The sequence below is a fragment of the Schistocerca americana genome, chromosome 7 (genome assembly GCF_021461395.2).
Source record: "Schistocerca americana isolate TAMUIC-IGC-003095 chromosome 7, iqSchAmer2.1, whole genome shotgun sequence".
In the NCBI taxonomy this organism is placed as follows: Eukaryota; Metazoa; Arthropoda; class Insecta; order Orthoptera; family Acrididae; genus Schistocerca; species Schistocerca americana.
Genome location: NC_060125.1, coordinates 530235613 through 530379791, shown reverse-complemented (window position 1 = coordinate 530379791; position 144179 = coordinate 530235613).

Here is a 144179-nt window from a genome sequence, read left to right as displayed (position 1 = left end):
ATTTTCAAAAATGCTATCTGTATGTACAATCCATTTCTGAAAGTCGTCTGTTGTAACTGTCACCTTCCGAGTTACACGGGTGGACATAAATATCGAAAAAATACAAGTAAATGCAGTGCTGACGAACCTTGCAGCTTGCGCTGTTGTATGTGACCACGAAAGGGAACGTTTCACCACCAATCGAGGTCGTCGATCTTCAAAAATGCTATATGTATGTACAATCCATGTCTGAAAGTTGTATGTTGTAACTGTCACCTTCCGAGTTACAGGGGTGGACATAAATATCGAAAAAATACAAGTAAATGCAGGTGCTGACGAACCTTGCAGCTCGCGCTGTTGTATGTGACCACGAAAGGGGACGTTTCACCACCAATCGAGGTCGTCGATCTTCAAAATACTATATGTATGTACAATCCACGTCTGAAAGTTGTCTGTTGTAACTGTCACCTTCCGAGTTACAGGGGTGGACATAAATATCGAAAAAATACAAGTAAATGCAGGTGCTGACGAACCTTGCAGCTTGCGCTGTTGTATGTGACCACGAAAGGGGACGTTTCACCACCAATCGAGGTCGTCGATCTTCAAAATACTATATGTATGTACAATCCACGTCTGAAAGTTGTCTGTTGTAACTGTCACCTTCCGAGTTACAGGGGTGGACATAAATATCGAAAAAATACAAGTAAATGCAGGTGCTGACGAACCTTGCAGCTTGCGCTGTTGTATGTGACCACGAAAGGGGACGTTTCACCACCAATCGAGGTCGTCGATCTTCAAAAATGCTATATGTATGTACAATCCACGTCTGAAAGTTGTCTGTTGTAACTGTCACCTTCCGAGTTACAGGGGTGGACATAAATATCGAAAAAATACAAGTAAATGCAGGTGCTGACGAACCTTGCAGCTTGCGCTGTTGTATGTGACCACGAAAGGGGACGTTTCACCACCAATCGAGGTCGTCGATCTTCAAAATACTATATGTATGTACAATCCACGTCTGAAAGTTGTCTGTTGTAACTGTCACCTTCCGAGTTACAGGGGTGGACATAAATATCGAAAAAATACAAGTAAATGCAGGTGCTGACGAACCTTGCAGCTTGCGCTGTTGTATGTGACCACGAAAGGGGACGTTTCACCACCAATCGAGGTCGTCGATCTTCAAAATACTATATGTATGTACAATCCACGTCTGAAAGTTGTCTGTTGTAACTGTCACCTTCCGAGTTACAGGGGTGGACATAAATATCGAAAAAATACAAGTAAATGCAGGTGCTGACGAACCTTGCAGCTTGCGCTGTTGTATGTGACCACGAAAGGGGACGTTTCACCACCAATCGAGGTCGTCGATCTTCAAAAATGCTATATGTATGTACAATCCACGTCTGAAAGTTGTCTGTTGTAACTGTCACCTTCCGAGTTACAGGGGTGGACATAAATATCGAAAAAATACAAGTAAATGCAGGTGCTGACGAACCTTGCAGCTTGCGCTGTTGTATGTGACCACGAAAGGGACGTTTCACCACCAATCGAGGTCGTCGATTTTCAAAAATGCTATATGTATGTACAATCCATGTCTGAAAGTTGTCTGTTGTAACTGTCACCTTACGAGTTACAGGGGTGGACATAAATAACGAAAAGATACAAGTAAATGCAGGTGCTGACGAACCTTGCAGCTTGCGCTGTTGTATGTGACCACGAAAGGGGACGTTTCACCACCAATCGAGGTCGTCGATTTTCAAAAATGCTATATGTATGTACAATCCATGTCTGAAAGTTGTATGTTGTAACTGTCACCTTCCGAGTTACAGGGGTGGACATAAATATCGAAAAAATACAAGTAAATGCAGGTGCTGACGAACCTTGCAGCTTGCGCTGTTGTATGTGACCACGAAAGGGGACGTTTCACCACCAATCGAGGTCGTCGATCTTCAAAATACTATATGTATGTACAATCCATGTCTGAAAGTTGTCTGTTGTAACTGTCACCTTCCGAGTTACAGGGGTGGACATAAATATCGAAAAAATACAAGTAAATGCAGGTGCTGACGAACCTTGCAGCTTGCGCTGTTGTATGTGACCACGAAAGGGGACGTTTCACCACCAATCGAGGTCGTCGATCTTCAAAAATGCTATATGTATGTACAATCCATGTCTGAAAGTTGTCTGTTGTAACTGTCACCTTACGAGTTACAGGGGTGGACATAAATAACGAAAAGATACAAGTAAATGCAGGTGCTGACGAACCTTGCAGCTTGCGCTGTTGTATGTGACCACGAAAGGGACGTTTCACCACCAATCGAGGTCGTCGATTTTCAAAAATGCTATATGTATGTACAATCCATGTCTGAAAGTTGTCTGTTGTAACTGTCACCTTACGAGTTACAGGGGTGGACATAAATAACGAAAAGATACAAGTAAATGCAGGTGCTGACGAACCTTGCAGCTTGCGCTGTTGTATGTGACCACGAAAGGGGACGTTTCACCACCAATCGAGGTCGTCGATCTTCAAAATACTATATGTATGTACAATCCACGTCTGAAAGTTGTCTGTTGTAACTGTCACCTTCCGAGTTACAGGGGTGGACATAAATATCGAAAAAATACAAGTAAATGCAGGTGCTGACGAACCTTGCAGCTTGCGCTGTTGTATGTGACCACGAAAGGGGACGTTTCACCACCAATCGAGGTCGTCGATCTTCAAAAATGCTATATGTATGTACAATCCATGTCTGAAAGTTGTCTGTTGTAACTGTCACCTTACGAGTTACAGGGGTGGACATAAATAACGAAAAGATACAAGTAAATGCAGGTGCTGACGAACCTTGCAGCTTGCGCTGTTGTATGTGACCACGAAAGGGACGTTTCACCACCAATCGAGGTCGTCGATTTTCAAAAATGCTATATGTATGTACAATCCATGTCTGAAAGTTGTCTGTTGTAACTGTCACCTTACGAGTTACAGGGGTGGACATAAATAACGAAAAGATACAAGTAAATGCAGGTGCTGACGAACCTTGCAGCTTGCGCTGTTGTATGTGACCACGAAAGGGGACGTTTCACCACCAATCGAGGTCGTCGATTTTCAAAAATGCTATATGTATGTACAATCCATGTCTGAAAGTTGTATGTTGTAACTGTCACCTTCCGAGTTACAGGGGTGGACATAAATATCGAAAAAATACAAGTAAATGCAGGTGCTGACGAACCTTGCAGCTCGCGCTGTTGTATGTGACCACGAAAGGGGACGTTTCACCACCAATCGAGGTCGTTGATCTTCAAAATGCTATATGTATGTACAATCCATGTCTGAAAGTCGTCTGTTGTAACTGTCACCTTCCGAGGTACAGGGGTGGACATAAATATCGAAAAAATACAAGTAAATGCCGGTGCTGAATAACCTTGCAGCTTGCGCTGTTGTATGTGACCACGAAAGGCGCCTGTGCAATGTTCTCTATACCTTGCCAGTGTCAAGAGGTGTTTGTTTTGTGGTCGCATTGTGTTGAACATGGACAAATTGTTGGTCGTAGTATGGTGAGTACTTCCGTAACCAAGGAAGCCGAAGTGTTTGGTTTCAAGAGGAACCGTATCGAAGATATATACCGTTACATAAAAAGCGAAAAAATATCATCAGCTGAGACGCGACGTGGACCAAAGAGCGTACTGAGTGATAGTGGCAGATGATCATTCAAGAGAACTGCGACAAAAAATAAGAGGTCGACGGCTGCCTATGTCATTGCAGAACTGAATGACGCACTCACGAAGACAGTCAGCAACAAAACGACGCGACGGCAGTTCCACAAGCAGGGAACTGCAGGGCGAGATGGAATTAAAAGAGCACTCATCAGAAATGCAAATGCTTTTAACAGGAAAACGTGGTGCCGAAGCCACATAATCTGGCCTAGGGAACAGTGAAACAATCTCATTTCGTCGGACGACTCTTGTTTCATTCCAGATTCTGGCCGAGCTTATGTCTCAAGAGTGAAACATGCTGAGAGTTCGGTGGCGATTTGAGCACCCATTGCCGTTGTTTCTATGGGGCCTATAGTTACTCTGCAAGTCGCATTATTGTCAATGTTTGTGTGACCACATTGGCTGAAAAGGCCCATGCCGTGGCAGAGTGTTTGTTCCCCACTAACGATGCTGTGCTCGAAGACGACAGTGTCGCTCTTCACACAGCTCGCATAGTCCAGGACAGGTTTTGTGAACACGAGGATGAAGTACCAACTTCCCGTGGCCATGGTAGTGACCAGATCTCAATACTATTTAGCGTTTGTCGCCTACTTTGGAGAGCAGTGTGTGTGACCGTTATCTACTTCCTTCATCATCACCTGATCCTCCTACTATTTTGTAGGAAGAACTGTGTAAGATTGCCTAAACAACCGTATAGAACCTGTATTTATATATTCCGAGACGACTCCAAGCTGTTTTGGATGCCAAAGGTTTTGCTACACCGAATCAGTCATAGTAACGTATTTCTAACATTCTGCGTGGTGTCTGTTTGTACTAAGTCGTGTCTCCCTACCACTTTCGCGCAACGACGCTCTGAGCGTGGTTTTTTAGGGAATTGACTAGTTTGAACCTGGTACCTGTTGCTGGTAAGGAGACGCCAGACCACACATGACATGTAGAGTTCAGAAGAGTTCAGTGAGACTAGCGATGATATAACCAAATACTTAATGATTTCAGCGTCAGCTCCACTGCACTCCCTGTAAAAGAATCTTAATACTAACTTAATTTAGTGGAAAGGGTTCAACGCTTTCCTATTTTTAGTTAGCTAGAATCTTAATACTAACTAAATTTAGTGGAAGAGGTTCAAGGCTTTTCTATTTTTAGTTAGCTGGTAAAATAACGTCGAAAAAGCAGTTAAGTTTACCATTGGAAATTTTATTCTACTCACAAAACATTGTTTATAAATTGCACTATTGATAAAAGGAAATATTTTAATACAGGATGATAAAACCAACTGCGTTCAACAAAAATGTGAACGAATATTCCCTGAGTGGGTTTCCAAGTTCTACAATGGATCGAAGGATGACCTATGCCATATCACATCTATAATCTACGTTTAAATTAAGTTTCACAAAAGAGAAAACTATCAAAATGGTCTACAATGACCCTCAATTATCTTTAATTTCTTATCTAACTTGTCGTAAATTACAGTGGCTGATGTGGCTCCTCAATAATTGTATAACAGAAAAATCATCGCATTTCAGATTTTAACTGTGAATGTGAATACCATGAGATTTAATTAACGATCGACGCAAAAAGGGGATGTAACAGATGAGACTTCTGCAGTTATGAGTGAAGCTTTATGCGCTGTTACGCGGCATCGCGTGCGTTCATTACCTTGTCGTTGGTTAGGCAGTGTCAGGGGGCGGCGGGCGGGGCAGCTCCATACAGCTCGCCGTCTCGGAAGCAACTCTCTCCTAACTTCTCCTTACTACAATTTACCGAAGTTGGTTTAAAAAAAAACTATCTGCCTGTGTTTTCATATGACCAATCAGGGTCTCAATGTTAACCTTAAGTTCCGCCTACAAAAATTCTGTCTATCCAATACTTTTCGTGGTGGGGCAATGTTTTTAACGTTTGCAACGTAACAGAGACGCGAAAAAGTCTCACGCTAAAACTTGCAGCTGGTGTGGCCCTTTTAGTGTTATCGTAAGATCTATACTGCTCTTCTGGAGGGCTCTATCTTTTAACATGGGCTGGGGGGTGGTCCCGGCGGTTAGCTGGCGACGGGGGTGTCTGTCCCTTATCGTAGGGCCTTCTAGCTTAACACGGTTCTGCTCTCGGCTTCTGTTCTCGTTTCTCCCCTCGGAACTGCGTCTGTCTCACGGTGGGAAGGTATGACATGCATTTAGGCATTCTTGTGTTAGTCTGTGGTATTCCATTTGCTCACTCGTTACTCGTATTACTTTGGTTAATTTAATGTCATGATTTATTCGGAGCTATGTGACATACTGCTGGTTATGCTTATCATGTCAAGGTTTTCATGGAAGGTGTTGGATTTGCCTGACACCTTACATATTTTCAGTGGTTCCATGTCTCTGTGCACTCCCTTCACCACGTTTCTCGTTTCCCAACTCAAGAACAGTGTTTGCTGTAATGTCTGCGCCCGCTAGTGGGTATTTCTGTAGTCACTTCTGACGCAGCTACGTTGGCTACTCTTAACTACTATCTTCGAGGAGAGCAGTGGCCCAGCTAACGAGATGTGGAGTTTGCCAAGTAGGCAGTACGGTCTGTGCTGTTTAACACGATCAATGATTCCTCTTCGGTTCTGGCTTCCGCTACGACGACTGCCCTCAATTATACAAAGAGCGAAGGAAAGTGATGCAGAAGTAAGGGCTGGTGAGACTTGTGAGGTAACGGACGAGTCGTCGCGCCCTGAAAATACTGCAGTGGCCGCACGGGCCGCATGGCGGGCGCAGGCCGCCAACACCGACTCAAAGGAAGGCCTCGGGGCTTGTTGGTGACGTCACGTCAGCTAAGCACGCCGAATGCCAGGTCTGTTGCAGGCAGAAACGCCTGGGCGTGAATATCACTATAAATCTCTTATTTTTGGACGAAATATTTGGTATTGATTTGGATTCTGCAGTTTTATTAAGATGAAAAATTTTCTTACTATCGTAAAGCTATAAATGAAGATCATAATTCTGAATTACTGAATCCTGTCGAAACAAACGTAGATCAATATGAGAAGATGATTTGCCCCATTGCAAGCTTTGGAAATTTTACATTCAAGTAACTATATTTACTTGATCCATTTTGTTATCGAGTGACAGAAACCTTAGACCATTCGATTCATGTGTGTATTCTTATCGTATACTGTAGACTCAGCAGTATTTGGCCTGTAATGCGGCCACTACATTCCTGGCCATTAAAATTGCTACACCAAGAAGAAATGCAGATGATAAACGGGTATTCATTGGGCAAATATATTATACTAGAACTGATATGTGATTAAATTTTCACGCAATTTGGGTGCATAGATCCTGAGAAATCAGTACCCAGAACAACCGCCTCTGGCAGTAATAACGGCCTTGATAGGCCACGGAATTGAGTCAAACAGACCTTGGATGGCGTGTACAGGTACAGCTGCCCATGCAGCTTCAACACAATACCACAGTTCATCCAGGAGTAGTGACTGGAGTATTGTGGAGAGCCAGTTTCTCGGCCACCATTGACCAGACGTTTTCAGTTGGTGAGAGATGTGGAGAATGTGCTGGACAGGGCAGAAGTCGAGCATTTTCTGTATCCAGGAAGGCCCGTTCAGGACCTGCAACATGCGGTCGTGCATTATCCTGCTGAAATGTAGGGTTTCGCAGCGATGGAATGAAGGGTAGAGCCACGGGTCGTAACACATCTAAAATGTAACAACCACTGTTCAAAGCGCCGTCAATGCGAACAAGAGGTGACCGAGACGTGTAACCAATGGCACCCCACACCACCACGCCGGGTGATACGCCAGTATGGCGACGACAAATACACGCTTCCAATGTGCTTTCACCGCGATGTCGCCAAACACGGATGCGACCATCATGATGCTGTAAACAGAAGCTGGATTCAACCGAAAAAATGACGTTTTGTCATTCGTGCACCCAGGTTCGTCGTTGAGAACACGATCGCAGGCGCTCCTGTCTGTGATGCAGCGTCAAGGGTAACCGCAGCCATGGTCTCCGAACTGATAGTCCATGCTGCTGCAAACGTCGTCGAACTGTTCGTTCAGATGGTTTTTGTCTTGCCAACGTCCACAACTGTTGGCTGAGGGATCGAAACGTGGCGGCACGATCCGTTACAGCCATGCGGATAAGATGCCTGTCATCTCGACTGCTAGTGATACGAGGCTGTTGGGATCCAACACGGCGTTGCGTATTATCCTCCTGAACCAACCGGTTCAAAAATGGCTCTGAGCACTATGAGACTTAACTACTGAGGTCATCAGTCCCCTAGAACTTAGAACTACTTAAACCTAACTAACCTAAGGACATCACACACATCCATGCCCGAGGCAGGATTCGAACCTGCGACCGTAGCAGTCTCGCGGTTCCGGACTGAGCGCCTAGAACCGCTAAACCACCGCGGCCGGCCAACCGGTTCCATTTTCTGCTAGCAGTCATTTGATCTCGACCAACGCAAGCAGCAATGTCGCGATATGATAAACCGCAATCGCGATAAGCTACAATCCGACCTTTATCAAAGTCGGAAACGTGATGGTACGCATTTCTCCTCCTTACACGCGGCATCACAACAACGTTTCACTAGGCAACGCCGGTCAACTGCTCTTTGTGTATGAGAAATCGGTCAGAAACTTTCCTCATGTCAGCACGTTCTAGGTGTCGCCACCGGCGCCAACCTTGTGTGAATGCTCTGAAAAGCTTATTATTTGCATATCACAGCATCTTCTTCCTGTCGCTTAAATTTCGCGTCTGTAGCACGTCATCTTCGTGGTGTAGCAATCTTAATGGCCAGTAGTGTACGTATCCGTAGCCCCTAGACAACGAAACCAGACAAAACTTTTTGCATTTCAACTCGGAGTCGGAGGGTACGTAGTTGAGGGCCACCTCACTCATTCATTATATTATTTGAAAGCCCGCAAAATAACATGGGAATTGCAAGGAACATGTCTCTGGACTAGCACTGGAAAACAAAATATGTGCCGCAAATACGTGGTTAAAGAGACGATATTGAGGCTGGGGCTTCTTGTCTGTATTGAGCCGTTATGTATCACAAAGTGGGACATACAATTTCGATTAGTGGGGGGCAGTTCTCGTATTCTCCATACGGTTTCTTTGATTCCTAACTGAGATCAGTAACTGTGTTCCACATTCACCCAACCTCCTTTGCGTTTCCGTTAGTATCACAAATTGTTTGTATACTAAGTCTTTGTCTTATCGTGCCATAGATAACACGTTTCTCTTGTAACATTAAATATAGTGTTTGATGTAAATTAATTTGTCTTTTGGGTTTAATAATTATCCGGTGACAAGAAATTTCTTGGATTTATTCACACATTGTCTCCTCATTAAATTGAAAAAATATATGTTGGCCCCATGCGGAATTTTGTTCCAGGTACTGCCAACGATTTTTACTTGGTGGGAGGACTGGTTTGGGGCTCTTTGTGATGCCATTTGAAGAGCTACTGGGATTAGAAGTAGCGCCTCAAAAAAGATCTCGCAAGTCGGCAAAACGGCCTGGAGAGCGGTGTGTTGACCAGATGCCCCTCCAGGCTGCAGCCGCACGGCGCCGAATGACAGAGGACGACACGGCGGCACGTCTACATCGCTGGGCCTTCACAGCCTGGACTAAGGCTGTTGATAAAATATCGATATATCGATATCTCTCCATTCCTATCGATATAGATGTACACGGGCGATGTTCCCTCGTAAATATATGAAATTGTTGTTTTGAAATTGTGGTTGAACATAATTTTACTTTCACTGTGTGAAGGAGTCTTACTACTTTTTGAGCTCTCACCACGTCCAGTCTTTCTCTTTGTCTGTGTGAAGCAAATATACGTGGCACAAAGACAAAGCCCGATTGCACTGGGGTGGTGGGGTTAGAAGAGAGGGGAGATGGAATTACAAGATTTCCGAAGTGAAGAAACAGCACACCACCTGCGTTAAAAAAAAAAAACTATTTTTAACGCAACTAGGGTGCTATTTCTTCGCATCGGCATTATTCAAAAACAGTTGCTGAAAGAGATAACCATAAGCTAAATGACAAGACTGGTTTTTGTGGTGGGCCCAGACGTGCGAGGAAATATACTGACGTACTCGGCACTCGGTGTTGCCGACAGAAACTGCAGCGTTTAGCTTCACTATGCAATTTTGACACTACAACTGCTAGGTCGCTGGAGTTTGCAGAATTGAAAAAAGCAGGGAATCCGGCATGAAGTTGTAACGGAACTGAAATGATGGTGGGCTGACAGTAATTTGGAGCCCGCGGGTCGGAAACGGGCGCGCTGGTGTGAGACTGCCAGGGAGTGCACCCTGATGCCATCTATTGGCGAAACTGGGAATTAGCGCTGTCTCAGACAATGCGCTAAGCTCTCGGAGTCAAATGTATTCTTTTTCTTGGTAATTATAAGCTATTACTGTATGATTTAATGTTATAAAGCGCTAGTAGTAAATTATTATGACTGGTATGAACTCCAGGGTAATAAATATAAATATTCTTAAATACTAAATGATTTCGGTGAAAAGGTGGTAGGGGAACGCCCCCACTCTTGGTGGTACGAGCGTAGCTAGAGGTAGCTGGAGACACAGGGACTGAACAATGGAATGGCCTGGGGAGTGTTGACGTGAGCGGACGTGCATAACTGTGCTCACGCAAAAGTGACTGTGCAACAGCGAAAAGGAGAATATCGTCGCCGTTTGTGGAGTAGAACGCGACGAATGGTTGTCGAAGCCGTCTCTATGCCACTGGGGCTGATTGTAAGAGTTCCTGCGCCCAGATTTCATGGCGGACGTGCAGTAGCTTATACGAGTGCTACAGCTCGTAGTTCCAGCCGCCATTAAGGGCATGAGGCGTGAAGAGCTGCGTTAGCCACCTGCATCTCACCACCAGCACCGACACGTCTACCCAAGGCAAGACTGCTTGCAATTGTTAAGTCGAACTTTGTATACATGTAAAAGGAGAATACCAGTTTTCTTTTGTGCAAGTGCAGAAGACAGAATATAGTAATGAGTAAAATTACGAGGCATGTTGTTCATTGTAAAGTGTAGTAACCTGAAACATAGTGTAGTGAAATCAGACTGAGGCCACCATCGCCTCTTTCATTTACAATTCTTTTGGTTGTAGATTACTTTAGCGTTTAAGAATGTAGAAAAGAGCAATGGTCACACCAGAATGAGTCGTCTATTTATAGTTACTTAAATTTTTCTGAGTAACCTTTCAAGTAAAGTCACTTAACTAATTCTATAGCAATTGTCCAAAGAGTAATATCCCAAAATCATTAAATAAGTTGAAGGGTAGAAGTTTGTTAACCTAAGTTGCTTAAATTGTCTTGGTGGTAATTACCAAGCCAACTCACAGAAATTGAGAGAGTATTTGCTTTGTAGAATCACCTAGAATGATCAGAAATAGTAATATTCAGAATTAAGTTTAAATTCAACTTAAGCCGTTTCACTTTGAAACGAGCCAAAAAACTGATTTATTCTTTTGCTCCTTCAGAGCTGGCGACCGTAGTTATAAGTATTTTCAGGAGGATTCGACGGTAAGTCTGCTGCTCTCGTCGTGCTGATAGGATTATCCACTGCTGCTAGCAGTGGTGATTGGATACATAAGCTCACTACCAAGTTAAGTGGGTCAGGTAGGCAGTGTTACCGTGTGAACTGTAGGGCACTGTAGGCCGTGGATCGAACCCGTTCAATCATCACAGCTCTTTGAGAAATAGTCCGGTTAGGAGTGTACTAATCCAATAGGTAAATACTGGCGAGTAACGGTCAAAAATGTATACGCAAGTGAATTTAGCAAGGTCCATGTAGCACCTAGTTAATGTGGTGTAATGGCGAGGGTAGGAGTGGAGTAAAAGTGAGCTGAGCTTGTGGCAGCTGTGCTGTCTTCAAAGATTAATAACGCCAGAATTCACTACTACCTCTTACCATTAGGGCTGAGCTATTTACGGTTAAAATACGTAGCAGTAAGCGCAAAGGCGTGACAGCTACAAGTCCGTATTGGCTTTATACATACGGAAGTAGGAAGCGGGTCATTCTGTCAGTGGAGGGGTTAAAACAACGGAGTCACTTGAGAACACACCCCATTTACTGATGGAAAGATTCGGCGGTTCGGTCGCAAAGTGTTCCAGACAAATCCGCTATATGGCGAAACCGAACAGCGGACTCATCGGACACCTTTTATTGTGTCACTTACATGCAGCTACCGTTGTCAGCAAAGTCGTTATCTCCAAGCATGAACGCGCATCGTTTTCCTTTCAATTCTTGCTCTAAGGGGGATAAGCAGGCTGTTAGCTTGTTGATGTACAGAATATCTAACAATAAACAAATATTTAAACATACAGATCTAAAACAGGTGCCGGCCAGTGTGGCCGAACGGTTCTAGGCGCTTCAGTCTGGAACCTCCCGACCGCTACGGTCACAGGTTCGAATCATGCCTCGGGCATGGATGTGTGTGATGTCCTTAGGTTAGTTAGGTTTAAGTAGTTCTAAGTTCTAGGGGACTGATGACCTCAGATGTTAAGTCGCGTAGTGCTCATAACCACTTGAGCCATTAAAACAGGTAGGCCGGTACCTCGATATCTTTTTTCGTAAATATATCGATATTTTGGTCGGTATGTAAGGGGGCGATAAAGATATTTTAAATATCGATGTATGAGATATCCGATATTTTCAAAAATACTGACCATCTTAGCCCTGGATGATGAGCGGGTTTTTCTTTTTATTGTTATGGTTCCGAATGGCCATGGACTTATACATTACTCAATACTGGAATCTTACTGTAGCCTTTTGACTTCATCACCCCTATCTCTCCAATGAGTACTAATTTTCAGGTGGCACGGACACTCAAAGTGATTTTGCTTGCGACATTTTTAGTAGATTTCTTCCCTGCTGCAGAAGGTAAGTTTCCGTCGAGAGCTTCGGACAAGTAATTGCTATACCAGGTTCCATGTAATGCTGTACAGAAATTCTGTATTATCTCGCTTTTGACAGAAAAGTGTTCTCCATTACAGTCCTGGGCCAAGTATGCTCAAATTACACGTTTTTGTACAAGGCGGAACTTAGGAAACTTTTGTATCTTATGTGTTACTTCTTTTGATAGGAAACTTACTCGTTACACAAAAGTATATAACCTAGACGCTATTTTAACGTTATGTGAAGCAAGTTTGTGTTAAATTCTTCATGAAATGATGTCACATGGCTTATAGTAGTATTTTAGTCGGTCAAAGTTCATAGAGAAAAGAGGGAATTCTCGTGAGAGAAATTTTCTGTGGGATTTGAATTTCCACTAAATTCATTTCTAAAACACAGGCAGCTTACAAAGCTAGCGTGCTTTAACGTAAAATTTTCTAGTGAAATAACGTCCTGTGGATTTCTCTTGTGCCTGCTGCCAGTCACGCACATTGTCATGACAGTGCATTAGCCTTAACTCCGTTCTTGTTTTGAATCATTATTTTACAATTTTGCACAAGCACTGCAGAAATTTTGTCCTTTCTTATAAAATTAAGATCCCAATTACTTTCTCTGTATTTCTCGTATATTTATGCTGTCTGTTACATGCTGGGAGCATAAAGCTCCGCTGTGTATACATGCTTTAGAATCCTGAAATAAATGGTAATGTTTATTACGTATTTAGTGGTACACTTAATTAGTCGGCGAAATTCCAACACACATTACCTGAACAAAAATATCGGAACACCACTTTGTAATGTGGAATTGACTACTAGATGTCACAAGAGGTTGACGTGCCGTATAAAAGGAGAGGGGAATGTTGAGCTGTCAACAGCAGAAGCAGTAACAGCAGAACCGGTCAATAATGAGAGCTCAGTGGCTTCCAACGTGGACAAGTCATCGGATGTCACCCAAGTAAGAAATCCGTCATGGACATTTCAAGCCTTCTGAAACTGGCCAACTCGACTGTTAGTGATGTGATTGTGAATTGGAAACGTGAAGGAACAGCCAGAGATAAACCAAGACCAGGCCTCATGTATGAAATTAGAGGAAAGAATCGCTCGTGAGAACCAAAGTGTTACCAGGAGTGTAGCTGGCGCAATAATTGTGCGTAGGACGTTTAAAAGAATGGCTTACGATAATGGGACAGTGTAGTGTAACGACGTATAGATTTGTTTAAATGATTTTCATTTCGACATATGACCATGTGCAGACTTCGTCACCTACGTCAGTTACAACCCACTTCAAAATTATTCATATTCTTTTTAAATTGTCTCAGAATGGTTCTCGAACGAAACTGTAAAACATCATTTGAGTCGTATGCACAGAATTACATCACTCAGTCCAATTGGTTTGCGTAAAACTTTTCAATTTTAGATGTCGTTTGTTTCTCCTCAGAAATTATATTGATACACGTTATCTGATTTAATCTATATTAGAACCACATTGAAAAAACTTTTTGAGATTCAAAGTAGCGATGAACGCTATCAAAACTCAATAATCTTGTCAAATATATTATTAATTCATTCACATAATTCTTCATAAATAAACCCTCAGAACACGTATTTCAACTTTAGTAGCATCCACTAGTTTATTATCTTCCTACATACAGACGTGAACCTGAGCCTTGACGAGACAAAACTAGCTTTTCAATAAGATTAAACTTCCTATGATATCATTGTTGTACAAAACATTATAAACTCTCATTTATTTGATTTTCAGAAGGACGACGCAACAACTCGGTTTCAGGATCTTCTGTTGCTCTTTGGCTGTCGACCCGCGACGTATAGTGGCCAGCAATTTTCTCTCCGGTCCCGGCATCGAAGATGCTGTCCCCGTTCGTTGCGCCGCCCTCTCCGTACATGAAACATAAAAAAAAAAATACAAAAACTTTAGACAATTCACAACCATTACAAAAATACATAAACAAAACTAAATTAAACTTATATTCACCTGCAAACTGGGCTGACACTGGTGGATGTGTGACGCTTCGATTTCGCGTCCCACTACAGCAGCTCCTCATAAGCTACACATTTCCGTACTCAGTGCCGAACGACACGCGAGGTTGTGGAAAGAGCGAAGCCGCTGGACAGTGGTTGGCTGGAAACGAATGATTTGGAGTGATCGGTCACAGTGTGTCGCATGGCAAATGAATTACAGATGAGGTCATGTTAGAGTTCGATGGTGTTTTCCGTAGTCAGGGTGGGCCCCCTTATAGCTCTTAGGAAAATACTAAATGATGAAGGATACAAAAACTCTTTACAACATTGTGTACTGAAAACAGAAGAATAGTTCACAGAGAGTAATTATAACACAGAGACTATGAGGAAAAAGTTTGCGGACAACGTCCATGAAAAAGACTGTCCTGGCCAGAGTTCCGAGCTGAACCCAGTCGAACACCTTTCGGATGAGTTAGAACGTCGACTTCACTCCAGGTCCTAACATGACTATCATCTATCGTTTCGGTTCTTGAGGAAGAATGCGATGCCATTTCGCCACAAGCGAGGCTGTGCTGAAACATCATGCCTCCGAACTTTTTATTCAGTTCTCAATATCGTTGATGTATTACAGAATATGCATATGACTCAGTCGACTTCCTCGCTTCACTGAAGGAAGTTGCAGTCATCTGCCGCTAAAGAGCTCGAATTGTAGGTAGCGTGTAACATGGCGGTGTATAATGTAACTATAGTATGTCGATGAGAACCAGCAAGCTGTAATCGAGTTTCTAACCGCAGAAAACTTGTCTCCAATTGAAATCCATAGAAGAATGAAAGCTGTGTACGGTGATGATGTCTGCAATGTGCAACGTTGGGTTGTCAGCGCTCGTAATGGAAAACGGAAATGAGCGTTTGCATTCGACACCACATTGGGCGACCTGCGTGCCGGATGGCGATGAAATGATGATGAAGACAACACAACACCCAGTCCCTGAGTGGAGAAAACCCCCGATGCAGGCGGGAATCGAACCTGGGCCCGCACGACCGCAATTCGTCACGCTGACCACTCAACTGTCGGGGCGGACCGCGCTCGTAATGACGGAAGCTGTGGAATTAAGTTCAACTTGGTTGACAGAGCTTGGAGGTTTACCAAAACTTAAAGAACGCCTTCCAGGATATCAGTTTCATAGTGATTGTGCTAGCGTAAGCTGTCGCTAGACAACTGGTCGGGAAAGATGTTGCGAGAAGATCGATAATAGACGATGGATCAAGCACGACTATCAGTAGGGAGGCCAAAGACAGACTATCAAACAACACGCCGCCAATGCCCTATCGAGCCCAAGTATGTAGATCGCCGCCACTGACTGGAGGGCTCAGTCTCAGTCACTAGCTCACTCCCTCTGTCACTAGCTCAGCTGCTCAGTCACTGGCACACTAACTCGCAGACCAAGTTGGCGTCTGTCAGTACACTGTGACCAGATTAGAGTTTATAGCGGGACTTGTTCTTCACCAGCAGTGAGGCTAATGTGGACTAATATACACACATCCAAACAAGTTTTTCATCCCCTCGGTCCTGAGAGCTTCGAAACCTGTACAGAAAATCGGAATAGAGATCAACATAAACATCATTTCCGCCCTTTTTACTGTTCATGGAAACCATACATTGCCTGTTGTACCATCACACAGGTAGACCTTCAGAGGTGGTGGTCCAGATTGTCGTACACACCGGTACCTCTAATACCCAATAGCACGTCCACTTGCATTGACGGATGCCTGTATTCGTTGAGGCACACTATCGACAAGTTCGTCAAGACACTATTGATCCAGATTGTCCTACTCCTCAATGGCGATTCGGCGTAGATCCCTCAGAGTAGTTGGTGGGTCACGTCGTCCATAAACAGCCCTTTTCAGTCCATCACAGACATGTTCGATAGTGTTAATATTTGGAGAACGTGCTGGCTACTCTAGTCGATCGATGTCGTTATCCTGAAGGAAGTCATTCACAAGATGTACACGATGGGGGCGCGAATTGTCGTCCATGAAGACGAATGCCTCGCCAGTATGCTGCCGATATGGTTGCACTATCGGTCGGAGGATGGCATCTACACATCGTACAATCGTTACGGCGCCTTCCATGACCGCCAGCGGCCTACGTCGGCTGCACGTAACGCTACCCCCAAAACAGCAAGGAACCTCCACCTTGCTGCACTCGCTGGACAGTGTGTCTAAGGCATTCAGCCTGACCGGGTTGCCTCCAAACACGTCTCCGACGATTGTCTGGTTGAAGGCATATGTGACAGTCATCGATGAAGAGAACGTGATGCCGATTCTGAGCGCTCCATTCGGCTTGTTGTCGGGCCCACCTGTAACGCGCTGCATGGTGTCGTCATTGGATGGACCTCGCCATCAAAGTCGGGAGTGAAGTTGCGCATCATGCAGCCCATTGCGCACAGATTGAGTCCTATACACTCCAGAACTGTCTACAAACGACATGAGGTGCCGGTCTTCACCTGACGAACTTCGTACTGTTCGCCACCTACCATTGCTGACGGAGAAGCTTCCGACAATACCAGACCACAGAGTGGTCTGATGGACAAGATGGCTGGCTTCTGGCGACACCACACTACAGAGTGCTGACAGCACCGTACTTCAGTGTGGAAACTGTTCAACACTTAGGCACCTCCGCGTTCTGAAACCTACCTGGCTAGTAGGAAAGAAAATGACCGACCACACGACTCCCGACAACACTTCGTCGCGGATGGGTCATAAAGGGGCAACATAGAATCCGGAGTGGGCTGGAGCACCCTCCAGCAGCTAGTACGAGACCATTCGTGCTGGACCTTAGCCACGCCGGCAGCACACCATTACAACAGGTCCACTCACTCTTTGCCTAGGCATGCAGACGAGGAGCTGACTCGGTAGCTGTCAGCGGAATAAGGCACTGGCTACAATGGGGTGTGAAGCAAGACGGCTGTAAACATGGTTACTAAAGACTTTAACTCTAAAGCGTTTTAGTAGCGTCAGAGACGCTTCACAGGTAGCCAGCTGCTGGATTCATGCAGAGGTGTCTCTGCTCGGCCGCTCTGTAATTCAGACAGGTCATTGAAGGTGTGTCCGGCAGAGTTCAAGCCATCATAATAGCACATGGTTGACAATCCACATATTAACATCCAGCGATAGATGTATTAATACTTTTGATCAGATAGTGTATTTTCCTTCTGTTAATGAGATTACCATTAAAATAAAGCACAGCAGAGGGTGTTTAATTAAAATAACAGATGTGACTACATTTTCACGCAATTTGGGTGCATAGATCCTGAGAAATCAGTACCGAGAACAACCACCTCTGGCCGTAATAACGGCCTTGATACGCCTGGGCACTGAATCAAACAGAGCTTGGATGGCGTTTACTGGTACAGTTGCCCATGCAGCTTCAACTCGATATCACAGTTCATCAAGAGTAGTGACTGGCGTATTGTGACGAGCCAGTTGCTCGGCCACCACTAACATGACGTTTTCAATTGGAGAGAGACCCGGAGAATGTTCTGGCCATGGCAGCAGTCGAACATTTCCTGTATCCAGAAAGGCCCGTTCAGGACCTGCTACATGCGGTCGTGCATTATCCTGCTGAAATGTAGCGTTTCGCAGCGATAGAATGAAGGGTAGAGCCACGGGTCGTAAAACATTTGAAATGTAACGTCCATTTTTCAAAGCGCCGTCAATGCGAACAAGAGGTGACCGTGACGTGTTACCAATGGCACCCCATACCATCACGCCGGGTGATACGCCAGTATGGCGATGACGAATACAAGCTTCCAATGTGCATTCTCCGCGATGTCGCCAAACACGGTTGCAACCACCATCATGCTGTAAACAGAACCTGGATTCATCCGAAAAAATGGCGTTTTGCCATTCGTGCACCCAGGTTTGTCGTTGAGTACACCATCGCAGGTGCTGTCTGTGAAGCAGCGTCAAGGGTAACCGCAGCGTTGTCTCCGAGCAGATGGTCCATGCTGCTGCAAACGTCGTGGAACTGTTCGTGCGGATTATTGTTGTCTTGCAAACGTCCCCATCTGTTGACTCAGGGATCGAGACGTGGTTGCACGATCCGTTAAAAAAAGGAAAAAAAAAAAAGGAAGAAGGTTCAAATGGCTCTGAGCACTGTGGCACGTCTTAGGAAATCAGTCCCCTAGAACTTAGAACTACATAAACCTAACTAACATAAGGACATCACACACATCCACGCCCGAGGAAGAGGATTCGAACCTGCGACAGTAGCAGTCCCGCGGTTCCGGACTGCAGCGCCTAGAACCGCACGGCCACCACGGACGGCGATCCGTTACAGCCATGCTGATAAGATGCCTGTCATCTCGATTGCTAGTGATACGAGGCCTTTAAGATCCAGCACGGCGTTCCGTATTATCCTCCTGAGCCCACCGATTCCATATTCTGCTAACAGTCATTGGATCTCGACCAACGCGAGGTGCAATGTCGAGGTACAGTAAACCGCAATCGCGATAGGCTACAATCCGACCTTTATCAAAGTCGGAAACGTGGTGGTACGCATTTTTCCTCCTTACAAGAGGCATCGCAACAACGTTTCACCAGGCAACGCCGGTCAACTGCTGTTTGTGCATGAGAAATCGGTTGGAAACTATCCTCATGTCAGCACGTTGTAGGTGTCACCACCGGCGCCAACATTGTGTGAATGGTCTGAACAGTTAATCATTTGCATATCACAGCATCTTCTTCCTGTTGGTTAAATCTCGCGTCTGTAGCACGCCATCTTCGTGGTGTAGCAATTTTAATGCCCAGTAGTGTAGCATTTTATGAAAGTGTACGTGAACAATTAACAGCATTTATGAGAAGGGAATTGAAGTGCAGTGCTACAGAAGAATTCTAAAAATTAGATGGTTGATTATATTAGGTATCACATGAAGTGTTGCTGAATAGAAATGGGGAAACAAGAAGTTTATGTCACAACTTTATTGAAAAAAGTAACCGAGGAAAGCCGCAAGTGTGAAATTATAAAAGGCGATCAAGGCTGGCACAAAATGAAAGTAGGTTTTAGAAGTTATGTAGAGATTATGAAACTTGAACAGGGTAAGCTAGCTTTAAACCAGTCTTCGCACTGATGAGTGTAACAGCAATAAAATTAAAAATCGCTGTATAAAACGATTTAGTAATTTAAGCGCCGGAAAAAGTAATGGAGGTTCTGGAGAGACCCACCATGGTTCAACGGACCAGTTAGGAAATTACAACGAAAGCAAAGACAGCTTCGCCACAGATTTAAACGAACTCAAAGCAGTTAGAGTATCACTATGTGATTAATTCAGTAGAACAAACATTCAAATTTAATTAATTCCACCTAATGTAGACCTAATGCAAGGTTATCGGAGATTACAGCGGACGTGGCTAATAATGAAGTCTTGGCGGAACCAACTGCTTTCTTTCTCTCGACGTTTGCAAAAGGGGCCCTCCTATGTGCATAAAGCGCTCTTAAATTGCACGCTTAACCACGCTTAATGAACAACACAGTATTCTGCCAGCGATGGTTTGTGAAGTGTCTCCACATTTCATCTATACAGACACTCGTTCACAAAAGTTACCTTAATTGTTATGACATGGCAATGTTTAAGCTGTACCCAGCTGTACCCAGAGACGCATTTCTGCGGCTCAGTCTGGTTAAATGGAAAAGAAAGAAAAGAGGAAGCAGACGTTTCTAATATGTATGCGAATTGGATATCTCTTTCTCCCCCTGTCTCTGTCTGTCTGCTCCTCCCTCGCTCTTCGCTTTTCCTCTCTCTTTTCCCGTCTCCTCCACCTTCCGCCTCTCTGTCCATCTTCTCTGTCCCCTCTCTCCACATTTTCTACTGTCCCCTCTTCCTACCTATTTCCTCGTTTCCACTCTCTACGTCAATTTCCTCCCACTCCTCTGTCCATCTTCTCTTCTCTCGCCCTCTCTGCTATTCATTCTTATTTCTATTTACTGCAAATTTCGATTTTCTAGTAGAAGTCTAATCATAACCCGGTAAAGCCAGATACACGACTTTCCTTTTCTCTGTGAAAATCGTATGCGAGGAAGGAAAAAACAGCACATTATTGTGTATTCAATTTATGTTTAAAAATACACATAACGAGAAAGTATATATACAGGAGAAACAATTTGTCTCATGCTTTGACTGCCCCGCTGTCGTAGTTAAAGCTGGCTGTAAAAAGGAAACAAAACCACACATTTTTACAAGAAAGTATTTTTTTCTAATAGACACATTTAACAGAAGACTTGTATGTTATTTTTCAATAAGCATATAACTATATGTTACGTATTTTGGAAAATATTTATGTTGTATTAATCCAGAGTTTATTAGAGTAACGTGTAAAAATCTCAAATAAATTGGTGAAGTACTCTCGAGTCTTTTCTGTATCTGTTTTCCCTTTTATGTGACATATGTATTTAATTATTAAAATTATTACAAATATAAGTCCTATGTTCGCTCTTCTCTTCATTAGAGTGCCGCGTGAAAATTTGAAGTAAATTGGTCGAGAATATTTCGATATTTTTTGTAACAACGTTTCCCCTTTGTATATTCTATATTAATTTATCTATTGTATATATTAAACAACAGGTATATAAGAACGCGCAGCGGTGCGTCAAAATTTCAAAGCAGATTTCAAACAAATGAACATGCGATTTTTAATAACAAAATTTTTCCTTTATATGTTACATATACATTTATACACATATGGCGTTTCAGTAGCTGTATAAACACACGCGCGGATTAGAATGCATCGTCCCGTCAAAATCTGAAAGCAATCGTTGATCAACTTTCGGAGATATAAGATTTTGGGGAAACGAACATCAAATTTTTATTTACGTAGTTGAAAATGTTAGTTTATTCAAAATGTCATATCTCCGAAAGTACTTGACCGATTCCTTTGAAATTTTGATGCAATGTTGCATTCAAATATACGCATATTTTCGTATACCTACAGGAGTAAACTGCCGTACGTCATATATATATTTTTTTGAACAGACCTGTGTAATATATATTACACAAGGTCTGTTCAAAAAAATCCGGAACATTCGTAATTTCGCACCAACGGTGTGCTGGAGAGAAGTATGGTTGTCTTCCCTGCACACGCCAGTGTTTAATGTGTCCTGGAACTTTCATTGCTTTATGTCTGCTAGTTATTGTTATTGTTATTGTTATGTCGGTTAGTTATTTTTGAATAGAACGTTGTGTCGGACAGTTTGTGAATTTCGAGATACCAGAGTTAGAGAAGCAACTTGTCTGCATTAAATTTTGTGTAAAACTCAAGAAAACCATTATAGAGACACAGCAAATGATGCACGAAGCGTATGGTGATGAATGCTTAAGCCGTACTCGGTATTACCAATGGCCGGACGGAAGTTAAGGGTAAACCTCGTTCAGGACGCCCTTTGACGTCTACCGACGACGTTCACGTCAGGAAGGTCAACAAAATTGTGCGTGCCAATCGAAGACAGACTGTCCGAGAGATTGCAGAAGAATGTAACATTTCAGTTGGATCATATCATGAAATTCTGATGGAATGCGTCGTGTTGCCGCAAAGTTCATCTCACGGCTCATGAGTGAAGACCAGAAAGACCTTCGCCTCACAACCTGTGAAGAGCTTTTGGATCGTGCAAATGAGACATTCCTTAAGAGAATCATATCGCCGCTGAAGACTTATTTTATTTCCAAGGTTGAGAACCCCGTTGAAAGAAATAAGATTTCCAACGATAGGAGAGATAAAAGAAAATTCGTAGATGGCGCTTCGCGCGATCCTGCAAGAGGCGTACCACGAATTCTTCCGGGAATGGAAACGGCGTTGGGAGCAGTATATCAACTGTGGAGGAGAATATTTCGAAGGAGACAATACACAATAAGTGAAAAGGAAGCGTAGAAAAATTTTGTGTACAAAGTTCCGAAATTTTTTGAACAGACCTCGTATCAAGTGGAGAGTTAAAGTTTGACGTCCCAAAGAAACCAGGGACAAAGTGGACTGAGTATAGAAAGAGACTTCATGGGGAAGAAATGAGAAAATCGTGGGAGATGAGAAAAAATACTCAAATGAGTCAGAATGCCGCCTATGACCCTACAGGGTCTCGAGGCAAATGTTATTTTTTCCACCGTGTACAAACCCTAGAGATTGATCGATGAGACGATACGGAACAAAAAAGATATAATGAACTTATGTCCGGAAAGGCATGGTTTCCAAGCTAGTAACCATTTATTCAGTCATACATTGTTGCAGAGACTGCGGTCTAATGTGCGCTGTACCATCCAACCACAGCTACAGTATGCATGGTTTCCTCCCAGAGGGTGGTACTGTTCCTCATACGTCATGCGCTAGCGCCCTTTCCTGCCGTATTACAAATGCAACGTCGTCAAAATGTGAAAACAATTAACGAAGAACTTCCGGAGATTTACTATTTTGTACAGACGAACATTTACACTTTTGTTTATATAAGAACAAGCCAGTTGCTATACGTGCTGTTAAAAATTAACTTTTAATAGAGTTACGGAGTTAAAGCACATGTAATTCAGTATCTTAGTAAAAATAATTGTGTTGTTCAATTGATGAACCTTGAACTACTACTAAGACTGTTTCAGAGAGCAGCGACACACGAAAATCTGAACATGACAAGGGTGCAAAATCACAAACTATACTTTTTAAGTCACTTTAAGTAGGTGGTTCAACTTTCCATCAGTCAGTAACACTTTAAACTCACTTGGTGGGGCCGGCCGGAGTGGCCGAGCGGTTCTAGGCCATTCAATCTGGAACCGTGTGACCACTACGGTCGCAGGTTAGAATCCTGCCTCGGGCTTGGATGTGTGTGATGTCCTTAGGTTAGTTAGGTTTAATAGTTCGAAGTTCTATGGGAATGATGACCTCAGATGTTGAGTCCCATAGTGCTCAGAGCCATTTGAACCATTTTTTGACTTAGTGGGAGTGGTCGCAACATTAATAGATTCGAATCTTGCATGCAGCAGTGGTCAAAGACTTCAAGCCAATAACAGTAAATTCATTATGGTCGGCCATTTCAACATCTTAACGTGTAGGCAACGTTTCATACCAGAGCAGAAAACTTCTTCCGTCCATTAGTATCGCTTACGTGTTGCCTAAGGAAGAAAGATAACAGTTTAACGTCCAATCAGTGACGAGATTATTGAAAAATTGAGTAAAAGGAGAGACTGGGGAAGGATACGAAAGCAGATCGGCTGTGTACTATCAAAGAAACCAACAAAGCATTAGCGATTTATGTAAATCACGGAAAATCCAAATCGGGATAGCGGGATAGGGATTTTAGCTGCCATCCTCACCAAGTGTGTTGTCGATCGGCCGCTCTTTATATGAAGCAAAGCCAGATGGACTTCACGCTCAGTGATGATTCGACATTTCATTCCGACAATTATTCTTTTCCCCAATACATTGGCTTTCGGGACATAACCATTCAGCTAGTTCAGTAGTGAAATGCCAATAATGACGATAGAAACGTAAGGACAACACAACACCCAGTCCCTGTGCGAAGAGGATCTCCAACCAAGTCGGGAACCGAGCCCTGGCTCCTCCGCCTAGTAATCCACTGCGCTGACTGTGTGCCCAGCGAGGCGGACTTTCCGACCGTACTTGATGATGTTAGAAATCACGAGGGTCAGTAATAAAGTTTTATTATCAGCTCGAGAAAATAAGGTTATGTAAGTAATTTTTTATTTGTTTGCAGCTACGTATCTGCTGGCCTGGTACACGTTTACATCTCTGCGCCACAGCAGTGTAACATGTCACTAGAAGAGGCAGAACAGAAAACAGCTCGTTAATAAAATGGACTATCATGTCGTAATTCACTGTGTCCATTTGAAGGGGAACAACTTCGGATAATCCACGCTGTGTTGCTGGAAGTGTGCGGCAACAGTACACCAACATATGACACAGTCGTTAAGTCATGCAGATTCTTCCCCTTGTACCAGACCAAACTACTTTCGTCTGGCCATAACTGTGGGTGCTTTGATTGCTCTGGGAGAAGGCACTCAAAACTAGAATACATGAAACATTTCTTCATGAAGACATCCCTTTGCTACAGGAGTAATGGGTAACTTAAAAATGTCATTGGTTAGCAAAGCATCTCTTGATGCATTAATTAACACACTGTCCTCTTGAATTACAATGTTCATCATTTACTAAAGCACATATCATCACAAAATTTAACTGTCACTGTCCAAAACGATGCTGTTGACTGCTGTAGCTGAGAACTCGAACTGGGCAGACCTGTTCCATGGTCGACTCTATAACGATCTCAGCGAAGGGCATTGAAGTGATGAGACGGGAGGCGTGTGGTCTTCAGGAGTGCCTCCGGTTAGTGGTTGCTGTTGGCAGCGGAACCACGGTAACGTCTGTGGTATCAATATGCCGACTTCCGCGCGGCACCGCGATCTCTGGACGATACCACACTTCTTGTGCGGTCAAACGAGTGTGACTGACGAACATCGAAGAAGCATTGCAAGAGGAGTGGAAGCCCTGTTACTCAAATACCAGCCTATCACACTCTTCACGACAGTGACAAAAGTGAAAAGCTGTCATGGACCACTTTCCAGAACATTTGAAGCACTATAACGCTGTCCGCGGTTTCCTTGTAACTGAACGTTGAGTTCTGATACGTCAAAACCACGTATAACACTAATATAGCAAGCTAGCGTTACCTTCTGGGAAATGTTTTGACCGTGTATTTACCTAATGGGTAGAAGGTATCGAACAGTAATTTCACATCTATGGCAATTAATAGAAAACTAAAAGGCTTTATTTTGGAAGTAATGAAAGTAATGAAGTTCACGTGAATGAAACAACAAACGGCCGCCAGCCTAATTAGGCATAATAATTAGAAACGTTAATTTTAAAGGAAAATGAAACTGAGTTGCTAAAGTGACTTTCATTAAAACTCCTTTTAAATAGTGCAATGAATACACAAGACTACCGGACGAACTGAGTAGTGGGTAGCAGTAGTTACTATTTCCACAAATCAGCAGTCATAGGAAGTTAAACGATATTTCACTCATAGCAATAATAGTTAGTATCGTAATCATTAACCAATTCAGCATTAAGATGTTTAGCAAGACATCGCGAGACCAGAATTGGGCATGACAAAAGCCCTGGTTTAACTAACATACAAACACCACAAATGAAGTTAAAGAACACTACATAAGAACTTTTTATACTCTCACTATTATGGAAATGTGTCAGATCTTTTTAGCAAGTGCAATATTCCGTTTATCTTTCTTATAACACAAAAGAATATAGTGGGGACCCATAAACTGAAACTGTCATTACAGGCAAATTCTGTGACTATTTGAGAAACAAATTGCAATCTGCCAATATTGATTTCTAGCCCCACTTGAAACAATTTATATGTTCTTACTGTATGGCAAGTAATTCAAATATTAAGTTCAATTAACTTCAGAAAATAGTTCGTAGCAATAATCAAAGGAAAACTACATTCGTATAAGTTCAATTTGTGTGCCTTTCTCACTACCTGTGAAGCAGATAATTTAACTAGCTACATTCATACACTGTGGCACTGAACTTTGGCACATTTAATGCAGACACAAATCAATAGTTATTCAGAAACAGGATACTCGGTCTTCTGCACGTTTAGGATGGGACCCTACATTGGTTTCATTATCAGGACAAAATGGTTCAAATGGCTCTGAGCACCATGGGACTTAACTTCTGAGGTCATCAGTCCCCTAGAACTTAGAACTACTTGAACCTAACTAACCTAAGGACATCACACACATCCATGCCCGAGGCAGCTGAAACCACATTCGAGGCAATTTCAATACAAATTGGCTTTCAAATGCCTCACTTGGCACCCTCGATGTTAACCGTACAACGGCTAGTCACTGACTGCGTATCGCGCTCACCCCGTAGCCGCCCTGATCGACCGCCAAATCCCCCTTACAGCGCGCGCCAGGCCAGGCCACTTCCGTAGCGGAGGGGGTTCCCTACACCTTTTTTATTATACAATACAAGATCCATAAGCATGAACCTGTTTCTTACATTATTAAGTTGTTTACAACAAGTACATTACAAACTTCAACTTCCCTCTGACAATTCAAAGATCTTAACTAGTAAAGAACAACCACTTCATAGTCACATACACATAATTACACTGTATAAACTACTTACAATCGATATTGATGTTACAGCACGACAAAAGTCGGCGCTCTTTGGATTCCATGACTGCTCACAGTCATTCAGAAATTCCACGGAACAGAGGCAATAAGGGGAATGTTGCATATGTGTCACGGAGAACGAGATAGACCCGAGATAACATCTTCAGCCACTTAATCACTACAGACAAGTGCTGGGTGTATCACTAAGACCTGTAGGCAAAGCAGCAAAGCAAGCAATGAGAGTATGTCAATTCTCCATAATCGAAAAAGGCAGAGATACAGTCAATATCGGGAAAGGATATGTTGGGTGTTTTTTGGGACTTCCACGGGGTGGCACTGTAAGATTATGCTTGCAAGAGGCAAAACTTCACAGCAGCATACTACCGAAATCCTCTGACGAATTTACGCAGTCAGTCACGGATAAGCGTCGCGGGAGACTGTCCAAGGGGGCGTTTTTACCCCACAAGAACTCCCCACCTCTTCAGCGGACACAGTAACAACGTAGCGCCTTTCATGCAGCAGAGGAGGCTTTCATGCTCTAGATCCACACGGCTACGACGGTGGAAGCTTGGCTGCCAGAAGGGTCGCCCAAGCGAGGCAGACCAAAATTGAGGAGCCAGATGAAGTGCGTCCCACAACGACCTTGTCGTCCCTTTCTCCTATCCTAAGACTGTCGTTACTTTGTCCCTTCTTCCTGTCAGCTGAGGTTATAGGTAAAGGCCAGGATGGGGATCTCTTAGGCGTAGGGAAGCTAAGCGCCTAGGGGAGTCTTTAAAAATCGAGCCAGTTGGAAGGCTGCAAAGTAGCTGCCCCATTAACCAACTACACATGAACATCCCTCGTAAGGCGGCCAGGTAAATCTTCCCAATTACTAGTAGTACCCAAAACCGGCTCTGACGAATTTCAGATATGTTGATGACGATTCCAGCGATAAGGAAGATTAAGAACAAGAGGATTGGTAATATAATTAGGTTAGCAATATGGAATGTTAGAGGATTAACTAATGGAGAAGAAGAGCTGGCAGAAATTTTAAAGAAGCCAGAAGTAGATAATATCTTGCACGACAAAAACATAGAAAAGGCTACAAGATAACAAATATGTAAGAGAATACTTGATGACATACAGCAGAACGAGAAAATAGAAGAGTGCAAGCAAAGGGATTGCCTTTCACACATAAGAAAAGGGAAGAGGGAATTAGACATTATTGTTATGTAAATGAAATAATTGTGGTTTTAACTGCCAAAGAGGCCAAAACTTGATTATTATTGCAATTTACACATTTGAGAAGGGAAGAAAGAGGAGTCTATAGATTTCTGTTATAAACTGTAATTAGCTTTCGATAATTATAACAAGAAGTAACAAATAATACTGACAGGAGATTTGGACGACAGGGTAGGGAATAAACGTATCCCAAAGATTGCAGAAACATTGGTCGAAAACACCGTAAATAACAGTGAGAGACTGGTTAGAGATTTTATTTATTTCAACAAACTACAGATAACCAACATTTTCTTCCGCAAAAAAGATACATATAGTACACATAAACAGCTAAAGGATTTAAGTGTCTTATTGATTACACTATCAACAACGAAAAAAATAGAAGGTAAAGTAAGACACACAAAGAGTCTGTATGATATATGACATGGGTTCTGACCATTTCTTGTTAGGAATGTCTATACACCAAATGGAGGAGAAAACAAACTTGACACGACAAAAAATAAAAGAAAAAATCTATGCACAGCATGTGAGATCTGTCCTAGAGCTAGAGCAGAATGATGACGCTGAAGAAATGAAAAAACGTAGAAACTCCAGTTAAGGAACAAGATGAACAAGTAATAAGAAGAAAAAAAATATAAGAAGGAAGAATGAGTTAAAAATCTGGTCACTAGAAGCATGAACAACGCATCATCCACATTTGGTATGTCTTGTGGCCTTCTCCTCTCAAATACGCGCGCCAGCAATAACGACTCCGCGTTTCCTACAGCTGCCAACGCTGTGCGAGGGCGCTGCCATGAACGATTACACTGCTGCAATTGAGACGCAAGCAGTCCCTCTCCGGAGCTCCAGCGGCGGGTGAATTTAAGTTCGAACATTCATGCACAGACCTTTTTGTGTATTTTATAGTTGAGTAACATTTACAGACTTTCATTGTGGCCAGCACGTGACATCTTATGAATAGAAACTGGATTGAAAAGTGACATTTATGAATCCTTTGTATTTTTCTACTCACATCAAAAATAGTTTTGCGTCACCCTGGTTCCCAGAACTCCCGAAAATAGACGTTGACTGTGGATATTGTATCACGGATACAGTCCCTTTGACTGTTTAGAGATGTCACTAAACGTTTTGAATCACGTCGGGGCGCGGATTCAAGGTCAACACCACATACAGGTTAAATGTGCTTACATGTCTCGTTGTCGCCATAAACCGAAGGTAATGGATCAGCGTGACTTGAGAAAACCTGCGGCATGCCTCGCAGACGTATGCGAGAACCGTACCGTCAAATCAGTGAATTTGAAAGTGGGCGCATTATTGGCATGGGTGAATGTGATGCAACCATCCCGAAAATTGGTGCTAGTGTGCGACGCAGTGTTTCGACAGAGCAACGGATGTGGGCCGAATGGTTCACGGAAGGCCGTAGAACATGACGAGATGGGTCAGGTCGCACCCCCCAGAAACCCAGCCCCCTCCTCCCCCCCCCCCCCCCCACCCCACCCCCGAGAAGATCGACATTTCATCCGAATGGCATTGCAGGACAGGTCTGCGGCCTCCCGGCGCAACAGTGGAACAGTATAACACATTGTACACTATCTGGGGTGACAGTGCGTCGCCCTTTGTTTGAGCATGGGTAAAGTGCGCGTCGTCCACTGCTCCGCCTACCTTTGACGACTGTGCGGAAACATGCTAGACCCCAACGGTGTATGGAACGACGTCACTAGGGACATGAATGGCATCAGATTGTGTTTTCGGAAGAATCTGGGTTCAGTTTGTTTGAAAATGATGGCTGCATTTTGGTTCGCCACAGACTGCATTCGCACAACACATAGAGCACCAGTTCAAGACTTTTGGTGTGTGGCGCAATTGCATACAACCACAAATCACAGGCGGGGCGTCTCCAGGACACAGCGATCAGTGCGACCTTCGTGATTGACATCCTGCGATCCGTAGCCATACCCTTTCTGCACAACAACCCAGTCGCTATTTTTCAGCTACACAATGCACGACCACATCTTGCTGCACGAACACGTGCCTTCTTTGTGTCACAGGATGTCAGCCTTTTGCGCTGGCCCGCCAGATCACCGGACATGTTGCCAATCGAAAACATGTGGGATATGGTGAAGCGACGGGCGCAGCGCTGCAATCCAATGTCAACAACCACAGATGAACTTTCGAACCAGGTGAATGCAGCACTGATGAATGCACCACAGGACGGCATTCTCGTCTTATATGCGTCGATGACATCACGCGTGGAAACGTTACCGGGCCCATGGCGGACTCTGTGCCCACTAGGCAACGGGACACATGCTGTATCGGGGTGACTGTAACGCTAATCATTTCTGCAGAACATACTAACGTTCATGTTCTGTGAATATGAACGTCCTACCTTCAGTCATTCAAAATGCTCTGATTTTTCCTAAACATATGCCTATTTACGTAGAGACGTCAGATATGAGTGAGAAGAAAACATAACAGAATGAAATATTGTAAGACAATGGCAGTTGTGAGTGGCGGGTTATAAGCAAACGACTAGAAAGCCGCATACAGGCAACAGATATGAGATGTCTAAGAGTACTGAAAGGGTTCACAAGTGCCTTCAGATTTAGACATTTGGAAATTAGCGAAGGACGAAGTATATGTACTATTCTCAACAAAATGGAAGAGAATAGGACAAACTGGATTGAACATCTCGACGGAATGAGTGGAAAAAGACCCTCTCTCCAGATAAAAAAGATTTAAAAGTCAAGCAAGACTCTGGAGGCGATGGGAACCGTAAAAGCCAAAGAAGGCCTAGTGTCTGAAGTGAAGATGATGATGAGGATGACGATGATGATGACAACGCTCTGCCTTATCCTGTAGAGGACACAGTCACATATGCAGCCTCTGTGGCATGCCAAATTTTGCCTCGATCCCCCAGTACTCTCGTGACGCTACACCCAGTGACTTCTGTGTCATTCATTGGTCGAAGAAACTATTGTGTGGCATGCATCTCCAGAATGTCGACAGGGTGAATTTGGAGGTGGAACGTGTTGCATTTTTGCCCAAGAGGGTACCAGGCTCCAGCTCTGACCTTCGGCATGCTCAGTGCTGACAGCGCTCACTCTCTGGTCAGTGCCACGAGGCACTCGCAACCCGTACAGCAGTGCCATGAATTATGATTCGTGGGCCGTATTTAGGGCACCCACAGGGGCCAATCCAATCCGTATTGTCTAGCAGCTTTGTCTCATTACCTGATTGATCGAGGACACCACAGAGGAGTTAATGACATTAATTGCCAGTGATTGATTAAATAAATGGGGAAAGTTGAAAATTTGTGCCAGATCGAGATTCGAACCCGACTCTCCTGCCTATTAGACAGATGCGCTAACCATGCGCCATCCAAAGTGGTCGTCGCAACTGCAAAGACTACCCCAGCACGCCTCCCGTCAGACGCAAATTCCCAATTTCTCGACACACTACTGGAGTAGTCCCCCTTTCCCACCTACGCACCCACATACAAGGTGAAGCGTGGCAAACTGCTGATTTGGAAATGAAACTAACATTTTTATTTTTCTCATATTCGACAATAATAGACGTATCTAATTACATAGTTTATACAGTATATCTAGCAAATGTCTATCTTCACAATCCGCACACTGCTGCAGTCGTTTTCTGAAATTCTCGTGCACTCTTTCAAGCATGTGTTCTGGTATTCTTGCAACTTCAGCATCAATATCGCTCTGTAGGTCTTCCAGGGTGTTGGGACGTTTGCGATACGCCTTTGACTTCAGGCACACACCCCCTCCCCCCAAAAAATCGTATTGGGCTAAGTCCGGTGATCGTGCTGGCCAGTTGAGATCCCCCATCCGAGAGATAAGCTTTCCAGGAAACGTTTACCACACTGTGTGTGCAGTGGCACCATCTTGTTGAAACCAGATATCCTGTAATTGCATTGCCTCGGAAGCAGGCTAGAAAAACTCTTGCAGCTTATTTAAGTAACGATCTGAATTCACATTTACAGCACGACGGTTTTCCTGGAGAAAGCAAGAGCCAATGATGCCTACTCGTGGTATGGCGCACCACACAGCGACGCGGTCCGAGTGCAGGGGTCTCTGGTGAATTTTCATGGGGTTCGCGTCACTCCAGTACCACATATTCTGTTTGTTTCTCACCCACCGAAGTTAAAATGTGCCTCATCAGGAAAGAACACATTTGCGTCATGGTGTATGGTTGCAGGCAAGTCTTCACAAGATGTTCTTCGTGTTACATAATTGCTGGACCACGCCATTTTATATGGCTGAAAATTCAGTTCATTGTGAAGAATCCGATGTTGAGAACGTCTTGAAATGAAAAGAGCAAGTGCGTGTTTTCGAGCTGAGCGTTTCGGGGATTGCAGTACTGCTGCTGTAACTCGTACGACATTTTGTGATGTTCTGAAACGTCCCCTTTGAAAAATTTATACATGACTGTGCTGAAACCTGACACACAATATTTTCAGCGCAACGCAATCTGACTTTCAAAAATCCCTACAAAAGAATGGCCCTGACTAACATTAACGTATACCTTTCACAAATCACTTACCTCACAAAAATCTTCGTTACTCGAACTACTGCAGTACAGCGAGCGCCACTACTGCCAGCTAAATAAAAGATTCAAACTACGGAAGGCACTAACTACTGATATGCATAGTTAGCAAATGAAAGATTTAGATAGAGAACAAACAATGTATTTACCTTACTAGTGTTCAAAGGTCATAATATATACAGCAGTTCATGACAACCAGTGTTACAAATTTCAGAACTCCGCCATCTCTCTCCCCACATCCACCACTGCTGGCGGCTCACCTCCAACTGCGCAACGCTACGCGCTGTTAATATCCAGCTGCCGCTGCCCAACACTACAATGGCAGACAACAATGCAAACTAGCCACAGACTGTACACAGCACAGCTACGTAAAGTTGCCAATAAGAAAACATAAACAGCCTTCTTACATAGCCCCCATGCTCCCCACAAAAAATTTTACAAATTGTTTTGCGCAGTGGCCAATAATGATTTGATAAAATTTTTCATAATTACAATAACAAAGAAATCAGATGCACACACTTATTGATACTATGTTGGTCAAAAGCTAAAATTTTCTCACAGTCGATAAAGACAGTCCTGATCGTTCATCACAGTAAAATAGCAGTGTTTTTCTCAAAGTCTGAGCAGTAGAAGAAAATGCACATGGAAGTAGTGGATTTCCATGCAGTCTTGAAGAAGTAGCGTTGTCCTTCCAACGAAAAGACAGTGCTGACTCTTGACATGCAGACAGGTAATGGGCCACAACAGAGCAAACCCACAGCAGAGTCATTCGACGTTTTTAAGAATATTGGTAGGTAGGTCATCACAGAGCAGACCTAATGTAGTCCTGGTAGAGACTACGGTATTGGTGGGCCACCAGAGGTGCAGACCCATTGCAGTCCTTGTAGAAATAATGGTATTGGTGAGTCAGCAAAGGTGTAGACCCACTGTAGTCCTTGTAGAAATAATGGTATTGGTGGGTCATCAAAGATGCAGACCTACTGTAGTCCTTGTAGAGATGGCCAGCAGCCATCTGTTGTGACTGTACAGGTGCACAATCACCATTGAAGAGTCTTGCGGATAATATAGCAAGTCCATAACCACCACTTGTGCACTCACAAAGTTTTTGGAATTGTCCTTAGAACCAGCAATGCTGTTATCCAGTCCCTTGCTGAATTATTAACACACATGCAAACACTAACAGTCCCTACTTCTCACATATTGTCCATATACTATGACCAACAGAAACGTGTGCAGTGAAATGTAATCTACAAGTTAATAATATGATGAATGGTGACAATTACAATTTTATAACATGAGAATACAATTACAAAGATACAGAAAACATCACTAAAAACATAATAATACAGATAACATTTGTAGTAATGTAGGCTTTACAGAAGAATCGAAATAACATATACATCAATGTTACAGGAATTATGAGAAAGTACATACATAAAAGATCAGAATAGTTATTGAAACATCAACTTCACACATGAGCATTAAAACAAAACAGAATAAATAATGTCTAAGCATATTTACAAGGTACATAACATATTATTAATGCCAATTATATTTGAGGATAACAGTATTCCTCATCATAGTGAATGTAGCTTAGTATTAGAAAAATTCTACAACATAAATCTTATCAGATAAACATATAAATAAAGGAAAAACATAAATACACAAGGGTACACAAACATATAGCGGAATAATACAAGGAAAGGACAGGGTTTGTTTTACTGCAGTATTTTGCAAACAAAACTTTCTTTACTTCTCGGAGATCTCCCTTCGTTCTTCATTATTCCCAAAAAGTCCTATCTATACCTGCTTTCTGTATTCTATTTATATTTCTTTCAAAATAATTATTTCTCAGTGCACAATACTCATTTTTACCAAATCTGTTTCTTATATCTTCTCAATGCGTTTCTTCCAATTCATCGCAACTCATTCTCTTATATAGTCTACCCCCTCTTAAGCTAACTTAAATCTACTGAGCTCAGATGCTAAACTAAGGGACGAGGCAATGCAGCAGCACAAAACAAGTAACACAAACATCAATGACAAAAAATTCAAACTGGCAAAGCAATTGCAATATTACAACTAATATAAGGCAACGTGCAGCAAACAAGAAAAATAAATCTGGCTTAGCAGAGTAACACAAATTAAAATTCAGTAGCACTATGCCTGGCAAACAGCAGCAGCAAATAAAAAAAACATATATCTAAACATGACATAGCTCAAGCAGAAAAAATAGTACACTAAAGACAACAATGCAGACAAGGGAAATGTATATTCACATCTTAATGTCTATGTAATTAAAGTGGTGCACCACAAGAAGTTATTCTACCAAAAAAGTTACCAATTACTTGAAATGAAAATTATGAATGCAGTTCCTGTGAAGGTAAATGTCATTTTGTGCTCCCTCATTTTTTTGAAAAAATTATTATTTACTCGATCTGTAGACAGAAAATATTTATATTAGCACATCTATAAAATTTTATTTTAACCAATGCTGCAGTGCAGCTAGAAACTAGATATTAAACACAATGAGCAATTATGTACAAAGTAAAGCATAAGAACATCATTCAGTAGTCATGAGGCATTTCATAAGTTAGTAGAAAAATCTCTCAACTAGAGAGACAGTAGTCATAATCAGGTGTATAGACATAAAAATATTTCTCGTCATTTCATTAGGCAATTTAGTAAATATCATAAATTAAGAACTCTACAGTGTAATCATGTTTTCAAGTTTGAGGGTGTCGTATTTACGATGCTTTCTACAAAGGAATGTCGATAGCGAGGATAATGGCCTCCCCCTTTTTTTTCTACCACCTAATGGCTTTTTCTCAAGGCGGCTGGCACACCTGGCCGCTCACAACGAATTACGTCACGGTCACTTACCTTTCTTACCGAAATATTTACGACAGCAGTTTTCGCTACAGTGACAGTCTCATATAAAAACTTCACAGGTCGAAAATTTGCGTTACAAATGTGTAGAAACAAAATCCTATTAATATAACAGCGTCCAAAAAATTTTCGCCAGCATTGTGATACATTCACGCATATACACACATTTCATAACTCTTAAAGTACGATTCTTGGTTTCCAACAACCTTTTTCACAAACCAGAGTCCCTAACCACTACTCATTATTCTTTACCTTATTACACATATACATATTCGTAGACACTTCTTCAATATTTCATCATAATAAATACGTAGCATAATCAAATTCCTCATATAGCATCAGCTTATTGATCATAAGCATATCTCAACAGCATAATACACATCGTCGTCGTAATAATATCATAACATCTCAGTCAATTCTCAAAATCGTGGTAGCTTCCTCCAATAATTTCAAAACCTAAAAAAAATTCTCTGCTTATTTCAATAGTGTCATCTACCTCAAACGTACTTTAAAAATCATGATCTCATACCAAATACATCATTCAAAGCTCTCACAGTATCACAATGGTTCTGAAAAAATATGAACAGTTTACAAAGTACAAACAACATACAATTTCATAAGTGTGAAGTTACCCAACTGTGTAATTCTGTAAACATGTGTCACTGATGTAGTAAAAACAAAATGTTTATCTCTCAGTTAAATGATCAAATAGCTGTGTAATTTGTGTGTTAGAGAAATATGGTACCGATGTGTAAACTTGCATAAGCAAATACCATATTAGCTAGGGCTCCTTGTGCTTGCCAAACACATGGTACACAAAGTAAGCATGTACCCCCCTGAGGATTAATGTAATTATACCCTCAGGTGTTACAAATTACAGCAATGGAATGAAATGTATCACGGAAAACTTTCTTTGTAATTCAAAAATCTTTAAAAATAAATGTTTTAAGTATAAGATTAATCACTCAAATACGTGTACTGTAGCACTAAACTGTGCATCTTGTCACAACATAATCTCTGTGGAAGTGTCGTAGTTATCGTCCTCCGAAAGCTAAGTTCTGCAGAAGTCAATGTACTTACCTCATCATAAACGAAAGTGAAAATCTTTGCATATAGATATCGTAGTTATTACGTACCTGACTGTGATCAAGAAAGTACTATAGTGTAACGTATTGTTGTGCTACAGAAAAGGCTGTCTCATTGTAGCTATACCACAAAAGTTACTACTAAAACATGTTTTACTTTCCAGAATAATTCAGAAAAACTGTGCAGATATAAAACAGAAACACCGCAAAAGCAACATTGTAAATTGTCACTCATTAGTAGCGTCGTGATAAAATCGTGTAGCTGTCACACAAACTAACCACTGTGTCATCGGGTATCTCACAGAAAGTACTTTAAATCCAGAATGTATTTTCAAGTAAGCCAAAATGTTGCATTAAAATCTCATTAGCAATACTGGTAAATGTTCTAAGTATGTGAGCCTTATAGTCGTTACATAATCGTGCAACAAACAAGCAAGAATGCACACACACAATAACACTGTGTCATCTGTCCACAATAACAATGCATTCGTAATTTCTGTTTAAATAAGTTCTCTTGGTTCTTGACTGGATATTTAACTTCAAACATTGTTGCATGGTAACAGTTTCTAAAGCATACTAGTAACGTGAAGTGAAACGTTTTATGGCAAAGACATAGTTAAAAAGCAGATTATCTTTCAATAAACGGTTTTACATGTGAAATATGGTGTAAATCTTTACTCTTCCTAGGATGCAGAGTTTCAACTTTAACGCAATTATCATGCGGTATACGTCGTTAAACAATACTGGAATTTTTCTTAAGGTTAGCGTCTATGTCATTTTTCCCTGAGCCAGCCGGCGCAAGCGGCTGCCTGCGGTGCGAGTCATTGCCTATTGTCTCTTTGTTGGCGCGCGTCGTTATTGGGGTTTGGAGACCTAACTTCTACAAATTCACCGTGACGAGAGGGCCCTGCTCTGTTTGAATCCCGCCAGTTCTGATGCAATTCAGGTCTGTCGTTACGATCAAATCGTCTGTCGTCATGTCGGTAGTTCCTGTAGTTTCTTTCTTGTCGGTTAAGTGGTGGAGAATTTCTCCCTGAATCGTAACTGCGCGCTGGACCGTTGCGTCTAAAGTTATTCTGTCTCCCGCAATAATAATTGTTTTGGTTCCCATATTGTCTGTTTCTCTGATTGTCTCTGTGATAGTCATTACCGCGGAGAGGTGATCTTTCCCTGTAATTATTACTACTCTGCCAACGGTTGTCATATGGGTGGTGTCTGTTTTGATCACGATTTGTGTTGTGAGAATAGCCTTGTCGTGTCCAGTTATTATCGAGGAATTGTGACGGATGTGACCTGTAATTGTTGTGTTCCTGTTTCCGCATTCTGCGATTGTCAGTGTCAGTTTCCAATTCTTGTAACAGTCCCTGAAAAGCTTCAATGTCGTCTTTGCAACGTCCTGCCAAAATAATGTGTCGTAAATGTTCAGGCAATTTGATTAAGCAAATGCGGATGAGTTCTGAGGGGCTGTATGGGTTTGAAAGATACTGATTCTTATGCAACATGTCTTCAAAATATTTCATAAGACTGGAAAATTCAGATTGTTCGAAACGTTTCATCATTATGATGCTATGTTTTACTCGGTCTTGTGTAGCTTGAGACCAATACGCCGAGAGGAAGGCATGGTAAAATTCTCCTTCACTGTGACAATCGTGAATGACCGATCGCATTCTTACAGCTGGTTCATTCTCTAAATAGCCACACATAAATTCTAATCTGTGTTCTAACGACCAGTTGGGAGGAAAACAATGAGAGAATTGATGGAGCCATGCTTGTGGATGAATGTCGTTGCCAGAATTCTTAAATGTTTTGAATTTACGTGTAGTAATGAACAGCTTATAGTCAAAGTCATCATGTCGGCGAGTCGCATATCGGTCATTGTTACGTCGTTTCGGCGGTTCCATTTCAAAATTCGGTGCACCTTGCCAATTTCTTTCATAATTTCCGAAATGCGCTGTGTTATTATTTTGTGGCTGTTCCGTATTTCTATGTCCCTCTTCCCGTATTGGGGCGCGAGTGTTCTCTGAAATACGTAATTCTTGTATTACCTGTGTCAGCTGATCTTGTACTTCGCGGATTTCTCTTTGGTGTTGCGTATTAATTTGATTCTGATTTTGTTTGAATCTCCTAATTTGTTCGCACTCTTCTGTGTCATTAAAGACTACCGGTTTTGTGTCATTCATATTATCATCTACCTTCGTAGATAAATTATTTAGCTGATCCGAAAGTTCAACTACTTTCTCTGATAATGAACTAATTTCCTCCATGTGTCTTTCTACTGTGTCCTTTAAGTTTTCCTGAGTTTTTGCAAGTTGCGTAACCGAATCGGTAGATGCAACTGAGTCAATTCTAGCTTGCAGGGTCTCATGATTTTCATGAGCAATAGTTTGTAGTTCTTTTATGGCTGCTTCGTGATTCTGTAATGCATTTTCATGACGCGAAAAAATAGGTTGGAAATTCTCTCAAATTTGTGTTTTTACGTCATTACAGACTTTCTGACATTTCGATTCAATGTTATGTAACTCAGTAGTTAAATCTTCACGTGTTTGTTCAAGAGTGTTCCAATGAGTCTAACCTTTGAAGCTTTTGCTGTGTTTGTCTCTGATTTTGTTCCATTGTGTCTAACTTTTTAAGATTTTGTTCCACTCTGTCTAACTTTTTAAGATTTTGTTCCACTGTGTCTAACTTTTGAAGATTTTGTCCCATTTGTCTCTGATTTTGTTCCATTTGTTGCATTAATTGCAATAATAATGTATTAGTGTCTGGAATCTGTTTCTCTATGCTTTTTGGCAGTGCATTTTCACCGGCAACATTCACATTTTGACAAGCAGAAAATGTGTCTTGACTCATTTGAAAAAACAGTGAGGACGCAAAACCTGAATCTACAGTATTTGCGAGATTGTTTCCTGTCATTTCGGATTCCTGAGGCGAGCTGTTGCCGACCGATCGATCGATAATGCTTCCCTGTTCACTAATTGTTTCACTGTGTACACCATTATTTGCCACCCGCTCCATTTCACTATGCACAATTACCAAATTACTACATTGAACATTAGTTAATTCATTACACGGTGGCGCTAACACACTGCTTTTGTCTTCACTGTCAAGTCTCAGTTTACATTGGAGCCTAGTATTACGTTTTTCACACGCCATTATTGTCACAATATTTTACACGATAACACAGAAAAGCACAATTTGAAAAGCTAAATAAAATAACATAGCAATGGAAATAATGTCTACTTAACTGCAAGCGCAGCTGCGAAATACTTGGTGCAAATCTACATGCATGCCACAACTGTTTTACTGTACATCAATGAAAAACTACAACTACAAAGGAAATTCTCTCTATAATTACGCGCTAGCAATAAACAAAAGCTACACTAATTACACAAACTACAAGAAAAAAAATCAGAAGATTCCAGTGAGGTATCCTCGGCTAAGGGTCGACATATGAAACGTCCCCTTTGAAAAATTTATACATGACTGTGCTGAAACCTGACACACAATATTTTCAGCGCAACGCAATCTGACTTTCAAAAATCCCTACAAAAGAATGGCCCTGACTAACATTAACGTATACCTTTCACAAATCACTTACCTCACAAAAATCTTCGTTACTCGAACTACTGCAGTACAGCGAGCGCCACTACTGCCAGCTAAATAAAAGATTCAAACTACGGAAGGCACTAACTACTGATATGCATAGTTAGCAAATGAAAGATTTAGATAGAGAACAAACAATGTATTTACCTTACTAGTGTTCAAAGGTCACGATATATACAGCAGTTCATGACAACCAGTGTTACAAATTTCTGAACTCCGCCATCTCTCTCCCCACATCCACCACTGCTGGCGGCTCACCTCCAACTGCGCAACGCTACGCGCTGTTAACATCCAGCTGCCGCTGCCCAACACTACAATGGCAGACAACAATGCAAACTAGCCACAGACTGTACACAGCACAGCTACGTAAAGTTGCCAATAAGAAAACATAAACAGCCTTCTTACAGTTCTAACGGTTCTCTCAGGTTCTTTGCGTACAGATGACACATCCCCTGTTGTTCTGAATGCTTTTATCCAGTTTAAAACTGATTGCAGTGCAGGAACACCTCCGCGTGGGGGTGATCGAGTGGGAGTTAGAGAAATAGGACTACACCTACACTTCAACATAAAATGAGCGCTCCTCATGTGTCCACTACATTATCGCAACTGAACACAACTGAATACAAACCTCCCGTCGGTCACTGTAAACCACGCCCACTCTCCCCCCCTATCCAACCAATAGTGCCGCCAAAACGTGAATTCAAAAAAAGCAGTTCACACTGTATACACATATTCCATTAAGGCGAGGAACAAATTTTCAACTTTCTCCACTCAATTAACCAGTTTCCACTGGCAGCTAATGTCACTATATCCTCTGCGTCTTGATTCATAGCGGCTCAGGATCAAAAAGGTGTCTGCTCTTTTGGACATATCTGAAAGAACAGAGACCACATATATAATTAAGGAGAGCATGGCTAATTGACCGCTTCAATGCACTCTATGCTCGAATTCTAACGAGAAACGACGAAATGCCCCGACTAATGAGCATAATGGGCAAGGGGCACTACATCAGTAGTTCATGGATATGTTGAGAATTTGGTGCTGATGGGAGGCATGCTAGGGCAGTCCGTGCTGTTGTGATGAACACAGTGTAGAGACGGCGAAGTGTCTAGCACATCTGCCTAACAAGCAGAAGACCCAAGTTCGAGTCCTGATCAGCCACAAATTTTCACTTTCCAACATTCATTTAATCGACGCCTACTGTCAACCAATGTCATTAATTCCTATGTGTCTTGATTCTTAGTGGGTGTAGGATCAAAATGGTGTCAGTTCTTTGAGGCATATCCGAAAGAAAATACACCACATATATGATCGAGAATACTTTCTGTGCTATTGCACCTGGTTTCTACCGTACTACCACTTTGAAACGCTTTTTTCTCATTGCATGTGACGACTTGGTCGTGGATTTCTGGACTTTCAAGTTGAACTGTCTCGTTCTGTTTTATCTCCAGTGGACTTTTGCCTCGACACGCCCACGTTAATTATTCTGTTATTCTACAGTGCTACAGTGTTTCTGCTGTGAATAAACCAGAGTATCTGTCAAGACAGTGGCTTCACAACATCTCTTTAACAGCCAAACAACTAAAATGCAAATTTCTGCAAGCAAGATCTGCTCCTTGTCATCCATTATTTGGAAAAATTATTTGTACTAAAAGATGAATGTGCAGAGATGGACTAGCCCCGTCATCAAGTTTCATGGCTGCTGAAAGATTTTTACGAGGTACTAATTTCAAATTCATCACTACCCGTCTTATAGTCTTTCAGTACAAATACATTTTGTGGATAAAATAATTCTGGGTATTGGGCCGCGTCATAATGAACTAAATTGTCGACGTTTCGACCTACTTGCTGCGATCCTCCTTATGGCGGTTAACTGCTGGATACTGGTGAGTGTCTTCCTTATATACTGTCCATTTTAGTTCTTTGGTAGATTCGCTGCAGCAAAACACTAGCCCCTGGGTACAAGCTGCCGTTTTGCACTTATTATTTTCCAGCCGCCAATGATAGATTGCCTATCAGTCAGCAGAGTGGCACGGGCAACACGTAGCCGATATGCTACTTCCTAACAGTCACTTACTAGAGTTGCCATACAGTCAGCCACCAGTATTGCACAGACAATAGCTTATCGTACAGCTGCCTTTCCATTACCATCCTCTCTACAGATCGTCCAGTGATATTCCAGATATATCACGTCGGTAGCCATTAGATACCCGAAATAGGCAGCATACAAGGGGAGTCATTCACCACTATCCAGCAATGAACCTACCTGAAGAGGACTGCAGTAAGTCGATTGAAACGTCGGCAGTTTAGTGCTTTAATAGTTTGTAATGATGTGGCCCAATAACTATAATTACTTTTTTCCTAATGACATCAGCCGTGGAAGCCTATGAACTAATTACATGTTGTCTGTAGACTTACAATTTCGACAAGCGGCTTTTTATAGTTAAATATGATGCCATATTCAAACTGGAAAAATAGCTACAGCGTCAGCAAGAGCTACTGCCTTGAGTCACATTTTTCGTCAGTATTCTAAATGGTCTGATGCGGCACGCCACGAATTTCTATCCTGCGCTAAGCTCTTCAGCTTGGAATAGCACTTGCGCCCTGATTCCTCAGTGATTTGTTGCATGTAATCCTATCTCTCTGTTCCCCTATAAACTTTACCATCTACAGCTCCCTCTAGTATCACGCAAGTTATTTCCGGATGTTGTAACACACACGCTTTCAGCCTGTCCCTTGTTTTTGTCAGTGTTTTCTATATGTTATTTTTTCGCCGATTCTGTGAAGAGATTCCTCATTCCTTACCTTATCAGTGCATCTAACTTTCAACATTCTCCTGTAGCACCACATCTCAAACGCTTCGATTCTCTTGTGTTCCGTTTTTTCCACTGCTCAGGTTCCACTACCGTACACACTGTGTTCCAAACGTACATCGTCAGAAATTTCTTCTTCAAATTAAGGCCTATGTTTGATACTGATAGACTTGTCTTTGTTAAGAATGCTGTCTTTGGCTGTGCTATTTTGCTCTTTTCGTCCTGCGTACTTTGTCCATCATGGTTTATTTTCCTTACTATGAAGCAGAATTCCGTAACTTCTTCTACTTCGTGATCGCCAATTTTGATAAGTTTCTAATTATTCTCATTTCTGCTACATCTTATTACCTTTCTCTTTTTCGCGTTTATTTATTCCCAATCTATATTCTGCAGTCATTACACTGCTCATTCCATCCAACAGATCCTTTAATACTTCCTCACATTCACTGATGATAGCAATGTTACTATTACCACTGTCATCCTTTCACCCTGTATTTTAATCCCACTCTTCAAACTTCCTTATATCTGTCAATGCGTCTTCAATGTCTAGATGGAACAGTAAGGGCGAAACACTGGACCATTTTCAATCCGAGCACTTCGTCCTTGGCGTTCCAATCTTACTGTTTCGTGTTTGATCTTGTAAATATTGCATATTACCCGTCCATCCCTATAGATTACGGCTTTTTTTTCAGAATTTCGACCATCTTGCACCATTTTACATTGTCTAACGCTTTTTCAAGGCCGAAAAATCCTATGAACGTGTCTTGATTTATCTTGAGTCTCACTTCCATTGTCAACCGCAACGTCAGAACTGCCTTTCTGGTGCCCTTACTTTTCTACAGCCAGACTCATCGTCATCTAACAGATCCCCAATTTTCTTTTCCATTATTCTGTGTATTAGTCTTGTCAACTATTTGAATGCATCAGCAGTTAAGCTGATTGTGCGATAATTCTGTCATTTGACCGCCCTTACAATCTTCGGAACTATGTGGATGATTTTTTTCCGAAAGTTTGATGGTATGTCGCCAGTCTCAATTACTCTACACACCAACTTGAATAGTCGTTTGGTTACCACTTCTCGCGATGAATTTAGAAATTCCGATGAAACGTTATCTATTCCTTCTTAGTATTCGATCTGAAGTATTCCAGTACTCTTTTAAATTGTGACTAATACTGGAACCCTCACGCCTTCCACATGGAATCCAATTTCTTCATCATCACATCACCATACACGCCACCCCATAATAGAGGCCTTAGGCCATTTATTAACTCGTTTCCACCTATTCTCTCTCTTCGGCGTTTACTAATGGAATTCCCATTGCATTCTTAATATGATCTCCCTTGCTTTTAATTAGACCGAATATTGTTTTAACTATTCTAAATGCTGAATCGCTCCACACGATGATCATTTCTTTTTCGATCTCTTCACATCTTCCTACAGCCATTTGGCCTTGGCTGCCCTGCAATTCATGTTTATTTCATTAGTAAGGGATTTGTATTGTTGTCTTCCAGTCTCTCCGTGAACAGTTCTTTCTTCTTTCGTCGTTCAAAGGAAGTATTTTTGGTATTATCCAAGATTTCTTCGGAGTTACCTTCCTTGTACCTATGTCTATCTAACATTTGTGAGTGGCCTTTTTAGAGATGTCCACACCTTTTCAACTGAACTTCTTACTGTGATATTCATTATCGCAGTATCAGCGTCCTTAGCGAACTTCAAACGCATCTCATCATTCCTCAGTACTCCAGTATTTCATTTCCTTCCGCATTGATTCTTCTGGACGATTCTCTTAATCCTCAGTCGAATCCTCATCATTACTGAATGATTATCTGAGTCTGTACCTCCACCTAGGTATGCCTCAAAGTCTCTGTCTGACCGTAATATTATCCAACTGGAACCTTCCCCTGTCTCCGGGTCTATTCCAAGAAAACTCCTCCCCTTGTCATTCTTGAAAACATTATTCGCTATTATCATCTGAAATTTGTTGCATGACTCAGTCTGACTAAGTCTAGGGGACTGATGACCTCAGATGTTAAGTCCCATAGTGCTCAGAGACAATTTTGAACTTAAATTGGTAAGACCATATTCTCCCGTAACCCTTCCTTCCTTACAATCGCGTTTCAGTTCCTCATGATTATCAGGTTTTCATCTCCCTCTACGTACTGAATTACTCTTTCAGTACCTACAAATGATCTATCTCTTCATCTGCTGCTTTACAACGTTGGCATTTATACCTGAATTATCGTTGTTGGCTTTTGATTACCGTCGAATTTGATGCGGACAACCTTATCAGGGAACAGTTCGCAGTAGCTCACTCTGTTCCCTACTTTCATGTACATTGCGAATTTTATCTCCGTTGTGCCATCTTCTGCTGCTGTTGATATTACGAGCAAATTGAGTTTTATCAAATAGGTTAGCGCACAACACGAAGAAAACTGTACAAAACAGCATTTAGTCCTTAGTATTAAAACTCCCAGTAAACGTTCTCAGAAATCGTTTTCTTTCTCGTTCTACAAAAATAAAAATAATAGAGCAAATACAATTACGCATGACACTTGTGGATTCGTGTCGTAGCATATTGTGACCACTAACAGTGTAATATTACAGTACATCTACATCTACATCTATGTGGTTACTCTGCAATTCACACTTAAGTGCTTGGCGGAGGGTTCATCGAACCATTTTCATACTACTTCTCTATCATTCCACCCTCGAATGGCGCGTGGGAAAAAGGAACACCTAAATCTTTCTGTTCGAGCTCTGATTTCTCTTATTTTATTATTATGACCATTTATCCCTACGTAGGTGAGTGTCGACAAAATATTTTCGCATTCGGAAGAGAAAGTTGGTGATTGAAATTTCGTAAATAGATTTCGCCGCAAAGAAAACCGCCTTTTTTTCAGTGACTGACACCCCAACTCGCGTATCATATCAGTTACACTCTCACCCCTATCGCGCGACAACACGAAACGAGCTGCCCTTCCTTGCCCTTTTTCCATGTCCTCCGTCAATCCTAACTGTTAACGATCCCATACTGCGTAGCAATATTCCATCAGAGGACGGTCAAGTGTAATGTAGGTTGTCTCTTTAGTGGATTTGTCGCATCTTCTAAGTGCTCTGCCAAAATGGTTCAAATGGCTCTGAGCACTATGGGACTTAACATCTGAGGTCATCAGTCCCCTAGAACTTAGAACTACTTAAACCTAACTAACCTAAGGACATCACACACCCATCCATGCCCGAGGCAGGATTCGAACCTGCGACCGTAGCAGTCACGCGGTTCCAGAGTGAAGCGCCTAGAACCGCTCGGCCACTCTGGCCGTGTTCTGCCAACAAAGCGCAGTCTTTGTTTCGACTTCCCCACAATATTATCTACGTGGTCTTTCCAATTTAAGTTGCTCGTAATTGTTATTCCTAGGCATTTAGTCGAATTGACAGCCCTTAGATTTGTGCGATTTATCGTATACCCAAAATTTATCGGATTTCTTTTATTACCCATTTGGATGACCTCTCACTTTTCTTTGTTTAGTGCCAATTTCCACTTTTAGCACCATAGGGAAATTCTCTCTAGATCATTTTGTAATTTGCATTGATCACCTAATGATTTTACTAGACGCTAAATTACAGCGTCGTCTGCAAACAATCTAAGGGTGCTGCTCAGATTATCACCTAGATAATTTATGTAAATCAGGAACAGCAGAGTGATATCACTTATGTTCTACTCGATGATTTATCGTCTATCACTACGAACTGTGACCTCTCTGAGAGGAAATCACGAATCCAGTTACACAACTGAGACGATACCCCATATGCACTCAATTTGATTAATAGTCGCTTGTGAGGAACGGTATCAAAAGCCTTCCAGAAATCTAGGAAGACGGAATCGATCTGAGATACCTATTCGACAGCACTCATTACTTCACGGGAATAAAGTGCTATCTGTGTTGCACAAGAATGATATTTTCTGAATCTGTGGTGGTTATGTATCAATAAGTCATTTTCTTCAAGGTGATTCATAATGTTCGAGTACAGTATATGCTCCAAAAGCCTACTGCAACTTGAGGTCAGTGATATGGATCTGTAATTCAGTGGGTTTCCTATTTCCTTTCTTGAATATTGGTGTGACCTTTGCTACTTTCCAGTCTTTAGGAACAGACCTTTCGTCTTATGTGATTTGAGTTGTTTCGCAACACCTAAGATATCTACTTTTATGTCAGTCATGCTAACAGCTGTTCTGGTTTCGAATTATGGAATATTTACTTCGTCCTCTTTCGAGAAGGAATTACGGAAAACTGTATTTAGTATCTCCGCTTTAGTGACACTATCATCGGTATCATTTCCATCGCTATCGCTCAGTGACGGTATTGACTGTTTTTTGTCACTGGTGTACTTTACATACGACCAGAATCTCTTTGGGTTTTCTACCATATTTTGAGCCGGCCGAAGTGGCCGTGCGGTTAAAGGCGCTGCAGTCTGGAACCGCATGACCGCTACGGTCGCAGGTTCGAATCCTGCCTCGGGCATGGATGTTTGTGATGTCCTTAGGTTAGTTAGGTTTAACTAGTTCTAAGTTCTAGGGGACTAATGACCTCAGCAGTTGAGTCCCATAGTGCTCAGAGCCATTTGAACCATTTGAACCATACTTTGAGTCAATGTTTCATTGTGGAAACTATTAAAAGCATCTTACATTGACGTCCGCACTAAATTTCGAGCTTCCGTCAAACTGAAATTTCGTAAGAGTATGACGTATTTAAAACTTAGTTCTCTGTACGATTTCGGATCGTGGACGGACGTCTAACTCAATACGACGTTAGAAACAAATCTTTAATGAGTGCATTCGTGATTGGTAAGCCACACAGCTGAGTACTTCATTTAATCCAGTGAAGTGGAGCTCAGTGGAGGAACTTGTTGGTACATGTAATGCCATCGCTGTGAGCTCTGCTCTTTCATGCTCGGAGTGTCTTCCAATGCGTCAACAGCACGGCGCTTCTGAGCAGCTATCACTGTTTCATCTGAGGGTCGTATTCAAATATAATGCTTAAACACCACGTATTTGGACGTATAAAATTTTTATTTTCTGATAATTTTATTGCAAATGTAAATTACAGCTCATCTGTAACTATCAGAAAATTTCGTTGTGGACTGACGGCATTGAAGGGTTGCCAGTATGCTCTTAATTATTCCTTTCAGAACCGGCGTGACGGGCATGGTAAGTTTCGTCCTTGGAAATAGCCCAAGGTGCTACCCGTGGCAAAACAGGACTTCACCTTCATGTGAATTATACGGGAAGTAAGTGCACCTCCAGCGTCCTGGATGTGCTATTGTGTCAGCATTCTGGTACGGTGAAAGACAGAACATTTGATGTCAGTAGGACTGGGAGAATTTGTGTGTCTGAAGTGGAGTGGGCAGTCTGAAGTAACTTTTAGGACTTGGTAGCTAGTAATTAGATGAGACATCACAAAGCCAGACTAACTTCTGCTAACATTTGAGTTCTGCCTCCACTGCCAAAAGTCATTCCATTTGTTTGTATCATTTCAAGGCTTGTTCGTTTCTGAAGAAACACCCTGTTTTTAATGCTATTCGAGTCTCGTAAAGGGAAGGAGGTAATGTTGAGACTGAAGTGTGAAACAGCATTCTGAAATTTCGACCAGAATCTATAAGTGCAGTCACGTGAGGGCAATGCAACAGGCTCTGTAATTTAGAGAATGACAAAACGTTTCAATGTAAACTTACTTACCTTGCATCACGTCTACTTCTCCATATTGAAGCCGCATTGTAGGTCTTCTCCAGGATCGCAATTGTTCTACGTAGATATTGTTTAATAGGATCTAAGATATTATAAATTAAAATACAACTCGTACGTTCGTCTGCAGAGATTCATTTATTCACTTGTAGATCAACCTCTACGGAGTGTGATAATACAGCGCACAGTAAGTGTTACCAGTGTGTAATAATTTGATACGCAGCAATCCTGTCAAATTGCATCTGCTCTGAATTACAGCATTAGAGGAAGTGTCAACCAGTGCCTTAGTGTCACAAAATCGTTTCAAATACTTTCATTTCGACCTTCTTACGTGAAAATATCAACCGAAGAGACCGATACCCGGAAATATTAGATTCAGTGCTCCACGACTGATCAGAACACATAGTGAATCGACCGATACCCACCCTAAAGCCTTACAAGTGACATATAAATACAGGCATTAAAGACACCATACACTTCATAATCCATTGCAGGACCTGATATACATAATACAAGACAACGAAGCGCGCTCAGAATGTGGGATAGACAGGTTTGAAATTCGCACATAAATTAACTGAGACACGAAAAAAATTGAAAGAAGGGGTTGCAATAGACTGCAAGGAGTGAGTGAGGCTCAATTTGTATAACGTTCTATATACATCATTTGCACCATGAGACAAGTTTCTAACGAAAGCAGATAGTACCTTGAACTTGAAACAACGTGCCTCAGCATAATCGAGATTACAGATCAGTCAACGATAAGTCCCTCACAGTGGACCATCGCTAACATCGTGCCGTCTGTATGTGGTCTGTAGGGTGGTACAACAGACCCCACCACTGGAAGTGCCAGGTCCAATTCCGGAGAGGGGATAAAAATTCAAAAATAAAAAGAAAATCAGTACACCTGATGAGAACCGAACCCCCAACCTCGTGCATCTGAAGCTGCTACTCTACCCATTACAGTACGGAAACACACTACATCCGTATTTTACAACGTTTTTAATCATACTGAGTGACACTAAAACCTCCTAATTTTTTTTGTCAATTACTCGTAAACGATGGCCCACCAGGTTGAATGGCTGCAGTGTGTGATACCTAGGATCTTAACCTGCATCACTGTACAGATATTTTCAAAAGGTCCATGGCACCGCTGGGGATATTTCCTTGTCAGCTTGGCGCCAAATGAATACCGGGAATCTTTCCCGGGTATAAAAGGTGTCTGGCGAGCGATGGGTCTGCCACCCTAGGGCACCACCAAGGAAAGGCTGCCTTCTAAACGCTGTCAGTCTTCTACCCCGTTCAGGGGCTGTGCGCCACAGGCTTTACCATATATACAGGGTGTTACAAAAAGGTACGGCCAAACTTTCAGCAAACATTCCTCACACACAAATAAAGAAAGGATGTTATATGGACATGTGTCCGGAAACGCTTAATTTCCATGTTAGAGCTCATTTTAGTTTCGTCAGTATGTACTGTACTTCCTCGATTCATCGCCAGTTGGCCCAATTGAAGGAAGGTAATGTTCCTTTTCAAGAACGACGCAACATATGGTTCATGCACGATGGAGCTCCTGCACATTTCAGTCGAAGTGTTCGTACGCTTCTCAACAACAGATTCGGTGACCGATGGATTGGTAGAGGCGGACCAATTCCATGGCCTCCACGCTCTCCTGCCCTCGACCCTCTTGACTTTCATTTGTGGTGGCATTTGAAAGCTCTTGTCTACGCAACCCCGGTACCAAATGTAGAGGCTTCGTGCTCGTATTGTGGACGGCTGTGATACAATACGCCATTCTCCAGGGCTGCATCAGCGCATCAGGGATTCCATGCGACGGAGGGTGTATGCATGTATCCTCGCTAACGGAGGACATTTTGAACATTTCCTGTAACAAAGTGTTTGAAGTCACGTTGGTACGTTCTGTTGCTGTGTGTTTCCATTCCATGATTAATGTGATTTGAAGAGAAGTAATAAAATGAGCTCTAACATGGAAAGTAAGCGTTTCCGGACACATGTCCACATAACATATTTTCTTTCTTTGTGTGTGAGGAATGTTTCCTGAAAGTTTGGCCGTACCTTTTTGTAACACCCTGTATATTTCTGAGTCAGTCACAACAGAGAGTTTGATATATATATATATATATACTTCTGCGTCAGTCCTTCACCTACTGCATGTTTCGATGGTTATGTCATCATTTCAGCATCGTCACGTGGCAACCATCTTTTACATAGCTAAGTTTGTGGAATTATGGGCACTACTTGTTGCGCCACCATGTAAAGGGGCCGAAGAAAGTTAGATTGAGAATTAACTATATTATCCAAACCATCCGGAGTCGACGCGCGTCCCCGAATTCCTAAAGCTGTGTGTTAATGCGCGCGGCTACCCGGGCGGGTTAGAATGCACTTAGTGATTTTTGCGTAAACTGTGTGTGTAACTGAAGCCGTTCACGTTTGCCTCATATTTCGTATCTCGCTAGATTACAGCATCGTGGTCACGATGTGTCACTTGATTGCGACGGAAGATAATTCGCGACTCTGTGCGCACATGAGTCTATTACGAGTACATGGCATGTTTCAGACTTCTAGAGAAGAACAAGACGAACGGTCTCGAGACTAGTGTAAAACACTATGATAATACTGCTTTATAATTTCCAAAATTTCATATGATCTAGGACAGGCAGAGAAGCACAGATACCATGAATCTCCAAGCCAGGTTTCTACATCTAGGTAGACGACATATTACTGACTAGGACATCTCTTGTGTTATTGTGCAGAGACCATGAGTATTTGTAATTATACATTTGACAACAGTAGGAACCGGTTACACTACTTCTCCACGCCATACCACTTCACTGAGTTATTATAATTCTCTGCAATAGAATTAAATATAGCTATGATAGTTTTGAAATTGTTTGAAAGCGCACGAAAAGCATTCCACATATAGTCTCCGCATCATCGCGTTTATGATATTAAGGTAAAGGAAATTCTGATATACGTGAGAAAATAGTTGCTCCTCTCACTAGCATGGAGCTCAACATTTAATTCCTACATTATAACATTTAAGAGTAACTTACTGGAAGTTATGTTATACATGAGAGAATAGTTATGTTACTGATAAGTGCACAAAAATAAATTGAGTACCTTAAACTTTATTCAGTCTGTTGTCAAAACTATTAAAGTAATAGACTGATTTGAGAATGTTTATTGAGTAGTGTTTGGTCTTCTTTCTTTCTATGTATGCAAATCACAAGTTATTCATAAAGATCAATTTTATGACCTTCATTTAAATTGGACACTATCCTGAAGTACTCACTTATCTTCTCGAAGCAGTGGCCAGAACCTTTTATAAGTTTTGCTGTTGGAGATTTTTTTGAAACGGTAAGTGAAAAATTTAGAAATTTGTGATAAGGTCTGTGGGACCAAACCGCAGAGGTCATCGGTCCCTAGGCTTACACACTAATTAAACAACTTTCGCTAAGGACAACACACACACCCATGCCCGAGGGAGGACTCAACCTCCGACGGGGGGATGGTAAGTGAATCTCAACACAAATTACCCTCATGCACGACACCTGTAAATCCAAACCGTTACATAAGTATTAGTCACTATCATGTTCGTACTACCTGTTTCTAAGTGGCTGACGTAAAAACGTGATCGAGAGTGTGAATAAATGAGGAAAACTGAGAAGCATCAGAAACATGTAACTGGACAGAATTTGTTGGTCTTCCACGGTGTACTTGTCAATCTATGACACTGCCAGCACCCTTGATGATGTGATTTTGGGTGTTTAGCAGAGGCTTCGGATCCAGGAGTCAGTTTATTAACTTTCAGGATAACACGGCAATGAACGATGCGTCATGGACGCAACGCAGAGCTGGTGCACAACACACTAACTATTTACAATGATACATAATTTACCCTGACGCATGCCAGTGACATTTTTCAGTTTAAACAATTGTGAAACACACCGATGAGCCAAAACATTATGACCACCTGTTAAATATCGCATTGTCCCATCTTTCAAAAAACACAGTAGAACAAAGATTCTGATTAGCATGGATTCCAAGAGTTCTTGCCAGAATTCCAGAAGTATGTGGCACAAAATGTCTACTCACAGGTCAAGCAGTTCCCACAAATTATACGATTGTGGTTTACGAGAACGAAGCTGGCACCCGATACGTTTTCCAGTGGTACAGATAACGCACATGTGTTCTCCAAGAGATCAATGTGAGATCACTATAATACGCCTCAGACCACAGTAGCACTATTCTGACGTTGCAACACGGACAGTTGTCCTGCTGGAAGATGTCACCACTGTAGGGAGAGACTTCCAGCATGAAGCGATGAAGGTGACCCGCACTCATGTCCATGCAGTTCACTGCTGTCATGCTACCTTCGATTACCACCACAGATCCCATGGAAGCCCAACTGAGTGGAACCCATAGCATAATTCTGTCGTCAGCGACTTACAAGTATGGCCTGGCACGTGTTCCGTGCAGCCATTTGCCTGGACGACGGCATTGAGGACAGAACCATCGACCTGGTGTAACAAGAAATGTGATTCATTCTATAGGCGACAAGTTACTATTGATTCACGGTGACAATTCAGTGATGCTGTGCCCACTGATCATAACCGACGATGTCGCTGGGTCAACACAGGAACACATAGGGATCTTTCGATGTGGAACTCCATGTTCAACAATGGCCTTTGAAAAGTGTGCTCCAAAACACTTGTTTCTGCACCAGCATTGTGCTCTATCGTCATATCTGTCACAGGTCGCTGCCTGTCCTGGGTACACAGTGGAGATCCTCCGACCTCTACGTCTTGTGATGCGACGTGGTCGTCCAGTACCATACCGCCTGCTCGTTATTTCACCATCCTTCAATCACTTTCTGCAGGCGCTCACGACATTAGTACGCCAACAAGTGACCAGCTTCATTGTTTCAGAGATTCTCGTTTCCAGCCGCAGCGCCACAATAATGTGCCCTTTGTCAAAACTGCTTATATCAGCGGATTTCCGCTTTTTCTGCCCGTATCTCCGCTATAATGACAGCCCATTCGTCTCTCTTCCGCTTACGTTCTTTCCTCAATGCGTCACGTGCCTGCATTACCACCAGGAGGCATTCAACGTCGCGGGAGGCAGTGGTCATAATGTTTTGGCTCATCAGCGTATGTTGTCTGACAAAAAAAGTGAAGCACTGAGTGTTCACATGGTAGGAATTCAATACAACTTTGTAGTCGTACACAATATGGGCGGGTATGTATGATGGGTGTTCAAAAAAAATTGTTCAAATGGCTCTGAGCACTATGGGACTTAACATATGAGGTCATCAGTCACCTAGAATTACAACTACTGAAGCCTAACTAACCTAAGGACATCACACGCATCCATTCAATAGGCAGAATTCGAACCTGCTACCGTAGCAGCAGCGTGGTTCCGGAGTGAAGTGCCTAGAACCGCTCGGCCACAACGGCCGGCTGATGGATGTTCAAAAGAAAAAGTTCTAAATAACACCGTGGGTATATGTTGCGGTCACATGTAGTAAGCGTTGCTTCACGCAGTGGAGAATGGCAAAACAGAGGCATGCTGGCGACCGAGGCGTTTCGAAGTAGGCAGGCACAGATAGCCTTGCTGACAGCAGCAGTCTACGCACAGGCTGACGCAAGGACGCACACAGATCGAGCGCCGAGCGAAGTCCGGAGTGTGCTGAGTAAGGGGAAGTGAGGCCAGCACGCTAAGTTACGCTGCAATATACTGCGGCAGTAATAACAAAAAGCTACCACCGAGGGTAGAAAACGTCCTCCTGCTGGATATAAATAGTGGAGCGCAGGCAGCAACGGACAGAAGCCATTAGGAAGCAGTTCGGATCTGAGGACGGACGTGATCCGTGTCCGAATATTCAATCTTCGTAGGTGACGATTCCGGAAGTCCCGAGTTCGGTCGGCACCATGGCTGACTGACTACAGCGAGAACTTCCAGCAAGACCGGCCACAGCGCGGTCTTGGTCACAGGCGCCGCCGGGGACTGACGCCCGGACTTCACGGCAACCCGGCCCCACACCGCGTGGTCTGTCCATGACGGGACGTCGAGGACATCGCGACTGACGGCTTCCCAGCCGCCAGTGCAGCAGGCGTCGGCAGCTGACCTGACGGCGACGAGTTCATCTCAACCACAGGGCATCCTGGCTTCAGCGGGGCACTGGTGGCCTGAGGCTCCCGAGTGCGATCAGCAGCGCGCGTTGCGCGCATTGTCGGAGAATCTACACAGCAGCAGCCAGGAGAGGGATCCGCAGGGCTGGGTAGCGACGACGAGGGAAAAATTGTAAAGAAAGTTCAATAAATAATTGTAAAACTCCACACCGTCTCAGTCTTTGGCGCATCCACTGTGTCTGCTGCTAACAAGTGGTTGAAGTCGTAACATATAATTGAAGTCTCTATTGAAAAGTAAACACCAGAGGCCTGAGCACAACTACCCCACTGCTTCACGAGTCGAAGGATTCCCTTTTCCCATAATTCCTGTGGCTGTGACTGGAACTAGTCCTCCACTGTGTCCTTCAGTTCGTTGGAGACTTGTGGACATGAGTACCCTGGAGCTGAATCACTTCCTCCGTCTGCAGGCTAGACCGATTGCTCTTGATAGACTTGCGTAGGGTATGGAGTGTCGCACAATACACGTCACTCTTACTGGTTTTTCCGGGTTCCAGGAATTCGATGAGTATCGGACCACAGATGTCAAACCGATGGTGAGCACCACCTTGCCTGCTGAGGGCACAACTACGAAGTTTTGTGTGTGGTGATGTGCGACACATGCTTCCATGGGGTAGATGTCTCATTGCATTATCTCAGTGTGGCACCTGCAAATTTTAACCAGTTTGGTTGTTACGACGCTTTCAGTTGTGTTTCCGTAAGACCGTCCAAAAATGTAATTGGACGTAAATGACGCACCACTGAACAATTTGAGGTAGGGAACCTGGGGTCAGAGAAGCCAGCTTATGGAGCTATGGAAGTAAACTTGTCTACTTTGCCTACTATTACTGTTTTCCAGCTTATTTACAACTAACATGCATTTACGCCGTTTATTTACGTGCAAGGAAACAAGGTGGACGAGCCTGATTACTAGGAAATCATGATGCAAGTTTTATTTACTTTACTTGTCCATATGGTCGTTCTGTTGTACCGCATTTGCATTGTGCCATTACAGGATGTGCTCTGAGTCAACGACAGACCTATTCATTAATCAGAGCTATTCAGAGACGTACAGTACAGTATGATGGAGCAGTACTGGTACAGTTTCACAGAGCTCGCTGACATGCACTTCGTGTTTGGGGAAGTACGTTTCAATGCTCTCGCTGCTGAAAGATTTTACAGGGAACAATTTCGTAACAGACATCATCCGCACGACGAATATTTATTCCTCTTTATCGACGTTTACGAGAGATTTGTTCTTTGGAAAGAAGAAACGAGGAACTAGGCAACATGAGGACCACTCGCACAACCGATATTGAAGAGGAGATGCTGGAACGTTTTGCAATGGACCCCACTACAATTACTCGTCCCATTGCACGTGCAATGGCGCTGCACGTACTAGCATACGACGTGTACTCCACGAATAACATTTACACCATGTCACCCATAACGAGTCCATACAATGCTTGGGACTGACTTTGCACCGAGGGTCGCATTCTGTCAGCGGTTGCCCCAATAATGGATTCGTCGACCAGATTTCCTCCAAAAAGACGAGGTTTTGTTTTATCGTGATTCTATTTCGGACAGCAGGAATAGCCATGTGTGGAATGAGGAAAATCCCCACACTGTAGTAGAATCATACCATCAAGTATGTTTTGCTGTGGATATCTGGGTCGGCATCGTAGGCGACAATCTCATTGGGTCATATCTTCTACCTGAGCGTCTGAATGGCCACCTGTACCTGAGGTTCGTACAAACAGTTTTGCCTGAGTTATTGGAGAACATACCCTTCGCTGTTCGTGAGAGGATGTGGGTACCACATGACGGTGCACTGTCTCACTTCAGTGTGGATTTCCGCAACCATCTCAGTACTATATTTTCTGATCGCTGGACTGGAAGAGGAGGTCCTATTACATGGCCTGCGAGGTCACTGACCTGAACCCGTTTGATTATTTCCTATGGCGGTATCTAAAGTCTCTTGTGTACGAGACCCCAGTGGATACGGAGGTAGAATTAGTTGTCAGAATTGCAGCTGCCTGTGATTTGATTCGAAACACCGCAGATTTATTCGTCATAGTGCATCATAATATTGTTTGCCGATGTCGTGCTTGCATTGAGGTTGATGGCCGTCAGTTTCAGCACAATTTTTAAGATACAGCATAAGTGGTACGTTCATTGTGTCAGTGATGGTATTTGCAGTTAACTGTAACTAAAGCAAATAAAAATGCAGACAGTAATGTGATTTTATTCTTATTATCTCCTTAAGCTGGTTTCTCCAACTGCAGGTACCCTACCTCAAACTGTTCAGTGGATTATCCTCTATGTCCTGTTAAATTTTTGCACGCCTTTACGAAAACACCCTGTATATTGAGTTCCACTTCTGTGTGAGAGGTAGAATGGCTAATAGAGTGCATTAGTGTTGTTCGTATTTAGTGTTGTTATCAGGCCTGGTAGGGTACATAAAGGGCGTGACCACCCTCAGATGTCGGGCAATCACTGAGAAGAACACGGAGATGCCGCGTGCTCGTATGAGACAGTGTTATCAGCACCTGACATAGTTTGAAAGTAGCCTCATTATGGATCCCCATCTGATTGGTTGGTAGTATCGTGTAGTATCCAGATTTGTGGGGCTTTCGAATGTGACAGTGGGTCAATGTTGGTCTCCATGCGAAATGTGAGGCAGGCACGTTCGTAGACAAGGTTCCAGCCGACCACTTCTGACCAACACAAGGGATCAAGGGAGGAACTCTGTGTTACGCACCATGCACATCGTAGCCTTTTAACATCTGTGTCTGCTATCCCAGAACAAGCAACGGACTCCCTGCAACATTCTGTATCGTCCGCACCATTGGTCGGACGCTAGCAACAGCCAGAATATGGAATTACCATCCCGAGGACAGGCTGCCGCTAACACCACAGTTTGGAGTCGTGCTGTGACCATGAAGGATGCATTGATGATGAATGGCGTGTCACTGTGTGTAGTGATCAATCGCAGCTCTAAACTACCTCGGATAGCCATCATGGGCGTATATGGTGACGACCTGGGTGGGGTACTGTTCTTCCAGTGTTTTAGAAAGGCACAACAGTTTCTCTTCTTGCAGGATTGTGAGGGCACCTATAAGGTATGACTTGAGGTCACGGCCGGCAGCTTTTGAGGGAAATGTGACGGCTCAGCTATACGGCACGAACACCCTGCGTCCTCATGTGTTACGTTTAACGCGGGAAAAAATTCAACAGCCTAGATCGCATAAAATATTTCTTTATTTAAGACAACCCGTTTCAAAGGACTTTGCTGTCATCTTCAGGTCTTAAAAATCTGTTTGTTGCGAAACGTGTTCATTTTACGTTGAACTTCACGGTAAATTGTAAAGTGGAAAAAAATCAGCACATTATAAACGGTTTCTCATAACTAAAATGTGCTGATCTGTATCCATTTGACAACGTGGAGTGAGATTCAACGTGAAATAAACACGTTTCATGACAAAAAAATTTTAAGACCTGAAGATGACGGAAAAATCTGTCTTCAATAAATAAATATTTTATGCCATCTAGTCTGTTGAATGTTTCTCAGTAAGCAAAACAAATCGCTCCTTCAGTACTCTCAAAGTGAGAATATTTAATTTAACATGACAGTATTGTGGTGCCGTTTTTCAGTAGGAAAATGCTCGTCCAAAGGTACCACGATTCTATATGAATCGTGTGCTTGACGTCGGAGTGATGCTGAAGAACTCCCTTAGCCAGCAATTTTCCCAGATCTGTCCCCGACAGATTTTTGGATGTCAAATCCGTCCCAGCGTCAGGCTCCAGGGTATCGGGGACTAGTTACAAGTCGTGGAATATATCGCCTCAGGACAGGATACAAGGGCTTAATGACATCCTTAATAAATGAATCAGTACATTTATCCAGACCAGAGGGGATGTAACGTCATAATGGTAAGTGGGATCATACTGCAAAGTGCTTTGTACATTTGATTATTTTGTAATCAATGAAATAACATCACATAGCCTCTTCAACTCGTGAAGCTTCATTTCGTTTCCTCCTCTGTTTCTGGGTGTTTCATTTCTTTTTTTCAGGCAGTATTAACATAATGTCAATGGACAATTTACGTGCATACACAAATACATTCCGTGCAGAACACTATACAGTGCATCGTGAAAGCTATTTTGTAGCGTTGCTAGACATCCCCTTCCGTGGTCCACTTGTAAATGGAACGAGGGAACTACTATATCCTGAATGTCTCAATAAGAGTCCCTGTCACTCTTATTTTGTCCTTGTGGTTCTTGGAGGCAGTAGAATCGTTCGAAGACTGTCACAAATAATGTTTGCTCAAACACACAATGGAGTTTCGCCAAAACGGTGTCTTCCTCTAAGAAATTTAAACTCGCGGTATATTTCCATCCAGACCAAAACGACAGTTGACAAATATACTATTTTAAAATGAAGTTACACAAAGTAATAGTAGAGCATAAATTAGATAGTAAAATTTTGCTTTACATTTGCACAGTAAAAACTGTGTTGGAATGTTACAGAACTCTTACGATATTTCCAGGAACATAAGTCGGAGGAACTTAGTGCTCCGTAGAGGTATAAAAGTCATATAAACGAAATCAGCCGAACTTGAAAGCGGCTACCCAATTTACATCCACTGTGCTCCATTTGAGTGAAATGTAAGACAGTGGAGGCATTTATGTCACATTTTACGAGAGGAAGCAGTAGATGGGTGTCGTTGATATGCCCAGATGGCTGCGACTGTTAGCTACAAGTGAGATGAGATGCAAAGTTACGGGTCCAGAAGCAGTGCCTCATATCGTTCCAGGACAGTCGACACAAAGTATCTGGAAAACGTCCCCTCGGCCGTTTAACGAGTCCGCCGCGCGCCATCGGGAGGAGCTGATGTCGCCCTGATGAGCTGTAAGCCGTTCCGGTGCCAAATTCGTTTTCAATGAGAACGCGGAAGCCGCCCACAGGGGCCGCCGCTGCCGGAGAGTTATGTGGGCGCCCACGGCTCGGCGGCAGCCAAAGCCGGCCAGACACGTGGTGGCAAAGGTCATTATTTACCGGCCTGGTGGCCGCCAGGGCGGGGTCGTGCTGCGCACGTGCCCGACCATCAGATCGCCCCAGCGTGTGTGGCGGAGGCGCGTGGGCGAAGCGTCTTGCGTAATTCCTCGGTTCGTGTTCCATCCGACGCGACAGAGGACCCGGGACCGTGAGTGTGTAATCCCGAGGACCGAAATAACGCCACACGTCCCGAAACGGCCCTCAAAGGCCTCCACGTTGTAATCTGCTTACTGCTCAAAGACCCATCAGACCAGTGTATTAGGTTCAAGCAGGCCTCTAGACGAGGAGTAAAGCTGCCATTCGCGGATGTGAATCTTCATTTGAGACAGCTATGAGGCAGTTTCAAAGCTGTAGATAGAATATTATCTGTCCAATGAAGCTATTAGTGTGGTCAGTTTATGGATGTCCATCTTATTGCGTGGATGAGGGATTTCAGATGATGGTACATATGGGAAAAAGTACCACCTCAGGTGTATCACACGACTGGTTTCGGCGCTGCGTTACCGCCATCCTCAGGACCCACCACGTCAAAAAGAGTATTTGATTTCCTTGGCACATTTACAGTGGGGTGCTTGTTACTAGCACACGTGGGACAGCTTTCATCAAGAGTCCCGACATCAATCACATGTACATGTCATTGCGTTGCAGACAACACGTTGACGAGTATAGACTCGTGATGAAAGCTAACTCACGTGTGCTAGTAACAAGAATCCCACAGAAAATGCGCCAAGGAAATGAAATACTCTTTTGTCAGTGGTAGGGCCTGAGGATGGCGATAATGTGCCGCAGAAATTACTCATGTAGTAGAATTAATACATTCTTAAGCTACAGCTGTGATGGTACTTTTCCTCGTACTGTCAGTGTTATTTTTGGGTGACTACGAACGGGTGTGCTTATTCGTCCTTCTATTATTTAACTTTGTGGACTGTACAGCCTTTAGAGTCCTGAAAGAACATCTGTAGTCTGATTTTGTTGCAATTCTAACGCATAAGTGAATGTGGACTCAATTAACTCGAAAACACAGAAAAAATTGTTTTCATTTTCAAATAAATTTTACATATATGACTACTGCACTCTGTGTTGATGCAGAGTGTGGCATATAACTTTAACAACAAAATTGTTATAAACAATTTCAATAATGCTATTTTAGTGACAGAAACTTAATTCAAATTCACTTCTTATGAGAAAGGCAAAACAGTTCTCTCGGATGTGAAGCATAGAAACATTTTACATGTATAACATCGCACAAATGTTAGGCCCCTACGACACTTTAGCCTGCATATTCACGCTCTTTTCTTTTCATTGTTCATCATCAGAGGCATGTTCTTAGCATTTAACACCCTAAGTTCTACAGCTGGTAAAATATTTGGTGATCTTGTCCGTTTTGCTGGTGCACCACCATCATCACTACCATGATCATCATCATCATTACCATGATCATCATCATCATTACCATGATCATCATCATCATTATCATCAGTTTTCGAGACTGAGATTTGTTCTCTTTCTAGCACTATAGAGAAAAATAAGAATTTGCGCCAATTCAAACTTGAAAACTCGGTATTTCATGATTTATGAACTTTGCATTTCTTGACTGTATTCATGGCTATGCTGCTCCAACAACAAAATCTATGAAGTGATGGCTAACGCGTACTGTCCAATTGCTGGTTCTGCCTCTCATTGAGTATTTTCCATTATTCTGTCTGGAAGATCAACATCAGCCATTTATGTGTTATATTCAGTGACTGCATTTGGTCTTGAACTCCGTGGAAAAACTATATCTAACTTTGATCAGCAATGAATTTGGACAGTTGGATTAACATCAAAGATGGAGGATTCCTATAATAATGCTTTACCAACTATACCGTAAATATGACATAATGTTTGCCTCTAGCAAGTGCTTCCTCTGTCTTCTGTCTTACGTTTGGACCTCTGTCTGGGATCCCGCTCAAAGAGGACCCATCATTCTTTGAATCAGATGAGTCTCGAAAGCTGCTGTTGTTTGTGATATGAAAAATATATAAGCCCCATCTTCTTCTTCAGACAAATTGAATCTAGAAATGTTTGGACCCTCCAATGACAATATTTCCACTATTTCTTCATGAGTTGAGCCTAAACCCAAAAATGGGCGTTACACTGTTCATACTCTTTCTACTATTGAAATAAAATAGACGCCTAGTATATATTCATGCAATCAAACAACGTAATTTAATACAGGAAAACGATATATCACAAAATAACATTTGATTAATCGTGCGTGGAGCTGAAAGACGAGTCCCATCGTACAAAACCTGTAGTGGAAGTATCTCCTCCCCACATCCATCCCATAAGCTGATAGCTAGTGAGTGATTTAAAGTCATGTTGGGAGATTGCAGTAGGAACGCCAGCAGTTGGGTTACAGTTATTACGTAGTGAATAATGATGTTCCAATTAACTTTGACAGACCTTCCAAGCCACGCAAACAGTCACTGCTGAACTCCTGAGTGTGGGTTTCAATGTGTTACAAAATGCCAGCGAGAGACGCTGCATATAGAACATTTAAGAGATAGTGTTGTAAGCAGTGAGCTCGCAGCCCTCATTAGAAAACTTTAGTGGCAGTTCCTTTAGAAATATTGCAGTATAAGCTCTTTATGTGTAAGTGAGAGCGCAGTATTTCCAGTTCGTTAAGCTGTTAGGGATGGTATTATGTCCAATACACGCTAGTATATCATCTAAAGTGGTCAAGATATTTGATTTGTGGAGCAGATAGACAGCCTGCAAAACTGGGCAGACGTATGGGGCTTAGCTAGCAGGTCCCAACGCCTCTTCGCTGGTGTACAGATGGAGCTCTTTCCACGAATGACTGGGGCGGAAATTCCACCAAACCGTACTTAAAAACATGTAACGCATACACTGCACCATGAAAAACTAGTCGAATTCCATATTCCTAATATTAAGAGTGTGGAGATTAATTTGGTCTTAAGTAAGCAATGGAATATTCATTTTAACATAACATTTTATGAGAAGCTATCCGTTTTAAAAATATAGTCTTTGATGTCATTTTGATCAGCGTTTGAGTGCGATTTATTATGAAACGTATTGTTTATGTTGGATGATGGTCCAAGAACTGTATTAAACCATAAATCATTTCATTAGGAAGGAGTTAAACGTCAGGGAAAAGATGATAGCGACAGTCAATAGGAAGCAAGCTAAAAGAAGTAATATGGTTAATGCTGAGTAAGCTGGTGTTGGGTGTCGGGACGGGAGGTGAGTTGGTTATTTAAGTCGAAAGGATGAAGATGTCTGTCTCCAGGACACGAGTTTGTGACTTTGCTGTGATTCTACTTTTGGGCGGGAAATGGCGAAGTAGTGTTGGAAATTGATGAAAATTATATGAATGTGTAGTGTCTGTTGTTTCGGACATGTCCAAAAGAACAGACAGCACACATTCATATAACTGGGAATCTCAGAGCAGCGATCATGGAGGAAGTGGACAGGGACTGAGCTCGGTGGGAACGTGGATCTGCCGTGAGGCGTTCCGGGATAATCCACGAAATTCCGATAAACGCTCTGTTGTGGGTGGCGAATTGATTAGCCCAACCGCCTAGTAAACAGAAGGTCATGGGTTCGAATCCCAGTCCGTCACACATTTTCACTCATCGCTACTGATTCCGCGTAATGCTCCAACATAGTTGATATCACTAAATCCTTTCCTTTCTCCCCCATCCATCTTCAATTTACATGCAATTGACAAAAAGCTCTCAGGTTTTAAGATTGAAGGGGGTGTTAATATGCTCGGCATCTTCTGTGGAAGTGGGAGACACATTCTTTCGAGAGTCCAGTTCACATCACAAGGTAGAATTTTTCCGCGATTGAGATCAAGAGAAAGTTTAAAGCTTTCATAAAGAAGTGTGTCGGATTCACGATTTGATCAATTATTCGTGTATCTCGAGATACAGTTTGAAATTTTTTGGCGGATTTGACTGTGTGCTATAGTTGCTGAGATATCTAGTGCCACTACGACAGGAGTATGTTTTAATGAGTAAACTGTTGAATTTCACACGTAGTCCTTGCACTGCCTCGCTCATTTGATATAATCACTACACTAATTTATTTAAAATCAGTTAGAAAGTCTGTAAGAAACTTATAAATTACTACTTTTTAAAAACAGGAATTGTTATGCAACCGTGTGCTATCGGTCTCTGGTTAGAGCTGATGAGTCGGAATGAAACCACTTAAGTCCAATAGTGCAATTACACGATCTTATCAAAAATATTCGAACATCTAATAGTGAACTTTATCATAATGTGTGTCCATGCTTCGCCTTTATGACTGCTTGAATTATGCTGGGAACACTTTCAGTGAAGTGCTTGAATGTCTGTGGAGGGCTGGGAGGCCATCCTTCTTCAAGAGCAAAACCAGGAAATGTAGTGACATTGGCGAGCGAGGGTGGAGCGGTGTTGTAATTCATGCCAAAGGTATTCCGTTGGGTTCATTTCGGGACTCTGGGCACGCCAGTCCATTGCAGGTACGTTTTTGTCCACAAACCATCGCCTGACAGATGCTGCTTCATGGCAGAGTACACTGTCATGCTGATACGCACAGCCATCGTCTCCGAGCTGTTCCTCTACTGCACGCAGCACACAGTGCTGTGAAATGTGTTCTCATCCTTCTGCATTTACCATTTTCTTAAGTGCAATAAAAGGACTATACCCTAACCACGAGAAACACTCCAGTACCACAACACCACCTCATCTGCACTGCTCTATTGGCATCACATACGATAGCCGGTAACGTTCTCCAGGTATTCGCCAAATGCAAATTTTTCCACCCGATTGCCACAGCTTACAGCGTCATTCCTCTCCCGTAATCACTCGTTTCTAGTCATCCACTGTCCAGAGGCGTCGCTTTTTACATGACCTCTAGCGTCGTTTAGCACTGGCTGAAGTATGTACAGCTTATATTTAGCTGTTCGTCTTCTGCACCCCATTCTGTATAACTCCCTGATCACAGTCACGAGATAGCTGCACTGCCAGTAGCACTTTGGAACTCACGAGTTATTCCTTCTGTTGACTTCATGGGATATTTTACTACTACACTCCGCATTGCTCCCTGTCCTTCAGTACATGAGATCTGTCCCGTATTGCTTTAGCTGTGATTTTTCCTTTGTGTTTTCACTTCACAATAACATCATCAACAGTCGACTTTGCCAGCTATAGAAGGGTTTAAATGTCCTTGATGGATACATTACTCAGGCGACATCGAGTGGCTAGTACATGTCCAAAGACACTGAGCTCTTCTGTCGACCAGTTCTGCTGTTACGTCTTCCATGCTGACAACACAATACTCCCCGCCTCCTTTTATACTGGCGGCTCGCCCTCTCGCCACGTCTAGTGGTCAATTCCGCATTACCTAGGGGAATCCGGATACTTCTCATCTGATAGTGTACTTTTCTTTCCCAAGATATGTTTATCAAAACAGAGTGGTAGCTAGCAATAAAAGAAGTAGGAAGAAAGAAGAAAGATTAATTGCTTCACTTCCCATCAACGTCAAAGTCACAGGAGGCAGTGAGAAATAGGACACATCGACGAATTTTAATATCTAAGTTGAGACAGTACCAATACATTCAAATGATAACGTCAGTGCAAGTTATTTTGGGTATTCAATGGTTTACAACTTCTATAAATTTTTGGAAATTTTGGTCTGAAGACAGCTGAATCATCACTTTATTAACCAAACAGTTTCGGTCATAAGCATACCATCCTCACGTAAAACATGACATTACTGAGTTGCACGAAAAATCATAATTTTAATAAGCACTATGCCATAAACCAACATATGAAATTGTGGCAACATTCGTTTATTTCTTTATTTAGTTTTGATAAATTCTAAGAGAACGAATGTTAAGTGAGATTATTCAAAACTATGTTGTTACCTTAAGTGCAACTTTGTTATAATGTGTTACCTATGTAAAGCTTAAAGCAACTGGACATGAAAAATGAAAAAGTCAGTATTCCGCCACATACTACATGAATAATTCAGGAATCTCGTTATTAGAGTAACTGTAAAGGTAAATAGTTTTCTATAGTGTGTAACATTTATTATACTTAAAAATTTACAGGTTGCCAAGCACGAGTTTATGTGCAAAAACCTCAAGTACAACGATAATTGTAACCATCAGAAACATAATTGCTAAATAACTATAAATAATCTTCCGTTGTATAGTAGACACTTAGAACTCTAACAGATCTCGATAAACTACATAGTCACACGATCATTGCATTACTGTACTAATACTTGAGTCATTCATACTAGCTAAATGTTAGTTCATTTTCTAGTTTATTACAAATTATCCATAACTAACAACACATCAAGAAAATGCAGGTCTTGTAGATGATGAAAAACGAGTATTAATGGTGTCAATCTAACAACCACATTGATCTCGGATTTGTTCACATTTGAATTTAGTCAGTACGTCCACTTTCTCTACTAATTAACTCTTGAGAACAACCTAGCAACAGTAGCTCTTGAAGATCCTATACTCTCGGAGCCTTCAAGGTCACATACTTCGTGATCATTTGTATTTACTCCTGAAATTCGTTTCTCTTAATAAACTCGTTATATAACAAGCAACTTTACTTTGAGTCTTCCAGTGCTTTTGTCTTTCTGGATACATAATTATCATTCTCTTGTTATTGCACAGGGAAGCTGTCCATTTTGTCACGGGCCACGTTTATTACACAGCTTTTTAATTTATTTTTGAGACGGGAGAACCATTACATTTAACTACATAAATTGTTTTTACGACTAGGTGAACTTGTTCCTCTAGTGCATACCTGGAAAACATTTAACATAAAGCAGACAGCAACGTGTCGCACATATGTGCGGGTATCCTTCCTCAGGTCGCTAAATACTTCGTTCTCGAGACCTTTTAGGGGTATCATCGTGGTGGATGATCTATTGCTCCTTCAGAAACTTTTACCAGCTCATTTCATAGCCACACCTATAGTTGCGAAAATAACAGTCTTAATTCAGTCTTCATAATTCTCCATTCAGCAGTACTCCAAAACAAGAAATACGTTACATACTCATTTTATTTTGCGTCGTCTTCATACGCAGAAGCCACTGGAGTGCTGCGTCGCTCCAAAACTCAACTTCGAAGTCTAAACTTATCCAGTTATGCTCAGTTGTCTTGGCAGCTGTAACTGTGTTTATTGGCGAAATAAGCTAGTATGTATACACAAGTTACTCTCTCCAGGAAAGCTGTGTCTACTATGTTACAAATACGTTACGTGAATTCTTAGATAATTAATGTGATTTTCCCAACTACATATATATTACAGAATTAAAAGATGTTACATATAATTAACACACAAAAAACTATATATACGCGTCTCTGGGAATGGATTAATATTCTTATGACTCATGATGCACACTGGCGCGTAGTGGTGGCTAGATGTAAACTACTTCGAAGTAGTACTATTCTACTATGAGATGTCACGGGCGTGCGCATCTTGTCATACGCGCACTTTTCGGTCGCTCACACACAGCTGAAGATCACATTTTCAGGAAGTGTGGACTACAGCTCGTATGCATTTGAAAACTGTCATGTTACCGCATTGAACTGCTGATAAAGTTATTTATTTACACGTACAGCTTTAGTCGATTGACATGGTTACGCTGATCCGGCCTATGATACAGCACACACTACGTAAAGAGGCAGAGCACATGGCAAGACTGAAGTGGCATGTGATCCTCTTGAAAACTGATATAGATGTTCAGCTTCATTGAGGAGGTGATCCTCTCATGAGAAAAATATCATCTCATTCTGATAAGATATTTTAAGTTTTTGGTAGGAACTGGGTAATTTTTCTTTCGCACACACACACACACAGACACACACACACACATACAAACACAATTTTAATTTGAGACTGGGATACTTGTCAATATTGGCTCCAATCCCTCGGTACCGACAGCGGATTCCAAGAGGTTTTCCTAGATTTTAACGCAAATGCTGGAACTGGATGACCCAGTAATTTAACCACACTCTCTGGTGTATTAACGACACGTGCAATCTAATGTCCGTAATTTTCAGGGAAGGCATCTGTTCTGAAGAATTTGTAGACTAGAATGCAGTTAAGTGTGTTAGTTAAAAGTTATGATGTCAGAGAAGCACATAGCACTAATAACGGTCGAAACAAAAAAAGTGTAATTTTGTTAACTGACTTTGAGTAGTTAACGACAATTATTAATTAGGGAATTGAGACTTAGCAGAACTGTAGTTGTTTAATGAAATAATACAGTTGGCAATTCGTGTTTGAGCAAAAGATATATAACGGATTATGTTGTGCTGAAGCTAAATTTATATAACAACAGAATACTTACATATATTGGATGAAAATGCAAGGCATTTTAAAATGTTTGAAAGTTAATTAACATGACACTGAACACTACATAATAATTCAAAATCAGCAGTAACGGAAAGAGGCAAGGCATAAATAAATGCACAAATTTATATAACACTGTTGAAATAAATTTTGTGTTATAAGTTTCTCAGACAAAATGTTTTAAACGATTAATAAGTCTTTTTCTCAAAAGGGTAATGAAATTCATTAAATTTGCAAAATTTAATCAACACAGTTGGTTAAATTGTAAAGTTTCCCTTTTCAATGTGCTAGCAAAATTTAAGATTTACTACACAGCATTTCATCAACGCGTCGTTCGGTTGTTACAATGACAGGAAGAGGATCCCACTGTTGGTAGCGATGACTTAGGAAAGTTATTAACACTGGATAAGAATGAAAGTTGACCAAAAATTAATTTACTACTCTGGCAAGACTGTTATGTTCTGAACTTCTGAAATGGCCCAATGTTACTTTGAGGTGGATGTGATGTACGGGTGACGTACTGATTTGATGACAACAACTATTAAACAAAAGGCTCTTCTCCTTACTAACAGAATTAAACAGAATTGGCTACTTCTCTTAACATTATAGAAACTCTTCCCAAATAATTATTGTAGTATAGCCAACACTGTTGCTCTCTATCTTTGTAATCCCTTGGGTAAATTTTACCACCACGAAATTCACACACTAAGTTTTGAACATGTTTTCTGGCTTTACTCAAGCCTGACTGCTCTCGCGTACCAAAGGTTTAGTGCAACGCCGACATTATTGTTGGTTAGAGATACATACCAAAACCTTGACATTGTCAAACCTACATTTATTACAATATTGCTCTGAAATGATTTGTAGTATGTTTGCAATCCAATATTTCAAATAACTGCTATTGACATGGCATGATTTATATTTATGATCTGGAATTACTATCAAAAATGAGAAAAGAAAAATTGTGAAGAATATTAAGTTCTTTGTAGTAGCACTATAAACGCTCCGAGCCATTGCCAGATAGGAATGCCTCTGTCTCAGTCCCTACATAGAGGAACGCTTGGCTGAAACAGCCCGCCCAGCTAGAAAAATGAAAAGAAAAATTAATTTTTGTCTACGTCAATAGACAGCATTTTCTCAAAAATAAATCGAGAATAATAATGGTTCTTCCTCACTGACCACGGTTTTAGCCAGGTTTCTCTTGATTTTTCAGCAAATGCTGGGAAAGATAATCCACTGCCATTTATTGCAGATTGGGAACCCAATCGCCTTACAAACAGCTCGCCTGGTATGGTAAATCTAGTGGGATCGTATCACTTAGTATATTTTGCACAGGGTTTAACCCATAATTCCAAACAAATTGAACTAAAACCAAACTTTTGGCCATTTTCTGAAAATTTCTGTGAAACGTGATTTTGTTTTGTTTCCTCATTTTGTTGTGGTCCCACGGCTGATAGACCAAAACACTTCTTGACGAGAGAATTTAGTAAGCTGATTCCACCTTAAGGTGAGGGAACTATCAGCAGAATGTTAATGCCACAAATAACCTTACAGGTTGGGCAAACACAGCTAAAAAAACTTGCATATGATATAAAATACAATCAAACAATTTATAATGAGGAATGGTAAAATAGTCTTTAGTAACGCTGAGTGAAAGTCCAAATCCGCAATATTCGTTTATTGTACACTCCTGGAAATTGAAATAAGAACACCGTGAATTCATTGTCCCAGGAAGGGGAAACTTTATTGACACATTCCTGGGGTCAGATACATCACATGATCACACTGACAGAACCACAGGCACATAGACACAGGCAACAGAGCATGCACAATGTCGGCACTAGTACAGTGTATATCCACCTTTCGCAGCAATGCAGGCTGCTATTCTCCCATGGAGACGATCGTAGAGATGCTGGATGTAGTCCTGTGGAACGGCTTGCCATGCCATTTCCACCTGGCGCCTCAGTTGGACCAGCGTTCGTGCTGGACGTGCAGACCGCGTGAGACGACGCTTCATCCAGTCCCAAACATGCTCAATGGGGGACAGATCCGGAGATCTTGCTGGCCAGGGTAGTTGACTTACACCTTCTAGAGCACGTAGGGTGGCACGGGATACATGCGGACGTGCATTGTCCTGTTGGAACAGCAAGTTCCCTTGCCGGTCTAGGAATGGTAGAACGATGGGTTCGATGACGGTTTGGATGTACCGTGCACTATTCAGTGTCCCCTCGACGGTCACCAGTGGTGTACGGCCAGTGTAGGAGATCGCTCCCCACACCATGATGCAGGGTGTTGGCCCTGTGTGCCTCGGTCGTATGCAGTCCTGATTGTGGCGCTCACCTGCACGGCGCCAAACACGCATACGACCATCATTGGCACCAAGGCAGAAGCGACTCTCATCGCTGAAGACGACACGTCTCCATTCGTCCCTCCATTCACGCCTGTCGCGACACCACTGGAGGCGGGCTGCACGATGTTGGGGCGTGAGCGGAAGACGGCCTAATGGTGTGCGGGACCGTAGCCCAGCTTCATGGAGACGGTTGCGAATGGTCCTCGCCGATACCCCAGGAGCAACAGTGTCCCTAATTTGCTGGGAAGTGGCGGTGCGGTCCCCTACGGCACTGCGTAGGATCCTACGGTCTTGGCGTGCATCCGTGCGTCGCTGCGGTCCGGTCCCAGGTCGACGGGCACGTGCACCTTCCGCCGATCACTGGCGACAACATCGATGTACTGTGGAGACCTCACGCCCCACGTGTTGAGCAATTCGGCGGTACGTCCACCCGGCCTCCCGCATGCCCACTATACGCCCTCGCTCAAAGTCCGTCAACTGCACATACGGTTCACGTCCACGCTGTCGCGGCATGCTACCAGTGTTAAAGACTGCGATGGAGCTCCGTATGCCACGGCAAACTGGCTGACACTGACGGCGGCGGTGCACAAATGCTGCGCAGCTAGCGCCATTCGACGGCCAACACCGCGGTTCCTGGTGTGTCCGCTGTGCCGTGCGTGTGATCATTGCTTGTACAGCCCTCTCGCAGTGTCCGGAGCAAGTATGGTGGGTCTGACACACCGGTGTCAATGTGTTCTTTTTTCCATTTCCAGGAGTGTATTTTCACTGTATGGGGACCGGTTTCATACCCCGGAGCTATATCTTCAGGACATATCTTCATATAGAATAAAACTACATACGTAAGAGCACTAGTAATACCCTACCGAACAAAGTGGACAGTAAAGCGATGTACTCACAAAAATAATAATTCAGTAGCTATAAATTCCAAGGTACATGTGCTCGTAATAATACGTCAAAAAGGCAGATGGGCATCCGATTCGATTCATGCAGGACCACTAATATATCCCCAAAACACAGTGAAAAGACGAGCTCGTACAGGAAATGAAAATCCACGTATGATAGGATAAAACCTGTGAGCAGAAAACATTGCAGTATGAGCGTAATGTAAATTAAAACACAGCTCGCTGTGTCTGTAAAGTAAAACAGAGAAGAAACGTACTATCGCCAAAATCAGTGGGAGAAACAAAGAATTAGAAGACACACAGCCCTTGGGAGTCATCGACATTCTAAATCACACTGAAGAGCCAAACAATCTGGTACAACTGCCTGATATCGTGTAGGGCCCCAACGTGCACGCAGAAGTGCCGCAACACGACGAAGGACTCGACTAATGTCTGAAGTAGTGCTGGAGAGAACTGACACCATGAATCCTGCAGGGCTGTCAATAAATCCGTAAGAGTACGAGGAAGTGAACATCTCTTCTGAACAGTGCGTTGCAAGGCATTCCAGATATGCTCAATAATGTTCATGTCTGGGGAGTTCGGCGGCCAGCGGAAGTGTTTACACTCAGAGGAGTGTTCCTGGAGCCACTCTGTAGCAGTTCTGGACGTGTGGGGTGTCGCATTGTCCTGCTGTAGTTTTCCTATCCGCATGAATGCACAATGGACGTGGAATGGATGCATTTGATCACACAGGATGCTCGCCTACTTGTCACCTGTCAGAGTCGTATCTAGCCGTATCAGGGTTCCCATATCACTTCAAATGCACGCGTCCCACTCCATTACAGAGCTTCCACCAGCTTGAACAGTCCCCTGTTAATACGCAGTGGCCATGGATTCATGAGGTTGTCTCCATATCCGTACATGTTCATCCGCTCGATTCAATTTGAAAGGAGACTCGTCCGACTAGACAATATGTTTTCAGTCACCAACAGTCCAATGGCGGTATTGACGGGCCCAGGGGAGGCGTAAAGCTGACGTGCAGTCGTCAAGGGTACACGAGTGGGCGTTCGACTCGGAAAGCCCATATCGATGATGTTTCGTTGAATGGTTCGCACGCTGATACTTGTTTATGGCCTAGCATTGCCGTAATTTGAGGAAGGGTTGGACTTCCGTTACGTTGAACGATTCTCTTGAGTCGTCGTTGGTCCCGTTCTTGCTGGATCTATTTCGGGTCGCAGCGATATCGGAGCTTTAATGTTTTACCGGATTTCTGATGTTCACGGTACACTCGAGAAATGGTCGTACGGGAAAGTTCCCACTTCACCGCTACCTCGGAGTGTCCTATCGCCCGTTTACAGACTATAACACCACTCCCTTCAATCTTGATAACCTGCAAGTGGTTCAAGTGGCTCTGAGCACTATGGGACTTAACTTCTGAGGTCATCAGTCCCCTAGAACTTAGAACTACTTGAACCTAACCTAACCTAAGGACATCACACACACCCATGCCCGAGGCAGGATTCGAACCTGTGACCGTAGCGGTCGCGCGGTTCCAGATTGTAGCGCCTAGAACCGCTCGGCCACTCCGGCCGGCCCCTGATAACCTGCCATTGTAGCAGCAGTAACCGACCTAACAACAGCGCCAGACACTCGTTGTCTTACATATGTGTTGCCGGCCGCAGCGCCGTATTCTGCCTGCGTACATATTTCTGCGTTTGAATCCGCATGCCTATACCAGTTTCTTTGGCGCTTCAGTGTATATTGGCCCGCGTCAAATAGACCTATACGTTACAGCGTTAGCAGCACACTGAGTACTGTGAGCCCACCCCGTCGTGAGATCAAGATCGCTACATCTAGCAATCTAGCAGCAGAAACCAAATTAAAAGGACACGCTGATTGAACCCGAAAATCGCAGTAACAGTGTTCAATATCTGTAAATGGGCTCCTTGAGAGACCTAAAAATGTGTATGTCTTCTAAAATATCTAACACCGTCCCTTAATTCTCAGGGTATAAAATTTTAAGGTCGTTTTCATTATTTGTTATTGAATATCTCGTTTCCCGCAATTGTAACGACAAAGCAGACCTTGTGTTATTCACACTGAGGCGTTCCTGAAACCGCGCACTAAAACCTCTATCTGTTTGACCTATGTGTGTGCCCTGACAATCATTTCACATTATGATGTAAATCCAAGCGTTTTTATGACTTCTTCTTGGTTTCACATGACTCTCTATGTCTAAAACCAGTCCCGTCATTACGAGGAATAAAAAATGTAGGTATAATATCCTTTTTCTTTGGTGTCTGCCTATGCTTTCTGACACACTCTAATAAAATGGGAAACGGTGACATATGACTGTGGGCGGGTTAACATGAAGGAAGCTAGAAAGAAGGTTATTATATCCGCATTTTTTATTCCTCGTAGTGTCGGAACCAGATATAGACATAGAAGATATACACATTTTTAGGGCTATCAGAGAGTCCCCTTTATTGATATTAAACAGCCAGACGGATCTAAGATTTCGGAGGCCATTATTGACTCTCCACACTATTGATAGGGTCTACGTGTGTTTCCATTCATACTGAATAAATTATTGTTCCTGTCGCATAGATTCAGTTCCTTTATATTACTTCTCTATTCCTGACCACCTCCGCCGTTCTCCCTTCCTCCCCATCCCCTCCGCCAACCCCCCACCCCTCCCACGGGGTTTTTGGCCGATTTTGAGAGATCTGGTTTAGGATGGTTTTGGGCCATTAATTTGTCTTTGAAAATTCTGGCCTGGTTTCTCTAAGATCTGTTATCAGATCAAGCTCTAGCACTCCATTCAGGAACGAGAGAGAAGAGATGGCTGTGAGAAGAAGTCAGCCAATAGCATGCTGACCAACCCCTCTCCAGGACGACAACGCGACATTAGCGGCCTCTATGTGAAGAGGGCATAAACGCCGCGTCCGACTGGTTGCGCCCTAGTCGAATAGCAGTCTCAAGACTAGCGACTTGCATAGAAGCGTCAAAGGTCATTACTTCGCTGAACACTCTATGCATCAGACTTTGGAACTGTTATACTGAAGAAACTTGATTATTTCGTATGTCACCCTTTACTTGTGACGCATCTGTGTAACACAAAACTCTTTAATAAATTTTTTTTTAATGTTGTGTACCTATCCGAGAAAGCAAGTTACCTAGACACCCTGTACTGACGACTAGGCTGGATTTTGGCGACGATAGGTCAACGAACACCGACACGACAACCCACAACCTGGCTGCCGAAATTTTATCGCGGGCTTTTGCGTTTTGCTGACTCCTTAATGCTACCTTGGCTTTTCTTTGCAGGGGTGTTTATATGTTTTAATAGTGTCTCTTATAGTGTTTTTCGCTAATCTGTGTTTTCAGCTGAGTGTTGCAGAAAATTTCTTTGCTTGTATGCTTATTTTTATTGCTTGCCTTGTCTGTTTATTGCATTTTCCTGTTCCGACATGAGCAATCCACTTCTCCCACACCCTGCTCAGGCCCCTCAGCTGCAATGCAGGTAACACAGATGTTTCAGTTTCAGACGTAACATTTTAGTACACTGGACTCGCATTCGGGAGGACGACGGCTCAATCCTGCGTCCGGCCATCCTGATTTAGGTTTTTCGTGATTTCCCTAAATCGCTCTAGGCAACTGCCGGGATGATTCCTTTGAAATGGCACGGCCGACTTCCTTTCCCATCCTTCCCTAATCCGATGAGACTGATGATGTCGCTGTCTGGTGTCCTCCCCCAAACAACCCAACCCCCTCCCTCTCAGACACAACAGACGGTACAGCAGCTCCTAGCTAATTAAGCCACGCGCGACCAACAGAGCAACAAGCAATCACTGAAGCTCCGGGTGCGTGCCATACCACCTTTTCGCCAGTTTAACGACAAAGACGAGGAGTGGCTCGAGTACGTACAACAGTTTGAAGCCCACGTAATTACTCACAACGTACCAGGCACTGTGGAAATACATCACCTTTGGCAACAGTAGGAAGTATAGTTTTTCGTCTCATTCAGAAATTGTTCCCTAACGCTACTCCGAATGAACTTCCCTATGATCAGGTTGTAGATTCTCTAACTACCTATTATGACCAACTAGTGAATGTGGTGGCAGCTAGGTACCAATTCTTTCGTTGCAAAAAACGGTCAGATCATACTTGCCGCGAGTGGGTAGCAAATTTGTAAGGTATAACGAGGAAATGCAAATTCAAATGTGCTTATGGTGCGTTATACTAAAAAAAAAAAAAAAAAAAAAAAAAGTTTCAAATGGCTCTGAGCGCTGTGGGACTTAACTGCTGTAGTCATCAGTCCCCTAGGACTTAGAACTACTTAAACCTAACCAACCTAAGGACATCACACACATCCATGCCCGAAGCAGGATTCGAACCTGCGACCGCAGCGGTCGCGCGGTTCCAGACTGTAGCGCCTAGAACCGCTCGGCCACTTCGGCCGGCCTGCTTTATACTCAGATTTTATGTTGTGTGATGCGATCATGTACAACGTAACTGGTGTCGTACTTAGAGAACAGACTTCTAAACAATAAGAACCATCATTTCAGCACGTAGTACAAATACTAGATTAGTACGATTCAGGTGCCCTGTCGGCCAATAAATTTGAGCAGCCACCAATATGTTGAGTTGAGTCATCCCTTGCTAGCGACTGGCCCATTAGGCAGGAAGACCCCATTCGTGCCACGCCACGTAAACTATTCTCTAAACAGGCGAACAGAATAAAGTCATCCCACTGGTGCTATTCACGACACAAACGCCAAAGCTACCTCTCCCGACAAGCACAGTGTTACGTTTGTGGCAAGGAAAAAATGGTTCAAAGGGCTCTGAGCGCTATGGGACTTAACATCTGAGGTCATCAGTCCCGTAGAACTTAGAACTACTTAAACCTAACCTAAGGACATCACACTCATCCATGCCCGAGGCAGGACTCGAACCTGCGACCGTAGCGGTCTCGCGGTGTGGCAAGGAAATGTCATGTACAATCCGTATGTTTGCAATGGAGAAAACATTCACATTCGGCCCGCTCATAGTAATCTAGTCACAGGGACCATGTAACCAATGCAGTGTATTCACAGCCTGTTACGGGCATTAGCAAAACTAGCAAGCGAACAGTTTCTTCAGTGGTACGCCAGTCCAACAAACTTTCTGTTCATTTGCGTATTAGTGGAAAACGTGTGAAATTTCAGCTGCACATGGCTGCCTCTGTTACATTGCTGAATCGTAACACATATGAATTGTTACGCGGCCCAAGCCTGTTTAAAACTAGCACGCACCTGATGGGATATAATAGACAAGGCATTCTTGTTCTCAGAAAATGTACTTCGCCTAATATGTATCGCTCCCATACGCGAACTGTAGCTTTCACTGTACTACAACCACGCGATTGTGAGAACATACACTCCTGGAAATGGAAAAAAGAACACATTGACACCGGTGTGTCAGACCCACCATACTTGCTCCGGACACTGCGAGAGGGCTGTACAAGCAATGATCACACGCACGGCACAGCGGACACACCAGGAACCGCGGTGTTGGCCGTCGAATGGCGCTAGCTGCGCAGCATTTGTGCACCGCCGCCGTCAGTGTCAGCCAGTTTGCCGTGGCATACGGAGCTCCATCGCAGTCTTTAACACTGGTAGCATGCCGCGACAGCGTGGACGTGAACCGTATGTGCAGCTGACGGACTTTGAGCGAGGGCGTATAGTGGGCATGCGGGAGGCCGGGTGGACGTACCGCCGAATTGCTCAACACGTGGGGCGTGAGGTCTCCACAGTACATCGATGTTGTCGCCAGTGGTCGGCGGAAGGTGCACGTGCCCGTCGACCTGGGACCGGGCCGCAGCGACGCACGGATGCACGCCAAGACCGTAGGATCCTACGCAGTGCCGTGGGGGACCGCACCGCCACTTACCAGCAAATTAGGGACACTGTTGCTCCTGGGGTATCGGCGAGGGCCATTCCCAACCGTCTCCATGAAGCTGGGCTACGGTCCCGCACACCGTTAGGCCGTCTTCCGCTCACGCCCCAACATCGTGCAGCCCGCCTCCAGTGGTGTCGCGACAGGCGTGAATGGAGGGACGAATGGAGACGTGTCGTCTTCAGCGATGAGAGTCGCTTCTGCCTTGGTGCCAATGATGGTCGTATGCGTGTTTGGCGCCGTGCAGGTGAGCGCCACAATCAGGACTGCATACGACCGAGGCACACAGGGCCAACACCCGGCATCATGGTGTGGGGAGCGATCTCCTACACTGGCCGTACACCACTGGTGATCGGCGAGGGGACACTGAATAGTGCACGGTACATCCAAACCGTCATCGAACCCATCGTTCTACCATTCCTAGACCGGCAAGGGAACTTGCTGTTCCAACAGGACAATGCACGTCCGCATGTATCCCGTGCCACCCTACGTGCTCTAGAAGGTGTAAGTCAACTACCCTGGCCAGCAAGATCTCCGGATCTGTCCCCCATTGAGCATGTTTGGGACTGGATGAAGCGTCGTCTCACGCGGTCTGCACGTCCAGCACGAACGCTGGTCCAACTGAGGCGCCAGGTGGAAATGGCATGGCAAGCCGATCCACAGGACTACATCCAGCATCTCTACGATCGTCTCCATGGGAGAATAGCAGCCTGCATTGCTGCGAAAGGTGGATATACACTGTACTAGTGCCGACATTGTGCATGCTCTGTTGCCTGTGTCTATGTGCCTGTGGTTCTGTCAGTGTGATCATGTGATGTATCTGACCCCAGGAATGTGTCAATAAAGTTTCCCCTTCCTGGGACAATGAATTCACGGTGTTCTTATTTCAATTTCCAGGAGTGTATTTTGGCGTGATTCGTTTGATTTGTTTCGCTTTAACATACAGGACAACGTGTCATCAGTGACTGCATTCAATGCTAGCTTGCTGAAAAAACTCCTTGAACTCTTTTATGAAGACTTAGGCAAGGCTAACAATTTTGTTGCAGATATTACTATGAAACACAATGCTCACCTGAAATTTTGCCGGGCCAGAACTGTTCCCATTGCATCACGGGACAAAGACGCTGCTGAACGTAAAGATTTGTAAAGTAGTGGAGCTATTGCGGTCATACAAGCTAGTGAGTGGGCAAGTCCACTGGTTTTGCTCCCCAAACCTTCAGGTCACATTCACCTCTGTGTTGACTTTAGTCCGCAGCTCGTGGTCGTGCGGTAGCGTTCTCCCTTCCCGCGCCCGGGTTCCCGGGTTCGATTCCTGGCGGGTTCAGGGATTTTCTCTGCCTCGTGATGACTGGGTGTTGTGTGATGTTCTTAGGTTGGTTAGGTGTAAGTAGTTCTAAGTTCTAGGGGACTGATGACCATAGCTGTTAAGTCCCATAGTGCTCAGAGCCATTTGAATCATTTTTTGTTGGCTTTAAGTCTACAGTCAACACACAAACTGTAATTGATACTTATCCACTGCCACGCTCAGAGCATCTCGTGGACAGATTAGGCGCTGGTAGCTACTTTTCAAAAACTGATTTGGCGACCCATATCAGCAGATATCACTTGATGAAGAATCTCAAAACGTGTGTGTTACGGACACTCATTTGGACTTGTTTAATATTTGCGATTCCTTTTTGGCAGTGCTTCCGCACCCGCCATTTCCAACGGTATTGGGAACAGCTTTCTGCTTAAGTACCAAATAGTTCAAATTGTTCAAACTATTTGGACGATATTGTGGTAAGTCGTTCACCTGAAGAATACATTGCAAATCTGTGTGCTTTGTTTCGTGTGTTGTCTGACGCAGGACTGTAAGTGTAGACTCGATAAGTGTGATTTTTTAAATCCTGAGTTACAGTACCTTGGGCATGTCACAAACAGTCAAGGTGTACATCCTCTTCAGTCACATTTGTTAGCCATACGAGACCTGACACTTCCTCGCGATGTCACAGAGGTTCAGTCAGTCTTCGGGAAAATAAACTATGATATTCGATTCATATCGAATGCTATACAAATCGTAGCCCTATCACCTCGTTTGCGTCTCAAGAACGTGCCCTTTGTTTGGACAGATGAGTGCCAAGAAGCTTATCAAAAACTTAATGATTTATTTGCTCAGTGATCGATGCTTGGTTCACTTTGAACCTGACAAACCAGTTGAGTTGCAAGTTGAATCTTCCTCTTACGGAATCGGTGCAGTGCTTCGGCACAGAGATGGTGATCAAGACAGATCTATTGTTTTCACATCAAAAGTGTTATCCTAAGCTCAGTGTAACTATTCACAAATTGAAAAAGAGGCTTTGGTTATTGTGTATGATGTCACCAAAATCCACCTTTATTTGTATTGCAGAAAATTCTACTAAGTGGCGGATCACAAGTCATTACAGTCGTTGTTTCACCCGATGAAGCCGGTTCCTGTGCAAACTGCCCAAAAATTGCAAATATGGGCTTTGTTGTTGTCTCAATACCAATACGATACTACATACAACAGCATTTTCACGTTTCATAACATTAGAAAAATTAGTCAAATGCCATCAATCAACAGTGTTTAAAACTACCATAGCTCTGCGCTTGGTGTTTCCAAGAAAGTGAGGTCTTTATGTTTAATAAAATACATTCTCCTGAAACAGATATGAACAAATATTTGCACTGGCTACCTACCTACGTAGGGCGAATCACTGGACATCCCTTTACGAAAACCAGCCTCTTGAACAACAAGTAATAAAAACAATATTCCTCTTCACCACATGTTAAGGGAACATGAGAGAACCATGGGAAAGTACAGGAAGATCTAGATTTTGAGCTTTTGAAGTCTATCTCATGAGAAAAGTTATGAATCATAGCAGAAACACTACTGAAAAGATGAACTGGGTTTAGTGAAAAGTTGGGACCAAATCTGTATCTAAGAGATTAGAAAACGACTGGAAAATAACGAACCTCAAGGTCGGGGACATTAAAGATGGAGCAAAGGATAAGATTGGAGAAGACATACATGATCATGTTAATGCAACAGTTCTGGAAATTGCTTCAAATGATTTATGAAAACCACAGGAAACCCGAATCTGGATGCCCAGACGGGGATTACAAGCGTAGTACTTCTAAATCAGAAACCAGTGTCGTTACCACTGCGTTACTTTGCTCGGTGAAGCCTGTTGATTTAGGTTACACTACCCATAGTTTCCATAAGTAACTCCAGGCGAATGCTAACATGGCTGTCTAACTCTCTGAATCCCAAAAATCTGAAAAAATATCTTAATTATTTTTTACAAAATTAATCTTTATTATCATAGTAAGCAATGAATACAGGAAGAAACTGGAAAAAATCAGACAATCATTTGTTTTGAGGACGTGATTCCACTTCGGATAAAATTTTCCACAAAATTAAACTTCATTGTCATAGTAAATAACTAATACAAGAAGAAGTAGACAAAAAGTAAATAATCAATTATTTTAAGGAGCTGATTTCACTTTGGAACCACTGGGACATACAGTTTTCAATCACCGAGTATTACAGGTGATATTTTTGAAAGCAATTTCGCAATTTTCCTTGACGCAAACCAACATTTCAAAACTCTCATAAACTCTTGATGCCTAAAACAAATTATAGACTTAAATAATAAGCAAAATGGGCCAAAACTGTAATAATTTAGATCAAACGTGCACACTGACGCAGAGGTTTCATGTCTAAACCACTCATAAAAGGAGTAGTACAAACACAAATTTACGTTGCAGTAATTTTAAATGTACTTCCTATTTAAAAAAAGACATATCACCATGTCCTACAATGACGTAGCACCATCTCAGCGTCGACTGTCAGTCTGATCTCTCTAAATCTGTGCTACAATGCGCTACAATTCATAGAATTACTTCGGTGTACAACGTCTCTGTCTTGCAACAGCATCGGTGGTACCACGCGAAAGGCACTGGAACTTAAAAACTAGTAAAATATTGGTTTGAGTCAGAAACCACAGATGCTCAAATGGTTAAGTAATAAGACATTAAACTGGAATTTTGTTTATGTCCAGACGAGATCATGGACAGATGACGTTGTTCGCTATTTATAGTGTAACATAAAAGAAAATTGGTAAAACGTTTAGCCTTAGGCACCGATAAAAAAGTTCACTAAGCATCGTCCATGTACATGTCATGAAGCGTACGTTCGTAAGATCCGCCTTGAACAGCGATGATGGCGGAGTAGTATAATGATCCATTGTACCCAATGACGTAACGATCGCATGACAGGCTTTCGATTGCAGAATTAAAAAAAAAAAGTTTGTAACGTAAAGCAGTCGTGATCAGATAGCGGAGAAATGACATCTTGTGGTAGAAATATGTCGTTAGGACGCCACAAATGTTTACCTACTATCCTAACTTATATATTTGGCCGCTCAGTATGTCAGTCACTCACCACCAACAAGGATTTCATATTCATATTCACTGAGCTTCCAACTCACAAGCAAACTATCATCTTGAAGCCTAACCAATACGTCGAGGTACTTTACGGAATTCTCTTTGACCAGCTTCAGGTTGTTGTCTCTACTTGCTAAATTATATGAAGTCGAAGGTCAGTTATGCTTCACAAAAGCCTGTTTGACTTGGATTACAAACTAGGATACGGAGTAGTGGACCAATAAAATCATACAGAGACTGGCGATGAAACGTGTCTATTGTTGTTGGATTAACAGACATTCATCATGACGAATGTTGAGAATAAGTGGCAATTCTTAAAATGGTATTTTGCTTTCCCGTGTATATAACTTTAATTAATAGTGTTCGTTCACTTTGGTAGAGGTATTCTGTCAGAACATATAGAAACATACACATTTCTCTGAGATTAGCTGTTGAATTCACTTGACAACTTCTTCAGCTAAGCCTTTAAGGCTATCAACGAGCTGCGCTTGTCCGTAGTTCACATTTTAGAGCAGAATTTGGCAACGCATCTTTGTTTCAAATTGCAGGTAGCCAGTGGGGGGATAACCAATGAACAGCTATTAGCGTTAAGCAGTTAATGTACGAATTGTATGTATTTAGTGGACAGCTTTTCCTTAACATTCCGCTTTTGCAAATCATTGACGTTTCTGTTACTGAAATATGTACATATACAATGATGAGGGAAACCGTTATGACCACCTGCTTGATAGCTTGTTTGTGCGTCTTTGGAACGAAATACATCACTCAAATTCAAATGGCTCCAAGCACTATGGGACTTAACATCTGAGGTCATCAGTCTCCTTGATTTAGAACTACTTAAACCTGTTGTTGTTGTTGTGGTCTTCAGTCTTGAGACTGGTTTGATGCAGCTCTCCATGCTACTCTATACTGTGCAAGCTTTTTCATCTCCCAGTACCTACTGCAACCTACATCCTTCAGAATCTGCTTAGCGTATTCATCTCTTGGTCTCCCTCTACGATTTTTACCCTCCACGCTGCCCTCCAATACTAAATTGGTGATCCCTTGATGCCTCAGAACATGTCCTACCAACCGATCCCTTCTTCTGGTCAAGTTGTGCCACAAACTTCTCTTCTTCCCAATCCAATTCAATACTTCCTCATTAGTTATGTGATCTACCCATCTAATCCTCAGCATTCTTCTGTAGCACCACATTTCGAAAGCTTCTATTCTCTTCTTGTCCAAACTATTTATCGTCCATGTTTCACGTCCATACATGGCTACACTCCATACAAATACTTTCAGAAATGACTTCCTGACACTTAAATCTATACTGGATGTTAACAAATTTCTCTTCTTCAGAAACGCTTTCCTTGCCATTGCCAGTCTACATTTTATATCCTCTCTACTTCGACCATCATCAGTTATTTTGCTCCCCAAATAGCAAAACTCCTTTACTACATTAAGTGTCTCATTTCCTAATCTAATTCCCTCAGCATCACCCGACTTAATTAGACTACATTCCATTATCCTCGTTTTGCTTTTGTTGATGTTCATCTTATATCCTTCTTTCAAGACACTGTCCATTCCATTCAACTGCTCTTCTAAGTCCTTTGCTGTCTCTGACAGAATTACAATGTCATCGGCGAACCTCAAAGTTTTTATTTCTTCTCCATGAATTTTAATACCTACTCCGAATTTTTCTTTTGTTGCCTTTACTGCTTGCTCAATATACAGATTGAACAACATCGGGGAGAGGCTGCAACCCTGTCTTACTCCCTTCCCAACCTCCGCTTCCCTTTCATGTCCCTCGACTCTTATAACTGCCATCTGGTTTCTGTACAAATTGTAAATAGCCTTTCGCTCCCTGTATTTTACCCCTGCCACCACCACACACATCCATGCCCGAGGCAGGATTCGAACCTGCGACCGTAGCAGCAGCGCGCTTCCAGACTGAAGCGCCTAGAACCGCTCGCCCACAGTGGAAATATATCACTGATTCTGCGTATCAAGGATCTGACAGTTTGTTGGTAGGCTTGTGGAGGTATGTGGCATTAGATGTCTAAGCACACGTCATGTGATTCGCGTAAATAACGGCCCTCTGATCTGTGTACAAAATGATGGCGCCCGATAGCGATCCAGATGGTTTCCATAGGACTTACATCAGGCGAATTTGATCGTCGAGACATCAACAGCGAATTGACTGTAGCACGGTTCTCACTCCGAGACACGACAATTATACTGCTGAAGGGTGAAATCACCGTCATGGAAGACATCAATCACGAGGAGGTGCAGGTGGTTCGCAGCTGTCAGCGTGTCTTCGATTACTTCACAGGTCTCACGCAAGCGCAGGATAATGTCTCCCATTGCATAATACTGCTCCCAGCAGCCTGAGTCCGTAGCGCATTGTACGTTTCGAGCAGCCGTTCCCTTCGATGACGGCGGTTGTGGAGACGACGAGCGACCTTGTGTAGCAAAACTGTGATTCACGTGAAGAGCCGACACCTTTCTATTGATCCACGGTCGAATTCCGATGGTCCCTTGCCCACTGCAACCGTAACTGAGGGTGTCGTTGGGTCAACATGTCAACACGTGGGGGTGGTCTGCTACAGAGCTCCATGTTCAACAATGTACGAAGAACGGTGTGCTCTGAAACATGTGTGCTCGCCACCAGAATCGTGCTCTTTCTAGAGTCGTGGACGTCCAGCCATTTAGCGCCTAGTAGTAGTCTCACCGTCCTTCTACCCCTTTCCGGCGATGCTCACGACGGTAGCACGCGAACTTTAGACTAGCATCGCCGTTTTCGAGATGCTCGTTCACAGACTCTACTTAATAATAACTATTCCTTCGTCAAAGTCGCTTATCTCAATGGATTTCCCCATTCTCAGCCCATATCTTCGCTGGGGTGATCCCCCGTTCGTGTCTGCCCCGCTTACATACTTTGAAACCGCGTCACTCACACGAAACCCCACCAGATGGCATCCAAAGTCACGGTGCCTAGTGGTCATAATGTTTTGATTGATCAGAGTATAGCATATCTGCACCTTTTACGTCAAAATATTATTAATGATTTCGTCTGAAAACTATCCTTGGTGTGGCAAAGAAATTATACATGTTACTCCTATTGTAGCCTTTTTTCATTTTCTGCTTTTCCTGCTTACAGTGGTTTTGTTATGTATGTCTTTTCCACTGCCTGGAGCGATCAAAAAGTTTCCGTTTGAGGCTGTTGCTGCAGACTATATGAAACGTAACGCGAATCCGATGCGGGTATATAAGCACCAACATGTATGCGAGGAGTCAGTGTGGAATTCGTGTCTTTTCGACATGCGTGCGTTAAATGCAGAAACGTGAATAAGAGCGACCAAATGGGTCCAAACAGGGCAAACATGCAGTTATTCTTTTCCTGATTGCCGAAGGAAAAACACCGGTAAAGACCCATCGGAGAATCAGGAATGTGTATGGGACAGACAGGGTGTCTGTCGCTAACCGCCGTTGTGGGTTGGTTCGTCAAGGTCCGCCGTGGTGGTCACGATGCGACATAAGACGTCAGTCGATGTGGAAGGCCACGCTCATCCACTGCGAACAACCACAAGTGGGTGAACTCAAGCACACGCTGTACAGTAAACGTAACCCCATCTAGGGTTCAGGAGCATGGGACAGCGGCTGGTCGATGAAATGTAATAATACTGTACCAACAGGCGTCGTTTGAGAAATAAACAAAAAATAATAAATAAAAAACGGCAATTGGTACAATATTATCATATAACATGCCCTTTAGTCCCGATCTCTTTCCAAGCGATTATCACACCTTCGATCCCTTAAAAAAGGCCATGAAGAGCCAACGATTCCTGCCGGTCGAGGATGTCGAGGTGTGCAGCCTGTAGGGGTCGTTACTGTGAGAGTGACATGCTGGACATGATGGCTCTCGGCAGTGGAATGTGGTATCTGCCTGCCACAATTACGTGCTCAACACACAAACGATATCCAAACTGGTGTACGTCTTATATTGCCTTAACCCAACAAATTGCTAATCACAGTATTGTATTGTATGTTAACGGACTGATGACCTCAGAAGTGAAGTCCCATAGTGCTCAGAGCCATTTGTATGATAACCGGGGACCTAGAAATCACGGAGAGGCTCCGTCCCTGCCGCAGCTGCAGTGGTCCGCAACCCCACGACGACTACCGCAGTCCACTTCCCCCCTCCGCCGCCCCACACCGAACCCACGGTTATTGTGCAGTTCGGCCCCCAGTGGACCCCGCAGGGAACGTCTCACACCAGACGAGTGTAACCCCTATGTTTGTGTGGTAGAGTAATGGTGGTGTACGCGTACGTGGAGAACTTGTTTGCGCAGCAATCGCCGACATAGTGTAACTGAGACGGAATAAGGGGAACCAGCCCGCATTCGCCGAGGCAGATGGAAAACCGCCTAAAAACCATTCACAGACTGGCCGGTTCACCGGACCTAGACACAAATCCGCAGGGCGGATTTGTGCCGGGGACCAGGCGCTCCTTCCCGCCCAGAAAGCCATGCGTTAGACCGCACGGCCAACCGGTAACTGAAAAAGTTCTGTGATCTGAAGACAGTATCGAAAGCAAATGAGATCAGGTCTCATTAGTCAATTTGTCATACAAATTAAATAAATTTGCTACCACACATACACAGAACGGAAGACCTTCACAGTAAGAGTTCAATTCAGTTATGCAGAAGAAATCGGTCATATTTGTTATTTAGTGATCGTCGCCGAATCTGAACTGTTGTAGGACAATAAAAAAGTGGCGGAAACAAATCAGTTCTTTTAAGCACTGAATTTGTTTTCGCTGAATTGCTTAACAATTAAAATAAATATTTATAAGTGACTGAGACAGAAATGATTGCTTACTTGAAGTTTAATGATAGAGCAACAATCCATGAAAAATCTACAAATCATGTTCCGCAATAGAGTGTCACTTGATGTGCTCAAGAATACAATTAATGACTGCTTGAGCGAAGCTCACTAGGTACAGAACTTTCTTTTAACAATTAGTGGAAACCTCTAATTGAACAAAATATTGCTATGGAACTGCGAATTGCTTTCCAAAATCTGTGCAGTTTACAGACGCAACTTAAAACCAGATCCACGATTCAAATAAGTAAAGACGCTGAAAAGCAATACAAGTTGGGGAATTGCTCTAGCAAACTGTGAGCTGCTGAGAGCAAAGGCAGTGACAGCGCCAAAAATGCGACAGTTACTCCAAACTGAGCAAACTGTGCTAGGCCACGACCAGACGCCTCTTTCTTTCTCAAAGTGCCCTCTTCCTGGCGCATCACTGAACAGACTTCTCGACTCCTTCTGGTTCCTCTCCGCACCCAGAAAAACGCCGCTTGGTGGGGACGATTCACTGTTTTCGCCGCAGTGATGACCAAGAATTTCTCTCAAAATGTTGAAACACAGGGGTTGCCTGCCAAAGCTTCTCCACAATCGGGTGCAAAATGTCCATTAACTGTCCAGAGCTTGACGCACTGTATCTGTGGTTCAGACATTTATGCTACAGCGCGTATGTCTATGTCCCTTCTGATTGGCTGATGTCAATCAGACAGTTAGATTCTGGAATTTTCCAGCAGTGAACACGGCAGAAGGTCGGTGTAGCGTAGCTGTAAACGCCGACATGAAACGCAGTCATCACTGTAGAACTGCTCAGGAAAACTCTGGTTGCCCTGCTACATGTTTCAAGAGCATTGCTTCATGGACAATGGAAACTGGCCAGCGTGTGGCCACTACATTTCTGCGAACCACCAGCTCAACAGGGGAGGGTTCAGATGTCCCGTATTCGTAGTGCTGCCACGACCCAGGTCCGTTACTGCGCCCTCTCAGGGCTGTCTCAGCGAAGGGAAGTTCACGAATCTTCCACTAGAAGCCACTAACGAAGTATTTACCTCCAGCACAGTTAAGAACATTATGCTACCAATTTTACCTATTATCTCAAAGCGATATATGTGATGGTATCGTCTCAATGTGCAGCATGTAGTTGCGGACTTCTTCACGCATCACGCAGCAGGACATGGATTTTCAACACGGGTATCTTAAAACCTCGTGCATCGGTGGGGTGGTTGCCTCAATGCTCATGACTATTTTGCTTGATTGGCGTTCTGATTCTGGACTGTAGAGCGTCCCTTATATATATATATATATATATATATATATATATATATATATATATATGTGTGTGTGTGTGTGTGTGTGTGTGTGGTGACGACCATATGTGTGGCATAGCCGAGGTCCGTGTTAGGTTGGAAGGTGACAATTTGGTTGTGATTTGCTAAAGCCAACAAATCTGTATCTAATACTTAGATTACAGCAACAGATTCATCCAGGGACGTAGATATGGTTTTTTTCTTTGTTTTTCTTTAGAGATGGGGTTCACTCTGTTTATGTACAAGATGTTCATTCCGATCAGTGCGCCCAGATATTAGCAGTTGAATTGCATAAACTGTTACAACATTTAGAGTTGGAATGCAGCTTGCATCTACTAAAATTATAATAAAAGAAAACAGAAATGACAGCGCTGTAGCAGAAAAATTGTGACACATATTAATGTTGACATGCATTGCTCTGTACATCGCAAGTATTTAGTGTGTATGCAACAGTCCACAACAAATGCTTTCTTTCTCAGCGTAATTAGTCTGGAAAGAACCAGTCTACAAAACACAGCATCCATCTGAATTAATGGGCAAATCGTTAGTCAGCATAAGACACACTGTTTATGAAAAGTGTTTCTCCTAGAAGTATTTTATGGCTAAATATAAGAAGCACTGTACAAAGTACTGGCGATATCCATGCCAAGTATACTGTTCTACAGATGAATTTGTATCTCTTGGATAACTTCAGGAAAGCCTGGATTGATTTCAACCAAATGTGTCACACAAGCAGAAAACTATATGAGTATCAGCTCTATGTGGTTTATAACTCCAAAGCTCCAGTAGGAGCGAAGATAAGGTCAAAAACCCGTTTTTTCAACCCAGGTCATATAGACTACACTGCCCAATAGGCGAATTATGTGGGAACTCTATTGGCCTGCCTTATCAACCAGCCTTACAGGGCAACCTACATGTCAGGAGCAAGAAACAGCTCTCCAAGGCTTCCCCTTTACAACAGGTATGTTGTGGGCTTAGTAACAACCTGTTTTATCAACCTCTTACTCAATGTGTATATGTGCAGATGGGCATGGCTGGAAGAAGATGACTAGAGCAAGAAATAGACAAAGAGAGGAGCGGTAGGGGATGGAGAAAGGGAGCAAGTTGATAGAATAGATGTAATGGGGAAGGAAGGAGCACAGGGGCAGAGAAAGGAGAAGGACATAGACAGAGAGAGATGGAGGAAAAGAGGGACAGAGACTGTTGAGAAGAAGGAGGCAGACATAATGGAAGCTGGAAGAGATGGACAGAGGGGCGAGGAGGGGGTGCACAAACAGAGGAGGCAGGAGGAGGTGGTCAGAGAGAGGGAAGAGGGAGAGAAGATGCAGGAGCCAGGTGGAAGTTGTAGTGAAGTATTGTTTAGATGGAATAGGAAGAGAGGGAAAGGAGGAGGCAGACAGTGATAGGGAGAGGGAGGATATGGGCAGAGGAAGGAGAAGGAAGAAATGGTCTGAAGGAGGAGGCAGAGAGAGAGAAGAGGAGGAGATATACGAATGGCAGGATGAGGTGGACAGAAAGAGGGAAGGAAGAAGAGGTAGGCCAGAGAGGGAGGAGGAGGAGGAGGTGTCTGCAATGTTTGTGTTGTGTTGAATGCATACGCTGCCGTAGCCATAGTGTAAGGACTAGCACATACTCTTAACAAACTGGGTCGATTTCAGGAAAATTTGGTACGTATATGATATGCAACACGAGAATTAGCACTGGGGAGGTCAGAACCTTTAGTTCCCATAGGAGTGGAGATATAGGCAAAAGTTTTCATCTCTGAGATACAGGCTGTCCTCCATGACACACGTGTTGTGCACGTAGAATTGGCATGCCTTCAGGGGCTATACATGGCGACAGATATGGCTGAGCCGAGAGGCGGGTCAGGTAGATGAATTTTGAGTGAATCTGGATGATAAGATGGAGAGAGAGAGGTGAAAACCAGATGGATATAGAGAGAGAAGAGGAGGCGTTTTGTGTAGGCATTACTGGGATGCCTTGCAGGATCTACACATGTGGGTGGCACAGCTGAGCAGAAGGAGGATGAGATGGATAGAGAAAGTGTGAGGAGGAGGATGAGTAACAGTGAGAGGGGAGGGGGGGAGGAAATGGTCAGAGACAGAGTGTGATGTAATGGGCGAGTTGTGGTGCCCTGAAAATATTCTAAGTTCGGAATGGCGTGGCTGCGCAGGGGCGTAAATCAGAGCAAGAGGGGTAGCCCCAGCACATGGTCCAGGCAGACCGTATGGCTGGGAATTCCATATTGACACTGTGACAAGGGCTGTGCTTTGTGTCGATGAAGGAGATTTGTATGCCGGGAGTGCCAAAGATGGCGGACTTTGTGAAACCATAACAGCAGACATTTCACAGCTCATGTTGAAATCAATAATAGCCAGAGGAATCTTGATACCTTAAAAAGAAACATTTAGATTACCATTATTTGCATGACGATTCTGATGGTATAATCATATTTTCAATATCTTTATTAGTTTAAAGTTTAGTATCTTGAATAGTACTTGAGTTATTGGCGGTCTTGGTGGCCGATTACTAGTAAGCATGTCAGGCTGTAAGTACTCCACAGTGACAAGAAAAAACGGTAGCAGCATGCTTATAAATATATTTACTCATCTATGTCTTTGTTTATACCGATATGTACTATGTATTAAGAAATTGGTTAAATATTTTCTGTGTTGTAGAAAGCACAGAGACATTAAGCTACTGGCCTACCTTTTGTTTCTCTTCCTTTGATATATGTTTATTTGATTTGTTTATGTATTTCATAATGTGTGTTAGAGCGTGTTTATGGTCCAGCTGTAGGAATATTTATTTAATGTCAAGTTATTTAAACGCAAATTCAGTATTTCGTAGGTGTTCCATTATGTCTGAGAGTGTGTGTTGGCTTGAAGAAATGGTGGGAGCGCTCCAGCCAATCACAGCGCTCGTTAATGGGGAGACTGGATGGAAGTGGGGGAGAGGTACTGGACAGGACTCGAGAGGGCTGGATGGGAAACGGTGACGTACAGTCGTGGGAAAGACTTGGAGGGTGGAGTTTGTTGTGCGTGGTCGCGGGAGATAGAAATACTTCGTAGTGTCGACTTGTGTACTTGTGAGATTTCTGTGGTTTCTGCAGTGGAGACGGTGTATACATTTAGAAGTGAATATCTCACGAGCTATGTTGTTGCTCATAACTAATTACGTGAAGTAGGAATCTATTGTTCGCCTGTTATTCAACTTATTACATTTTATTTAATTTTGCTTGACCGTCGACACCGCTAAGTGTTGTACAATAATAAATGGCATTCTTAAAAGTACTTCTCCTATCATACTCATCATTTAAAAGTCGTTAAAATAGTACCTGCAGATTTCATTTAATTACAATGTTTCATTTATGAATTTCTATGTCACACTCAAAATTCGCAATTGCCGAGTGATAGGAACCTACGACCATTCGATTCATGTGTTGAAAGGGTACAGTACCGCCCGACATTGAAAATAGGTACAACATACTTCATTATTTTTGTCAGAAGAACACATTTTTTTTGTAAAATAACTCAATTTCAATTAATACAGCGAAGCCGGATACCAGTGTGGGAAATAATGACAATTTATTTATTTAATTGATCACATGTGCACTCCCACAAAGTAAATCCCTACATCCAGTTTGGTGAGATCTGTGAAATGAATGAATGTATGGTCGTCTGCTAACCACAGATAGTGAATGTGAATATATGATCATCTTTGAGTCGATCCTTTGGCCACCTTTGGTGGGACCAAAGAGATGAAATTTACCAGAGCTTTGAGCGCCTGAAATGTGGCTGACCAATACGATAGCAAGGTGCTTCCCCCACCTCGACAGAGATGGGAGAGGACCTAGAGAACGGCCATGTTTCGGCACTCTGCCGCTGGATCTTGTGCTGTTAAGACCTGTTTTAGTTGTGCTCCGTAATGACGAAAGAGTGGAGACATGGTATGCATGTGGAATATTTAAGAGTAGTTTGAAATATTAATTTCTCTATTTCAGGAACTTTTGTGGGGAGAATTAAATGTCAGGCAGGTAATATTAATGGGGTTGTAGGAATCTTCAGAAGTGACCAACGGTCACAATTAAACCACGTGTAGCAATAAGTTGAAATACTTCCGTGTGCTTAAGTTAAGCTGAATTACTAGTGTGTGTACAATAAGTTGAAATATTTAAGAAATAGCGTGTGTACCATAAGTTGAAATATTTAGGAAATGGCGTGTGCAGGACTTGAAATTAGAGACGAGTACTTCCACGTGGTGAGTACTGTGTGAGTCTCAATCTGTGTATGAGACAAAGGATAAAGAGAAGTACTCGTCCATGGTATCAGTTGAGGACTCGCGTGTGTGATGTTCTTAATATTACTTTGCGTGATATGATTCCGTGTGACGCTTGATTCAAACTCTGAGAGAGAAGCAAGGTGAGTCGGCCGTCTATCCAGCAACGCCACTTGGCTTGCATTGCACAGGAAGACGGGCATATATCTCCAGAGTTCATAGTAGGAAAGTAGAATTACGAAGTGTGGCAGTGTCGTGTGAAACTGGGATAAATATTAATTGAAGTGGGAAAGCTGAAAGTGATAGTGTTGTGACTATTTAGTGTTTTATATTTCTTATTGCAGTGTGATGTATGTCGTGTAATTTGGGTATGTGTGGTTTGCATGGGAGAGTAGCAAGGTAGTTTCAAAAGATTAGTGGGTTATGCTTGTTCCTTCTGTACCGCTCGGTCTGGAGGAAAGTTTAGTGATGATGATTGTGAGAGTCGAAGTGTGAGGTACAATAAAAGATCCACCATCCTATCCAGAAAGTGCACTGTAGCGTTAAAAATAATTACGAGACCATAATATAGAGATTCACCATTGTAAAGCCATGCCCACTGGGCGGAATTTCTCATGTGTTATTGTTGTAGGTTATAGAATTTGTGTGTTTAGGAATAAATAAGACAGTGAAAAGAAAAATATTGGTGACTTTTCCTTCGAATTGTATGTTGTAATAATGTCCCGAATTTATAATGTGTGCGCCATTCATATTCAGTGCGGTGGCCACGTGTCGATAAAAGCCGTTAAATAAAAGACAAAAAGAAAATGTGGTATTGCCAGTGCGTAGTGTCCAGTCAGAGTTCTGTAAATTACTGATAGTCAGATGCGTGTTTCCGTTGCGTATTAATCATATAGGAGGATAACTTGTAACTTAAGTGTGTGTACTAGAGTTCATGTTACTATATAGGTAAGAATGAATCCACTCGCTTGGCAGACCACTCATCTTGCAGCCCTGACTGCTTGATGCCACAGTATGAGCAAGGCATGTGGGTGCCTCTCATAATTTCGTACCCGCCAGGATTCCGTTTTTTTTTTTTTTTTTTTTGCCAGGATTTTTTGCTTCCAGGATATTTTGCTGTTAGGGTTTGCTGTTAAGATTTTTTTTTTATGGAATGTATTGTGATAGCGATAGGAAGTAAAAATTTTTTTCTGTTCGCAATTTCTTTCTGGATTGGTGACGATCTTTTACTTTTTTTAATGTAATTAATTGCCATATCGTCCAAGGCTGGAAGATCGTGGTATAATTTTTTTTTGCGTAATGTCCGTAGTAACTAGGTCACAGTCGAAAAGGTTAGCCACCATGGAGAATAGCGATTCTGGGGTGAACATAGAAGTGCAGCAGGAAGTAGCTGTTGACCATGGGTTAATGAGCGGGGATGGCAAACACTCTGAAGGGGCTGAATTGTTCAGTGGACCGCTGCAAGGTGATCCTTTATGCGGCGGGCTTTGTCCACAAACGCGGGCTTTTCCTGACGACGCGGGCGAGCCGGGACTAGGTCAGGTATGCAGTGAAAGTGCAGCTACCCTTAGCGAGGCTACGGTTTCTCAGGCGAACGAGGTGAGCACGTCGAAAGTAGCAAATGACAATGTGATACTACAGTTTTTACAGAGGATGGATAGAGATAATAGGGAGAGATAGGGAGAATAAGGAAAGATTGGAAGCAATGGATAGGGAGTTTAAGGAAATGGTGGACGCGATGCGTAGAGGTAATAAGGAAAGATGGGAAGCGATGGATAAAGATAGTGAGGAAAGTATGGAGGCATTGGATAAGGGAAATAAAGAGGCAATGAGGAAGCTACACACAGTTATTGATGAGCGTCTGCCCGCAGTTAATAATCAGTTAGATGAAGGGGAGAAGAATCTGGGTGCGTTGAAGGAAGTATGTGACGCCGTGAAAGGAAAAGCTAATAACTTGGAGGTACAAGTATTTGCAATAGAGAGTGATACTACTGAGCGTAGGGACGTGTTGCCGGATGAGCGAATCAAAGAGGTAGTGGTCAGAATGAATACGATTAGTGCAGATGTAGAAAAGATCAGTATAAGAGGCGAGACAGGCTCTGACAGTACGCAGCGAGAGGTTTATGCCGACCAGGAGGAGGTACAATCACTATTACAGTTTAAAGAGGCACAATTAGAAACAAATAGGAAACATAGGGAAGAACTAGCACAGTTGCAATTAGCGTGCAGTAGCGAAGGTGACACACCACCAGGTAGAGTGCAGAGGGAGATTGAGATAAACTCAAAAAGCGAAAATAGGCAGAAAGAGGAAGACGAATTCACAGAGTCAGAAGAACGGTTGTGTCGGACAAAACAGGTGGCGAACCCAACTGGGTGTATTCCAAGGCTGTCTCAGTTTCAAGATTCATTACCTTCATCGTGGGGACCCCTCCTGGAGATGAAGTTTGTGTGTAACCATTTGAGGGACGAGGCTAGAGCGAAAATGCAGGAAGTTATTGAAGACTGTAGTAGCTACGAGAGATTTTGTGACAAGTTTTTAAATGAATTCTGGTCGAAAAGTAAGCAGGACCAGGTTAAGCAAAGCATATTGATGATGCCAAATTGTAACGAAGGTGGTATAAGAGATCCAGTGTCGTGCTATCAGGAAATCCTGAGACGAAACAGGTATTTGGATGTGCCATACGAAACTGGGGAGCTCATTAGGATCTGTATAACGAAGTTGCCAGTGAGATTGCGCAGAGATATAATGATAGCAGGCAGAGGCTTAGACGATTCTTCGTCATTTCAGCACTTCTTACAGGAAGTTGGTAATGAGAGCAACATCGTAAACGGAGCCACGACTCATAGGTCAGACAGAGTCGAGGATAGACACTATCAGAATAACAGGAGAGCATGGAATCCTGGCATTTCATTCTTGTCATAATGGATTGAAGGATAGGAGAAACTAATCCAACATATCAGCACTTAATATCTTGCTTTAAAACACATGCAGCTGGCACTGAAAATTGTCTATGTAGCAGACATAATCTACTGATATGTAGGAGTGCAAATACCATACTTCTGATCACAGAATAAAACACCAGTAATGGAATCTGTTAGGCTGGTCTCTCAGAGCAAAAATTTGAAAATTTTTATTTGAAACACTAAAGTAAAAGGACTGTTTCCTCAAAGACCAGTTGCTAAAAATGTTATGTAATAATGCCAATGAGTCCAGTTTAATTAGTGCAATTTGACTATGGCAGGTACTTAACACGTGATGTAAAAGGTCAACATTTTGACCGAAGTTTTTAGATTAGCTGCCATCTGATCGGTAGTATGTCATTGTCATAGTGACAATTATAATGAGGTGCTGTGTATGGTTGTTCGGAATCCGGTGTTAGTGAAAAAGGCCACTAGCACCAAAGTTTCTAACACTTGGGCTGTCCCATCTCTCCCAGCTTGTATATTCTCTGCACACATTTAATTTTCATGTAAACTTAGATTCCTAACTAGCAAATTCTTTACTGTGTATAGTGGACCATTCAGAGTGAGGCGGATTGTCCAGGAAAATGCTGTACTGATTGAGACGATCAAGGGAAAACAATCGTGTGGGCTTCATCACATTTCAAACATCAAATTGTGGAAAAGTTAAGGATAGATCGAAAGTAGGCAATTTATGGTAGATAGTCAGTGTATTTATTTGTGGTGTGTAACGTTGTGCAGGGTCAAATCGAACATAAGAATCTTCAGGCGGGATGTCAGGAAGTATGACGGAATAGACTGGTCGAATGAGTCATGAACAGGAGTCGACAGAGTGGTGTATGTACGTATTTTTTTTGTCATATGAATAAGGATCAAGCAGAAACGACGTGATGATTAATGAGTGGATAAAGATGGTAGATAGAGGAGCGACGTGATAAATAGTAGTGGATAAAGGATATATATATAAGGAGAGAAGCGACGTGGAGCAGTGTGATTAATAAAGAGAGATTCGACGTGATGAAACAGTGGTAAATAAAGGTGAGTAGAATTGAATAATGTGGAGATGACTTAGATGTATGTTACAGAGAGGCCGGTGTATGCTGCGATAGAGATAAATGCGAATGGCAAAGGAAGACCAGGAAATGATGGAGTAATGGACGGACGGAGAGCCGAAATACGAATGAAGAGATGAGGACAACTGCGCAGTGTGAAAGGACATAAAGGGAGTATGAGATCCAGATGGTGAACGTTGTGGAATACTGACGTAGGATGTAATATAAGTGTAAAATCTAACTCTTACCATAAGATTTCCAATTTGGCGAAAATAATATTTTTTGTTGTTGTTGAAGCCTGGTACCAGTATAATCAAAACGGTATCAAGAATGTGTACAGTTATTTTGCAGGAGGAATTATTTGTGTATTTTTTGTTCTTAGATGAAATGTCACAATTCTAAGTGATATTTAGGAGGATGAATAATCGATGAAGCGAATGCAGAGGTAAGCCGATGGAAAGAGGTGCCAGAGTGAAAGGACGAATTCGGAGACTGGAATGCTATCTCTGCAACAGCTTCATGTGTTATGTGGTTGAGTATAAGGGAGCAAAGGTATGGTATGTTGTGAGTGTGGTGGTGGTATGAGTATAAGGGAGCAAAGGTATGGTATGTTGCCGTGAGTGTGGTGGTGTTAAGGTTAGCTGACTTCTAGACCTATTCTGTTAGTGTATTAATGGATTGAATGAGAAGGAAAATGTGATGTCTGGTGAGTGAGAGTCGTAGAGTAGTGTGATCAATGCGCACACTCCTGTAATGGGGATGCTACCGATCTGTAACTAAAACATTATTGGGTATTGTTTGATTTGGATGAACCTCGATGGCAGGTCAGGATCTGACATCATGTGGATGGTACATATGTGTCCCAGAAATGTTGTTATATATAATAAAAAAAGGTAAAATATATAAAGAGATACTAATTTCAGTCTGTCACAAGCACAAAGGTGCATTGTATGTTGTAGATTTAGAGTCACCAGTTTCTAAAATGTTTATTGTGATAGGATGTTAGAGTAGTCTACTATTTTATATTGCAATTATGAGTTGTATAGATTGTTTATTATTCCTTTTTTTTTTTTTTACACATTCATGTTTTGTATGAGGGACGACAGGTACAGTCTATAGCGCAAGTGTGGGCTGTATATAGAAAAGGGATAAATGTTGATGTATGTGTAGAAAACTAGGGTGTATAGTTATATGTTTTTTAGAACAAAGATTCTTTTATTACCAATGTATCTAATAGATCATACATGTAATCAATGAGTATTTAAATATATCCTTTTGTCTGTAATGTTGCGAGATGCACGGAAGGGTCTGACTGTTTGGGTGTCGTAACGCCCATACCGCTAGCGGGCCGAGCTGACGTAGCCATGGCGACGGGCGACAGAGCCACGGCACTCCCCACTCCACTGACGGATGGGGTACACTCCACGAGCCCGCTACAGCAGGTCAACGGCCTGGGGCGACACGCATGTACCACTGGCCATTCATAAGTTCCGCCACCCTTACCACTGGGGAAAGTATCCCGCGGAGGCAACAGCGGGTGGTTTCTTCTGCTCAACGGCGCGCGCAGCGGCGCCACGGCAAAAAGGACAACGTGTGGCATAGCCCGGAGGGCATTTGTTACCAGCAACTATTAACTGGTACTGGACTGTTGAGCCGTGAAGCAAGATGACTGCTTGTATGTCTCCATAAGGTGGAAAGTGAAAGACTGGTGTTCCCACTTTGTGAGTAGTGGAAAAGATTTTGTCTTTAGCAGACAGGACGATCGTTTTGTTTTGTCTTGACCACTGAATGGTGGGATCCATAAACTTTTGGCAGTGACTTGTTAAGTGTGCTTTGTGAATTGCATGTGGGACGCTTGGTATTCTTGAAGAGGACAGTTGTTTTTGGTGACTAATTATTGTATGAACGCAAGAAACTAGATTGGGACATTGACATTTGCGTCTGTAGTAGGAGACATTTCTTTAATTGGTGCGGGAATAAGTGCTGTTTGTTGGAACTTACGACTTTTAATTACACCATGAACTGAAAGGACAGAACCGTGGGTAATAGTAGTTGTAGGGCCATTTTTGGACGACCAGATTCGTGTGGATGGTGCGCTGAGAGTGACCATGACATTTGTGTTTAATGTGAGATACAGTTTACTGTTCAGTGCATGTTCAAAATGCCGATTTCAGTGACTTAAAGACTTTCGTCCGGGAAACCATGGGAGAGCTTAGACACCGAGACAGTGTTTCTAGGAAAACTATCAGCAACTTTTTGACCTCAAGAAAATCACAGAATGACATGTTTCCGTGTGACTCGCAAGATAGGGAATAATGTATTTGTAATTGTGTAAATTTTTTTTTGGTATGTTTCATTCCTGAAGGGACAGCAAGTGTAATTGTATTTCATTAACATTTGTGTTTAGAATAGTTAGTGTTTGTTTTTTGTCTGTTCTGGGTTATCAAGTTCACGTAGCATGTTTATTAGAATATTTGGTACAATTATGCTTTAATTATTTTCCGGTGGCGTAATACTAATGTAACGGCTCTTGTTGCATTGGTCAGTTAGGTTGTCACAGGGGACAAGAGTTTGCATTGCACAACAAATAACGGAATTAATTGATGCATTTTGATGTCATGGACAGTAATGATCTTGTTGGTGTGTTGACTAAAGCCACTTATTTTCATTATCACAGTGGTGATATTTCACATTAAAGTGTAACGAAGGATAGTCAAAATGCAAGTTCTTGTCGTCTAAATGTGTGACAACAGAGAAATGAGCAGTAGAGTAAGATACGAGAGCTACTGGTGGATACAAGCACTTATTGCTAAACTATTTACTGTGTGTATTGATATGGAGCCTGACTTCTATGTGTAACTAGTGTATGCAATTTTTTTTTCCTTTTGTTGATTTTGTTTTGTATTTAGACATTGCCGTGTAAAGATTATTACACCGCAATTTATGAATGTCAGATTACTTGTTCTGTGTTTGAACGGTGAGCTATTTAGAATTTCATGAGTACAATTTGTATTTTTTTTTATTTGTCATAGAATTACTAAAGTTTGGATTACTCATAAAAATAACGAAGATCCCAGTAACTAAGCAAATTTTTATCTCAACATTATTTTTTATTTGTGTGATGTAATGTTTTATTTGTCATGTGGATTGTTGCAAACTTGTATGTGTACATTACTCCGGATTGTGGAGAGTACAATAATGGAACAACTGTGTCAATAATTTGGTAAAGTAACAGCATTTGGTCGTCTATTTGAGGTCACCAGGGGCTAAGGTCTCCTCATGGTTATTTTGATGACTTGCTACGTTTGTTCTAATACAGCTTTCTTAAAAAAATGTTCGGAACTACCCTCGCATTGCAAGGATAGTACCGTGCCATTTTTTTCTGCATGGGTAGCCAGTGGTGAAAGGGTACAGTACCGCCCGACATTGAAAATAGGTACAACATACTTCATTATTTTTGCCAGAAGAACACATTTTTTTTTGTAAAATAACTCAATTTCAATTAATACAGCGAAGCCGGATACCAGTGTGGGAAAGAACGACAATTTATTTATTTAATTGAACACATGTGCACTCCCACAAAGTAAATCCCTACATCCAGTTTGGTGAGATCTGTGAAATGAATGAATGTATGGTCGTCTGCTAACCGCAGATAGTGAATGTGAATATATGATCATCTTTTAGTCGATCCTTTGGCCACCTTTGGTGGGACCAAAGAGATGAAATTTACCAGAGCTTTGAGCGCCTGAAATGTGGCTGACCAATACGATAGCAAGGTGCTTCCCCCACCTCGACAGAGATGGGAGAGGACCTAGAGAACGGCCATGTTTCGGCACTCTGCCGCTGGATCTTGTGCTGTTAAGACCTGTTTTAGTTGTGCTCCGTAATGACGAAAGAGTGGAGACATGGTATGCATGTGGAATATTTAAGAGTAGTTTGAAATATTAATTTCTCTATTTCAGGAACTTTTGTGGGGAGAATTAAATGTCAGGCAGGTAATATTAATGGGGTTGTAGGAATCTTCAGAAGTGACCAACGGTCACAATTAAACCACGTGTAGCAATAAGTTGAAATACTTCCGTGTGCTTAAGTTAAGCTGAATTACTAGTGTGTGTACAATAAGTTGAAATATTTAAGAAATAGCGTGTGTACCATAAGTTGAAATATTTAGGAAATGGCGTGTGCAGGACTTGAAATTAGAGACGAGTACTTCCACGTGGTGAGTACTGTGTGAGTCTCAATCTGTGTATGAGACAAAGGATAAAGAGAAGTACTCGTCCATGGTATCAGTTGAGGACTCGCGTGTGTGATGTTCTTAATATTACTTTGCGTGATATGATTCCGTGTGACGCTTGATTCAAACTCTGAGAGAGAAGCAAGGTGAGTCGGCCGTCTATCCAGCAACGCCACTTGGCTTGCATTGCACAGGAAGACGGGCATATATCTCCAGAGTTCATAGTAGGAAAGTAGAATTACGAAGTGTGGCAGTGTCGTGTGAAACTGGGATAAATATTAATTGAAGTGGGAAAGCTGAAAGTGATAGTGTTGTGACTATTTAGTGTTTTATATTTCTTATTGCAGTGTGATGTATGTCATGTAATTTGGGTATGTGTGGTTTGCATGGGAGAGTAGCAAGGTAGTTTCAAAAGATTAGTGGGTTATGCTTGTTCCTTCTGTACCGCTCGGTCTGGAGGAAAGTTTAGTGATGATGATTGTGAGAGTCGAAGTGTGAGGTACAATAAAAGATCCACCATCCTATCCAGAAAGTGCACTGTAGCGTTAAAAATAATTACGAGACCATAATATAGAGATTCACCATTGTAAAGCCATGCCCACTGGGCGGAATTTCTCATGTGTTATTGTTGTAGGTTATAGAATTTGTGTGTTTAGGAATAAATAAGACAGTGAAAAGAAAAATATTGGTGACTTTTCCTTCGAATTGTATGTTGTAATAATGTCCCGAATTTATAATGTGTGCGCCATTCATATTCAGTGCGGTGGCCACGTGTCGATAAAAGCCGTTAAATAAAAGACAAAAAGAAAATGTGGTATCGCCAGTGCGTAGTGTACAGTCAGAGTTCTGTAAATTACTGATAGTCAGATGCGTGTTTCCGTTGCGTATTAATCATATAGGAGGATAGTGTGAGTACTAGAGTTCATGTTACTCGATAAATAAGAATGAATCCACTCGCTTGGCAGACCACTCATCTTGCAGGCTGACTGCTTGATGCCACAGTATGAGCAAGGCATGTGGGTGCCTCTCAGTGTATATTCATAATGTATGCTGAAGACTCAGCAGTATTTGGCTTGTAATGCGGCAACGAAATCAGCCCAAACTTTTAATATTTTAGCTGTGAGTCTGAGGGTATGTAGTTGAGGGCCACCACACCACCTCAACTTATTTGAAAGCCCGCAAGATGGAAGAGGTGATCAGGGTGAGGGGTAGTTGGAGATGGACAGATACAGGATACAAATGTATGGGGATAGTTGGCACGTGGTAAGGGAGGCTAGAGGAGGAGGAGACATAGCTTGTCCAACTGCTCTCTGGACGCAATGTCAAAGTACTGGCTTGTATTTATCGATAGTGTCTGGACGTTTTCGGACTCTCACTATGGTGTTCGCCCGTCCGTTCAAGCTGGCACTAAATGGCAGTGCGCTAACCTTTACACAGTGAACAACTTGCACTAGTGCTGTGATATTTATTTAATTTCATTTCAGAATTCATACCACAAGTAAGTACGACTTGTGAACATGAACATCACTGTAACGTGCTGTCACGAGACCTTGTTAATTCCTTGCGACATTTCCATCACACCAAGTGGTAATATTGTAATGCAAGCTGAAATTGTCGTCAGCACTGCGGGAGATTTCGACCTGCAACATTCCTTTGACCACGACGGGCAATGGTGCTTACCTCTTCGTTCCCCGCGTTTTCGTCTGGCTTACAATAACAAAATTTGAAGAAGCTATACTGCTGTTGCCTTATAGCAGAAAAATTAAGTTCCACCATACTGGATTTATGTAATTTTTCCATATTCAACGGTTTCCAATTCCCTTCATCTTTTTACCAATTTTTGCGATTTTCAAGATGAACACCAGTCGAAAATACTCTCAAAACTGCATGCTCTGAGGCATAATGTATAGGTCTTACATAGCAGTAAAAATTTTTCCAGCCGTTTGGAACGGAGCAGGCTCTATGGGTATAGTAATTAAGTCCATGTAATTAAGTTGGTAATACGACATTTTCCGTTCGTTCACGAAATGTATTCTACATTTTACAGTGCATTTAATGTCACATTTCTATTCTGAAAGGTTTTTACCCCAAGCATTTCATATATACAATCTTTCACAAAAAGGCGAGCGCGGAAGTGCGATTTATCGTGGGGTGCTATCTCGGGTTCCGTTGTTCACAGAGATGAGACACCAAGTGCTATTTTTGGGTAGATCTTGGCTTAGCAACCATCTGTATATCAATCGGAAGGAAAGGCATACTGTGGCTATCTTACTGTAAAGGGCCAAATTTTAAGTATTACATATTTCCTCCAGATCCAGGCAAATTGAGTACACCGTCACGCTCTTTTGCATCACGTGTGACGTAGGGTGAACATTAAACTTCATCCGCACGAGTCTGGGAAGGCCCAACGGCACCAACCGACCGCCGTGTTATCTTAATTGGTCAGGCGATACTACACTCCTGGAAATGGAAAAAAGAACACATTGACACCGGTGTGCCGAGACCCACCATACTTGCTCCGGACACTGCGAGAGAGCTGTACAAGCAATGATCACACGCACGGCACAGCGGACACACCAGGAACCGCGGTGTTGGCCGTCGAATGGCGCTAGCTGCGCAGCATTTGTGCACCGCCGCCGTCAGTGTCAGCCAGTTTGCCAGGGCATACGGAGCTCCATCGCAGTCTTTAACACTGGTAGCATGCCGCGACAGCGTGGACGTGAACCGTATGTGCAGTTGAGGGACTTTGAGCGAGGGCGTATAGTGGGCATGCGGGAGGCCGGGTGGACGTACCGCCGAATTGCTCAACACGTGGGGCGTGAGGTCTCCACAGTACATCGATGTTGTCGCCAGTGGTCGGCGGAAGGTGCACGTGCCCGTCGACCTGCGACCGGACCGCAGCGACGCACGGATGCACGCCAAGACCGTAGGATCCTACGCAGTGCCGTAGGGGACCGCACCGCCACTCCCCAGCAAATTAGGGACACTGTTGCTCCTGGGGTATCGGCGAGGACCATTCGCAACCGTCTCCATGAAGCTGGGCTACAGTCCCGCACACCGTTAGGCCGTCTTCCGCTCACGCCCCAACATCGTGCAGCCCGCCTCCAGTGGTGTCGCGTCAGACGTGAATGGAGGGACGAATGGAGACGTGTCGTCTTCAGCGACGAGAATCGCTTCTGCCTTGGTGCCAATGATGGTCGTATGCGTGTTTGGCGCCGTGCAGGTGAGCGCCACAATCAGGACTGCATACGACCGAGGCACACAGGGCCAACACCCGGCATCATGGTGTGGGGAGCGATCTCCTACACTGGCCGTACACCACTGGTGATCGTCGAGGGGACACTGAATAGTGCACGGTACATCCAAACCGTCATCGAACCCATCGTTCTACCATTCCTAGACCGGCAAGGGAACTTGCTGTTCCAACAGGACAATGCACGTCCGCATGTATCCCGTGCCACCCAACGTGCTCTAGAAGGTGTAAGTCAACTACCCTGGCCAGCAAGATCTCCGGATCTGTCCCCCATTGAGCATGTTTGGGACTGGATGAAGCGTCGTCTCACGTGGTCTGCACGTCCAGCACGAACGCTGGTCCAACTGAGGCGCCACGTGGAAATGGCATGGCAAGCCGTTCCACAGGACTACATCCAGCATCTCTACGATCGTCTCCATGGGAGAATAGCAGCCTGCATTGCTGCGAAAGGTGGATATACACTGTACTAGTGCCGACATTGTGCATGCTCTGTTGCCTGTGTCTATGTGCCTGTGGTTCTGTCAGTGTGATCATGTGATGTATCTGACCCCAGGAATGTGTCAATAAAGTTTCCCCTTCGTGGGACAATGAATTCACGGTGTTCTTATTTCAATTTCCAGGAGTGTAGATACGGATATGGAGGGTCATGTGGTCAGCACACCGCTATCACGGCCGTATGTCAGTTTACGTGACCGGAGCTGCTGTTTCTCAGTCAAGTATTCCCTCAATTGGCTTCGCAAGGACTGAGTGCATGGTAGACCTGAGACGCTTATAAAAGCACCATAGGTTCACGGACGGTTCCTGTTAAAACTCCAAAAAACCATGAATGTTGGGTACCTAAAGCACTAATTGAGGAGATGGTCGCTTCTATAATTTCTGTTCACGGAAAATCGTCGAAATCTTTACCATAAGGTCGTAATATCATATCCTAATAGAACTTCGCACCTCTTTACAGTATCAATATCCGTTGCCGAGATGTCGAGGTTCGAAGCTACCGTATTTATACATAAAACAGCAAAATCAGTTTTTTGCGCTTTTACACTGAAGCCGTAAATATCTAAACAACTAACAATAGCAAATGGCTACAGTTTAACTGCACATTCTTTAGAGATTCATCTAGAAACGCCATTTTCCTTTTCTCAAAGATCTGTACCCATTGTCAAGATAGACACCAAAAACGACGATTTTTGGATACGATAATAGCCAGTTTTGCTGATGGCCACTTCTACAATTTATATTCATGGCAAATCGTCGAAATCTCTACCATTTGTTTTTAAGATAATATTTTAAGATAACTTTCAAACGTTTTTCGATATCATCACCCGGTTCCGAGATCCAAAGGTTCAACGTATACTTTACATGTAATATCCAGTCTGAGGCATAAATGTAGTTTTTACTCATTAGTGAACTCATAGGAAGGGCTGTAGAATCATCACATAAGTTGTGAAGTCATAGAGCTATATTTCTAATCAGCATTTTTCCACCAATAAATCTTTATCACACGTTGTCACTGTGTAATGAACACCTCTCGTCTATACAAATATACCAAAAGTGGTACTACAGTGACAGAAAATGGGTTACAAAGTGTCCTCAGATGTCTGAAAAGAACTTAAAGGCGACCGCCGAAAGTGATGTAAAGCTGGAGCAAATTCAGTAAAATATTTCTAATAACGATTTTAGATTTTTAATATATAATTCGTAAGTCGAATCTTTCCGATGAACTGCGTTCGATGGACAAAGTATCCAGAAAGAAATGTAAAGCAAATGATTTTATGTTAACTTTGTGTTACATGTACTTATTTGTTATTCATGTGTCAAAGTGTATAGATGTTGAATTATACAAAGAAACTGTCGAAACTTTACTAGTCCTTTGCATTCGTTTCGTATAAGCAGCACACCATGTCGCAACAGAGAAAAGAAGGAAGCCAGGAGAAAAATTCCTCTGTCGGAGCACAAAAAAGGTCAATATCTTTCTTTTTGCTATACTGACAGGGAAGTGGGGAATCAGCTGCCTCAATCCTCATTTCACCTTCCTCACCAAAAATATGGCAAAGTGAATAAATTCGCGCTCTCTTGTGTTGAAAGAGAATAGCACAGAAATTTCTTTGGAAATTTGTGGTAAATTCCTGCGGGACCAAAGTGTTGAGGTGATCGGTCCCAAAGCTTACACACTACTTAATCTAACTTAAATTAACTTATGCTAAGGACAACACACACACCCATGTCCGAGGGAGGACTCGAACATCCGACGGGGCGAGCCGCGCGAACCGTGGCAAGGCGCCTAAGACCACGTGGTTTTCCAAGTCGCTGAACAGCAGAGAGACAGTGACGGTGGAAGAGACAGAAGACAGTGCCAATGGGAGAGAAACAGAGAGGAGCTACTGATGAGAGGAAGAGAGAAAATGGCTGTGAAAGAGAAAGAGAGATGAATGAAGACAATAGCAGCAGGAGCCAAAGAGAGAGGAGATACAGACAGTCAGTGAGAGTATGGTCAGTGGCAGTAAAAAAGGAAGAGAAATGAATGGAATTAGAAGGAGTGGTAGCAAAAGAGAGAGGACAATGAAAAATATAGGATGAGTGGAGATCATACATAGCATTGGAGGGGGAGGTGGGGAGGTCTGGACCACCCCAGACAGAAGAACTTTAACATCTGGATGTAGGGAAGTGCGAATTTAGCAGCGAAGTCTTAACCACGTGGGTGTAGGGGAAAAAGTAAGTTGGATACACCACAATTGTTTAGCTGTCGAGATATAATGGAGATAGTGGGAGCGGGAAAGAAAGACAAAGGGTAACAGTGCGGGAGAGGAGAAGCAGCAGTTGGATATACTGTAAATCAAAGAGAGAAAGAAGAGACGATGGGAGACATACACAGGCAGTGCCACTGAGAGGGAGATACTTAGTATGAAAGCTTAATTACAAAGAAGGACCTGGTGAAGAAATTTACGCTGATCAGCTAGAACGTTATGACCACCGACCTACTATCGATATAAACACGTCAAGGCTGTAGCAGCGTCGCCTAGCGAGGAATGGAGAAGAGGTCACAGAGGTCACGCTGTCTTTGTGTAGAATGGAGAAGTGCGTGATCTACCTGAGTTTGATCGAGGGCAGGCTGTGATGGTCCAGAGGCTCGGCACGAGAATTTCGGAAACTGCGTGACTTGCCGGGTGTTCGAGAAGTGCTGCGGTGAGTGTCTTCAATACGTGGTGAAACCAAGGTGAAATTACGTCCAGACGTCGTCGGTTGGGTGGCCACCCCTAATTACCTACAGACAATAAAACATTTTAAAATGAATGATGTGGATGTTAGTTCACTACTTTTTGAAGACGACCGAGCAATTAATGAATGAAAATGGCTTACAAGAAGTTGTCTTTAATTTAACTAAAGAACCTAGAGAATATAATCTCAACATCTCCATCACAAAGACAAGTTCAGTGGCTTTTTAGGCCACCACCCATAGCGAGTTAAAACTGAAATTGACAAGCAGATCACAGAACAAGTTAATACATTTAAATATTTGGGGTTCAATTTTATACATAGGTAAACAATGTGGGACGTCGTAGGCTGGGCAGGCAGCTAAACAGGACAGGCGGGGAACTGTGACGGAACAGATATCAGAATTTAATGTTGGGCGGAGTACGAGTGTGCCTGAACACACGGTGCACCGAACACTCCCAACGATGGGCCTCAGCCGACGACCCATGCATGTGCCAACATTAACACCAGGATATCGGCAACTATGACTGAAATGGACAGTGACCATCGGCACTGTACGTTGGCGCAGTGGCAGGGTGTTGCATGTGTGATGAATCCCGATAATGAGTGTCATGAAGTGGTTCGAGAAACACAGTGGCGGATTCAAATTGATGTGCTGCCTCCCAACTCCCCAGATAATAACCCGATCGAACACATCTGGGATGTGACTGAACGTGAAGTCAGATCTCATCGCCATCCTCCCCAGAATTTACGGGAATTAGGTGCCTTGTGTGTGCAGATGTGGTGCACACTCCCTCCAGCGACCTGTCAAGGTCTCATTACCTCCATGCCTCGGCACGTCACGGATGTGCCAAAGATGGACATACCCACTATTACGTAGGTGGTCATCAGTGTATAATGTTATGTATTAAAAAACAAGTGTCTTCAGAGATTCAGATGTTTCTTCAGATCATTTCTTCTTAGTCTCAAAGTAAACTAGGTAAAAGATGGAAGATACCTTCCAAATAGAAAAAATAATGCTGATGCAACATTTAAAGTACATTTACTTCAAGAATAGAGTATCAAGTTATTATATCAGAAAAGACTTGAAAAATACATAATTTTAAATATAAAAGCCGATAACATGAACCAGGAATGGAATAAAATAAAGGAAGCACTAATTAAAGCAGCAACAGAAGCACTTGGCACAAGAAAGAAAAGTTTCTTCAAAGGGGCTTCCAATACTGCAATGATGAGATACGTAGTCCAATTGAAGATAAGAAACGTAGCTACTTAAAAATCAAGATCTGAGACTAGATTATAAAAGGATATCAGCTGTCTCAAAGGGAAAGTCAGACACGTTAAAAACCTTAGTTCGGAAAAATATATTACAGATATTGAACATGATGTAAGAGAAAAATAAGACAAACCTTACAAAATAACGAAACATTTAGACAAATAAGATAATGACATTCTGAAAATAAACACAATACCTGATCTCATTGGTCACAATACTATGTGCAAGATAATCAATGTAGAACTGATAAAGTACGCACCAATTATTTCAAAAATATGAATATTCGATTTTATGAATATCTGCTGGCAAGGTGATTATATACCTGAATAGTGGAATATAGTTCAGATGTGCCCAACTTATAAAAAAGGAAACAGACATAAATGTCAGAATTACAGAATTACAGCCTTATGAATTCATATTATAAATTGTATGCTGGAATTTTAACAAAACGATCATCGCCAGTAGCTGAAACTGTACTACCTGATGCCAAAAATGGCTTTCGAAAAGGCAAATCATGCTCGACCTGTATCTTCACGATTACACAGCTAACAGAAAAACACCATGAATTCAATTTATCAATTTCTCTTGTCTTCACTATGAAAGGCGTTTGATAAAGTAAATCGGAGCAAAATGTGGAAAATTTTAAGAAACAGAGGGATTCCATCTTATAAGAGCCGTGCAGGATTTATCTATGAATAACAAAATACAAATTAAAATAGCAGACGTAATACGGCTGAAATAAACTAAGGAATTAGGCAAGGGTGTCTCCTCTCACCCACTCTTTTTAATATGAATATCAATGATGTAACCAGAACTTGGCTACAGACAATAAAACATTTTAAAATGAATGATGTGGATGTTAGTACACTACTTTTTGAAGACGACCGAGCAATTAATGAATGAAAATGGTTTACAAGAAGTTGTCTTTAATTTAACTAAAGAACCCAGAGAATATAATCTCAATATCTCCATCACAAAGACAAGTTCAGTGGCTTTTTAGGCCACCACCCATAGCGAGTTAAAACTGAAATTGACAAGCAGATCATAGAACAAGTGAATACATTTAAATATTTGGGTTTCAATTTTATACATAGGTAAACAATGAAATACACAAATTAGACCGATTTAACTATTTCTGTGGAACGTAACGCGGAACATTAGGAAACAAAGGCCACAGAGGTACGCTAGTGAAGATTTCTAAGATTATGGATATACCAGCACTGCCCTATGTATGTGTAAACTGGTCTCTTAAGAAGAGAAATTAAAAGAGAGTAGAAGCACGTGAAATGAATTTCCTTAGATGCGTAGCTGGATACACTTTTATGGATAAAAAGAGAAATGATGACATCCGAGCTGAGCTGAATGTGCAAAACATAAATTGACATAATAAAACATCAGTTAAGATGGAAAGAACACACAGACTGTACACCAGAAGCAAGTATCACTAAAGCCATAAAATTGCATAAACCAAGAGGAACTCTATATTCAGGAAGACCAGCGAAGAGATGGTTTGACCAATTTTGAGGGAGACTGAACGGACCAAAATACCTAATCTTTGATACAGATGATGATGATGATAATGGTGATGATGAAGACCATGATGATGTATTAAAAGAACTCGAATATTTTCGCATGCCATCATTTTTCGTGGTATCGGCGGAATGAGGATGAGGCAGCTGGTTTTCCACTGTTCTGTCAGACCCTTTTACGACAGAAGCATTTTTCAGCTGGTTAATGACTCTTCTAAAATATAAATAAAGAAACTTACTATAAAACTTCATTTGAGCTGCTCAGTCTACACAGTCTCGGTCCCAGTAGCTACTGCAGCTCCCTGCTTGCTATCAACATGACGAAACGTTTTAAAACTTTCGCAGATTCTGTTCATCATTTAACTCTCTTGTGAAGGAAGAGACGCTCAGTGATTGAGTGATTGGTCATTGATCCTGTGACGGGGCCACTGGGCGTTGTTATTCTACTGGAAATAGGTCCAACTCATATATTAGGTGTACTGCTGTAACATCACTAAGAATGTAGGCCTGAGATACTCTAAAGTGAAAAGTCTTAAAAGCTTTCAAGTTTTTCGAAATCGCTGTATTGTTTAAGCTGTGTTTCGTTTAAGTTTTGGTGATTTCAGACGCCATGCAACCATTTTGTAGATGTCCTTCGAAGTCGACATAAGATGTTGCTAAGTTAAACTTGGACCTCAGCTGAGTGCGAGGTGTGGAGAAAGCAGGAAGGAGAACTTTGTCGTCACGGTAAGGCTGAGGGGGGGGGGGGGGACGTAAGAAGGTGAGTGCTATCTGTCTGCTACGCGGTGATGCCACTTTAGGCATGCCTATGCGCCGATAATCAGCGGCTATTGTGTAAATCACACACGGAAGTAACAAGATTCTGCGAAAACTTAACACAGCGTTTTCAAGTTCGAACACACTCGTTACGCTATTTATTTTTCAGTTGACACACACAACACGCCTTCGTCGCGCTATTGTACATCTACATATACATGGATACTCTGCAAATCACATTTAAGTGCCTGGCAGAGGGTTCATCGAACCACCTTCACAATTCTTTATTATTCCAGTCTCGTATAGCGCGCAGAAAGAATGAACACCAATATCTTTGCGTACGAGCTCTGATTTCCCTTATTTTGTCATGGTGATCGTTCGTCCCTAGGTAGGTCGGTGTCAACAAAATATTTTCGCATTCTGAGGAGAAAGTTGGTGATTGGAATTTCGTGAGAAGATTCCGTCGCAACGAAAAACGCATTTCCTTTAATGATTTCCAATCCTGTATCATTTCTGTGACACTTTCTACCATATTTCGCGATAATACAAAAGGTGCTACCTTTCTTTGAACTTTTTCGATGAACTCAGTCGTATCTAGTAAGGATACCACACCACGCAGTAGTATTCTAGAAGAGGACGGACAAGCGTAGTGTAGGCAGTCTCCTTAGTAGGTCTGTTACATTTTCTAAGTGTCCTGCCAATAAAACGCGGTCTCTGGTTAGCCTTCCCCACATTTTCTGTGTGTTCCTTCCAATTTAAGTTGTTCGTAATTGTAATACCTAGGTATTTAGTTGAATTTACGCCTTTTAGGTTAGACTGATTTATCGTGTAAGCGAAGTTTAACGAGTTCCTTTTAGCATTCATGTGGATGACCTCACTTTTTTCGTTATATATGGTCAACTGCCAGTTTTCGCACCATTCAGATATTTTTTCTAAATCGTTTTGCAGATTTTTGATCTTCTGATGACTTTATTAGTCGATAAACGACAGCGTCATCTGCAAACAACCACATACGGCTCGTCAGATTGTCTCCCAAATGGTTTATATAGATACGGATCAGCAAAGGGCCTATAACACTACCTTGGAGAACGCCAGAAATCACTTTTGTTTTACTCGATGACTTTCCGTCAATTACTACGAACTGTGACCTCTGACAGCAAATCACAAATCCAGTCACATAACTGTCACGATATTCCATGAGCACATAATTTTTTTCATTTTTAAATTATTGATTGAAAATGTTAATCTTAAGCAATAGTGATATTCAGCAGCCACTGCACGAGCAGAAACCGTTTTCCGTTTTAACTGGAGGCCTTGTTCTCAGTCATCCATTGGTTACGCACAACTCGCAAATCTTATCTTTATAGTTCTACATCTACATCTATACTCCGCGAGCCACCTTACGGTGTGTGGCGGAGGGTACTTATTGTACCACTATCTGATCCCCCCTTCCCTGTTCCATTCACGAATTGTGCGTGGGAAGAACGACTGCTTGTAAGTCTCCGTATTTGCTCTAATTTCTCGGATCTTTTCGTTGTGATCATTACGCGAGATATATGTGGGCGGTAGTAATATGTTGCCCATCTCTTCCCGGAATGTGCTCTCTCGTAATTTCGATAATAAACCTCTCCGTATTGCGTAACGCCTTTCTTGAAGTGTCCGCCACTGGAGCTTGTTCAGCATCTCCGTAACGCTCTCGCGCTGACTAAATGTACCCATGACGAATCGCGCTGCTTTTCGCTGGATCATGTCTATCTCTTCTATTAATCCAACCTGGTAAGGGTCCCATACTGATGAGCAATACTCAAGAATCGGACGAACAAGCGTTTTGTAAGCTACTTCTTTCGTCGATGAGTCACATTTTCTTAGAATTCTTCCTATGAATCTCAACCTGGCGCCTGCTTTTCCCACTATTTGTTTTATGTGATCATTCCACTTCAGATCGTTCCGGATAGTAACTCCTAAGTATTTTACGGTCGTTACCGCTTCCAATGATTTACCACCTATGGCATAATCGTACTGGAATGGATTTCTGCCCCTATGTATGCGCATTATATTACATTTATCTACGTTTAGGGAAAGCTGCCAGCTGTCGCACCATGCATTAATCCTCTGCAGGTCCTCCTGGAGTACGTACGAGTCTTCTGATGTTGCTACTTTCTTGTAGACAACCGTGTCATCTGCAAATAGCCTCACGGAGCTACCAATGTTGTCAACTAAGTCATTTATGTATATTGTAAACAATAAAGGTCCTATCACGCTTCCCTGCGGTACTCCCGAAATTACCTCTACATCTGCAGATTTTGAACCGTTAAGAATGACATGTTGTGTTCTTTCTTCCAGGAAATCCTGAATCCAATCACAAACCTGGTCCGATATTCCGTAAGCTCGTATTTGTTTCACTAAACGTAAGTGCGGAACCGTATCAAATGCCTTCCTGAAGTCCAGGAATACGGCATCAATCTGCTCGCCAGTGTCTACGGCACTGTGAATTTCTTGGGCAAATAGGGCGAGCTGAGTTTCACATGATCTCTGTTTGCGGAATCCATGTTGGTTATGATGAAGGAGATTTGTATTATCTAAGAAAGTCATAATACGAGAACACAAAACATGTTCCATTATTCTACAACAGATTGACGTAAGCGAAATAGGCCTATAATTATTCGCATCTGATTTATGACCCTTCTTGAAAATGGGAACGACCTGCGCTTTCTTCCAGTCGCTAGGTACTTTACGTTCTTCCAGCGATCTACGATAAATTGCTGATAGAAAGGGGGCAAGTTCTTTAGCATAATCACTGTAGAATCTTAAGGGTATCTCGTCTGGTCCGGATGCTTTTCCGCTACTAAGTGATAGCAGTTGTTTTTCAATTCCGATATCGTTTATTTCAATATTTTCCATTTTGGCGTCCGTGCGACGGCTGAAGTCAGGGACCGTGTTACGATTTTCCGCAGTGAAACAGTTTCGGAACACTGAATTCAGTATTTCTGCCTTTCTTCGGTCGTCCTCTGTTTCGGTGCCATCGTGGTCAACGAGTGGCTGAATAGGGGATTTAGATCCGCTTACCGATTTTACATATGACCAAAACTTTTTAGGGTTCTTGTTTAGATTGTTTGCCAATGTTTTATGTTCGAATTCGTTGAATGCTTCTCTCATTGCTCTCTTTACGCTCTTTTTCGCTTCGTTCAGCTTTTCCTTATCAGCTATGATTCGACTACTCTTAAACCTATGATGAAGCTTTCTTTGTTTCCGTAGTACCCTTCGTACATGATTGTTATACCACGGTGGATCTTTCCCCTCGCTTTGGACCTTAGTCGGTACGAACTTATCTAAGGCGTACTGGACGATGTTTCTGAATTTTTTCCATTTTTGTTCCACATCCTCTTCCTCAGAAATGAACGTTTGATGGTGGTCACTCAGATATTCTGCGATTTGTGCCCTATCACTCTTGTTAAGCAAATATATTTTCCTTCCTTTCTTGGCATTTCTTATTACACTTGTAGTCATTGATGCAACCACTGACTTATGATCACTGATACCCTCTTCTACATTCACGGAGTCGAAAAGTTCCGGTCTATTTGTTGCTATGAGGTCTAAAACGTTAGCTTCACGAGTTGGTTCTCTAACTATCTGCTCGAAGTAATTCTCGGACAAGGCAGTCAGGATAATGTCACAAGAGTCTCTGTCCCTGGCTCCAGTTCTGATTGTGTGACTATCCCATTCTATACCTGGTAGATTGAAGTCTCCCCCTATTACAATAGTATGATCACGAAACTTCTTCACGGCGTTCTGCAGGTTCTCTCTGAGGCGCTCAACTACTACGGTTGCTGATGCAGGTGGTCTATAGAAGCATCCGACTATCATATCTGACCCACCTTTGATACTTAACTTAACCCAGATTATTTCACATTCGCATTCGCTAATAACTTCACTGGATATTATTGAATTCTTTACTGCTATAAATACTCCTCCACCATTGGCGTTTATCCTATCCTTGCGGTATATATTCCATTCTGTGTCTAGGATTTCGTTACTGTTCACTTCCGGTTTTAACCAACTTTCCGTTCCTAATACTATATGCGCACTATTTCCTTCAATAAGAGATACTAATTCAGGAACCTTGCCCTGGATACTCCTGCAGTTTACCAATATTACGTTAACTTTTCCTGTTTTTGGTCTCTGAGGACGGACGTTCTTTATCAACGATGATAATGTCCTCTCTGGTAAGCCGTCAGGTATTTTATCGTTTCGCCCAAGGGGGGGGGGTCCCTCTAACCTAAAAAAAACCCCGTGTGCACGCCACACGTACTCTGCTACCCTAGTAGCTGCTTCCGGTGTGTAGTGCACGCCTGACCTGTCTAGGGGGGCCCTACAGTTCTCCACCCAATAACGGAGGTCGATGAATTTGCAACCATTATAGTCGCAGAGTCGTCTGAGCCTCTGGTTTAGACCCTCCACACGGCTCCAAACCAGAGGACCGCGATCGACTCTGGGCACTATGCTGCAGATATTAAGCTCAGCTTGCACTCCGCGTGCGATGCTGGTTGTCTTCACCAAATCAGCCAGCCGCCGGAAGGAACCAAGGATGGCCTCAGAACCCAAGCGGCAGGCGTCATTCGTTCCGACATGTGCTACTATCTGCAGCCGGTCACACCCAGTGCGTTCAATAGCTGCCGGAAGGGCCTCCTCCACATTACGGACGAGACCCCCCGGCAAGCACACCGAGTGCACACTGGCATTCTTCCCCGACCTACCCGCTATTTTCCTAAGGGGCTCCATAACCCGCCTAACGTTGGAGCTCCCTATAACTAATAGGCCCGCCCTCTGTGACTGTCGGGACCTTGCCGGAGAATCGGCCACTGGCCCAACAGGCGAGGCATCCTGTGGTGGCTCGGAAACGATGTCATCACCACTAGGAAGCACCCCGTACCTGTTGGAAAGGGGTAAGGCAGCTGCCACGCGGCCAGATCCCACCTTCGCCTTTCGGCCAGGCACGCGCGAGCCCACCACTGTCCGCCATTCTCCCTGGAGTGATGGCTGACCGGTAAGATGCTCACTGCCGGAAGACGCAGCGACATCAGGGGTTCCATGTGATTCCAAGGCTACCGAAGTAGGCATAGGTCTCACCACAGTTGCCCCAACGCCACTACGAGCCGACGCCTGCGCCTCGAGCTCGATGAGCCTAACAGACAAAGCCTCCACCTGCCCCCGAAGAGTGGCCAATTCTCCTTGCGTCCGCTCACAACAACCACAGTCCCTACACATGACTATGTTTACCCTACTCTATACGGTGACAAATTCCCAAGATAATCTTCTGATGAGCTACTCTGATAATCAAGAAACACTCACTGAAATACGAGACGCGAAAACTACGCTAGGTTTTCCCAGAAAAACTATTTAAAAGCTAAGCGCAGCAAATAAGTACAAAAACGCTTTATACAAACAGTATTTCGTCACGAGATGGCACGTATACTGTAGCGTTTATGGGAACAGTGAGCGGCCGGATAGCACGTGCCTTACCTTTTTCATTTTTATTTTGATTGTTTGATACCTAATGAATGATTACAATCCTTTACACTAGAGTAACTTAATATTTTAAACGTCAGAAGGACTAAATAGCTTACGAGGAGCATTCTGTATTTTAAAGCAAACTATATGAATACTTCATTACTATCAGAAAGCCCTATTTATACGAAAAAAAACAATAAATATATTTACTTCAAATTCTGGAATAGTATCAAAGCTTTTCACATTCCTCAAGTCAGAAACTCACAACTGAAGTGAGAATTGTCGTCAAATGTTTCATACACATGCAATACCCGAAAACCTGCACCTAAATCTACAGTTTTTCTCTGCAAGCAGCAGTGCCGTGTGAGGTGGAGGGTACTTTATTAATGTCGCGTCCTCCCTCCCTGTTGCAGACCCGAATGGTACGTAGTAAGTACGGTTGTTGGTGTATCTCCAAATGAGCTCGAATCTCTCTAACTTTCCCTTCATCGTCTTTCTTGAGATATGTGTAGGAGGAAGGAATATGCTGATTGACTCCTTAGTAAAATCTGTTCTTCGAACTTTAACTGTAAACACCACTGTTATGCCTTTGTAGCAGCGCCTGCCAGTAAAGTTCAATAGGAACCTCCGAGATGCTTCCTGCTCATGAAACAAAGCAATGACGAAACGCACTGCTTGCCTTGTCCTTACTACCTGGTGAGGGCGTCAGGTAGAGAAGCAATATTTAAGTATCAGTCGAACGAGGATTTAGTTTTATTTTACTTTATTTTACACGTCTAGTACCGTAGTAGCACCAAATTTAGGAGGAAATCTCCAAGGTCGTGGAGCGTGTCAGTACAAAATATTACAACGTTGACGTAATAACAGGTAAAATAAAATGTTTATGAACCCAAAAAAGACAAGCCATAAGTTTAGGTAAACGCAATCAACAGTATAACATAGGAATTGACTTAGTTTTTCAAGGAACTCCTCGACAGAATAGAAGGAATGACCCTTGAGGAAACACTTTAGTTTAGATTTGAAAGCGCATGGATTACTGCCAAGATTTTTAATCCTTGTGGTAGCTTATTGAAATCGGATGCACCAATGAAATGCATGCCTTTCTGCAGAAGAGTCACAGAAGTGCGATTCAAATGCACAATGGATTTCTGCTAGTATTAACTGTGTGAAAGCTGTTAGTTCTTGGGAAGGAGCAGATATTGTTAACAAGAAAGAACAGTAAAGAGTATATATATTGAGAGGCCAACGTCAGAATACTCAGACTAATGAGGGTCGTAAACTTTACACTACTTATTGCCAGAACCGCCCGATTCTGAGCAAAAAATATACTGTGAGAAAGGGAAAATATACCCCAAAATATTACACCATACGTCATAAGCGAATGAAAATAAGCAAAGTAGACTAATTTTCGTCTCGAACTATCACTTATTTGAGATACCGTTCAAATTATAAAAATGGTAGCATTAAGTCTTTGAATAAGATCCCGAACGTAGGCATTCCACGACAGTTTACAATCCATCCGAACACGTAGAAACTTAAACTGCCCAGTTTCACTAATCATATACTCATTCTGTGAAATTAAAACGTCGACTTTTGTTGAATTGTGTGTTAGAAACTGCAAAAACGGAGTCTTACTGTGATTTAGCATTAGTCTGTTTTCTGCAAGCCATGAACTTATGTTTTGAACTGCACTATTTGAAACAGTACCAACGCTGCACACAAAATCCTTCACTGCCAAGCTAGTATCATCAGCAAACAGAAATATTTTAGTTACCCGTAATACTAGAGGGCATATCATTTATATAAATAGGGAACAGGATTGACCATACCCACTCAGACCCCAAATCACAGCCATTCTCAACACTGTGAATAATGACCTTTAGCTGCCTGTTGCTCAAGTAAGAAGTGAGCCAGTTGTGACTAATCCCCGTACTCTGTAATGGTCCAACTTCTGGAGCAATATTTTGTGATCAAAACAATCAAATGCCTTAGTTAAATCAAAACATACCCTAGGGTTCGAAACCTTTTGTTTAACCCATTCAGTACCTCACAGAGGAAAGAGAATATGGCATTTCCAGTTGTTAAACGACTTCTAAAGCCGAACTGTGCATTTGATAGGAAATTATGTGAAATAAAATGATCAATTATCCTTACATACATAACCTTTTCAATAACTTTATTAAACACTGATGGCATAGAAATAGATCTAAAATTATCTTCATTTTCCCTTTCTTTCTTTTTATAAAGCGGCTTTAGTACTGAGTACTTGAATCGTTCAGGAAACTGAACATTCTTAAAGGAAAAAGTACAATTATGGCTGAGCGCAGGGCTAACATGTGCAGCACAGTACTTTAATATTCTGCTAGGTACTCCATCATATCCTTGAGAGTCCTTAGTCTTCAATGATTTATTCATTGACTCAGTCTACCCCTTCTCAGTATCACGGAGGAGAATTTCAGACATCACTCACGGAAAAGCATTTTCCAAGAGATTCACATTATTTCCTGTAGAAATTAACTTTTATTTAATTCACCAGCAATGCTCTGAAAGGGATTGTTAAATACTGTACATTTATCTGACTTATCAGTAATAGAAACATTTTTACTATGCACTGACTATATCATCGACCGTGTGCTGCTGACCAGACACTTCCTTCGTGACTGACCAGATGGTTTTAATTTTATCCTGCGAATGAGCTATTCTTCTTCTTCTTGTGTCATGTCCTCTGTAGGAACATGGGTAGCCCATCGTGGACTGCATTTTTCTCTTCTTCTCACAGAACCCCTTCATTCTTTATCTTCTTCTCTCCTGCTCTTCTTCCGAGATCTTCAGTGTCCTTTTATCCTCTCAGCTCCACTGGTGACGCTCTAATCTTTTCCTGTATTCTCCTCTATCGTTGTCTTCGGTACATTGGTCGGTGTGTATTTGTTCCTCCAATTTTCCTTTCCTTCGACCTTGATCCCCAGTTCCAACCAGTCCTTCCGAAGTCCAACAATGCACTTGGTTCCTGTCTTTATCCTTGTCCTCACTGTTGTTTCCCACACTCTCTTCGTCATTCTGTCCGTACTCATCCTAATTACATGTCAAGCCAACCTTGCCCTTTTGAGACTGATTTCCCAGGATATTGTTCTCATGTTCCAGTACAGTTCTTTCGTAGGTCTTCGCATCCATCTCTCTCCACCTGTTTTGGTACCTAGTATTTTTCTCTCTTCTTTAGTTGTTCTGCCCCATTTCTTCCTAGAGTCATCGTCTCAGCAGCATATAATAGTGCATTCCTTACCACTGCCTTGTAGTGGCTTATCTTTACCCCTGTGGATATATTCTTTTTATTTTATGTCTCTCTCGTCATACAAAAGGTTGACCTCATCTTCTTTATCCTCTGTTTACGTGCGACATACTCTTTGCCTTCCTAATAACATTTTCAAGTAACTTACAGTCCTGTTTGTAATGGGGTACTGTAGCTCGACTGTGACTACTTCTAAAATTTTGATATAATTCCTGCTTTCTTCGACATCATATCCTTATTCCACTAATTAGGCTGCGTTTTAGTGTTAATACCAGGTTTAGAACGTTCTAATGGAAAGCAACTTTCAAGGAGTATGAGATATGTGTTAAGGAAAGTATCATATTTGTCATCTATGTTGTCGGCACTATAAACATTCTGACACTCTTGTCCCTTGACAAGGTTTAAAAAACCCTCTATTGCCGTTGGATTAGCTTTTCTACATAATTCGTAATTATATATAATATTTCTTTGAGTTCAACAACCTTTTGGTGTTAAAATTTGTGCATCATGGTCTGAAAGGCCATTCATCCTTATACTAAGAGAATGCCCATCTAGTAATGAAGAATGAATACAAATATTATATTTGGCTGTGCTACTGTTCCCCTGCACCCTTGTGGGAGAGAAAGAAAAACAGTCTTCATCAGATCGTATGATTTTAGGAGAGCTTCAAACATCCGCCTTTTTTTTTTTTTTTTTTTTTTTGCACAATCACATACAAAATTAATACTGAAATCACCACATACCACGAATCTTTGGTACTTCCTATAAAGTGAACCAAGAACCCTCTCTATCTTGAGCAGAAAAGCTATGAAGCCAGAGTTAGGGGACCTACAAACAACAACAATTAGAAATTTAGTTTCACTGGATTCAATTGTCCCTGCAAGACTCTTGTAAGTTGCCTCCTTCCTCGGATGACTGCATTTCGCGATGGTTTTTCCAAAAAAACTTTCGTGCACCTGGCATTCCTACCAGTAGCATTATGTGGTGGTTCAATTTTAAATCGTTTCTTAGACGTACTGCTAGATGGGTTAGACTGTTTCCAGTGATTTTTCAGTAGTTTTGTAAGATAACAGAAAAGGGTTCTTTCCGCTTATTTGTGCAAAATGTGCTGGATTTGTTTATGTTGAGGGCCAGTTGTCATTTTCTTCACAGAGCGTCAATCGCCTGCAGGTCCTCCTATATTGCATAACAGACTTCTAGGGTTGCGACTTCCCTGTGTTCAACAGCAGCGTCTACGATCAGCCTCATAGAGCATCTGATATCATCCACCAGGTCATTTATATATACTGCTGGTCAATAAAACTGCAGTAGTACGAAGGCAGCAATCAGGAAACATGGAAGCGGCAGCACGTGTTCTTCATATATATATACTTCTGGTCTATAAAAGTGCAATATTACGAAGGCAGCAATCAGGGAACATGAAAGCGGCGGCAAGTGTTCTACATGTCTGGATATACAGATGATTAGTGTTTCAGCGCAACCGCAGAAAGTAAGTGGGAGTGCTGCCAGCTATGTTCTGTAAATGACGAAAGATTACTCATTTAGAAATCACAGTTGATTGCATCACAGAGGGGAGCGACTGCGATGGTGTACTCAACGACGAACTTGGGTGCACGAATGGCAATACGTCATTTTTTCGGATGAATCCAGGTTCTGTTTACAGCATCATGATGGTCTCATCCGTGTTTGGTGACATCGCGGTGAACGCACATTGGAAGCATGTGTTCGTCATCGCCATACTGGCGTATCACCCATCGTGATGGTATGGGATGCCATTGGTTACACGTCTCGGTCATCACTTGTTGGCATTGACGGCACTTTGAACAGTGGACGTTACAAGTCAGAGGTGTTACGACCCGCGGCTCTACCCTCACGATCCTTGCGAAACCCTACATTTCAGTAGGATAATGCACGACCGCATGTTGCAGGTCCTTACGGCCTTTCTGGATACAGAAAATGTTCGACTGCTGGCCTGGCCAGCACATTCTCCATATCTCTCACCAATTGAAATTTCTGGTCAGTGGTGGCCGAGCAACTGGCTCGTCACAATACGCCAGTCACTACTCTTGATGAACTGTGGTATCGTGTTGAAGCTGCATTGGCAGCTGTACCTGCTCAAGCCATCCAAGCTCTGTTTGACTCAATGCCCAGGCATATCAAGGTCGTTATTACGGCCAGAGGCGGTTGTTCTGGATACTGATTTCTCAGGATCTATGCACCCAAATTGCGTGAAAATGTAATCACATGTCAGTTCTAGTATAATATGTTTGTACAATGAATACCCGTTTATCATCTGCATTTCTTCTTGGTGTAGCAATTTTAATGACCAGTAGTGTATGTTCTGCAAATAATGAAAGATTACTCATTTAGAAATCACAGTTGATTGCTGATTGTTTGTGAGATTATCGTGTTTTACCTGGTGTAAGAAGAAGAAATGTATTTCAACACGTGCAAATTCGAGAGCCTCTACTTCGTGCCTACAGAGACGGTGGTTTATAGTTCCCCTGTCTGCTGCTCGCGTTGGTCGGAATCCCATGACTGTCACGTGATTACGGAAGCGATGCTTTCAGGAGGCATACACCCAACGCCACGCAGGATGTCAAAAGCCCACCGTGCGTAGGACGCGAGAGGACAGACGTTGTTTGCTTAGCCGAGCAGGGGCGTACAGCCACGTAGCTTATCTTGAGGCAGAAAAATGGGTTTGTCTGCAGCGAGGCAAATATCCACGATGTCTTGAGCACAATGTACCCTTCCTATGACAACAATCACTGGAGCTTCCCTTGTCCAGCAGCAGAGAGAAGGGCGCCGATACTGGAGTGCCCAATGCTGCTGCATCTGCTGATTTCTGTTCGCTTTCGAGAACGTCAGTATACCAGACACAAAACAAAATGATGATGCTGTAGTATACAGAGAAGTTGCAGCATTAGAAAATTGTAGCGAAATGCAGGAAGATCTGCAGCGGATAGGCACTTGGTGCAGGGAGTGGCAACTGACCCTTAACATAGACAAATGTAATGTATTGAGAATACATAGAAAGAAGGATCCTTTATTGTATGATTATATGATAGCGGAACAAACACTGGTAACAGTTACTTCTGTAAAATATCTGGGAGTATGCGTGCGGAACGATTTGAAGTGGAATGATCATATAAAATTAATTGTTGGTAAGGCGGGTACCAGGTTGAGATTCATTGGGAGAGTGCTTAGAAAATGTAGTCCATCAACAAAGGAGGTGGCTTACAAAACACTCGTTCGACCTATACTTGAGTATTGCTCATCAGTGTGGGATCCGTACCAGATCGGTCTGACGGAGGAGATAGAGAAGATCCAAAGAAGAGCGGCGCGTTTCGTCACAGGGTTATTTGGTAACCGTGATAGCGTTACGGAGATATTTAATAAACTCAAGTGGCAGACTCTGCAAGAGAGGCGCTCTGCATCGCGGTGTAGCTTGCTCGCCAGGTTTCGAGAGGGTGCGTTTCTGGATGAGGTATCGAATATATTGCTTCCCCCTACTTATACCTCCCGAGGAGATCACGAATGTAAAATTAGAGAGATTAGAGCGCGAACGGAGGCTTTCAGACAGTCGTTCTTCCCGCGAACCATACGCGACTGGAACAGGAAAGGGAGGTAATGACAGTGGCACGTAAAGTGCCCTCCGCCACACACCGTTGGGTGGCTTGCGGAGTATAAATGTAGATGTAGATGTAGTATGAGACAAGTTTGTTTTGTTTCAAGGCAGATCACACTTTGCATTCTTATGAAAAAACATTTCGTTCTGCTGTAGGGCTTCTGTGAAGTTTGGAAAGTAGGAGACGAGGTACTGGCGGAATGAAAGCTGTGAGGACGGGGCGTAAGTATTGCTTGGGTAGCTCAGCTGGTAAAGGACTTGCACACGAAAGGCAAAGGTCCCAAGTTCGAGTCTTGGTCCGGTACACAGCTTTAATCTGCCAGGAAGTTTCAAACATATCGTAGAATTATCAAGTATTGTGATAAGTAAACAGTTGATTAACAGTGAACGGTGTAGGTAATCTCAGAAAGCTAATTTTTTCTGCGTAGAGCAGTATTTTATTTTCGTTAACATTTCAAGTCAAGATTTGCAGTTCAAGCCACGCTACTTTCGTAATTTACTTCAGTATTGAGTTTCAGTTACATAGTTTTCACTGAGTACATAATTAGTTACTCTTGGTATGCAACTACATTAGTTTCCATTATTTCAAATTCAGTATCTCACTAAGTTGGTTTCATTACACTGATCCCATGCGCAACACAGGGCCAACTAATAGTCAGTATTGCTCAGCAGTTGGATACGATATCTGGAGCTCCCGTTACAAGAGAAGAAAGTTTTTGAAAAAATAAAAGTGAGTATTTCTATTTATAGAATACATTTTTTATTGAAAGCTTACACAAGCGCCACATAAAGCGATTCTTGTTATCGGCGCGTTGTATATGATTGACATTTAGTTATCACAGTAATCTGCATTTCTTTCTTTTGGAGGCTAGAGGTACAGCATCATCCTTGCCAACAATTTTATCGTCATCTTCTTCGTCTTCAGAATATTCACTATCATTATCTTGGCTGATTCACCGTTCTGCTGTGTTTGTGTCTTCAGTTTTAAGCGTTCGATGTATGAAGTCGGCAGTGACTGACCCTAGCGTTTCAATCCGGATGGTTTAAAAAGCTTTGCAAGAGCAACCTCTTAAGAAGACGTGGAACTGCAGTTACTCACAAGCCAAGTTATGGAAGTGTTGGTGAAGGTGATAGCTGTATCAGCTCAGACAATTAATGCTCAATAACAAGTTTTGTCAGGAGACTGAAAGAAATCAGAATGTTCGGTCGAGGACACAAAATAAGCCTTCAAAATCTGACAAATAAGTCAAAATGATAGTGCAGAGCAGAAGTCCGTGATCTGAACGGATTGAAGCCCAACACCGATTGCTCGAGGCAGAAGAGATTTAAGACATTCAGGCGCGATCGGAAGTGGCTCTCAAAAGCTGCGGTAGAGAAGGTGTAGGTGGTTAACTGCCGGTGGATCATGCCGCTTGCAGCGCCCCCTCCTGGCATTGAATGGTGCATGTAACGCTGCTCTGCTGAGCGAACTTTCGATATTCCATTGGCATCCCTGAATCCGGTGGATATGCTGTCTGTCTCGCCCCCGGCGCTTCCCCCCCCACCCCCACCCCCACCCCCCTTCAGATTGGGCACATAAGGGAGCTAGAGCACCAACTTATGTGTGCTCTTGCCTGGAAGAGGTAGTGCTACTGGCGGATCAAATGGCATCTGTACGGAAAGCAACAAATCGAGAGGTGCAATGACGCGCATGCTTGTCGACTACGTAGTCACTCGGATCTGCTATTAAATCCATCGACTTTGCTTGGTGAAACATGTTTAGATCATCCTCCATTTATGTGCAGCCGGCTATAGCACGTGTAAGCTCTTAAAGGTCCTAAACACTCGCTGTGACTCTCCATTGGATATGAGGTGAAATGGCGGACCAACAATATTCCCTGTATGAAGCTGGTACCTGTACAGATATCATTGGTGATATTGCAGCTCTCAAAGAATGAAATTATAATGAATCCAGACCTTTAGGTGCTTACAGGCGTCGATAAATATCAAAGGGGACAGTTGAAAAATGTGTACCCCGGCCGGGACTCGAACCCGGGACTCTGTCGGCCTTTGGACAAAAAAGCATGTCTTGAACTGTGAACTGTGATCCAGCGTGAGATCCCATGGCTTTCAGAAACCTGAAATTTTTGACATCGTGATTTCTGTGGTAGTGCTGCATGTCAGAACTATAAACGGAAATTTATGGAAAGCATTGACTACCAACAGCCACATGTTGTTGAGGAATGGGCCAGCAAGTTCGATCTGTAGATTCTGGCTGAACGGCGTCTAGCCATGGTGGAAACATCTGCTGCGGCAGTTTGTTCCTGGACCCATTTAGAGGAAGCGTGAGTAGTTCATTCTATTTCTGCATCCGTGTGTTTGCTGCTTGGGCGGTTCATAATTTGGTAATGATACTAGCTTAAGAATAATGACCGTTGCTACAACCTTTTCGTCATCTTCTCAGGGTCCCAAACTTTTGGACCAAAAACCGCCATTAAAGTCTAATGGTCGGCAATTAAAATGAACTTTGAACCATACAGATAAAGTTCACAGGTTTAGAAATCTTCAAAACGTTCAGTCACGAGCTTTAGTGGCGCTCCTGATGCAGGGTACCAAGAGCTTCAATGGAGTGAACGTGAAAAATCGATCTGTTTCTAGCTGCACGCTGACACACAGCAAGAAAACGCTCTCTCCCGAGGCAGTCGCGACACTAAGCTGTTTCAAATGGACGGTTTCGCCAACAATACGTTTGGAAAAAATCCGTGCATCAAGGCATTTTTCACTGGTACCTAAGGCTGGTTTCTGTTTCGAAAGAAGAAATTGATGTTGGAGATGGACAGCGTGTTTGTTGTGGTCAGACGGGCGACTGGAAGCGGTAGGGAGAGGGAGTTGAGTGATAAGGTGCCGAAAAGATAACTTTATTTAGATTTAAACAAAACACTTTACTTAAATAATCAAGATTTTTCACAAGTGTAAACAGTGCAAAAGGAAAAAAGAAGCAGCAACTGCTAATCAACTTTTGAGTTACATTTACTGAGAGCAAGTGGGAGCAGAGTTTAAAGAAATAAAAAGTTAGTGGTAGCAAAAAGTCTAATTAATGCAGCAAACAAATCAATAGTTGACCACCTGAGTTACAGTTCCACTTACAAAAAGCCACTGGGGCCCAAATGTAAAATAATAATGAGCAGCTGCTGGCAGTATTTAACAAAAGATCCGACGATTTAATAAAAACACGATTGCCACCACAGAACCACTGAAAACATTGGCATAAATATAATTTAGTACAGCACAGGCCATTAAACTGAAGGTTAAATCTTATTCAGAGTGGGTAGCCCACAAAAATATCGGAGCACATACATTTACTAGTACAGGCCCTACAATTCTTTCCTTTATATAATGCAAAGCTAACAGTAAACACCTTTGAGTACATAATAGCAAATTCCGTCTGTAAGCTTGGGACAGTCAGGTGGGAACTAAAACACTAGCAGATCGGAAATTTGACTTAGGAATGGTAGGGTAAATGGCTGCTCAGACTTATTATTTTCTTGCTTGTGGACATCGAAGGTTTCAGTAGTAAGTGATCCGTCTGTTTCAGCAGTTGTATGCTGGACCCTGACCCAAGGTCCATGAATACAAAAAATGAACAGACAGACTTACAAGGTTTCCTCCCTGTAATACACGAGGCACAGATAAACAACAAAAATAAATTTACACATTGTACACACACAGAATAGATCGACTTGAGATTAAATAATCACTCGTCCATATGTGGTACAGTAAATAAAAGTAAATAAACCTTTAACTACAACGACACAGAGGTGACTTAGTTTACATACAGCTTTGCCATTTTAAACAATGCTCACATTTAACACGACCGAACTTGCCTAGCGCCTCCACTGATATGGCAAGAGTAATAACAACTGTTTGGTAGTAAATTACTTACAAGTCAAACTGACATCCTGACGTAACTAGTTTACCGATTCTACTGTGCTCATGACAAGATTTTTGAGTAACCAGAACGGCAAACACACATACGGCCAGATCAGAAAACGGCATAAGAAATGGTTCAAATGGCTCTGAGCACTATGGGACTCAACTGCTGAGGTCATTAGTCCCCTAGAACTTAGAACTAGTTAAACCTAACTAACATAAGGACATCACAAACATCCATGCCCGAGGCAGGATTCGAACCTGCGACCGTAGCGGTCTTGCGGTTCCAGACTGCAGCGCCTTTAACCGCACGGCCACTTCGGAAACGGCATAAGAGTCGTAAAACAAAATACTCATCATAATTTCTAAGGCAGCCGCAGACGGCTAGCAAGCGGGTTCTTTCGCCATCCAGCTGTCGTTCAGGAATCAACAGGCTGTAATTCACAGGCTGCACACACGACCAATCATCAAAACTTGACTGGCAGGTATCAGTCTGTGACATCACAACTGACGTAGGGTTCCTTCCAAAATGCAAACTCGAAGCACAAGCAACGAGCAACGGCTCAAGTTTTCCAGCGGGCGTTGTTCACTGCCCAGACAGCCACAACCCGAACAACAGCAGGGCACGGACTTGCGTTTTGAAGCGTAACAGCTTCCCAAGCCTCGCATCGCACCGGCTGCAAACACACTCTCGTAACTGGCGGCCCACTGCCTGGCCGTAGCTTACTCAGACTGCTGACCACCGCTGCCACCTGTCTCAACGTGCGGCTTGCCCTCTGGTGGTGGCTTCAGCGCTTGTTCCACTGGCACGACCGGCGTTGCTGCCAACCTTAAGACACCAATCGACAGAGCACGAAAAAAAAAAATGATACCCCAAACGGCACAGCAATTTTAGTTTCATTTAGGAGCTGTAAAGCTGCCGCTGTTTGGCGTCGTGACTCGCCCGTCATAACAAACATAAAATATGGGCAGAAGATCAGGACAAAAACGACGAGCGTTTCTGCTTCAGTGAGGTTACTGAAACACTGAAAAATATTTTTGAAGAGGAAGTTGGTAAAACTCTACTCTACAGAATATTTGTCTGTGGCAGGAAATGCTTGTGAGCTGGTAGGCTCAGAAGTGACTGCAAGAAGTTTTCAGATCGAGTGATAGTGTTTGGCGTCCTTCTCTTCCAGCTGCTGTTACCACAGTGGCTGCTGGGTTTGCATCATTGTTGAAGCTCCTGTAACCGTTGTTGCAAACCGTGAAGTACTTTCATAGTAATATACACGTCGTAAGTGCGAGAGTGCCCATTTCCAATCTATAACAATGCAGACGGAATTTATTGAACTTAATAAATGTACAATAACAAAACAATGGACTAGCCCAGCTAAGGGGGTGAACGAAATTATACTGTTTCGTTAACAACATACAGTAACAAGCAAGGTCGTCAACGATTGCAAACAATTTCAAATTGCAATCGAAAGGCGAAGCTCACACACGCGGCATGACAACGTCCAAGATCGATGAGTGAAGAGAGATGTAAAAAACTCTTTTTACCAGGTTCTAGCTAAAATGTTCGATTAACATACTCATAGGTTATGAGTTCACGTTAAGTTCAGCGAAATGATTGGAGTGTGCATTTATCTTGTTGGTTTCGACAACGTTTCTGTACCAATTCAATGTTTACTGGATGCATGATATTAATTGTGTCACTGCTGAAATCCCAGGAGACAATGTGAAATGCCGATGATATTAAATAATTTACACCAACACATAGTTTGCGTTTTGTGTTAGTGTTTATATTAATTAATTACAATGATTCTGATTTGAGTTTTTGTAGAAACATACTCACTTGAAAGTGTCGTCGTAACTGCCATCTGCTTCACATCTCCTATACAGCAAGCTACGTAAATTTAAGTATTAGCTGTGTTTTTCTTATTTTTCACTTCTTCTTCCGTGTGTTTTTGCTTTTAGGAAGCTTTAATTTTCGAGTACTAGTAATAGTGTTCCATAGATTTCGTGTTTGTTTTGAATACAGTCCAGAGATATTTAGTGCTTACTTTCAGTGTTTCCAACAGCAAGTGTCTGGTAACCATGGTTTAATCTGCTATCAGCCGCCTTTAGTGAATTAGCAGTCTAGTTAAAAGTTGATTACTTGACTGTCTACAGTAAATTGTTGATTTCTTATGATGGATAGGATGTATGACTGCTGTGTAGGGCCGCAAGAGGAGATGGCCACTGTTCACGAACAGCTGAACGTGCTGATGGCCACAGTCAGCCGTCCTCAGGCTGCTGCCTCGGAGAGTAGCGGCAGTGGTGAGTCTGGTGCGTCGCATGGTACGCCCCAGGTGTTACATGCTTCACCCACGGTCCCTGCTGTCGAGACATTTTCGCGGGTACCGGGCGAGGTTGGGCCACCCTCTCCCCAAGGGGAGTGGCGGGTTCAGCGGCGTTCGCGTCACACGAGGCGGAGGGTCAATGTGGAGGCTGGCCGTGTGGCATCGCTCGCTTTGTCTGTGAGTGGACCTGTGGCCGCTCCTTCGGCAAGGTCCGAGCAGGCACACGGTGGGAGGGGTTTATTAGTGATTGGGAGCTCCAATGTTAGGCGGGTGATGGAGCCCCTTAGGGAAATAACGGGAAGGTCTGGGAAGAAGGCCATTGTTCACTCTGCTGCTTGCCGGGGGGTCTCATCCGGGATGTGGAGGAGGCCCTGCCGGCGGCGATAGAGAGCACTGGGTGCACCCGACTGCAAATTGTTGCTCATGTCGGCACCAATAACTCCTGCCGTCTGGGTTCAGGGGTCATCCTCAGTTCATACAGGCGGTTGGCGGAGTTGGTGAAGGGGGAAAGCCTCGCTCGCGGGGTGGAATCTGAGCTAACTATTTGTAGTGTCGTCCCAGAACCGATCGCGGTCCTCTGGTCTGGAGCCGCACAAGACTCAGAGGGCCATAGACACGGATTCCCAGGTACATGCCGTGTTTCTTGACTTCCTCAAGGCGTTTGATACAGTTCCCCACAGTCGTTTAATGAACAAAGTAAGAGCATATAGACTATCAGACCAATTGTGTAACTGGATTGAAGAGTTCCTAGATAACAGAGCGCAACATGTCATTCTCAATGGAGAGAAGTCTTCCGAAGTGATAGTGATTTCAGGTGTGCCGCAGGAGAGTGTCGTAGGACCGTTGCTATTCACAATATATATAAATGACCTTGTGGATAATATCGGAAGCTCACTGAGGCTTTTTGCAGATGGTGCTGTAGTACGTCGAGAGGTTGTGACACTGGAAAATTGTACCGAAATGCAGGAGGATCTGCAACGAATTGACGCATGATGCAGGGAATGTCCATTGAATCTCAATGTAGACAAGTGTATAGTGCTGCGTATACACAGAAAGAAAGATCCTTTATCATTTAGCTACAATATAGCAGCTCAGCAACTGGAAGCAGTTAATTCCATATATTATTTGGTAGTAAGCGTTAGGAGTGATTTAAAATGGAAAGACCATATAAAATTAGTCGTCGGTAAAGATTCAATGGAAGAATCCTAAGGAAATGAAGTCTGAAAACAAAGGAAGTAGGTTACAGTACACTTGTTCGCCCACTGCATGAATACTGCTCACTAGTGTGGGATTCGTATCATATAGGGTTGATAGAAGAGATAGAGAAGATCCAACGGAGAGCAGCGCGCTTCGTTACAGGATCATTTAGTAATCGCGAAAGTGTTACGAAGATGATAGGTAAACTCCAGTGGAAGACGCTGCAAGAGAGACTCTCAGTAGCTCGGTAAGGCCTTTGTTTGAAGTTTCGAGAACATACCTTCACCGAGGAGTCAAGAAGTATATTGGCCCCTTTCGCGAAGAGACCATGAGAATAAAATCAGAGAGATTAGAGCCCACACAGAGACATACCGACAATCTTTCTTTTCACGAAAAATAGCCGGACAGTGTGGCCGTGCAGTTCTAGGCGCTGCAGTCTGGAGGTTCGAATCCTGCTTCGGGCATGGATGTGTGTGATGTCCTTAGGTTAGTTAGGTTTGATTAGTTCTAATCATTTTTTCACGAACAATACGAGACTGGAATAGAAAGGACAACCGATAGAGGTACTCAAGGTACCCTCCGCCACATACCGTCAGGTGGCTTGCGGAATATGGATGTAGTTGTAGATGAACATAACTTTCGATCGATCAGTATACCCAAAACATTAATTTTCCCGTTTTGTGAAGTAATCGAATTCTGACAGTTAATTTCCCATTTCATGATTGAACTGATTTTAACACTAACGTTTCTACGTAATTGCTGTCCGATAGTTACACAAACGAAATACTTAGTTTTTCTGTAAATTTCATAAAACTGATGATTACAATAAGGTGCTTTTCCACTGTTTAAAGATTCCTGCTAATTGTATTTAAATGAGCTGTAGTTGACTAAACGAGTGTGTTACATTTTATATATCTAGTGTACAATACTACTTGATACAATACAGAGTAACATATGTTGTATCTTACCGTTTCCTATACTGTGAAATGTGTATCGTATAATGCGTAAAAAGAGTGGTACCGAATACTTCATATAAGGGTCTCCACAGTACGTCTTCTCACATATGGGAGACTAAAGACAAACACGCACGACCAGATCTGGCTGCCGAAGGTTGCGACAGTGCAGACGGAGGCGACTGGTTGCTGGTTTCTGGTGTCTCATTCCAGAGAGAGGCGATGTGTCACTTCCAGCGCATCGCTTCTGTTGTTTCGCAGTAGGTGCATCGCTGCTCTTATGAGAAGACTCTCGCTATTCCATCGTCATCGCTGGATCCGCTGGTCACAGCAGTGGTTAATGAAAGGAGCCGACTTGGATAAATTTAATATAAGCCAGTTAAATAAATTTCTTCCAGGGAAACTTGGACTGTCGTTTTTTATGTGTCCTTTGACCCGTTGACATTGAACTGTTATGCTCTTGTATCCCTACAGAGATTAATATCAGAAGTTGCAAGGAAGCGGCTGGAGACAAAGTACTCACTGTTAGCGATGTGCACTGTGCGATGAAAAATATCCGAACACCCCTGTGTAATGCGGAACATACCACGAGGTGACACAAGACATGGACCTGATAGTATAAAAGGAGGCTGGGAAAACTGGTTTGGCAGTAGAGAAGCACTAATAACAGGAAGCGTCGGTGCAGACAGCTCAGTGACTTTTAACCTGGACTAGTCCTCCATTGTCACCTGAGTAAGAAGTCCATCAGGGACATTTAAACGCATCTAAAACTGTCCAAATTGACGGTTGGTTATTTGACTGAGAAGCGCAAAAGCGAAGTAACAATCGTGGCTAAATCAAGACCAGGGAGACATCAGATACTGCGGACAGGGGTCGTCGAACAATCCGGAAAGGGATTGTAAAAATTACGCGAAATCAAGGAACAGAATCACTCGTGAGTTCCCAGGTGCCACTAGTCACACACCGGGCACAATATCTATCCATGTAGAGTTACAAAGAATTGGGGGCAATTGCCGAACAGTTCCTTATATACCACAAATTTGTGAATTCAAATCTTAGGCACACATGAAGTGGTGGAAAGAGCCGCGTCGCTGAACGCTAAATTACTATAAACGTGTGATTTGGAGTGATGAATCACCCTATACGCTGTAGCAATCCGATGGAAGTGTTTGGGTTTAGCAAATGCCTGAAGAACGTGACCAGTCTTCATGTATAGTGCCAAGGGTGAAGTAAGGAGGAGGTGACCTTGCGGTGTGGGGGTGCTTTTCGTGTTTACGGTGTTGTCACCTTATTGCAGTTTAAAAAAACTCTAAATGCGGAAGGATATGAAGACATTTTACATCATTCCGTACTGCATGCAATGGAGGAAGAGTTCAGAGTCGATGATTCTTTGTATCAAAATGACAATGCACCCGTCATAAAGCAGCACCTTTGAGGAAGAATAACGTTCCTGAAATGGACTGGACTGCGCACAGTGCTGACCTGAACCCTGTGGAGCATCTTTATCATGAGTCAGAACGTTGACTTCGCTCCAGGACCCAATGTTCGACGTCAGTAACTTTTCTGGTTTCGGCTGTTTTGGAAGAATGTGCTGTCATTTCTCTACAGACATTCCTCTACAGACATTCAGACGTCTGATTAGAAGTTTCCCCAACAGAGTTCAAGCCGTTATAGAGACGAAGTGCGGACACTCGCCATATTTAGCGTCATTAATAGGTTTCCTGATCAGATAATGTACGTCTTTCGTTCCAGCGGTCGGATCTTAGAATCTACGTGATCTCAATCAAGTAGCTACGGGGCTGTTTCTGGAGCAATGACTAGTTTAACCCAGGTTCACTGGTCAAAGCGAGGCTGGCGACCCTTACTTCAAAATGGTTCAAATGGCTGTGAGCACTATGGGACTTAACTTGTGAAGTCATCAGTCCCCTAGAACTTAGAACTACTTAAACCTAACGAACCTAAGGACATCACACACATCCATGCCCGAGGCAGAATTCGAACCTGCGACCGTAGTGGTCGCGCGGTTCCAGACTGAAGCGCCTAGAACCGCTCGGTCACGTAGGCCGGCGCGACCCTTACTGAGACTGGTTTTAAAAGTGCATCAATATAGCAGACTGAACGGGATCCGCCAATAACCGTATCTTGCTAGCCAAGTGAGCGCAGATTCCGGTTGGAGTCGCGACGTCACCGCTTTGTTATTGAAGAGGACGAACACTCCAAACATTGTGAATGTTCTCTAATTAATGCGTCAAACATTTTTCATATATACCTATGTATCAACTTTTAATTTTGTTAAGAAAGCGGAATCCGACTTTGGAGAGCTAAAGTGTGCGGCAGAAGCCGGAGACCGGGTGCTGGTCTGACGGGATCAAGAGTCCAGCCTTTCTCAGCCGCAGCGTTAGGAGAATGAGGGTGGAAGGCGCCGCATCGTCTCTCCAGCTTCCTATTAGCCCCGAGAAAGAACCCCAGTACCCATCCGGTAGCAGGCTGAGTAGACCTAGGGCCGTGCTGGAGCAACTGAGATGAGGAAACATCCCTGTTCCTATTCAGGATAGAACCCGGGACCTAGCAACGGAGATTTTTCTCCGCTTATCGTTCATGGAATACGAATTTAACATTGATTTAACATAACTTACATTCCTATGATTTTTCTTAGATATCCATAGATATCCATGTTTACAAAAATTCTGTATTGCAACATAAATACAAACCAATCCAGTTAAATACCTAAATATACGTTTTCTTGTAATTAATGTTCATTCACATGTAAATTTTATTTATCAGTTCCTGTAAATATTACTTGCTGTGGCCGACTAAAGTAAACATTTGTCTCTGTCATTTTATCCAGGAGGAAGAGACAGCAGAGAACGGGAGCTATAAGTATAAAGATGGACAGAAAAGACAGGCAGTTCGTTAGCACAGCAATGATTTGTAATTTTCGAAGGGAAGTTGTTTCTTTGTGACAATAGTCGAAAGGTAAAGTATTACGAGAAGAGTCGATGTATTATGAAAGCTTAGCGACGAGCGGAATGAAGATGTTGCCAGAGAGGGACGAAGGGTCATTGTTAAAATGAGCCACCGAATTTTACAATGAAACACAGATGTTTTTAAGTTTTGATAGAGAAAAAGACGTGACGAGGGAGAAGACGGGAGAGAGAATACAGAAGAACTAGTGTTTACTGTTGCAGAAGATTTTTCGAGGGGGTCGTTGGAGAAGATTATCCAGACGGAAAAATCAAGACATCGGAAGAAAATGAACAGTGTGGGTTCTCGTAAAAACAAAGTTTGAGTGTATTAAACAATTACAATTACTGTGTTTGGAGAATATAACAGTTATTCGTTTGGACTGAGATACAGAACGAGCTGATGAACTACAGTGAGAGTATATGGTACAAAAGAAAGTGATTGTTGAGCAATCTGTTGAGCTACGAAAACACTTGGAACGGCGTGTAGATTGCCAAATTATTATATGAGAGTGATCAAATGATACCTTAAAATTTTTTAAAAATATTATTTATTGTGCAGAAGTGGTAAAAATCTATATCACTCTTCAACATAATCTCCCCCACGCTCAATGCAAGTCTTCCGTCGCTTACAAAGTGCATAAATTCCTTTACAAAATAATTGTTTTGGTAGTCCGCTCAACCACTCATGCACCGCGTGTCGTACCTCTTCATCAGAACGGAACTTCTTTCCTCCCATTGCGTCTTTGAGTGGTCTAAACATATGGAAATCACTTCGGGAAAGGTCTGGTGATTATGGTGGATAAAGAAGACACTCAAAATGCAGGTCTGTAATTGTTGCAACTGTTGTACGGGCAGTGTGGGGCCTTGCATTGTCATGTTGCAAAAGGACACCTACTGACAGAAATCCACGTCGCTTTGATTTGATTGCAGGCCGCAGATGATTTTTTTAGGAGATCTGTGTATGATGCACTGGTGACAGTGGTCCCTCTAGGTATGTAATGCTCCAAAATGACGCCTTTGTCGTGCCAAAAGAGAATCAGCATAACCTTCCATACTGATGGTTCTGTGCGAAACTTATTTGGTTTTGGTGATGAGGAATGGCGCCATTCCTTGCTCGCTCTCTTCGTTTCCGGTTGGTTGAAGTGAACCCAGGTTTCGTCCCCAGTAACGATTCTTGCAAGGAAGCCATCACCTTCTCGTTCAAAGCTCCGAAGAAATTCTTCACAAGCATCAACATGTCGTTCTCTCATTTCAGGTGTCAGCTGCCGTGGCACCCATCTTGTAGACACTTTGTGAAACTGGAGCACATCGTGGACAATGTGGTGTGCTGACCCATGACAAATCTGTGAACGTGCTGCAATGTCATTCAGTGCCACTCGGCGGTTTTCCTTCTCTATGGCTTCAACTGCTGCAATGTTCTGTGGAGTCACAACTCGTTGTGCCTGACCTGGACGAGGAGCAACTTCCACTGAAGTCACACCATTTGCGAACTTCCTACTCCATTCGTAGACTTGCTGCTGTGACAAACATGCGTCACCGTACTGAATCTTCATTCGTCGATGAATTTCAGTAGGTTTCACACCTTCACTACGAAAAAAACGAATAACAGAACGCCGTTCTTCCCTGGTGCAAGTCGCAAGTGGGACAGCCCTCTTTATCCTAATACTGCGACGGTATGTGTGCATCTGCACTATGCTGCCACCTACAGGGCAATCTGCAAGCTGTTTGTGGCACGCTTACGTACTTACAGGATAACGGCGCGAAATTTATATTTGTTATTACAAATTTAAGGTTTTCATTTGACTCACCCTCGTATGAGCGCCTATTGTTGAAATCGGGAAACTGTGTGCTACATTACACCGACCACAAATGGGTATACTTGTGCGAGCCTGAATGATGTATTGCATCATCAGTGACAGCAGTCGAGCTCAGGCTGCAGTCACTGTGACATTTCAAAACGGCCGACGCAACGTTACGAGGCAGGTCAGCCTGCTGAAACAGCGGACGCAGCGGTACTGCACAGACAAGTGTAGCAAGGAGCGAGGCAGAAGTCCACACTGACGGCAGCAGCAGTGTTTTGGGGTAAGTGACTGGAAACGTCTCAAATGCACAAAACGCTTCACTAAAGAGCTTCTTTGATTTACAGCTGGTTCTCTTCATAGTCTCCTGGGCTACCACCACGTCTCCACAGTCCGTTCGCACCACCTTGGCTCTTAGAAGCCCCTCCCTGCACTGAGGGCGCTTACAGTACACAGAAAATAACCCTCAAAATCCTCACATCTAAGCTTCGTCATATCATTATGTCATCAAATTTTTTTCCAAGCAGCTATATGAAGGAGAATATTTTTTATGCGACATTCAGCACTTGAACTGAAACACATTGCCATTCTGTCAACTTCTTGGTTCACCGAAACATCTGGTGCAGCACTTACCCAGTGACTATCTTCTGCCGCAACAATTACATGTCGTATTTTTGGGCAGCCATTTTCCATAGCAACACAGAGCTGAGAGTGTGTAAGTCAGCTTAATAATGTGCCACTCACAGTGTTTCAATATAGTTAGTGTCCGTCCCCGGTAGCTGAGTGGTCAGCGCGACAGAATGTCAATCCTAAGGGCCCGTGTTCGATTTTCTCCCGCTCAGGGACTGGGTATTGTGTTGTTCTAATCATCATCATTTCATCCACATCGACGCGTAAGTAGCCGCAGTGGCGTCAAATCGAAAGACTTGCACCAAGCGAGCGGTCTACCCGACGGGAGGCCCTCGTCACAGGACATAATATATTTAGTAGCAACACCATCAGAACTATTTCTGAAAGTTAATAATAAAACTGAGTACATTCCATTCAGAAGAGAAAGTTAGGATATTTCTCGCAGACAGGTCCTTTGTTTTACTGTATGAAACTTAAGTAGGAAAACCTTGTTCATGGAGTACTAACATTAGTTTCCTTGACAACATAACTTTGAAGAGACTAATTGAATTAGGATATTATATGGCTATATATAATGAATGACCGCACTTTATATATATGGCTACATCGTTCAGTACTAAGGTTAGTTTCCTTGACAACATAAGTTTGTTTAGAGACTGGTTGAATTGTGATATTACATTGCAATATTTAATGAAAGACGGAACTTCGTTATAGCTGTTTCACACTGTAGTGTCATTTCAATTACAGTTAATTACACGTCGGTTATTTAGTATTCGCAACAGGACAAATATTTTATAACTTCATGAGGGAAGTTCTAGCGACATTGAAATTCAGTAACTCTGCCTGAATCGAGACGCAATCCATTTTATCTATCTAAACAGATAAACACTACTGCAATGTTATATCTGTTTATATTTGTTTATGAGTGGTTGAGTGTGTGTGTTTGTGAGAACTTAAATTACCTTTTATTAGCAAGTAGCAAGTGAACATGTGAGACTTGCCCACATACTAGTGCAAAGCTGTTATTTGTTCAGTTCTGACTTATTACGACGGAACAGTAGCCATTGAAGAGATAGTCATTCAAGTTTTGGTTCATTCACACATACATAGTGAAATAACGTGTAACCTAGTGTTAGTTGCCAAGGCATTATACGCTAATTCCGATATACTGTGCATAGGCTTCTATAAACTTTACTTAAGGAATTTAATCACGCATTTTTCAATTTTCGGTAATTGCCTTTCTGCACTAGTCTTTATCATTCAGGTTTTCTAAACATTGATCTAAGTGAGAGCGATAGTCTTAGGAGAAGAAAAGGTTTACCTCTAAAATTCTTTCTTCAGTTCGATACTGTTTTCACGTGTTTCCCAAAAAATACTAAGAAAAAGTAATCTGCGTTCGCTAAGCTTGTCGCACAAAATAGCGCGCACATTCAATTAATATTGTGTAAGCCAATTTTGGCATCTGTGACATCCTGCACCGTCCTAGGGATATGATTGTGATTCCAAGTTTTCTCCAAATTATGGCAATTCCAAACAGTTGAAAGGTGCTGGAGGAAGAAACTTAGTCCTTGTTTCACAGTAGTTCAATGATGTGTTATTCAATCCTCACGTCTATGACAGTGTTCTTGAACATATATAAACGTCTCAGTGGATGAGCTCGCAAAAATGTCAACGCCACTTGATGGTTTTCACACTGAAAATAGTTTCAGAAAACTCACCACGTACCTCACCTCTCAGTGCACTCAAAGGTACCAGTCAAAATCACCAATCGCCCATGACATAACAGAATCTCTAAAATACTTCCCAGTTGTAAGAAGACACCTTGCGCTTCCGAACTTCTCCGGTGTTCTCCTTAAACAAATACGTCGCACTGTAGGGAGCAACATTATGTGTTTACATTGGATTGTTTTTCAGGTTCCCTATCCTGGAGCAACTAAAGATAATTCTTGCGTAGTCGGCATTCATATTGTAGGTGCAGCGTCACAGGTGTTGATTTTAAATGAGACATAACAGCCTTGTGCTGGTCTTCAGTCCAGAGACTGGTTTGATGCAGCTCTCCATGCCACTCTATCCTGTGCAAGCTTCTTCATCTCCCAGTACCTACTGCAGCCTACATCCTTCTGAATCTGCTTAGTGTATTCATCTCTTGGTCTCCCTCCACGATTTTTACCCTCCTCGCTGTCCTCCAATACTAGCTTGGTGATCCCTTGATGCCTCAGTACATGTCCTACCAACCGATCCCTTCTTCTAGTCAAGTTGTGCCACAAATTCCTCTTCTCTCCAATTCTATTCAGTACCTCCTCATTAGTTACGTGTCCTACTGAGCTAATCTTCAGCATTCTTCTGTAGCACCACATTTCGAAAGCTTCTATTCTCTTCTCTTCTTGTCTAAACTATTTATTGTCCATGTTTCACATCAATACATGGCTACACTCCATACAAATACTTTCAGAAACGACTTCCTGACACTTAAATCTATACTCAGATACTCAATGTTAACAAATGTCTCTTCTTCAGAAATGCGTTTCTTGCCATTGCCAGTCTACATTAAATATCCTCTCTACATCGACCATCATTAGTTATTTTGCTCCCCAAATAGCTAAACTCATCTACTACTTGAAGTGTCTCATTTCCTAACCTAGCTCCCTCAGCATCACCTGATTTAATTAGAATACATCCCATTATCTTCGTTTTGCTTTTTTTTATGTTTATTCTACATATTCCTTTGAATACTCTGTCCATTCCGTTCAACAGTTCTTCCAGGTCCTTTGCTGTCTCTAACAGAATTACAATGTCATCGGCAAACCTCAAAGTTTTTATTACTTCTCCATGGATCTTAATTCCTACTCCAATTTTTTCTTTTTTTTCTTTTACTGCTCGCTCAGTATAAGGACTGAATAACATCGGGACAGAGTAGAACCCTGTCTCACTCCCTCCCCAACCACTGCTTCCCTTTCATGCCCCTCGATTATTATAACTGCCACCTGGTTTCTCCACAATTTGTAAATAGCCTTTCGCTCCTAGTATTTGACTCCTGCAACCGTCAGAATTTGAAAGCGAGTATTCCACTCAACATTGTCAAAAGCTTTCTCTAAGTCTACAAATGCTAGGAACGTAGGTTTGCCTTTCCTTAATTTATCTGCCCCAAGGTCGGCTCCTACCAGTTTGATTCGTCTGTAAAGAATTAGTGTCAGTATTCTGCAGCCGTGACTTATTAAACTGATAGTAATTTTCAGACGTGTCAACACCTGCTTTCGTTGAAATTGAAATTATTATATACTTCTCGAAATCTGAGAGTATTTCGCCAGCTTCATACATCTTGCTCACCAGATGGTAGAGTCTTGTCAGGGCTGGCTCTCCCAAGTCTATCAGTAGTTCTAACGGAATGTTGTCTGCTCATGGGGCCTTGTTATGACAGGTCTTTCAGTGCTGTGTCAAATTCTTCACGCAGTATCATATCTCCCATTTCATCTTCACGTTGCAGGTTCGAATCCTGCCTCGGAAATGGCTGTGTGTGATGTCCTTAGTTTAGTTAGGTTTAAGTAGTTCTAAGTCTAGGGGACTGATGACCACAGATCTTAAGTGCCATAGTGCTTAGAGCCATTTTAGCTATTTTCATCTTCACCTATGTCCTCTTCCATTTCCATAATATTGCCCTCGAGTACATCGGCCTTATACAGACCCTCTATATACTCCTTGCACCTTTCTGCTTTCCCTTCTTTACTTAGAATTGGTTTTCCATCTGAGCTCTTGATATTCGTACAAGTGGTTCTCTTTCCTCCAAAGGTCTCTTTAACTTTCCTGAAGGCAGTATCTATCTTACCCCTAGTGATAAATGCCTCCACATCCTTACATTTGTCCTCTAGCCATCCCTGCTTAGCCGTTTTGCACTTCCTATTGATCTCATTTTTGAGACGTTTGTATTCCTTTCTGCATGCTTCATTTACTGCATTTTTATATTTTCCCCTTTAATCAATTAAATGCAATATCTCTTCTGTTACCCAAAGATTCTTACTAGCCTTCGTCTCTTTACCTACTTGATCCTCTGCTCCCTTCACTATTTCGTCTCTCAAACCTACCCATTCTTCTTCTGCTGTATATTTTTCCCCTGTTCTTGTCACTCGTTCCCTAATGCTCCCTCTGAAACTCTCTACAACGTCTAGTTTCTTCAGTTTATCCAGATCCCTTCTCTACAAATTCCCACCGTTTTTCAGTTTCCACAGTTTTAATCTATAGTTCATAATCAATAGATTGTGGTAAGAGTCCACATCTGCCCCTTAGAATCTCTTACAATTTAAGACCTAATTCGTCATTTCTGTCTTACAATTATATAATCTATCTGAAACCTTCCAATGTCCCCAGGCCTCTTCCACGTATAAACCTTCTTTCATGATTCTTAAACAAAGTTTTAGCTATGATTAAGTTATGCTCTGTGCAAAATTCTACCACACAGTTTCGTCTTTCATTACTTATCCTCATTCCATATTCACCTACTGCCTTTTATTCTCTTTCTTTTCCTATTACCGAGTTCCAGTCCCCCATGACTATTAAATTTTTGTTTGCCTTCACTATCTGAATAATTTCTTTTATTTCATCATACATTTCTTCAATCTCTTCGTCATCTGCAGTGCTAGTTGGCATATAAACTTGTACTACTGTGACAGGTGTGGGCTTACTGTCTCTCTTGGCTGCAATAATGCGTCCACTATGCTGTTCGTAGTAGCTTACCAGCGCTTCTGTTTCTTTATTCATTATTATACCTACTCCTGCATTACCCCTGTTTGATTTTGTATTTAGAACCCTGTATTCATCTGACCAGAAATCTTGTTCCTCCTGCCACCGAACTTCACTAATTCCCATTATATCCAACTTTAAACTATCCATTTCCCTTTTTAAATTTACTAACCTACCCTCCCGATTAAGGGATATGACATTCCACGCTCAGATCCGCAGAACGCCAGTTTTCTTTCTCCTGATAAAGACGTCGTCCTGAGTAGTTCCCACATACATTCTGTACATACGTTCAAAATATAAAATCAAAATGGTGAAAATACTAACTATAACTGAATTAAATATGTTATTGATGATGGTATCCAATGTTGACTTCACCCATTAGAGACATCTGCTTAGCAGCGTATAGTACTTCAATTGTCCAGCTGACAGGGCCACAACGTCGTGGTATGGGGTCCACAAGACACTGTTGGGACGATATTCTGATGTATGACAGTAAAGAAATAATGTGATGTGTTGTTCAATAAGAGCAGCAAGTGTGCGACCGATCAACTTCCGCAAACATTTCATGGAAAATGGTTGCAGCTACTTCCAAGATCGGCAATCTCTCTCTTTAGCGTCCCGTGCGTGATCAGTGGGGTTGAGGTCAGGAGAGTAATGCCGTCACAAAGGCAACGTGAAAGTTATCCACTTTATCCACTCAAACTCTCCGTTATTTCTTCCGCCAGTATTGCAGGTTATCTAAACGTATCAGTGCTTCCGAGAAAGTAGTTGTCACGAACCACCCTTACGACTTCCAAAAAGTAGTTAGAACTGCGACAGCTTCTGTTGGACAAAGTTTTAATTACACTACCGGCCATAAAAATTGCTACACCACGAAGACGACGTTCTACAGACGCGGATTTAACCAACAGGAAGAAGATGCTGTCAGATGCAAATGATTAGCTTTTCAGAGCATTCACACAAGGTTGGCGCCGGTGGCGACAACTGCAACGTGCTGACATGAGGAAAGTTTCCAACCGATTTCTCATACACAAACTGCAGTTGTCCGGCATTGCCTGGTGCAACGTTATTGAGATGCCTCGTGTAAGGAGGAGAAATGCGTACCATCATGTTTCCGACTTTGAGAAAGGTCGGATTGTAGCCTATCGCGATTGCGGTTTATGGTATCGCGACATTGCTGCTCGCGTTGGTCGAGATCTAATGACTGTTAGCGGAATACGGAATCGGTTGGTTCAGGAGGGTAATACGGGACGCCGTGCTGGATCCCAACGACCTCGTATCACTAGCAGTCTAGATGACAGGCATCTTATCCGCATGGCTGTGACGAATCGTGCAGCCACGTCTCGATCCCTGAGTCAACAGATGAGGACGTTTGCAAGACAACAACCATCTGCACGAACAGTTCGACGTCGTTTGCAGCAGCATGGACTATCAGCTCGGAGACCACGGCTGTGGTTACCCTTGACGCTGCATCACAGACAGGAGCGCCTGCGATGGTGTACTCAACGACGAACCTGGGTGCACGAATGGCAAAACGTCATTTTTTCGGATGAATCCAGGTTGTGTTTACAGCATCGTGATGGTTGCATCCGTGTTTGGTGACATCGCGATGAACTCACATTGGAAGCGTGTATTCGTCATCGCCATACTGGCGTATCACCCGGCGTGATGGTACGGGGTGCCATTGGTTACACGTCTCGGTCACCCCTTGTTCGCATTGACGGCACTTTGTACAGTGGACGTTACATTTCAAATGTGTTACGACCCGTGGCTCTACCCTTCATTCGATCCCTGCGAAACCCTACATTTCAGCAGGATAATGCACGACCGCAGGTTGCAGGTCCTGTACGGGCCTTTCTGCATACAGAAAACGTTCCATTGCTGCCCTGGCCAGCACATTCTCAAGATCTGTCACCAACTGAAAACGTCTGGTCAATGGTGGCCGAGCAACTGGCTCGTCATCATACGCCAGTCACTACTCTTGATGAACTGTGGTATCGTGTTGAAGCTGCATAGGTAGCTGTACCTGTACACGCTATCCAAGCTCTGTTTGACTCAATGCCCAGGCGTATTAAGGCCGTTATTACGGCCAGAGGTGGTTGTTCTGGGTACTGATTTGTCAGGATCTATGCACCCAAATTCCGTGAAAATGTAATCACATGTCGGTTCTAGTATAATATATTTGTCCAATGAATACCCGTTTATCATCTTTGCTTGGTGTAGCAATTTTAATGGCCAGTAGTGTATTTACATATATTATTATAATCACAGCCCGGAGCTACTCTTGGTTTCTTTTGAATGGTATTTTAAAACAAGACTAGTTACTGCATAGAACGAAGACTTTACTTATAAACCCACGCAACGTATATGCACCGCAGGCATCATAAAATGTCAGACCGTAAAAACCCGCGGTATAATTTAAGGTTATCGACTCAGTAAATCACTTCTTCTTCTCATCTGAAAGGGAAACTGTTTAACTGCTTGTTATATGTTGCGGAATCTCGTGGTACAGTGAAACTTCCGCTACAGGTACTCAGCGTTCGATTCTGTACCAGCAGCCATATGAAGGGCTTATTTCAGTAGTGGTACAAGTCCATTTTGTTCATTTTGAGATTCAGAGTCCTAAAGTTAAATGAGCGCTGAAAAATCTG